This window comes from Mesoplodon mirus (genome assembly GCF_964341445.2).
Source record: "Mesoplodon mirus genome assembly, contig: HAP1_SCAFFOLD_551, whole genome shotgun sequence".
Taxonomy (NCBI): Eukaryota; Metazoa; Chordata; class Mammalia; order Artiodactyla; family Ziphiidae; genus Mesoplodon; species Mesoplodon mirus.
In genome coordinates this window covers 1-139,064 of record NW_028295459.1, presented here as the reverse complement: position 1 = coordinate 139,064, position 139,064 = coordinate 1, and the positions used below count along the sequence as shown (strand labels likewise).

The window sequence follows — 139,064 nt, the reverse complement described above, 5'->3', positions numbered from 1 at the left end:
GACTCTGGGAACATCCCTCATGTCTTCGCTGAGCTTGCCCCGTGCTAGTGCCTGTGCCCCTCCCCACCTCCACTGCACCTGGAGTGTTCTACAGCTGCCTGGCCACATGCTGTGAGCTCTCTTCAGTTTAAACGCTTTTCTGGGCCGAAAAATCCTTGGTTAATATCGTCTAGAAAAGGAGTAGTAGTCATGCAACCTCTAGAAGCTGATGAAAAGTAAAAACTGGTCCCTGTCTCAGCATGAGGGAGAAGAGGTCTCAGAGCCTCCTGTCTCTGGCCGGACCCTGTGGTCCATTCCTGCTGACCCAGGTCAGACCTGACTCCTCTTCTCTGCCTCTCACCAACTGCCATGATGCAAAGTGCCGGGTATGTTCCAGTTGATGGAGAAGACAACAGAATAGGAAGGCAGCTCCCCTCTGCAGACAATAAGGTGGATGTCCCTGTTATTCTCACTGCAACCACTGCACCTCATCCTCCCTCATCCCCACATGGGAGGAGCACAGAGATAGGGATGGCCATGGCTGGACACAGGTGGTGATGCTCCACTGATTTTTCCCATCTGAAGACTTTGGAATCTATCACCCCTCTTCCTTCCCATGGCCTGGGTACTCTTGTGTCTTTCTTGTGTCTCTCTCTATATTTTCCCTCTCAACGTCCTGTCCAAGGTTCTGGGCCCTGATGTCTCCTATGGAACCCACTGGGCAGCTGCTCTTGGTATCTGTCACTGTAACCTTTAATCACACACGGCCAGGGTCCCCTCAAGCACCCCTGTGAATCTGTGATCTAGAGATGAAGGATTTCTAGGATAATCTTGTTATGAGAAACTTGCTTCTGGGGGGAAAAATTGATATTTTTAATCAAGTAGTCTCTTTTTTTGTGTGTGTGTGTGTTATGCGGGCCTCTCCCGTTGCGGAGCACAGGCTCCGGACGCGCAGGCTCAGCGGCCATGGCTCATGGGCCCAGCTGCTCCGCGGCATGCGGGATCCTCCCGGACCCGGGCACCAGCCCACGTCCCCTGCATCGGCAGGCGGACTCTCAACCACTGCGCCAGCAGGGAAACCCTAGTCTCCTCTTTTTATTTTGTGGGGAAAAATATCAACACTCCTGTAGGACAATCAAATTCTATTAAAATGCACTGGAGCCGTGAAACAAAAGGATCCTCAAGTCAGACTCTGCCTCATTTTATATTTGTTTTGACTTCAAACAACTCCCTTGACTTGTTACTTGCTAAGGCTTCAGAAGAAACCCAGACCCTATTTCCTCTGGCAGGTTTGACAGGGACATGAGTGGCGATGTTCCTGTCCCACTGCTGAGTTCCCCTCTCCCCACCTTGCAATGCACAACCTCCCATTCATCCTCCCAGGAAGGGAGCCCAGTGCCTACCCTGACGCTCAGTCCCTGAAGGAGATCTCTGTACAGTGTTTCGTGCCCAGCACACAGAAACCAGGGTTGGCATAAGTGATGGGAGACTGACTTTCCACATCAGAATGGCATTTCCTATTCTTGGCAACATTTTCTGAAGCAAAATACAAAAAGTTGGAGTGAAGCTCCTTCATTTATCCCTGGAGGATCCTCCTTTCTCAGATTCCTCCAGAACTGGGTGTGACATGTGGGTTCACCTGGGGCTCCTGCAAAAGGAAGGAATGCTGCCGCATCGCCCAGCTGAGATGGGGGAGGATTAATTCTGAAGCCTCCTGTAATAACAAAAAGAAGCTTTGGGAATGTGGAGAGGGACAGGAAGGAGGCATCCTTGAGAGAGTACCCCTTTAATGTTAAAGTATCTGAAGGAGCAAGGGCTGGGATTACTGCAATCTCAGGCCTGCTGAGCATTGAGAACAAGGATTAAAGTCATAATTGACATGCCAAACTCATAGGAGAAGTTCAGAGTCTGTCCCAAGAAGCAGAGGCACCAGAGAAACTCCACAGGATTTGGAACTGAAGGGTTAATCTACAGGGCCTGGTTCCCTATTTGCTGGTCCTACAACTTTTCAGAATACCCCCAGGTTCTCAAGCCTCCCATTTCTCATAAGTCAAATAAATACAGTTAGAGATTCTTTTCTTGTATTTGATCAACCAAAATGAGGGGAACATAAAGGCCAACTCAGAGTAGAGATTTATTATTAAACGAATACTTAATGTCTCAGTAATAGTGATTCTGAAGCCACAGTTTTGTCCATTTAGAGCTCTGTGAATGTTTTCCTGGAAGGCAACAGTATTTTGTTCCAGTTTATTGAGGTGTGCTTAGCATACAGTATACTGTACATATTGAAGGTTTGCAGTTTGATAAATTTGGACATACATCCTAGAGTATAATAATGATGGTGTCTGGTCTCTGTCCCTGGCTCCTGGCACAAAGCTTCAAAAATCCTTGGAATTTCCTGCATGCTAAGATAGCCTTTGTTATGCCAAAGAAGTGACTCATCTTGGATCCCTGGATGGCTTTAGGATGGGAGTGAAAGGCCAATTGCAGGATTAGATGGTTGTAACTTCAAGCCAAAGTGACCTCCAGGGAGAGGGGAGGGGGCTGGAGATTGACTTCAGTCATTCGGCCAATGATTTGATTAATCGTGCCGACCTAGAGGTCACATCCTAGAATTAAAGCTTTCCTTGTTTGACCCATTCCAGAAACGTTGAGGCCAAGCCTATATTCTTTAGGGGAGACATGTATGTAGGTGATTGGCCTAGGACTCTAAAAGTAAAAAAGTAGAAAATAAAAAAGAGATTTGCTGCATGAGAAAAGACTAGTGTGTAGAGTGTGGGCTCCTGTTGTACACTCGGGATGACCTAGCCCCCTCCAAGTCAAGGTGGGTGAGAAGTAGCAATTCCAACAGACAAGGATGATCCTCCCTATTTTCCCTACCTTGGGCTCATTTTATCCTGGCTGCATCACTTAAACTCAAAACACACTTTTAATATTCAGGGGTCAGTCCCTGTAGCCATCACATTGTGCTATCCTCCACACCCTATGAGTGGGTCCACAGGAAACTGTAAACAGGTCTGGCTTTCCATGTCACCACTCACACAAGCCAGTGCTTTACCACACTTGATCTACAGATCACAGACACGTGAGGATTATGCAAAAGAACAAGAACAAAGCTTTATTGTAAGTTATGAAGACAACACAAGGGTTCTGGAAGGAAAACAGGGAGAGGGGAGGAGTCAGCTACAGGCAACAGGGGGCATCCCCTTGTTCCAGGACTGAAGGGGACGAGGCTAGGGCTTCTTGTTTACTGTCCTGAGGACTCTGACCGCTGGGATGGGACAACAGCCTCAAACCATCCACCTTTGGGGGGAAGACTGTAGGCCGGGGGTGGGAACGGAATGCTGTATCTCTGGGTGCCCAGTTTGCTCCAGGATTACAGAGGTTAGGGCTAAGACGTCCGTTTCACATTGAAACAGGGTCCACACGAGGCCCGGCCTGGGAGGACCCTGCCCAAACTTATTGGCTCAGGCCAACTTTCTCCTCTTACACCCCAAGGTAATGAATCTCGGCCTGGAGGAGAATGACTTGGTCGACTGCCCAGTGGTTTTATGTCCAGCTAAGCGCGTTGCCCTAACAGCAAGGTTGCAGCTTGCTGTGCCCACTGTGGAGGTGAGGCTGCTAGGAGTACAGGCCGGAACCAACACGCCCCACAAGGCAGCCTTGACTGGGCATCGGCTGGGCCCTCCGCTAGAAGCAGTGGGGCCCTGCCTGGGTGTGCCCCCAGGGATGTGACTTAAGATGGGGGCAGTAGTGTCTTCAAACCGACGCTTATACTTTTTGCTGGGTCCCGTGGTCACCATGGGGGTAGGTCTCGTGAGGAGGGCCCCGGAGTTCAGGCCCACGTTTCCCCAGTTGGGGTGTGTGGTGCTCGGGGGTCCCCTGGTTCCTGCTGTAATGCTCAGAGCTGAAAAGATGCAGCTCAGATCTTGGGTAGCCGCTCTCCTCCCAAAACCCAGCTGCGTGCTGGCATGGGTGCCCACGGTGGAATTTGTCGATGATGAACCCCAGAAGATGCTTCTGCAGGGCTGGGTCCCGTGGTCACCATGGAGGTACCTCTGGTGAGGAGGGCCACAGAGTTCAGGGCCACGCTTCCGCCATTGCTGGGTGTGGAGCTCACGAAACCCGGATCCTGCTGTAATGCTCAGAGCTGAAAAGAGGCAGCTCAGATCTTGTGCAGACGCTCTGCTCTCAAAACCGAGTTGGGTGCTGGCATGTGTGCCCACGGTGGAATTTGAAGCTGATGAACCCCCAGAAGATGCTTGTGCGTGGCTGCGCTTAGCTGGGGGGGGCTGGAGCAAAGGCGAAGTCTGAAGCTCTCCATTTCAAATAAATGAGAGAGCTGCCATAGGCGGGGGTTCCTCACTGCTGCCAATTATGGGCCCCAGAGATGGGCTGGGTAGTGGCTCCAGGGCTCCCAAAATCGAGCTGGGTGCTGGCATGGGTGCCCATGGTGGAATTTGTCGATGATGAACCCCCAGGAGATGCTTGTGCACGGCTGCGCTTAGCTGGGGGAGCTGGAACAGATGAGAAGGCTGGAGCTCTCCGTTTCAAATACAGGAGAGAGCTGTCATAGGCGGGGGTTCCTAACTGCTGCCAATCAGGGGCCCCAGTGATGGGCTGGGTAGTGGCTCCATCGTTCCCAAAATCCAGCTGGGTGCTGGCATGGGTGCCCATGGTGGAATTTGTCGATGATGAACACCCAGAAGATGCTTGTGCGGGGCTGGGGCCCGTGGTCACCATGGGGTTAGCTCTGGTGAGGAGGGCCCTGAAGGTCAGGACCCCACTTACCCCATTGCTGTGTGTGGTGCTCGGGGGGCCCTAGTGCCTGCTGTAATTCTGAGAGCTGAAAAGATGCAGCTCAGATCTTGAGCAGCCGCTCTGATCCCCAAACCCAGCTGGGTGCTGGCATGGGTGTCCACGGAGGAATTTGTCGATGACAAACCCCCAAAAGATGCCTGTGCGGTGCTGGGTCCCGTGGTCACCATGGGCGATGCTTTGGTGAGGAGGGCCCTGGAGTTCAGGCCCACGCTTCCCCCATTGCTGTGTGTGGTGCTCGGGGGGCCCAGATTGCTGCTATAATGCTGAGAGCTGAAAAGATGCAGCTTAGATCTTGGGTAGCCGCTCTGCTCTCCAAACCCAGCTGGGTGCTGGCATGGGTGCCCACGGTGGAATTTGTCGATGATGAACCCACAGAAGATGCTTGTGTGTGGCTGGGTCCCGTGGTCACGATGGGCGTAGCTCTGGTGAGGTGGGACCTGGAGTTCAGGCACACGCTTCCCCCATTCCTGTCTGTGGTGCTCTGGGGACCCCCTGGTTCCTACTGTAATGGTCACAGCTGAAAAGAGGCAGCTCAGATCTTGGGCAGCCGCTCTGCTCCCCAAACCCAGCTGGGTGCTGGCATGGGTGCCCACTGTGTAATTTGAAGATAATGAACCCCCAGGAGATGCTTGTGCGCGGCTGCACTTAGCTGGGGGGGCTGGAGCATACACCAAGGCTGGAGCTCTCCATTTCAAATACAGGAGTGAGCTTTCATAGGCGGGCGTCCCTCGCAGCTGCCACTCAGGGGCCCAGTGATTGGCTGGGTAATGGCTCCAGGGCTCCCAAAACTCAGCTGGATGCTGTCATAGGTGCCCTCGGTGTAATTTGTCGATGATGTACCCCCAGAAGATGCTTGTGCGCGGCTGGGTCCCGTGGTCACCATGGGGGTAGCTCTGGTGAGCAGGGCCCCGGAGTTCAGAGCCACGCTTCCCCCATTGCTGTGTGTGGTGCTCAGGGGGCCCAGATTCCTGCTATAATGCTGAGAGCTGAAAAGATGCAGCTCAGACCTTGGACAGACACTCTGCTCTCAAAACCGAGTTGGGGGCTGGCATGTGTGCCCACGGTGGAATTTGAAGATGATGAACCCCCAGAAGATGCTTGTGCGTGGCTGCGCTTAGCTGCGGGGGGCTGGAGCAAAGGCGAAGTCTGAAGCTCTCCATTTCAAATAAAGGAGAGAGCTGTCATAGGCGGGGGTTCCTCACTGCTGCCAATTATGGGACCCAGGGATGGGCTGGGTAGTGGCTCCAGGGCTCCCAAAATCGAGCTGGGTGCTGGCATGGGTGCCCATGGTGGAATTTGTCGATGATGAAGCACCAGAAGATGCTGGTGCGGGGCTGGGTCCCGTGGTCACCATGGGGTTAGCTCTGGTGAGGAGGGCCCTGTAGGTCAGGACCCCACTTCCCCCATTGCTGTGTGAGGTGCTCAGCGGGCCCAAGTTCCTGCTGTAATGCTGAGAGCTGAAAAGATGCAGCTCAGATCTTCGGCAGCCGCTCTGCTCTCAAAACCCAGCTGGGTGCTGGCATGGGTGCCCACGGAGGAATTTGTCGATGACAAACCCCCAAAAGATGCTTGTGCGGTGCTGGGTCCCGTGGTCACCATGGGGGAGGCTCTGGTGGGGAGGGCCCTGGAGTTCAGGCCCACGCTTCCCCCATTGCTGTGTGTGGTCCTCGGGGGGCCCAGATTGCTGCTATAATGCTGAGAGCTGAAAAGATGCAGCTTAGATCTTGGGTAGCCGCTCTGCTCTCCAAACCCAGCTGGGTGCTGGCATGGTTGCCCACGGTGGAATTTGTCGATGATGAACCCCCAGAAGATGCTTGTGCACGGCTGCGCTTAGCTGGGGGAGCTGGAACAGATGAGAAGGCTGGAGCTCTCCGTTTCAAATACAGGAGAGAGCCATCAGAGGCGGGGGTTCCTCACTGCTGCCAATTATGGGCCCCAGAGATGGGCTGGGTAGTGGCTCCATGGCTCCCCAAACGCAGCTGGGTGCTGGCATGGATTCCCATGGTGGAATTTGTCAATGATGAACTCCCAGAAGATGCTGGTGTGGGGCTGGGTCCCGTGGTCACCATGGGGGTAGCTCTGGTGATGAGGGCCTGGGAGTTCAGGCCCACGCTTCTCCAATTTTTGTGTGTGGTGCTCAGGGTCCCCCTGGTTCCTGCTGTAATGCTCACAGCTGAAAAGATGCAGCTCAGATCTTGGGCAGCTGCTCTGTTCTCAAAACCCAGGTGGGTGCTGGCAAGGGTGCCCACGGTGGAATTTGTCAGTGATGAAACACCGGAAATGCTTGTGCGCGGCTGCTCCTAGCTGGGGGGCCTGGAGCAGAGGCGAAGGCTGGAGCTCTCCGTTTTTAATACAGGAGAGAGTTGTCATAGGCAGGGCTTCCTCTCTGCTGCCAATCAGGGTACCCACAGATGGGCTTGGTACTGGCTCCAGGGCTCCAAAAATCCAACTGTGTGCTAGCATGGTGCCCACGGAGGAATTTGACGATGATGACCCCCCAGAAGTTGGTTGTGCGGGGCTGGGTCCCGTGGTCACCATGGGCGTAGCTCTGGTGAGGTGGGACCTTGAGTTCAGGCCCTCACTTCCCCCACTGCTGTGTGTGGTTCTCATTGGCCCCCGGATTCCTGATGTATTGCTCAGAGCTGAAAAGAGGCAGCTCAGTTATTGTGCAGACGCTCTGCTCTCCAAACCCAGCTGGGTGCTGGCATGGTTGCCCACGGTGGAATTTGTCGATGATGAACCCCCAGGAGATGCTTGTGCACGGCTGCGCTTAGCTGGGGGAGCTGGAACAGATGAGAAGGCTGGAGCTCTCCGTTTCAAATACAGGAGAGAGCTGTCATAGGCGGGGGTTCCTAACTGCTGCCAATCAGGGGCCCCAGTGATGGGCTGGGTAGTGGCTCCATCGTTCCCAAAATCCAGCTGGGTGCTGGCATGGGTGCCCATGGTGGAATTTGTCGATGATGAACACCCAGAAGATGCTTGTGCGGGGCTGGGGCCCGTGGTCACCATGGGGTTAGCTCTGGTGAGGAGGGCCCTGTAGGTCAGGACCCCACTTACCCCATTGCTGTGTGTGGTGCTCGGGGGGCCCTAGTGCCTGCTGTAATTCTGAGAGCTGAAAAGATGCAGCTCAGATCTTGAGCAGCCGCTCTGATCCCCAAACCCAGCTGGGTGCTGGCATGGGTGCCCATGGTGGAATTTGTCGATGACGAACACCCAGAAGATGCTTGTGCGGTGCTGGGTCCCGTGGTCACCATGGGCGATGCTTTGGTGAGGAGGGCCCTGGAGTTCAGGCCCACGCTTCCCCCATTGCTGTGTGTGGTGCTCGGGGGGCCCAGATTGCTGCTATAATGCTGAGAGCTGAAAAGATGCAGCTTAGATCTTGGGTAGCCGCTCTGCTCTCCAAACCCAGCTGGGTGCTGGCATGGGTGCCCACGGTGGAATTTGTCGATGATGAACCCACAGAAGATGCTTGTGTGTGGCTGGGTCCCGTGGTCACGATGGGCGTAGCTCTGGTGAGGTGGGACCTGGAGTTCAGGCACACGCTTCCCCCATTCCTGTCTGTGGTGCTCTGGGGACCCCCTGGTTCCTGCTGTAATGGTCACAGCTGAAAAGAGGCAGCTCAGATCTTGGGCAGCCGCTCTGCTCCCCAAACCCAGCTGGGTGCTGGCATGGGTGCCCACTGTGTAATTTGAAGATAATGAACCCCCAGGAGATGCTTGTGCGCGGCTGCACTTAGCTGGGGGGGCTGGAGCATACACCAAGGCTGGAGCTCTCCATTTCAAATACAGGAGTGAGCTTTCATAGGCGGGCGTCCCTCGCAGCTGCCACTCAGGGGCCCAGTGATTGGCTGGGTAATGGCTCCAGGGCTCCCAAAACTCAGCTGGATGCTGTCATAGGTGCCCTCGGTGTAATTTGTCGATGATGTACCCCCAGAAGATGCTTGTGCGCGGCTGGGTCCCGTGGTCACCATGGGGGTAGCTCTGGTGAGCAGGGCCCCGGAGTTCAGAGCCACGCTTCCCCCATTGCTGTGTGTGGTGCTCAGGGGGCCCAGATTCCTGCTATAATGCTGAGAGCTGAAAAGATGCAGCTCAGACCTTGGACAGACACTCTGCTCTCAAAACCGAGTTGGGGGCTGGCATGTGTGCCCACGGTGGAATTTGAAGATGATGAACCCCCAGAAGATGCTTGTGCGTGGCTGCGCTTAGCTGCGGGGGGCTGGAGCAAAGGCGAAGTCTGAAGCTCTCCATTTCAAATAAAGGAGAGAGCTGTCATAGGCGGGGGTTCCTCACTGCTGCCAATTATGGGCCCCAGAGATGGGCTGGGTAGTGGCTCCAGGGCTCCCAAAATCGAGCTGGGTGCTGGCATGGGTGCCCATGGTGGAATTTGTCGATGATGAACCACCAGAAGATGCTGGTGCGGGGCTGGGTCCCGTGGTCACCATGGGGTTAGCTCTGGTGAGGAGGGCCCTGTAGGTCAGGACCCCACTTCCCCCATTGCTGTGTGAGGTGCTCAGCGGGCCCAAGTTCCTGCTGTAATGCTGAGAGCTGAAAAGATGCAGCTCAGATCTTCGGCAGCCGCTCTGCTCTCAAAACCCAGCTGGGTGCTGGCATGGGTGCCCACGGAGGAATTTGTCGATGACAAACCCCCAAAAGATGCTTGTGCGGTGCTGGGTCCCGTGGTCACCATGGGGGAGGCTCTGGTGGGGAGGGCCCTGGAGTTCAGGCCCACGCTTCCCCCATTGCTGTGTGTGGTCCTCGGGGGGCCCAGATTGCTGCTATAATGCTGAGAGCTGAAAAGATGCAGCTTAGATCTTGGGTAGCCGCTCTGCTCTCCAAACCCAGCTGGGTGCTGGCATGGTTGCCCACGGTGGAATTTGTCGATGATGAACCCCCAGAAGATGCTTGTGCACGGCTGCGCTTAGCTGGGGGAGCTGGAACAGATGAGAAGGCTGGAGCTCTCCGTTTCAAATACAGGAGAGAGCCATCAGAGGCGGGGGTTCCTCACTGCTGCCAATTATGGGCCCCAGAGATGGGCTGGGTAGTGGCTCCATGGCTCCCCAAACGCAGCTGGGTGCTGGCATGGATTCCCATGGTGGAATTTGTCAATGATGAACTCCCAGAAGATGCTGGTGTGGGGCTGGGTCCCGTGGTCACCATGGGGGTAGCTCTGGTGATGAGGGCCTGGGAGTTCAGGCCCACGCTTCTCCAATTTTTGTGTGTGGTGCTCAGGGTCCCCCTGGTTCCTGCTGTAATGCTCACAGCTGAAAAGATGCAGCTCAGATCTTGGGCAGCTGCTCTGTTCTCAAAACCCAGGTGGGTGCTGGCAAGGGTGCCCACGGTGGAATTTGTCAGTGATGAAACACCGGAAATGCTTGTGCGCGGCTGCTCCTAGCTGGGGGGCCTGGAGCAGAGGCGAAGGCTGGAGCTCTCCGTTTTTAATACAGGAGAGAGTTGTCATAGGCAGGGCTTCCTCTCTGCTGCCAATCAGGGTACCCACAGATGGGCTTGGTACTGGCTCCAGGGCTCCAAAAATCCAACTGTGTGCTAGCATGGTGCCCACGGAGGAATTTGACGATGATGACCCCCCAGAAGATGGTTGTGCGGGGCTGGGTCCCGTGGTCACCATGGGCGTAGCTCTGGTGAGGTGGGACCTTGAGTTCAGGCCCTCACTTCCCCCACTGCTGTGTGTGGTTCTCATTGGCCCCCGGATTCCTGATGTATTGCTCAGAGCTGAAAAGAGGCAGCTCAGTTATTGTGCAGACGCTCTGCTCTCCAAACCCAGCTGGGTGCTGGCATGGTTGCCCACGGTGGAATTTGTCGATGATGAACCCCCAGGAGATGCTTGTGCACGGCTGCGCTTAGCTGGGGGAGCTGGAACAGATGAGAAGGCTGGAGCTCTCCATTTCAAATACAGGAGAGAGCTGTCATAGGCGGGGGTTCCTAACTGCTGCCAATCAGGGGCCCCAGTGATGGGCTGGGTAGTGGCTCCATCGTTCCCAAAATCCAGCTGGGTGCTGGCATGGGTGCCCATGGTGGAATTTGTCGATGATGAACACCCAGAAGATGCTTGTGCGGGGCTGGGGCCCGTGGTCACCATGGGGTTAGCTCTGGTGAGGAGGGCCCTGTAGGTCAGGACCCCACTTACCCCATTGCTGTGTGTGGTGCTCGGGGGGCCCTAGTGCCTGCTGTAATTCTGAGAGCTGAAAAGATGCAGCTCAGATCTTGAGCAGCCGCTCTGATCCCCAAACCCAGCTGGGTGCTGGCATGGGTGCCCATGGTGGAATTTGTCGATGACGAACACCCAGAAGATGCTTGTGCGGTGCTGGGTCCCGTGGTCACCATGGGCGATGCTTTGGTGAGGAGGGCCCTGGAGTTCAGGCCCACGCTTCCCCCATTGCTGTGTGTGGTGCTCGGGGGGCCCAGATTGCTGCTATAATGCTGAGAGCTGAAAAGATGCAGCTTAGATCTTGGGTAGCCGCTCTGCTCTCCAAACCCAGCTGGGTGCTGGCATGGGTGCCCACGGTGGAATTTGTCGATGATGAACCCACAGAAGATGCTTGTGTGTGGCTGGGTCCCGTGGTCACGATGGGCGTAGCTCTGGTGAGGTGGGACCTGGAGTTCAGGCACACGCTTCCCCCATTCCTGTCTGTGGTGCTCTGGGGACCCCCTGGTTCCTGCTGTAATGGTCACAGCTGAAAAGAGGCAGCTCAGATCTTGGGCAGCCGCTCTGCTCCCCAAACCCAGCTGGGTGCTGGCATGGGTGCCCACTGTGTAATTTGAAGATAATGAACCCCCAGGAGATGCTTGTGCGCGGCTGCACTTAGCTGGGGGGGCTGGAGCATACACCAAGGCTGGAGCTCTCCATTTCAAATACAGGAGTGAGCTTTCATAGGCGGGCGTCCCTCGCAGCTGCCACTCAGGGGCCCAGTGATTGGCTGGGTAATGGCTCCAGGGCTCCCAAAACTCAGCTGGATGCTGTCATAGGTGCCCTCGGTGTAATTTGTCGATGATGTACCCCCAGAAGATGCTTGTGCGCGGCTGGGTCCCGTGGTCACCATGGGGGTAGCTCTGGTGAGCAGGGCCCCGGAGTTCAGAGCCACGCTTCCCCCATTGCTGTGTGTGGTGCTCAGGGGGCCCAGATTCCTGCTATAATGCTGAGAGCTGAAAAGATGCAGCTCAGACCTTGGACAGACACTCTGCTCTCAAAACCGAGTTGGGGGCTGGCATGTGTGCCCACGGTGGAATTTGAAGATGATGAACCCCCAGAAGATGCTTGTGCGTGGCTGCGCTTAGCTGCGGGGGGCTGGAGCAAAGGCGAAGTCTGAAGCTCTCCATTTCAAATAAAGGAGAGAGCTGTCATAGGCGGGGGTTCCTCACTGCTGCCAATTATGGGCCCCAGAGATGGGCTGGGTAGTGGCTCCAGGGCTCCCAAAATCGAGCTGGGTGCTGGCATGGGTGCCCATGGTGGAATTTGTCGATGATGAACCACCAGAAGATGCTGGTGCGGGGCTGGGTCCCGTGGTCACCATGGGGTTAGCTCTGGTGAGGAGGGCCCTGTAGGTCAGGACCCCACTTCCCCCATTGCTGTGTGAGGTGCTCAGCGGGCCCAAGTTCCTGCTGTAATGCTGAGAGCTGAAAAGATGCAGCTCAGATCTTCGGCAGCCGCTCTGCTCTCAAAACCCAGCTGGGTGCTGGCATGGGTGCCCACGGAGGAATTTGTCGATGACAAACCCCCAAAAGATGCTTGTGCGGTGCTGGGTCCCGTGGTCACCATGGGGGAGGCTCTGGTGGGGAGGGCCCTGGAGTTCAGGCCCACGCTTCCCCCATTGCTGTGTGTGGTCCTCGGGGGGCCCAGATTGCTGCTATAATGCTGAGAGCTGAAAAGATGCAGCTTAGATCTTGGGTAGCCGCTCTGCTCTCCAAACCCAGCTGGGTGCTGGCATGGTTGCCCACGGTGGAATTTGTCGATGATGAACCCCCAGAAGATGCTTGTGCACGGCTGCGCTTAGCTGGGGGAGCTGGAACAGATGAGAAGGCTGGAGCTCTCCGTTTCAAATACAGGAGAGAGCCATCAGAGGCGGGGGTTCCTCACTGCTGCCAATTATGGGCCCCAGAGATGGGCTGGGTAGTGGCTCCATGGCTCCCCAAACGCAGCTGGGTGCTGGCATGGATTCCCATGGTGGAATTTGTCAATGATGAACTCCCAGAAGATGCTGGTGTGGGGCTGGGTCCCGTGGTCACCATGGGGGTAGCTCTGGTGATGAGGGCCTGGGAGTTCAGGCCCACGCTTCTCCAATTTTTGTGTGTGGTGCTCAGGGTCCCCCTGGTTCCTGCTGTAATGCTCACAGCTGAAAAGATGCAGCTCAGATCTTGGGCAGCTGCTCTGTTCTCAAAACCCAGGTGGGTGCTGGCAAGGGTGCCCACGGTGGAATTTGTCAGTGATGAAACACCGGAAATGCTTGTGCGCGGCTGCTCCTAGCTGGGGGGCCTGGAGCAGAGGCGAAGGCTGGAGCTCTCCGTTTTTAATACAGGAGAGAGTTGTCATAGGCAGGGCTTCCTCTCTGCTGCCAATCAGGGTACCCACAGATGGGCTTGGTACTGGCTCCAGGGCTCCAAAAATCCAACTGTGTGCTAGCATGGTGCCCACGGAGGAATTTGACGATGATGACCCCCCAGAAGATGGTTGTGCGGGGCTGGGTCCCGTGGTCACCATGGGCGTAGCTCTGGTGAGGTGGGACCTTGAGTTCAGGCCCTCACTTCCCCCACTGCTGTGTGTGGTTCTCATTGGCCCCCGGATTCCTGATGTATTGCTCAGAGCTGAAAAGAGGCAGCTCAGTTATTGTGCAGACGCTCTGCTCTCCAAACCCAGCTGGGTGCTGGCATGGTTGCCCACGGTGGAATTTGTCGATGATGAACCCCGAGGAGATGCTTGTGCACGGCTGCGCTTAGCTGGGGGAGCTGGAACAGATGAGAAGGCTGGAGCTCTCCGTTTCAAATACAGGAGAGAGCTGTCATAGGCGGGGGTTCCTAACTGCTGCCAATCAGGGGCCCCAGTGATGGGCTGGGTAGTGGCTCCATCGTTCCCAAAATCCAGCTGGGTGCTGGCATGGGTGCCCATGGTGGAATTTGTCGATGATGAACACCCAGAAGATGCTTGTGCGGGGCTGGGGCCCGTGGTCACCATGGGGTTAGCTCTGGTGAGGAGGGCCCTGTAGCTCAGGACCCCACTTACCCCATTGCTGTGTGTGGTGCTCGGGGGGCCCTAGTGCCTGCTGTAATTCTGAGAGCTGAAAAGATGCAGCTCAGATCTTGAGCAGCCGCTCTGATCCCCAAAACCAGCTGGGTGCTGGCATGGGTGTCCACGGAGGAATTTGTCGATGACAAACCCCCAAAAGATGCTTGTGCGGTGCTGGGTCCCGTGGTCACCATGGGGGAGGCTCTGGTGGGGAGGGCCCTGGAGTTCAGGCCCACGCTTCCCCCATTGCTGTGTGTGGTCCTCGGGGGGCCCAGATTGCTGCTATAATGCTGAGAGCTGAAAAGATGCAGCTTAGATCTTGGGTAGCCGCTCTGCTCTCCAAACCCAGCTGGGTGCTGGCATGGTTGCCCACGGTGGAATTTGTCGATGATGAACCCCCAGAAGATGCTTGTGCACGGCTGCGCTTAGCTGGGGGAGCTGGAACAGATGAGAAGGCTGGAGCTCTCCGTTTCAAATACAGGAGAGAGCCATCAGAGGCGGGGGTTCCTCACTGCTGCCAATTATGGGCCCCAGAGATGGGCTGGGTAGTGGCTCCATGGCTCCCCAAACGCAGCTGGGTGCTGGCATGGATTCCCATGGTGGAATTTGTCAATGATGAACTCCCAGAAGATGCTGGTGTGGGGCTGGGTCCCGTGGTCACCATGGGGGTAGCTCTGGTGATGAGGGCCTGGGAGTTCAGGCCCACGCTTCTCCAATTTTTGTGTGTGGTGCTCAGGGTCCCCCTGGTTCCTGCTGTAATGCTCACAGCTGAAAAGATGCAGCTCAGATCTTGGGCAGCTGCTCTGTTCTCAAAACCCAGGTGGGTGCTGGCAAGGGTGCCCACGGTGGAATTTGTCAGTGATGAAACACCGGAAATGCTTGTGCGCGGCTGCTCCTAGCTGGGGGGCCTGGAGCAGAGGCGAAGGCTGGAGCTCTCCGTTTTTAATACAGGAGAGAGTTGTCATAGGCAGGGCTTCCTCTCTGCTGCCAATCAGGGTACCCACAGATGGGCTTGGTACTGGCTCCAGGGCTCCAAAAATCCAACTGTGTGCTAGCATGGTGCCCACGGAGGAATTTGACGATGATGACCCCCCAGAAGATGGTTGTGCGGGGCTGGGTCCCGTGGTCACCATGGGCGTAGCTCTGGTGAGGTGGGACCTTGAGTTCAGGCCCTCACTTCCCCCACTGCTGTGTGTGGTTCTCATTGGCCCCCGGATTCCTGATGTATTGCTCAGAGCTGAAAAGAGGCAGCTCAGTTATTGTGCAGACGCTCTGCTCTCCAAACCCAGCTGGGTGCTGGCATGGTTGCCCACGGTGGAATTTGTCGATGATGAACCCCCAGGAGATGCTTGTGCACGGCTGCGCTTAGCTGGGGGAGCTGGAACAGATGAGAAGGCTGGAGCTCTCCGTTTCAAATACAGGAGAGAGCTGTCATAGGCGGGGGTTCCTAACTGCTGCCAATCAGGGGCCCCAGTGATGGGCTGGGTAGTGGCTCCATCGTTCCCAAAATCCAGCTGGGTGCTGGCATGGGTGCCCATGGTGGAATTTGTCGATGATGAACACCCAGAAGATGCTTGTGCGGGGCTGGGGCCCGTGGTCACCATGGGGTTAGCTCTGGTGAGGAGGGCCCTGTAGGTCAGGACCCCACTTACCCCATTGCTGTGTGTGGTGCTCGGGGGGCCCTAGTGCCTGCTGTAATTCTGAGAGCTGAAAAGATGCAGCTCAGATCTTGAGCAGCCGCTCTGATCCCCAAACCCAGCTGGGTGCTGGCATGGGTGCCCATGGTGGAATTTGTCGATGACGAACACCCAGAAGATGCTTGTGCGGTGCTGGGTCCCGTGGTCACCATGGGCGATGCTTTGGTGAGGAGGGCCCTGGAGTTCAGGCCCACGCTTCCCCCATTGCTGTGTGTGGTGCTCGGGGGGCCCAGATTGCTGCTATAATGCTGAGAGCTGAAAAGATGCAGCTTAGATCTTGGGTAGCCGCTCTGCTCTCCAAACCCAGCTGGGTGCTGGCATGGGTGCCCACGGTGGAATTTGTCGATGATGAACCCACAGAAGATGCTTGTGTGTGGCTGGGTCCCGTGGTCACGATGGGCGTAGCTCTGGTGAGGTGGGACCTGGAGTTCAGGCACACGCTTCCCCCATTCCTGTCTGTGGTGCTCTGGGGACCCCCTGGTTCCTGCTGTAATGGTCACAGCTGAAAAGAGGCAGCTCAGATCTTGGGCAGCCGCTCTGCTCCCCAAACCCAGCTGGGTGCTGGCATGGGTGCCCACTGTGTAATTTGAAGATAATGAACCCCCAGGAGATGCTTGTGCGCGGCTGCACTTAGCTGGGGGGGCTGGAGCATACACCAAGGCTGGAGCTCTCCATTTCAAATACAGGAGTGAGCTTTCATAGGCGGGCGTCCCTCGCAGCTGCCACTCAGGGGCCCAGTGATTGGCTGGGTAATGGCTCCAGGGCTCCCAAAACTCAGCTGGATGCTGTCATAGGTGCCCCCGGTGTAATTTGTCGATGATGTACCCCCAGAAGATGCTTGTGCGCGGCTGGGTCCCGTGGTCACCATGGGGGTAGCTCTGGTGAGCAGGGCCCCGGAGTTCAGAGCCACGCTTCCCCCATTGCTGTGTGTGGTGCTCAGGGGGCCCAGATTCCTGCTATAATGCTGAGAGCTGAAAAGATGCAGCTCAGACCTTGGACAGACACTCTGCTCTCAAAACCGAGTTGGGTGCTGGCATGTGTGCCCACGGTGGAATTTGAAGATGATGAACCCCCAGAAGATGCTTGTGCGTGGCTGCGCTTAGCTGCGGGGGGCTGGAGCAAAGGCGAAGTCTGAAGCTCTCCATTTCAAATAAAGGAGAGAGCTGTCATAGGCGGGGGTTCCTCACTGCTGCCAATTATGGGCCCCAGAGATGGGCTGGGTAGTGGCTCCAGGGCTCCCAAAATCGAGCTGGGTGCTGGCATGGGTGCCCATGGTGGAATTTGTCGATGATGAACCACCAGAAGATGCTGGTGCGGGGCTGGGTCCCGTGGTCACCATGGGGTTAGCTCTGGTGAGGAGGGCCCTGTAGGTCAGGACCCCACTTCCCCCATTGCTGTGTGAGGTGCTCAGCGGGCCCAAGTTCCTGCTGTAATGCTGAGAGCTGAAAAGATGCAGCTCAGATCTTCGGCAGCCGCTCTGCTCTCAAAACCCAGCTGGGTGCTGGCATGGGTGCCCACGGAGGAATTTGTCGATGACAAACCCCCAAAAGATGCTTGTGCGGTGCTGGGTCCCGTGGTCACCATGGGGGAGGCTCTGGTGGGGAGGGCCCTGGAGTTCAGGCCCACGCTTCCCCCATTGCTGTGTGTGGTCCTCGGGGGGCCCAGATTGCTGCTATAATGCTGAGAGCTGAAAAGATGCAGCTTAGATCTTGGGTAGCCGCTCTGCTCTCCAAACCCAGCTGGGTGCTGGCATGGTTGCCCACGGTGGAATTTGTCGATGATGAACCCCCAGAAGATGCTTGTGCACGGCTGCGCTTAGCTGGGGGAGCTGGAACAGATGAGAAGGCTGGAGCTCTCCGTTTCAAATACAGGAGAGAGCCATCAGAGGCGGGGGTTCCTCACTGCTGCCAATTATGGGCCCCAGAGATGGGCTGGGTAGTGGCTCCATGGCTCCCCAAACGCAGCTGGGTGCTGGCATGGATTCCCATGGTGGAATTTGTCAATGATGAACTCCCAGAAGATGCTGGTGTGGGGCTGGGTCCCGTGGTCACCATGGGGGTAGCTCTGGTGATGAGGGCCTGGGAGTTCAGGCCCACGCTTCTCCAATTTTTGTGTGTGGTGCTCAGGGTCCCCCTGGTTCCTGCTGTAATGCTCACAGCTGAAAAGATGCAGCTCAGATCTTGGGCAGCTGCTCTGTTCTCAAAACCCAGGTGGGTGCTGGCAAGGGTGCCCACGGTGGAATTTGTCAGTGATGAAACACCGGAAATGCTTGTGCGCGGCTGCTCCTAGCTGGGGGGCCTGGAGCAGAGGCGAAGGCTGGAGCTCTCCGTTTTTAATACAGGAGAGAGTTGTCATAGGCAGGGCTTCCTCTCTGCTGCCAATCAGGGTACCCACAGATGGGCTTGGTACTGGCTCCAGGGCTCCAAAAATCCAACTGTGTGCTAGCATGGTGCCCACGGAGGAATTTGACGATGATGACCCCCCAGAAGATGGTTGTGCGGGGCTGGGTCCCGTGGTCACCATGGGCGTAGCTCTGGTGAGGTGGGACCTTGAGTTCAGGCCCTCACTTCCCCCACTGCTGTGTGTGGTTCTCATTGGCCCCCGGATTCCTGATGTATTGCTCAGAGCTGAAAAGAGGCAGCTCAGTTATTGTGCAGACGCTCTGCTCTCCAAACCCAGCTGGGTGCTGGCATGGTTGCCCACGGTGGAATTTGTCGATGATGAACCCCCAGGAGATGCTTGTGCACGGCTGCGCTTAGCTGGGGGAGCTGGAACAGATGAGAAGGCTGGAGCTCTCCGTTTCAAATACAGGAGAGAGCTGTCATAGGCGGGGGTTCCTAACTGCTGCCAATCAGGGGCCCCAGTGATGGGCTGGGTAGTGGCTCCATCGTTCCCAAAATCCAGCTGGGTGCTGGCATGGGTGCCCATGGTGGAATTTGTCGATGATGAACACCCAGAAGATGCTTGTGCGGGGCTGGGGCCCGTGGTCACCATGGGGTTAGCTCTGGTGAGGAGGGCCCTGTAGGTCAGGACCCCACTTACCCCATTGCTGTGTGTGGTGCTCGGGGGGCCCTAGTGCCTGCTGTAATTCTGAGAGCTGAAAAGATGCAGCTCAGATCTTGAGCAGCCGCTCTGATCCCCAAACCCAGCTGGGTGCTGGCATGGGTGCCCATGGTGGAATTTGTCGATGACGAACACCCAGAAGATGCTTGTGCGGTGCTGGGTCCCGTGGTCACCATGGGCGATGCTTTGGTGAGGAGGGCCCTGGAGTTCAGGCCCACGCTTCCCCCATTGCTGTGTGTGGTGCTCGGGGGGCCCAGATTGCTGCTATAATGCTGAGAGCTGAAAAGATGCAGCTTAGATCTTGGGTAGCCGCTCTGCTCTCCAAACCCAGCTGGGTGCTGGCATGGGTGCCCACGGTGGAATTTGTCGATGATGAACCCACAGAAGATGCTTGTGTGTGGCTGGGTCCCGTGGTCACGATGGGCGTAGCTCTGGTGAGGTGGGACCTGGAGTTCAGGCACACGCTTCCCCCATTCCTGTCTGTGGTGCTCTGGGGACCCCCTGGTTCCTGCTGTAATGGTCACAGCTGAAAAGAGGCAGCTCAGATCTTGGGCAGCCGCTCTGCTCCCCAAACCCAGCTGGGTGCTGGCATGGGTGCCCACTGTGTAATTTGAAGATAATGAACCCCCAGGAGATGCTTGTGCGCGGCTGCACTTAGCTGGGGGGGCTGGAGCATACACCAAGGCTGGAGCTCTCCATTTCAAATACAGGAGTGAGCTTTCATAGGCGGGCGTCCCTCGCAGCTGCCACTCAGGGGCCCAGTGATTGGCTGGGTAATGGCTCCAGGGCTCCCAAAACTCAGCTGGATGCTGTCATAGGTGCCCCCGGTGTAATTTGTCGATGATGTACCCCCAGAAGATGCTTGTGCGCGGCTGGGTCCCGTGGTCACCATGGGGGTAGCTCTGGTGAGCAGGGCCCCGGAGTTCAGAGCCACGCTTCCCCCATTGCTGTGTGTGGTGCTCAGGGGGCCCAGATTCCTGCTATAATGCTGAGAGCTGAAAAGATGCAGCTCAGACCTTGGACAGACACTCTGCTCTCAAAACCGAGTTGGGTGCTGGCATGTGTGCCCACGGTGGAATTTGAAGATGATGAACCCCCAGAAGATGCTTGTGCGTGGCTGCGCTTAGCTGCGGGGGGCTGGAGCAAAGGCGAAGTCTGAAGCTCTCCATTTCAAATAAAGGAGAGAGCTGTCATAGGCGGGGGTTCCTCACTGCTGCCAATTATGGGCCCCAGAGATGGGCTGGGTAGTGGCTCTAGGGCTCCCAAAATCGAGCTGGGTGCTGGCATGGGTGCCCATGGTGGAATTTGTCGATGATGAACCACCAGAAGATGCTGGTGCGGGGCTGGGTCCCGTGGTCACCATGGGGTTAGCTCTGGTGAGGAGGGCCCTGTAGGTCAGGACCCCACTTCCCCCATTGCTGTGTGAGGTGCTCAGCGGGCCCAAGTTCCTGCTGTAATGCTGAGAGCTGAAAAGATGCAGCTCAGATCTTCGGCAGCCGCTCTGCTCTCAAAACCCAGCTGGGTGCTGGCATGGGTGCCCACGGAGGAATTTGTCGATGACAAACCCCCAAAAGATGCTTGTGCGGTGCTGGGTCCCGTGGTCACCATGGGGGAGGCTCTGGTGGGGAGGGCCCTGGAGTTCAGGCCCACGCTTCCCCCATTGCTGTGTGTGGTCCTCGGGGGGCCCAGATTGCTGCTATAATGCTGAGAGCTGAAAAGATGCAGCTTAGATCTTGGGTAGCCGCTCTGCTCTCCAAACCCAGCTGGGTGCTGGCATGGTTGCCCACGGTGGAATTTGTCGATGATGAACCCCCAGAAGATGCTTGTGCACGGCTGCGCTTAGCTGGGGGAGCTGGAACAGATGAGAAGGCTGGAGCTCTCCGTTTCAAATACAGGAGAGAGCCATCAGAGGCGGGGGTTCCTCACTGCTGCCAATTATGGGCCCCAGAGATGGGCTGGGTAGTGGCTCCATGGCTCCCCAAACGCAGCTGGGTGCTGGCATGGATTCCCATGGTGGAATTTGTCAATGATGAACTCCCAGAAGATGCTGGTGTGGGGCTGGGTCCCGTGGTCACCATGGGGGTAGCTCTGGTGATGAGGGCCTGGGAGTTCAGGCCCACGCTTCTCCAATTTTTGTGTGTGGTGCTCAGGGTCCCCCTGGTTCCTGCTGTAATGCTCACAGCTGAAAAGATGCAGCTCAGATCTTGGGCAGCTGCTCTGTTCTCAAAACCCAGGTGGGTGCTGGCAAGGGTGCCCACGGTGGAATTTGTCAGTGATGAAACACCGGAAATGCTTGTGCGCGGCTGCTCCTAGCTGGGGGGCCTGGAGCAGAGGCGAAGGCTGGAGCTCTCCGTTTTTAATACAGGAGAGAGTTGTCATAGGCAGGGCTTCCTCTCTGCTGCCAATCAGGGTACCCACAGATGGGCTTGGTACTGGCTCCAGGGCTCCAAAAATCCAACTGTGTGCTAGCATGGTGCCCACGGAGGAATTTGACGATGATGACCCCCCAGAAGATGGTTGTGCGGGGCTGGGTCCCGTGGTCACCATGGGCGTAGCTCTGGTGAGGTGGGACCTTGAGTTCAGGCCCTCACTTCCCCCACTGCTGTGTGTGGTTCTCATTGGCCCCCGGATTCCTGATGTATTGCTCAGAGCTGAAAAGAGGCAGCTCAGTTATTGTGCAGACGCTCTGCTCTCCAAACCCAGCTGGGTGCTGGCATGGTTGCCCACGGTGGAATTTGTCGATGATGAACCCCCAGGAGATGCTTGTGCACGGCTGCGCTTAGCTGGGGGAGCTGGAACAGATGAGAAGGCTGGAGCTCTCCATTTCAAATACAGGAGAGAGCTGTCATAGGCGGGGGTTCCTAACTGCTGCCAATCAGGGGCCCCAGTGATGGGCTGGGTAGTGGCTCCATCGTTCCCAAAATCCAGCTGGGTGCTGGCATGGGTGCCCATGGTGGAATTTGTCGATGATGAACACCCAGAAGATGCTTGTGCGGGGCTGGGGCCCGTGGTCACCATGGGGTTAGCTCTGGTGAGGAGGGCCCTGTAGCTCAGGACCCCACTTACCCCATTGCTGTGTGTGGTGCTCGGGGGGCCCTAGTGCCTGCTGTAATTCTGAGAGCTGAAAAGATGCAGCTCAGATCTTGAGCAGCCGCTCTGATCCCCAAACCCAGCTGGGTGCTGGCATGGGTGCCCATGGTGGAATTTGTCGATGACGAACACCCAGAAGATGCTTGTGCGGTGCTGGGTCCCGTGGTCACCATGGGCGATGCTTTGGTGAGGAGGGCCCTGGAGTTCAGGCCCACGCTTCCCCCATTGCTGTGTGTGGTGCTCGGGGGGCCCAGATTGCTGCTATAATGCTGAGAGCTGAAAAGATGCAGCTTAGATCTTGGGTAGCCGCTCTGCTCTCCAAACCCAGCTGGGTGCTGGCATGGGTGCCCACGGTGGAATTTGTCGATGATGAACCCACAGAAGATGCTTGTGTGTGGCTGGGTCCCGTGGTCACGATGGGCGTAGCTCTGGTGAGGTGGGACCTGGAGTTCAGGCACACGCTTCCCCCATTCCTGTCTGTGGTGCTCTGGGGACCCCCTGGTTCCTGCTGTAATGGTCACAGCTGAAAAGAGGCAGCTCAGATCTTGGGCAGCCGCTCTGCTCCCCAAACCCAGCTGGGTGCTGGCATGGGTGCCCACTGTGTAATTTGAAGATAATGAACCCCCAGGAGATGCTTGTGCGCGGCTGCACTTAGCTGGGGGGGCTGGAGCATACACCAAGGCTGGAGCTCTCCATTTCAAATACAGGAGTGAGCTTTCATAGGCGGGCGTCCCTCGCAGCTGCCACTCAGGGGCCCAGTGATTGGCTGGGTAATGGCTCCAGGGCTCCCAAAACTCAGCTGGATGCTGTCATAGGTGCCCTCGGTGTAATTTGTCGATGATGTACCCCCAGAAGATGCTTGTGCGCGGCTGGGTCCCGTGGTCACCATGGGGGTAGCTCTGGTGAGCAGGGCCCCGGAGTTCAGAGCCACGCTTCCCCCATTGCTGTGTGTGGTGCTCAGGGGGCCCAGATTCCTGCTATAATGCTGAGAGCTGAAAAGATGCAGCTCAGACCTTGGACAGACACTCTGCTCTCAAAACCGAGTTGGGGGCTGGCATGTGTGCCCACGGTGGAATTTGAAGATGATGAACCCCCAGAAGATGCTTGTGCGTGGCTGCGCTTAGCTGCGGGGGGCTGGAGCAAAGGCGAAGTCTGAAGCTCTCCATTTCAAATAAAGGAGAGAGCTGTCATAGGCGGGGGTTCCTCACTGCTGCCAATTATGGGCCCCAGAGATGGGCTGGGTAGTGGCTCCAGGGCTCCCAAAATCGAGCTGGGTGCTGGCATGGGTGCCCATGGTGGAATTTGTCGATGATGAACCACCAGAAGATGCTGGTGCGGGGCTGGGTCCCGTGGTCACCATGGGGTTAGCTCTGGTGAGGAGGGCCCTGTAGGTCAGGACCCCACTTCCCCCATTGCTGTGTGAGGTGCTCAGCGGGCCCAAGTTCCTGCTGTAATGCTGAGAGCTGAAAAGATGCAGCTCAGATCTTCGGCAGCCGCTCTGCTCTCAAAACCCAGCTGGGTGCTGGCATGGGTGCCCACGGAGGAATTTGTCGATGACAAACCCCCAAAAGATGCTTGTGCGGTGCTGGGTCCCGTGGTCACCATGGGGGAGGCTCTGGTGGGGAGGGCCCTGGAGTTCAGGCCCACGCTTCCCCCATTGCTGTGTGTGGTCCTCGGGGGGCCCAGATTGCTGCTATAATGCTGAGAGCTGAAAAGATGCAGCTTAGATCTTGGGTAGCCGCTCTGCTCTCCAAACCCAGCTGGGTGCTGGCATGGTTGCCCACGGTGGAATTTGTCGATGATGAACCCCCAGAAGATGCTTGTGCACGGCTGCGCTTAGCTGGGGGAGCTGGAACAGATGAGAAGGCTGGAGCTCTCCGTTTCAAATACAGGAGAGAGCCATCAGAGGCGGGGGTTCCTCACTGCTGCCAATTATGGGCCCCAGAGATGGGCTGGGTAGTGGCTCCATGGCTCCCCAAACGCAGCTGGGTGCTGGCATGGATTCCCATGGTGGAATTTGTCAATGATGAACTCCCAGAAGATGCTGGTGTGGGGCTGGGTCCCGTGGTCACCATGGGGGTAGCTCTGGTGATGAGGGCCTGGGAGTTCAGGCCCACGCTTCTCCAATTTTTGTGTGTGGTGCTCAGGGTCCCCCTGGTTCCTGCTGTAATGCTCACAGCTGAAAAGATGCAGCTCAGATCTTGGGCAGCTGCTCTGTTCTCAAAACCCAGGTGGGTGCTGGCAAGGGTGCCCACGGTGGAATTTGTCAGTGATGAAACACCGGAAATGCTTGTGCGCGGCTGCTCCTAGCTGGGGGGCCTGGAGCAGAGGCGAAGGCTGGAGCTCTCCGTTTTTAATACAGGAGAGAGTTGTCATAGGCAGGGCTTCCTCTCTGCTGCCAATCAGGGTACCCACAGATGGGCTTGGTACTGGCTCCAGGGCTCCAAAAATCCAACTGTGTGCTAGCATGGTGCCCACGGAGGAATTTGACGATGATGACCCCCCAGAAGTTGGTTGTGCGGGGCTGGGTCCCGTGGTCACCATGGGCGTAGCTCTGGTGAGGTGGGACCTTGAGTTCAGGCCCTCACTTCCCCCACTGCTGTGTGTGGTTCTCATTGGCCCCCGGATTCCTGATGTATTGCTCAGAGCTGAAAAGAGGCAGCTCAGTTATTGTGCAGACGCTCTGCTCTCCAAACCCAGCTGGGTGCTGGCATGGTTGCCCACGGTGGAATTTGTCGATGATGAACCCCCAGGAGATGCTTGTGCACGGCTGCGCTTAGCTGGGGGAGCTGGAACAGATGAGAAGGCTTGAGCTCTCCGTTTCAAATACAGGAGAGAGCTGTCATAGGCGGGGGTTCCTAACTGCTGCCAATCAGGGGCCCCAGTGATGGGCTGGGTAGTGGCTCCATCGTTCCCAAAATCCAGCTGGGTGCTGGCATGGGTGCCCATGGTGGAATTTGTCGATGATGAACACCCAGAAGATGCTTGTGCGGGGCTGGGGCCCGTGGTCACCATGGGGTTAGCTCTGGTGAGGAGGGCCCTGTAGGTCAGGACCCCACTTACCCCATTGCTGTGTGTGGTGCTCGGGGGGCCCTAGTGCCTGCTGTAATTCTGAGAGCTGAAAAGATGCAGCTCAGATCTTGAGCAGCCGCTCTGATCCCCAAACCCAGCTGGGTGCTGGCATGGGTGCCCATGGTGGAATTTGTCGATGACGAACACCCAGAAGATGCTTGTGCGGTGCTGGGTCCCGTGGTCACCATGGGCGATGCTTTGGTGAGGAGGGCCCTGGAGTTCAGGCCCACGCTTCCCCCATTGCTGTGTGTGGTGCTCGGGGGGCCCAGATTGCTGCTATAATGCTGAGAGCTGAAAAGATGCAGCTTAGATCTTGGGTAGCCGCTCTGCTCTCCAAACCCAGCTGGGTGCTGGCATGGGTGCCCACGGTGGAATTTGTCGATGATGAACCCACAGAAGATGCTTGTGTGTGGCTGGGTCCCGTGGTCACGATGGGCGTAGCTCTGGTGAGGTGGGACCTGGAGTTCAGGCACACGCTTCCCCCATTCCTGTCTGTGGTGCTCTGGGGACCCCCTGGTTCCTGCTGTAATGGTCACAGCTGAAAAGAGGCAGCTCAGATCTTGGGCAGCCGCTCTGCTCCCCAAACCCAGCTGGGTGCTGGCATGGGTGCCCACTGTGTAATTTGAAGATAATGAACCCCCAGGAGATGCTTGTGCGCGGCTGCACTTAGCTGGGGGGGCTGGAGCATACACCAAGGCTGGAGCTCTCCATTTCAAATACAGGAGTGAGCTTTCATAGGCGGGCGTCCCTCGCAGCTGCCACTCAGGGGCCCAGTGATTGGCTGGGTAATGGCTCCAGGGCTCCCAAAACTCAGCTGGATGCTGTCATAGGTGCCCTCGGTGTAATTTGTCGATGATGTACCCCCAGAAGATGCTTGTGCGCGGCTGGGTCCCGTGGTCACCATGGGGGTAGCTCTGGTGAGCAGGGCCCCGGAGTTCAGAGCCACGCTTCCCCCATTGCTGTGTGTGGTGCTCAGGGGGCCCAGATTCCTGCTATAATGCTGAGAGCTGAAAAGATGCAGCTCAGACCTTGGACAGACACTCTGCTCTCAAAACCGAGTTGGGTGCTGGCATGTGTGCCCACGGTGGAATTTGAAGATGATGAACCCCCAGAAGATGCTTGTGCGTGGCTGCGCTTAGCTGCGGGGGGCTGGAGCAAAGGCGAAGTCTGAAGCTCTCCATTTCAAATAAAGGAGAGAGCTGTCATAGGCGGGGGTTCCTCACTGCTGCCAATTATGGGCCCCAGAGATGGGCTGGGTAGTGGCTCCAGGGCTCCCAAAATCGAGCTGGGTGCTGGCATGGGTGCCCATGGTGGAATTTGTCGATGATGAACCACCAGAAGATGCTGGTGCGGGGCTGGGTCCCGTGGTCACCATGGGGTTAGCTCTGGTGAGGAGGGCCCTGTAGGTCAGGACCCCACTTCCCCCATTGCTGTGTGAGGTGCTCAGCGGGCCCAAGTTCCTGCTGTAATGCTGAGAGCTGAAAAGATGCAGCTCAGATCTTCGGCAGCCGCTCTGCTCTCAAAACCCAGCTGGGTGCTGGCATGGGTGCCCACGGAGGAATTTGTCGATGACAAACCCCCAAAAGATGCTTGTGCGGTGCTGGGTCCCGTGGTCACCATGGGGGAGGCTCTGGTGGGGAGGGCCCTGGAGTTCAGGCCCACGCTTCCCCCATTGCTGTGTGTGGTCCTCGGGGGGCCCAGATTGCTGCTATAATGCTGAGAGCTGAAAAGATGCAGCTTAGATCTTGGGTAGCCGCTCTGCTCTCCAAACCCAGCTGGGTGCTGGCATGGTTGCCCACGGTGGAATTTGTCGATGATGAACCCCCAGAAGATGCTTGTGCACGGCTGCGCTTAGCTGGGGGAGCTGGAACAGATGAGAAGGCTGGAGCTCTCCGTTTCAAATACAGGAGAGAGCCATCAGAGGCGGGGGTTCCTCACTGCTGCCAATTATGGGCCCCAGAGATGGGCTGGGTAGTGGCTCCATGGCTCCCCAAACGCAGCTGGGTGCTGGCATGGATTCCCATGGTGGAATTTGTCAATGATGAACTCCCAGAAGATGCTGGTGTGGGGCTGGGTCCCGTGGTCACCATGGGGGTAGCTCTGGTGATGAGGGCCTGGGAGTTCAGGCCCACGCTTCTCCAATTTTTGTGTGTGGTGCTCAGGGTCCCCCTGGTTCCTGCTGTAATGCTCACAGCTGAAAAGATGCAGCTCAGATCTTGGGCAGCTGCTCTGTTCTCAAAACCCAGGTGGGTGCTGGCAAGGGTGCCCACGGTGGAATTTGTCAGTGATGAAACACCGGAAATGCTTGTGCGCGGCTGCTCCTAGCTGGGGGGCCTGGAGCAGAGGCGAAGGCTGGAGCTCTCCGTTTTTAATACGGGAGAGAGTTGTCATAGGCAGGGCTTCCTCTCTGCTGCCAATCAGGGTACCCACAGATGGGCTTGGTACTGGCTCCAGGGCTCCAAAAATCCAACTGTGTGCTAGCATGGTGCCCACGGAGGAATTTGACGATGATGACCCCCCAGAAGTTGGTTGTGCGGGGCTGGGTCCCGTGGTCACCATGGGCGTAGCTCTGGTGAGGTGGGACCTTGAGTTCAGGCCCTCACTTCCCCCACTGCTGTGTGTGGTTCTCATTGGCCCCCGGATTCCTGATGTATTGCTCAGAGCTGAAAAGAGGCAGCTCAGTTATTGTGCAGACGCTCTGCTCTCCAAACCCAGCTGGGTGCTGGCATGGTTGCCCACGGTGGAATTTGTCGATGATGAACCCCCAGGAGATGCTTGTGCACGGCTGCGCTTAGCTGGGGGAGCTGGAACAGATGAGAAGGCTGGAGCTCTCCGTTTCAAATACAGGAGAGAGCTGTCATAGGCGGGGGTTCCTAACTGCTGCCAATCAGGGGCCCCAGTGATGGGCTGGGTAGTGGCTCCATCGTTCCCAAAATCCAGCTGGGTGCTGGCATGGGTGCCCATGGTGGAATTTGTCGATGATGAACACCCAGAAGATGCTTGTGCGGGGCTGGGGCCCGTGGTCACCATGGGGGTAGCTCTGGTGAGGAGAGCCCTAGAGTTCAGGGCCACGCTTCCCCCATTGCTATGTGGGGTGCTCGGGGGGCCCAGGTTCCTGCTCTAATGCTGAGAGCTGAAAAGATGCAGCTCAGATCTTCGACAGCCGCTGTGTTCTCAATACACAGCTGGGTGCTGGCATGTGTGCCGACGGTGGAATTTGAAGATGATGAACCCCTAGAAGATGCTTGTGCGTGGCTGCACGTAGCTGCGGGGGCTGGAGCAGATGCAAAGCCTGAAGCTCTCCGTTTCAAATACAGGCGAGAGCTGTCATAGGCGGGGGTTCTTCGCTGCTGCCAGTCATCCGCCCCAGAGATGGGCTGGGTAGTGTCTCCAGGGCTCCCAAAACCCAGCTGTGTGCCTACAGTGGAATTTGTCGATGATGAACCCCAGAAGATGCTTGTGCAGGTCTGGGTCCCGTGGTCACCATGCAGGTAGCTGTGGTGAGGAGGGCCCCGGAGTTCAGGCCCACCCTTCCCCCATTGCTGTGTGAGGTGATCGGGGGCCCCCTGGTTCCTGCTGTAATGCTCAGAGTTGAAAAGTTGAAGCTCAGACCTTGGCCAGCCGCTCTATTCTCAAAACCCAGCTGGGTGCTGCCATGTGTGCCCACGGTGGAATTTCTCGATGATGAACCCGCAGAAGATGCTTGTGCGTGGCTGCGCTTAGCTGGTGGAGCTGGAGCAGAGGCGATGGCTGGAGCTCTCCGTTTCAAATACAGGGGAGAGCTGTCATAGGCGGGGGTTCCTCACTGCTGCCAATCAGGGGCCACAGAGATGGCCTGCGTATTGGCTCCAGGGCTCCCTAAACACAGCTGAGTGCTGCTGGCATATGTGCCCAAGGTGTAATTTCTCGATTATGTACCCCCAGAAGATGCTTGTGCGTGGCTGCGATTAGCTGGGGGGGCTGGAGCAGGGACGAAGGCTGGAGTTCTCCGTTTCAAATACAGGAGAGAGCTGTCAGAGGCGGGGGTTCCTCGCTGCTGGGAGACGGGTGAGGGTCTGGAACTTACAGTCCACGTAATGGGCAGGATTGGGGGGAGCGGGGCAATAGGGCTGGTGACAGGAGGGAGGCTCTGTGGGGTGAAGATAGGAGAGTACACACACACGGGTGTGCTGGACTCCATTCGGGAGGTGCTGGGAGCCGCAGGATAGGCAGGTCTGGCGTCCACCGCAGCTGTGACGGATGCCTCGGGCTGTAAAGGGGTTCCTCCTGACCCCTTCCTAGGAGGTCCCGAGATGAAGCAGGGAAGGGAAGCCGCAGCAGCGGCAGGAGCCGGCCAGCCAGGAGCCAGGCTTCGGAGGATGCGCCGGAGCGCTGCTTCCTTGCTTCCTTCTCCGAGTCTAGGTCTTGGGCGGAGACCCGGAAACCCAGCTGAGGGGGAGAGGGCAGCCTCAGAGTCTCCCCTCGCCTGTGCGCCAGTAGAGGAAACCTGCGTTTTGAGGGCCTGGGACTGTCAGATGTGGGGGAGCAGTTCCTCCAGGGCTGTTTCTGCCCTCTTGTTGCCTCTGCAACCTTGTCAGGCTGGCTTTTCCTCTGGGAAACGACCGGAGCTGCAGAGGGCGACAGAGAACCCTCCTCGCTCCCTTTCTTTGAGGACTTCTGGGGCAGCCCTTGCGGTATGGCGGGACCCCTCCTTCTCTTCACGGGCGGGAAACCTCGGGTGGAGCTATATGAGCTCGTGATGGCATTTCTTTGGGGGCAGGAGCTCATACAAGAGGTGTGGAGTGTCCTGTTGGAACTGTCTTCTGCCCTCTTGGCGTGGAGGTGTCTCTGCAGAGGTCCAGGTCTGGGCACGAAGAAAGAGACCCCCAGGGGCTTAAATGCAGGTCGTGCATCACTGGTGCCATCGGGGCTGCTTCTCTGGCCGTCGTTCCCCTCTATGACTGTGGGGTCTTCCTCCTGTTGGCCATCCCTTTCCCGCTCTCTCCCAGGGCCCTCAACACCGTCTGCTCTGTGCTGCAGGTCGGGACACAGCTGGGTGTCATGCGCGGCACTGACTGGCCGCGCGCCAAACTGACGGTGACTATGTCCACTGCGGACACTGAGCTGCGGGACATCATAGAGGTGAGAGCACCCATCACCGACTTCTTCTGATTGCCTTGCCTGCAGATTAAGAAAAGGACCCCCAGAAAGGAGCGCAGGGCCTGCGAGATGGTAGAATGGGGTCTCAGAGACTCTGTGGCAAAGTGCAGATGCAGAGTCACTGGAAACTTGTGGGCTGGCCTGTGAGTGGATAGCCGGCCATAGACAGCTGGGTGACCCGGGCCGGCCACGGGAAGTCGGTGGGCGAAGGAGCTGGCTGGGGGCAGCCGAGCCCTCCTGGCAGGTGCTGGTCCCCCAGTGCCGGGGTCGGGTGTGAGGGGTAGGGCCTAACTAAGTAAATGCCCATAGAGAACTTGGGTGAGATCGGTCCATGGATAGAGAGCTGGGCTCCGAGCACTCTCCTTCAGCTGCCAACTCGGCCAAAGGAGAAGTGCACACTGTTTGGGCTGTTGCTGGTATTTATAGCTGTGCAACCTGTGAGCGAACAATGGGCACAAACGCGTGTCCCCTGCACCGGCAGGTGGACTCTCAACCACTGTGCCACCAGGGAAGACCTTGACATAATTCTTTTGAATTTGGATAGTGCTGATGGTTGCACAGCACTGTGAATGTATCTAATGTAACTGAATTGTATAATTGAAAATGGTTGAAATACTAAATTTGGTTTTATGTATATTTTACCATAATAAAAAATCAGATGAACGAACAGCATAAACCAGAATTAGGTAAGATGATAGAACTCAGGACAGAATTCAAAATAAAAGAAAAAAAGTTCAGAAAAGCTGACTAAATTTAAAATAATACAAGAGTGGGGACTTCCCTGGTTGAGGAACTGAGATCCCACATGCCGCAGGGCAGCCAAGCCTGCACGCTGCAACTACTGAGCCTATGTGCTGTGGAGCCCATGCGCCACAACTAAAGAGCCCACGAGCTGCAAGAAAGAGCCCACGCACTTCAAAGAAGAGACCACGTGCGGCAACAAATACCCGACACTGCCAAACAGAAATAAATTAAATAAAATCATACGAGTGAATGAACATAATGGATAATGCCTTAAGAGAAACAAACAAGAAAAGGAAACAGTTTTTTAAATCAAAAAAAAGATAAAAAGTTTAGAGAAATGGCAAACATAAAAGATAGGCAAAAAAGAGTCAGGACAGCTCTGAAAAGAGTAACATAAGTACGTATAAGAATCTATTATACCATAAAAGTGACATTTCAAATCAGTGGGACAGATTAGACAATAAATTGTGATACATACATGTTGAGGTATAAGTAATTCTCTGGAAGATTCCACGGCACGGCAAAAGCAGATGTCTCTGAGGAGGGAAATGTGTGGCTGGGGAACGTGGGGAAAAGGGTGACTTTTCTTTGAATACCCTTGTGTACCTTTTCTAATGTTCTGTCATGTGAATTTATTACCTCTGAAGTTCACCTGAGTTCAAACCCCAGTTCCCCCAATTACTAGCTCTTAATCTTGGGCAAACTCTTCACACTCTCCAAGCCTCTTTATCTGTGAAATAAGGTCAGTAACTTAGCCTGGTGCTGCCTGGCACAGAATACACTGTCAATAAATGGAGATTATTAGTGTAAAAAACCGAAATGCCCATCGATGGATGAATGGATATTTTAAATGTGGTGTATGTGTGAAATATTACACAGTCATAAAAAGGAATGAAGTACTGACACGCGCTACGACACGGACGAACTTGAAAACATTATGCTAAGTGAAAGAAGCCCCACACAGTGGTCACATGTGTATTATTTCATGAAATGTCCAGAAAAGGCAAAACCATAGCGACAGAAAGGCAATGTGTGGTTGCAGGGACTGAAGGAGGAGGGGATGAAGAGGGCCTGCTGATGGTTATGGGGGCTTCTTTTTGGGGTGATGAAAACGTGATGGGATAGATGATGGTGATGGTTGCATAGGCTTGAGAATGTACGAAATGACACTGAATCTGCGGTCTCAGGTGGTGAATTTTATGGCATGTGAATGACATCTCAAAAAAATAATTTTGAAAATGAAAATTGCCAGTTTTCCCATTTTCACTATCCACTATCCACTGCCTCCATCTCTCCCTTCTCCCCACGTCATTCCTTTTGACGCCCACCCCTGCCACTCTCTCCCAACCTCACTCATTCGAGCTGCCCCACGAGGCCTCCCAGGGAGCCCCTGAACCGCTGGGCGCCTGCGTCCTGTGGCTGTTGGAGCGGCTGCCCAGTGCGCGTGCCCCCACCGCTCTCACCCGTGAGAGTGGACGCTTCCGTCGGAATTTTCTCGTGCGTTTCAGTTGATGGTGATGTTTACAGAAGGTGGCACACCCCCTGGTCAATGGAGGAAGCCCCTCAAGTTAATACTTAGGCCTGTCCAGAAGTTTGATGTCGTCCAGCAGTAACCTCAGCATGCTGTGCTCTGAAAGCCAGGTTGGACGCCTGCAGGCACTTGCAAATACTGAGGACTTCAGAGGCATTTGGGCCTCAAAGTGAGGCCTTGTACCTCCACATGCGATGTGACCTCAGCCCTTTGCTGCACGTCTCTAAGTGAAGTGGCACAGGAATACTGGCCTTGCCTGTCGTTGCCAGGATTAACTGAATAGTGCATTAGCTGCCCTGGTGCTTAGGTGTTGAGTACATGGTGATTTACATACCAGGCCCTATCCCCTAGGATAACTCTGAGCCCTAGCCACCTCTCTGGTAGATTTCCCTATACCCCCACTATAATCACACCTGCATAAGGCAACTCAAACCTTTCAGAGATGTGTCCTGAACCTCTTGTTTTCTTAAATACCTGTGTGGTGGTTGTGAGACTTAAGGCCAACCTCCCCAAGAGACTTTTTCTATTTCTCCTAGTAAACCTAGACTCACCTTCCGTCATCTTCAACTCTACTCACATTTTGTTCTTTCAGCCCTGACCTCTGACCCTGCTCTTTACTTCTGCCATTTCCTCCTCACTCCTGCTTCCTTTCATAAATCCATAAATCTCTTCTGGCCTTCCTAGCCCTGGGCCACGTTCCTTCCTCTTTCCTCAGTTTTTACCCCTTTCCTCCCCTTTCCTTCATCCAACTTTCAGTGCTTCCTTTCTCATGCAGACTTTGATTCCAACCCCATCAAAAACAAAACAAAACACAAAAACTTAAAGCACGCCACAGTTAGCAGCATCTCAAAATTCAAAAGGTTTATTACTCGTCTATTAATTCGATGACATTCATTTATTCAGTTTTATTGTTTTAATAAATATACAGAAATAAAAACAGAAATATATAATTAGAGAATAAATAGAGGAATTTATACCTGGTGCCCAAGGTGGCACCAACAATCCTAGCAGCTCTTACTATAAATATCCGTAGTAGTCAGCGATTTCCATTTCCTTTTGCCTCTCAATGAAAACTTGCAGTTTCCCCAAAGAGGTGTATTTGGCAGCACTCTCACGTTCTTGTTGAGCCCGCCTCTTCATGGCCTCCCGCTCTGGTCTCTGCTCTTGTTCGATGGGCTTTGACATGACTGGCTCAGAAACGTTGGGTTCCCTCCATGGTCTTCGTTGCTTGCTGAAGTCTTGGAGTAGAAATGGGGTTTGGAGCTTGGGTGGGGACCGGCACTTAGTCAGAGCAGGGGGAATAGGCCCCCGCTGGAGAAAAGTGAAAGATGAAGTCTTGTAGGGTGCAGGCCTAGGAGCAGCAGACTGAGGGACACTAGGATGGATATGGGCGGTCCAACCCGGTTGGGTTGGGTTGGTCACAGTTGGCTGAGCTGGTTTGGCAGGACCTGGCAAAGAGGCAGGAGCTGGCTGGGATGAACTGGCTGCAGCAGGTTGAGCTGAGTTAGAAGAAGCAGGCTGGGCACGGTCCGCCACAGCAGGCCGATGTGAGGCCAGAGACTGTGGCCTCCGAGGAGCAGGTCGAGCTTGAGGCTTGTCCCAGGCAGAAAACTTGACCTTCTTAGGTGGAGGCAGCTCATACTGGGATGGAGATGGACACTGTTTTTCAGCACTGCTGTCTTCTTTCTGGGCTTTGACTTGAGTTTTCTCAGGACTCTTACCCTCACGTGGGGTACGCCGCCATGGCTGGATAGCTGGGGGTGGCTGGGGGTCTTTAGGGTTGCTTGAATTTCCCAAGACCCGACAGGAAGAGAGCCCAGTTCTCTTATCATTCTTCTTCCCCAGTGCATGAAAAACCTTCACAGACTCCAGCATGCGCATGCCTAGGGAGGTTCGAGGCTTTTTAATGCTCTCATGGATAAGCTCAGTTTGGTGTTCCTTTCGCTTCGTCTTGGGAATTGTTGGCTTCTCTTCTGCCTTGACTTTGTTCCCTGACTGCTTCTTCTCTTCAGCCTTCTTTCTTCCTCTGGTCCTTGTGGTCTTTTCCTGCCCGTGGCTCTTAGTTTTGCTGATCTTTCTGGATGCAGCTTCCTGAGGGTTGCCTTTAGAATGCTTGGCCGTGTTCACAGGAGCCCTGCCACTGACTGCAGCATTGCATAGAACCACTTCTCCCCCTAACAGGCACTGTGGATTCTTTGGCTGGATTTTGGCCTTGGGAGCACCACTGATAGGCTCAGAGGCTTTATGTTTGTTCTTCCTGGGTTGATCAGAGGGATCCTTTATGACACTTGGCTTTTCCTGCACCTGATTCACTTTAATGACCCTGGTGTCTTTGGCTTTGATCACGTTGGGACCTTTGGATTGATGAAGATCTTTCAATGAATTAAAGAGCTGGGGAAGGTGACTATGCTCCGCCAGTGTAGTAGTGTCTGCAAAACCACTGCTAGATTCCATCCCATTTTCAAGTGTCCCTAGGTCCTCAAGACTCAGGCTGTCCTTTCCCAGATGAGCATTTTCAGAACCAGGCTGCTCCTCTTGGCTGACGGGGTCAGTGCAGCCCGGGAGCTGGTGAATATCAGGGATTTCTGAAGGGAGTAGTGGAAGCTCTTGGTTTTCTCTTGGGATCTGGTAGGCATCCAGAGGCTTTGAAAGCTTGGTTGTACTAGCCTCCAAGTTCTTACTCTCTATTTGTCCCTGCCTTGGAGCTGGAGGCAGGGCCAGGAGACTACTGGCACTCTGGACTGGAGCTGTCCCTGAAATGTCCCCAAGTTCGGGTGGTGGATTTCTCTCAAGTATCTGAATACTTCTGCTCCTGCAGGACTCGGGGAGTTCTTGAGTTTGTGTCACACAAAATGTCTGGATTGGAGGTTGCCATCCCAGGGAAGTTTTCATCACCAGGGAAGTCTCCATCCCTACAAAGGAGTCAAGGTAGAAGTCAGTCCCTCGTAAGTGAGATGCTCCCCCTAAACACCAACACAGCAATCATGTACCTTTCAAGGTATATGATCGCTGTGTTGGTGTATAGGGGCAAGATGGGCAAGGCATTTCTACTAACTCTTCTTAAGGACCATGGACAGTGTTCTATGCTACGAGATAAGTGGTGACTGTTGTAATTCTTACTGGTGATCATTTCCTGTCACTGATTCTTGGTTTTCTTTGTATTTCACAGGATTGTTATAAGTCAATTAAAAAATGAGTCTTATTTTTCAAAAATGAAATGTTTTACAAAGCCTAGCATTCTCATATAGAGTCCGTTCAATTCTCCCCACGTTCCTGAGAGGCTAAGAACACTTCACACCATGAACTAGGAGAGGGAGTAGAGCCCTTCCTGATGAAATAGATAAACAAAGACAGAGTCTTAGCCTGCTTGCTCTGGACAGGATCTCGGACCCTAAGGTCTTAAATCCTGGTATATATTAAGGAAGTGAGGACAGTTAAACTGGCACTATCATAACAAGAGTTCTGAAACACCTTCCAAAGAGACTCTAGCAGTAGATTAGGGAAGGGAGAGATACAGTGTGGTAGTACAGGGGGAATGATCGGCTACAGCGGTGAAAAATGTGGTACCTATTGGTATGCTCTTGGGGTTCTTGTACATGTAGCATAGATGACCTTTACAGTGTCCCTCCCACCTTCCCACCTGCAGTAGGTGTTCTTTTTTAAAAAATTTATACTCATTTATTTATGTTTTGAACTTATTTATTCTATGTATGTATTTTTTTTGGCTTCACTGGATCTTCTTAGTTGCTGGGCTACTCTTAGTTGCTCCATGGCATGTGGGATCTTCCCAGCCCAGGGCTCGAACCCGTGTCCCCTGCATTGGCAGGCGGATTCTTAACCACTGCACCACCAGGGAAGCCCTAGGTGTTCTTATGTAGAGTCTAAATACAGACAGCCCTGAGCAAAGGTAGTGGTTATTAAAGACTCAGGATCTAAATGCTACCTGTCTATACACCACTTCCCAACTGTAGAGTTGACCCCATTTTTGAATGCTGACCTCATTGTTCAACTTTCTTGCTGTTTGTACTCACCTGGAAAACTTGTTTCTGTGATGTGGTGCGCAGACACAGGGTAGTAGATTCCAGAGGTGGAAGCTGGTGGTAAGATATTGGTGGGCTGAATCTCCTTTAGTACCATTACCATTTCTGGTTGCACAGAGGCCCTACTTCCTGTGTATGACACAGAGCCATAGGACTGCAGGCAGGAGCCAAGTTCTCCATACAGTAAAGACCCCAGTGTGCCGTGGTTATAGTAAGATACCTGGCTTCCTTCCTGGTAGGGAAGTGACAGGCTATGTCCCTGATTTGGAATCTGAGATGGCGTTCCCTGAGCAAGGCTGGCAGAAAGTGATGGATATAGAGGGGCCATGGTATTGGTGTCTGCAGTTTTATCATACTGGGCTGCCATAAGCATGGAGGAAGCAGCTGTGTGCTGGTCAGTGAGTGCCAGAGTAAAGTCTCCGAGTGAAGAAGAATTCTTTTCAGTGCTTCCTGTGATGCCCCACTCAGAAACACCTGGATAGGATGCAGCTGAAGTGGAGATCTGGCTCTGGTCAGTAACTCCAGATAACATAGTTGTGCTAGAATGTTGGGGAAGGTAGGCACTACCCATGTGTGTCTGGAAAGAGGTGGCCGTAGCTGATGCCGAACTGACGGCAGGAGCAGAGACTCTGGAGAAGTTGCAGACACTTGCTGTTAGGGAAGCTGCATTGCTCACCACAGGAAGAGAGTGCTGCAGAGAATTCAGAGTTCCAAGTACAGATGGATTTTGGCAATTTTCTGTAAGAACAAGGGGGTGACGAAAAAATCAGGGAGACTGATAAATTCCCACTATGCTTGAGGAAGGTTCTTGCTATCAGGACACCTCTACTGTCAATACTTACTGAGAATCCAAAAATCAGACAGTTATGATGGTTGTAAGGACTGAGCAGTTTTACACTCTTCTGTATTAACTGCCTGTGCTCCCATCTTGGGCACAGATGGGCAGAAGACCCAAGTGGTATGGTTCAGACATTGTTCTCTAGGATGGAAGCAACCTTCTCCCTGCCCTATCTTTCCCTTCAGCCTGCACTAGTATTGACTTCTATGCTGTTTCCTAGACTGGAAGCATTTTAGAACTAGGAGGGCCTTAGAGAACTTCTATTTTCACAGTCTCACTTCATGAGGAAGGAAACGGAGGCTCAGAGAGGTCAGGTTGACTTGTTCAAGTTCTCTCATTATGTTAGTATCCTTACCAGGTTTCAGAACCTAAGTATCCTGACTTCCTTGCCAGGACGCTGCTCTGAGCATGACACTGCCAGAAAGCAGGACAAATAGAACTTATAATATAGGCATTTTCTTTGTCCGTTAGAAAACAGTATGGCTATTAATTACCCTTGTGATCTTCAGTGTCTCACTTTGCTTGTGCAGTTCCCACGCTCTTACCTAGAGTTCACATATAGCTCAGCCCAAGTGGTAAATTTAAAGAGTCATTTTTACCCTCTTCAAGCCTGGTTTCTCATCCTACCTCAAAAGGATTACCCGAAAGTGAATTTCTGACGTGCTTTTGGAAAGAAACAAGCGATCTGATTCCTTCAGATTGCTCGTCTGTAAAGTGGTTATAGCACCACCACCAATAATGATGGGGACGTCCTCCTGCTTGGCCATCCCTTTCCCGCTCTCTCCCAGGGCCCTCAACACCGTCTGCTCTGTGCTGCAGTTCGGGACACAGCTGGGCGTCGTGGGCGGCACTGGCTGCCCCCGCGCCACACTGACAGTGACTGTGTCCACTGCGGACCCTGAGCTGCGGGACATCATGGAGGTGAGAGCACCCATCACCGCCTTCTTCCGATGGCCTCGCCTGCAGGTGGAGATACGGACCCCCAGAAAGGAGCGCAGGGCCTGCGGGATGGTAGAATGGGGTCTCAGAGACTCTGTGGCAAAGCACAGATGCAGAGTCACTGGGCACTTGTGGGCTGGCCTGCGAGTGGATAGCCGGCCATAGACAGCTGGTTGACCCGGGCCGGCCACGGGAAGTCGGTGGGCGCGGGGAGCGGGCTGGGGGCAGCTGAGCCCTCCTGGCAGGTGCTGGTCCCCCAGTGCCCGGGGCAGGGCCTACCTAAGTAACTGCCCGTAGAGAACTTGGGTGAGATCGGTCCTTGGAGAGAGAGCTGGGCTCCGAGCATTCTCCTTCAGTTGCCAACACGGCCAAAAGCGAAGTGCGCACCGTTTGGGCTGTTGCCGGTATTTATAGCTCTGCAACCTGTGAGCGAACAATGGGCTTGCGTTTGCGGGACGCAATAGTTTAGGGAGGGGTGGCGCATGCGCAGAGTACACGTCACGCCCTGAGGCGCACAGGTGAGAATGCGAGCCTGGACCGTCTAGCGCTTCTGAATATCCCGGGGTCTGAGGGTTGGAGGTGTTTGCCTTGAGGGTGATGAGCTTCTTGGCAGGACAGCTGGCCCTTCTCCCCTGGCCTGGCCCCAGTGCTGTCGGGGGAACTAACTGTACTGGACGGGGTCCCTGCCCAGCCAAGTGGAGCAAGGTTGCTGGCTGTGCAGCTCCCACAGGAGGCGGCAGCTCTGGCAGCAGCGCCTCTGCGTCCTTCTGCCCTTTCCCCTGGCGGCACTGGAGGGGAGAGCCGCTAAGAGCACAAGTGCCCACACCACCAGGAGCTCGATCGTGCAGGCTTCTGTTTAAGGTTTCAGACTTTAAGAGTAATAGAAAAGCGTTGAACTTTTTTTGTTGAAGGTGAGTGTGTGGAACATCCCCAGTTGCATTTTCAACCTATCATTTTGCTACCGCGTGGAGAAGGCACTGCAGGGAGAAAGAGTGGAAGCGAGGAAACAAGTTAGGAGACTTTTGTAGAAATTGGGCATAATGGTGGCTGGGACCAGGGTATGGTGGTCATTGTGGTGGAAAGATGTGGACAGATTCTAGAGGTATGTAGGCAGTATCATTGTTAGCACTGCTGGTGGGTTGAGGATGAGGGCGAGGGAGAAATAGCCGTCAGTGATGGTGATTCCTAAGTTTCTGGCTCCTATGGTTGGTTGGATAGGGTTTTTTAGATATGATGTTCATATTTATCCTAATTTGTCTTTTGTTATTTGTTGGTTCTTGATGAATACTCTGTCCTATTAAGTCTCCTGTTTTTAGCGTACAGAGCATTTTCACCGAAACTGACTGTTGCATGTTAACAGATAACTTTTTACCATCTGCCAGTTTGGTCCTGTATTTTATTCTCTTTCATTTATTAATTAAATTGTTGTATTAATGTAAATAGTTATATTAATAGATTTTCTAAAGTTGCGTTACCCTTGAGTCCTTGGAATAACGCCTTTTGGTAGTCATGGTGTATATCATTCTTTAATAATTATCGATTAGATGTGCTGATGTTTCTTTAGGATTTTTCTACCTATATTTGTAAAGCGAAATTGTACGTTTTTTGCAAAAGCTTGATTTTCTTTCCTTTTTATTTACAAATGACTCGAATTTTGTTGTTTTGTAGTTATTTGATTGATGTAGAAGGCATGTGGCCAGATGATGCAATTGGATATAAGTATAAGGGTTGTCACTACTTTTCCGTTTTTATAAAATTTGAAGGTAGAAGTGTAGGGGAATTTCGCAAATTTTGGAAAAAGAGAAAAGTTTGTAATTCATTTTTTCTGACATAAGATAACTTTTTGCTAAAAGTTTATAAAGGAATGTATCTGGAAATGGTGAGATATAACAGCCTGAATAATTAGTCAGTGGATTTCAGCATTTTTTTCTTGTTTAAATTTATTTAATTAATTTATTTATTTTTGATATTATATGCACTGCACAACCAAGGAAGTCCCTTTTTCTTCCTTCCTTCCTTCCTTCCTTCCTTTCTTTAAAGCTCCAAGTCGTTTAAAATACATGACTTCTTACTAAAAATCTGCAGTTCATATAACCAAGGGGTTTATAACTTCTCCTCTAAAAGTTATATTCTGGGACTTCCCTGGTGGTCCAGTGGTTAAGACTCTGCGCTTCCAATACAGCAGGCATGGGTTCCATACCTAGTTGGGGAGCTATGATCCCACATGCTGCAAAGCCAAAGAAATTTTTTTTAAATGTTATATTCCTGTATGATTGAATTTAGTGGTTTAGACTTTCTTTTTCTTTCTTTCTTTTCTTTCTTTTTTTTTTTTTTTTTTTTGTGGTACACGGGCCTCTCACTGTTGTGGCCTCTCCCGTTGAAGAGCACAGGCTCCGGACACACAGGCTCAGCGGCCATGGCTCACAGGCCTAGCCCTCCACGGCATTAGGGATCCTCCCGGACCGGGACACGAACCCGTGTCCCCTGCACCGGCAGGTGGACTCTCAACCACTGTGCCACCAGGGAAGACCTTGACATAATTCTTTTGAATTTGGATAGTGCTGATGGTTGCACAGCACTGTGAATGTACCTAATGTAACTGAAATGTATAATTGAAAATGGTTGAAATACTAAATTTGGTTTTATGTATATTTTACCATAATAAAAAATCAGATGAACGAACAGCATAAACCAGAATTAGGTAAGATGATAGAACTCAGGACAGAATTCAAAATAAAAGAAAAAAAATTCAGAAAAGCTGACTAAATTTAAAATAATACAAGAGTGGGGACTTCCCTGGTTGAGGAACTGAGATCCCACATGCCGCAGGGCAGCCAAGCCTGCACGCTGCAACTACTGAGCCTATGTGCTGTGGAGCCCACGCGCCACAACTAAAGAGCCCACGAGCTGCAAGAAAGAGCCCACGCACTTCAACGAAGAGACCACGTGCTGCAACTAATACCCGACACTGCCAAACAGAAATAAATTAAATAAAATCATACGAGTGAATGAACATAATGGATAATGCCTTAAGAGAAACAAACAAGAAAAGGAAACAGTTTTTTAAATCAAAAAGAAGATAAAAAGTTTAGAGAAATGGCAAACATAAAAGATAGGCAAAAAAGAGTCAGGACAGCTCTGAAAAGAGTAACATAAGTACGTATAAGAATCTATTATACCATACAAGTGACATTTCAAATCAGTGGGACAGATTAGTCAATAAATTGTGAAACATACATGTTGAGGTATAAGTAATTCTCTGGAAGATTCCACGGCACGGCAAAAGCAGATGTCTCTGAGGAGGGAAATGTGTGGCTGGGGAATGTGGGGAAAAGGGTGTCTTTTCTTTGAGTGCCCTTGTGTACCTTTTCTAATGTTCTGTCATGTGAATTTATTACCTCTGAAGTTCACCTGAGTTCAAACCCCAGTTCCCCCAATTGCCAGCTCTTAATCTTGGGCAAACTCTTCACACTCTCCAAGCCTCTTTATCTGTGAAATAAGGTCAGTAACTTAGCCTGGTGCTGCCTGGCACAGAATACACTGTCAATAAATGGAGATTATTAGTGTAAAAAACCGAAATGCCCATCGATGGATGAATGGATATTTTAAATGTGGTGTATGTGTGAAATATTACACTGTCATAAAAAGGAATGGAGTACTGACACGTGCTACGACATGGACGAACTTGAAAACATTATGCTAAGTGAAAGAAGCCCCACACAGTGGTCACATGTGTATTATTTCATGAAATGTCCAGAAAAGGTAAAACCATAGTGATAGAAAGGAAATGTGTGGTTGCAGGGACTGAAGGAGGAGGGGATGAAGAGGGCCTGCTGATGGTTATGGGGGCTTCTTTGTGGGGTGATGAAAACGTGATGGGATAGATGATGGTGATGGTTGCATAGGCTTGAGAATGTACGAAATGACACTGAATTTGCGGTCTCAGAAGGTGAATTTTATGGCATGTGAATGACATCTCAAAAAAATAATTTTGAAAATGAAAATTGCCAGTTTTCCCATTTTCACTATCCACTATCCACTGCCTCCATCTCTCCCTTCTCCCCACGTCATTCCTTTTGACGCCCACCCCTGCCGCTCTCTCCCAACCTCACTCCCTCGAGCTGCCCCACGAGGCCTCCCAGGGAGCCCCTGAACCGCTGGGCGCCTGCGTCCTGTGGCTGTTGGAGCGGCTACCCAGTGCGCGTGCCCCCACCGCTCTCACCCGTGAGAGTGGACGCTTCCGTCGGAATTTTCTCGTGCGTTTCAGTTGATGGTGATGTTTACAGAAGGTGGCACACCCCCTGGTCAATGGAGGAAGCCCCTCAAGTTAATACTTAGGCCTGTCCAGAAGTTTGATGTCGTCCAGCAGTAACCTCAGCATGCTGTGCTCTGAAAGCCAGGTTGGACGCCTGCAGGCACTTGCAAATACTGAGGACTTCAGAGGCATTTGGGCCTCAAAGTGAGGCCTTGTACCTCCACATGCGATGTGACCTCAGCCCTTTGCTGCACGTCTCTAAGTGAAGTGGCACAGGAATACTGGCCTTGCCTGTCGTTGCCAGGATTAACTGAATAGTGCATTAGCTGCCCTGGTGCTTAGGTGTTGAGTACATGGTGATTTACATACCAGGCCCTATCCCCTAGGATAACTCTGAGCCCTAGCCACCTCTCTGGTAGATTTCCCTATACCCCCACTATAATCACACCTGCATAAGGCAACTCAAACCTTTCCGAGATGTGTCCTGAACCTCTTGTTTTCTTAAATACCTGTGTGGTGGTTGTGAGACTTAAGGCCAACCTCCCCAAGAGACTTTTTCTATTTCTCCTAGTAAACCTAGACTCACCTTCCGTCATCTTCAACTCTACTCACATTTTGTTCTTTCAGCCCTGACCTCTGACCCTGCTCTTTACTTCTGCCATTTCCTCCTCACTCCTGCTTCCTTTCATAAATCCATAAATCTCTTCTGGCCTTCCTAGCCCTGGGCCACGTTCCTTCCTCTTTCCTCAGTTTTTACCCCTTTCCTCCCCTTTCCTTCATTCTCCCATCCAACTTTCAGTGCTTCCTTTCTCATGCAGACTTTGATTCCAACCCCATCAAAAACAAAACAAAACACAAAAACTTAAAGCACGCCACAGTTAGCAGCATCTCAAAATTCAAAAGGTTTATTACTCGTCTATTAATTCGATGACATTCATTTATTCAGTTTTATTGTTTTAATAAATATACAGAAATAAAAACAGAAATATATAATTAGAGAATAAATAGAGGAATTTATACCTGGTGCCCAAGGTGGCACCAACAATCCTAGCAGCTCTTACTATAAATATCCGTAGTAGTCAGCGATTTCCATTTCCTTTTGCCTCTCAATGAAAACTTGCAGTTTCCCCAAAGAGGTGTATTTGGCGGCATTCTCACGTTCTTGTTGCGCCCGCCTCTTCATGGCCTCCCGCTCTGGTCTCTGCTCTTGTTCGATGGGCTTTGACATGACTGGCTCAGAAACGTTGGGTTCCCTCCATGGTCTTCGTTGCTTGCTGAAGTCTTGGAGTAGAAATGGGGTTTGGAGCTTGGGTGGGGACCGGCACTTAGTCAGAGCAGGGGGAATAGGCCCCCGCTGGAGAAAAGCGAAAGATGAAGTCTTGTAGGGTGCAGGCCTAGGAGCAGCAGACTGAGGGACACTAGGATGGATATGGGCGGTCCAACCCGGTTGGGTTGGGTTGGTCACAGTTGGCTGAGCTGGTTTGGCAGGACCTGGCAAAGAGGCAGGAGCTGGCTGGGATGAACTGGCTGCAGCAGGTTGAGCTGAGTTAGAAGAAGCAGGCTGGGCACGGTCCGCCACAGCAGGCCGATGTGAGGCCAGAGACTGTGGCCTCCGAGGAGCAGGTCGAGCTTGAGGCTTGTCCCAGGCAGAAAACTTGACCTTCTTAGGTGGAGGCAGCTCATACTGGGATGGAGATGGACACTGTTTTTCAGCACTGCTGTCTGGTTTCTGGGCTTTGACTTGAGTTTTCTCAGGACTCTTACCCTCACGTGGGGTACGCCGCCATGGCTGGATAGCTGGGGGTGGCTGGGGGTCTTTAGGGTTGCTTGAATTTCCCAAGACCCGACAGGAAGAGAGCCCAGTTCTCTTATCATTCTTCTTCCCCAGTGCATGAAAAACCTTCACAGACTCCAGCATGCGCATGCCTAGGGAGGTTCGAGGCTTTTTAATGCTCTCATGGATAAGCTCAGTTTGGTGTTCCTTTCGCTTCGTCTTGGGAATTGTTGGCTTCTCTTCTGCCTTGACTTTGTTCCCTGACTGCTTCTTCTCTTCAGCCTTCTTTCTTCCTCTGGTCCTTGTGGTCTTTTCCTGCCCGTGGCTCTTAGTTTTGCTGATCTTTCTGGATGCAGCTTCCTGAGGGTTGCCTTTAGAATGCTTGGCCGTGTTCACAGGAGCCCTGCCACTGACTGCAGCATTGCATAGAACCACTTCTCCCCCTAACAGGCACTGTGGATTCTTTGGCTGGATTTTGGCCTTGGGAGCACCACTGATAGGCTCAGAGGCTTTATGTTTGTTCTTCCTGGGTTGATCAGAGGGATCCTTTATGACACTTGGCTTTTCCTGCACCTGATTCACTTTAATGACCCTGGTGTCTTTGGCTTTGATCACGTTGGGACCTTTGGATTGATGAAGATCTTTCAATGAATTAAAGAGCTGGGGAAGGTGACTATGCTCCGCCAGTGTAGTAGTGTCTGCAAAACCACTGCTAGATTCCATCCCATTTTCAAGTGTCCCTAGGTCCTCAAGACTCAGGCTGTCCTTTCCCAGATGAGCATTTTCAGAACCAGGCTGCTCCTCTTGGCTGACGGGGTCAGTGCAGCCCGGGAGCTGGTGAATATCAGGGATTTCTGAAGGGAGTAGTGGAAGCTCTTGGTTTTCTCTTGGGATCTGGTAGGCATCCAGAGGCTTTGAAAGCTTGGTTGTACTAGCCTCCAAGTTCTTACTCTCTATTTGTCCCTGCCTTGGAGCTGGAGGCAGGGCCAGGAGACTACTGGCACTCTGGACTGGAGCTGTCCCTGAAATGTCCCCAAGTTCGGGTGGTGGATTTCTCTCAAGTATCTGAATACTTCTGCTCCTGCAGGACTCGGGGAGTTCTTGAGTTTGTGTCACACAAAATGTCTGGATTGGAGGTTGCCATCCCAGGGAAGTTTTCATCACCAGGGAAGTCTCCATCCCTACAAAGGAGTCAAGGTAGAAGTCAGTCCCTCGTAAGTGAGATGCTCCCCCTAAACACCAACACAGCAATCATGTACCTTTCAAGGTATATGATCGCTGTGTTGGTGTATAGGGGCAAGATGGGCAAGGCATTTCTACTAACTCTTCTTAAGGACCATGGACAGTGTTCTATGCTACGAGATAAGTGGTGACTGTTGTAATTCTTACTGGTGATCATTTCCTGTCACTGATTCTTGGTTTTCTTTGTATTTCACAGGATTGTTATAAGTCAATTAAAAAATGAGTCTTATTTTTCAAAAATGAAATGTTTTACAAAGCCTAGCATTCTCATATAGAGTCCGTTCAATTCTCCCCACGTTCCTGAGAGGCTAAGAACACTTCACACCATGAACTAGGAGAGGGAGTAGAGCCCTTCCTGATGAAATAGATAAACAAAGACAGAGTCTTAGCCTGCTTGCTCTGGACAGGATCTCGGACCCTAAGGTCTTAAATCCTGGTATATATTAAGGAAGTGAGGACAGTTAAACTGGCACTATCATAACAAGAGTTCTGAAACACCTTCCAAAGAGACTCTAGCAGTAGATTAGGGAAGGGAGAGATACAGTGTGGTAGTACAGGGGGAATGATCGGCTACAGCGGTGAAAAATGTGGTACCTATTGGTATGCTCTTGGGGTTCTTGTACATGTAGCATAGATGACCTTTACAGTGTCCCTCCCACCTTCCCACCTGCAGTAGATGTTCTTTTTTAAAAAATTTATACTCATTTATTTATGTTTTGAACTTATTTATTCTGTGTATGTATTTTTTTTGGCTTCACTGGATCTTCTTAGTTGCTGGGCGACTCTTAGTTGCTCCATGGCATGTGGGATCTTCCCAGCCCAGGGCTCGAACCCGTGTCCCCTGCATTGGCAGGCGGATTCTTAACCACTGCACCACCAGGGAAGCCCTAGGTGTTCTTATGTAGAGTCTAAATACAGACAGCCCTGAGCAAAGGTAGTGGTTATTAAAGACTCAGGATCTAAATGCTACCTGTCTATACACCACTTCCCAGCTGTAGAGTTGACCCCATTTTTGAATGCTGACCTCATTGTTCAACTTTCTTGCTGTTTGTACTCACCTGGAAAACTTGTTTCTGTGATGTGGTGCGCAGACACAGGGTAGTAGATTCCAGAGGTGGAAGCTGGTGGTAAGATATTGGTGGGCTGAATCTCCTTTAGTACCATTACCATTTCTGGTTGCACAGAGGCCCTACTTCCTGTGTATGACACAGAGCCATAGGACTGCAGGCAGGAGCCAAGTTCTCCATACAGTAAAGACCCCAGTGTGCCGTGGTTATAGTAAGATACCTGGCTTCCTTCCTGGTAGGGAAGTGACAGGCTATGTCCCTGATTTGGAATCTGAGATGGCGTTCCCTGAGCAAGGCTGGCAGAAAGTGATGGATATAGAGGGGCCATGGTATTGGTGTCTGCAGTTTTATCATACTGGGCTGCCATAAGCATGGAGGAAGCAGCTGTGTGCTGGTCAGTGAGTGCCAGAGTAAAGTCTCCGAGTGAAGAAGAATTCTTTTCAGTGCTTCCTGTGATGCCCCACTCAGAAACACCTGGATAGGATGCAGCTGAAGTGGAGATCTGGCTCTGGTCAGTAACTCCAGATAACATAGTTGTGCTAGAATGTTGGGGAAGGTAGGCACTACCCATGTGTGTCTGGAAAGAGGTGGCCGTAGCTGATGCCGAACTGACGGCAGGAGCAGAGACTCTGGAGAAGTTGCAGACACTTGCTGTTAGGGAAGCTGCATTGCTCACCACAGGAAGAGAGTGCTGCAGAGAATTCAGAGTTCCAAGTACAGATGGATTTTGGCAATTTTCTGTAAGAACAAGGGGGTGACGAAAAAATCAGGGAGACTGATAAATTCCCACTATGCTTGAGGAAGGTTCTTGCTATCAGGACACCTCTACTGTCAATACTTACTGAGAATCCAAAAATCAGACAGTTATGATGGTTGTAAGGACTGAGCAGTTTTACACTCTTCTGTATTAACTGCCTGTGCTCCCATCTTGGGCACAGATGGGCAGAAGACCCAAGTGGTATGGTTCAGACATTGTTCTCTAGGATGGAAGCAACCTTCTCCCTGCCCTATCTTTCCCTTCAGCCTGCACTAGTATTGACTTCTATGCTGTTTCCTAGACTGGAAGCATTTTAGAACTAGGAGGGCCTTAGAGAACTTCTATTTTCCCAGTCTCACTTCATGAGGAAGGAAACGGAGGCTCAGAGAGGTCAGGTTGACTTGTTCAAGTTCTCTCATTATGTTAGTATCCTTACCAGGTTTCAGAACCTAAGTATCCTGACTTCCTTGCCAGGACGCTGCTCTGAGCATGACACTGCCAGAAAGCAGGAGAAATAGAACTTATAATACAGGCATTTTCTTTGTCCGTTAGAAAACAGTACGGCTATTAATTACCCTTGTGATCTTCAGTGTCTCACTTTGCTTGTGCAGTTCCCACGCTCTTACCTAGAGTTCACATATAGCTCAGCCCAAGTGGTAAATTTAAAGAGTCATTTTTACCCTCTTCAAGCCTGGTTTCTCATCCTACCTCAAAAGGATTACCCGAAAGTGAATTTCTGACGTGCTTTTGGAAAGAAACAAGCGATCTGATTCCTTCAGATTGCTCGTCTGTAAAGTGGTTATAGCACCACCACCAATAATGATGGGGACGTCCTCCTGCTTGGCCATCCCTTTCCCGCTCTCTCCCAGGGCCCTCAACACCGTCTGCTCTGTGCTGCAGTTCGGGACACAGCTGGGCGTCGTGGGCGGCACTGGCTGCCCCCGCGCCACACTGACAGTGACTGTGTCCACTGCGGACCCTGAGCTGCGGGACATCATGGAGGTGAGAGCACCCATCACCGCCTTCTTCCGATGGCCTCGCCTGCAGGTGGAGATACGGACCCCCAGAAAGGAGCGCAGGGCCTGCGGGATGGTAGAATGGGGTCTCAGAGACTCTGTGGCAAAGCACAGATGCAGAGTCACTGGGCACTTGTGGGCTGGCCTGCGAGTGGATAGCCGGCCATAGACAGCTGGGTGACCCGGGCCGGCCACGGGAAGTCGGTGGGCGCGGGGAGCGGGCTGGGGGCAGCTGAGCCCTCCTGGCAGGTGCTGGTCCCCCAGTGCCCGGGGCAGGGCCTACCTAAGTAACTGCCCGTAGAGAACTTGGGTGAGATCGGTCCTTGGAGAGAGAGCTGGGCTCCGAGCATTCTCCTTCAGTTGCCAACACGGCCAAAAGCGAAGTGCGCACCGTTTGGGCTGTTGCCGGTATTTATAGCTCTGCAACCTGTGAGCGAACAATGGGCTTGCGTTTGCGGGACGCAATAGTTTAGGGAGGGGTGGCGCATGCGCAGAGTACACGTCACGCCCTGAGGCGCACAGGTGAGAATGCGAGCCTGGACCGTCTAGCGCTTCTGAATATCCCGGGGTCTGAGGGTTGGAGGTGTTTGCCTTGAGGGTGATGAGCTTCTTGGCAGGACAGCTGGCCCTTCTCCCCTGGCCTGGCCCCAGTGCTGTCGGGGGAACTAACTGTACTGGACGGGGTCCCTGCCCAGCCAAGTGGAGCAAGGTTGCTGGCTGTGCAGCTCCCACAGGAGGCGGCAGCTCTGGCAGCAGCGCCTCTGCGTCCTTCTGCCCTTTCCCCTGGCGGCACTGGAGGGGAGAGCCGCTAAGAGCACAAGTGCCCACACCACCAGGAGCTCGATCGTGCACGCTTCTGTTTAACGTTTCAGACTTTAAGAGTAATAGAAAAGCGTTGAACTTTTTTTGTTGAAGGTGAGTGTGTGGAACATCCCCAGTTGCATTTTCAACCTATCATTTTGCTACCGCGTGGAGAAGGCACTGCAGGGAGAAAGAGTGGAAGCGAGGAAACAAGTTAGGAGACTTTTGTAGAAATTGGGCATAATGGTGGCTGGGACCAGGGTATGGTGGTCATTGTGGTGGAAAGATGTGGACAGATTCTAGAGGTATGTAGGCAGTATCATTGTTAGCACTGCTGGTGGGTTGAGGATGAGGGCGAGGGAGAAATAGCCGTCAGTGATGGTGATTCCTAAGTTTCTGGCTCCTATGGTTGGTTGGATAGGGTTTTTTAGATATGATGTTCATATTTATCCTAATTTGTCTTTTGTTATTTGTTGGTTCTTGATGAATACTCTGTCCTATTAAGTCTCCTGTTTTTAGCGTACAGAGCATTTTCACCGAAACTGACTGTTGCATGTTAACAGATAACTTTTTACCATCTGCCAGTTTGGTCCTGTATTTTATTCTCTTTCATTTATTAATTAAATTGTTGTATTAATGTAAATAGTTATATTAATAGATTTTCTAAAGTTGCGTTACCCTTGAGTCCTTGGAATAACGCCTTTTGGTAGTCATGGTGTATATCATTCTTTAATAATTATCGATTAGATGTGCTGATGTTTCTTTAGGATTTTTCTACCTATATTTGTAAAGCGAAATTGTACGTTTTTTGCAAAAGCTTGATTTTCTTTCCTTTTTATTTACAAATGACTCGAATTTTGTTGTTTTGTAGTTATTTGATTGATGTAGAAGGCATGTGGCCAGATGATGCAATTGGATATAAGTATAAGGGTTGTCACTACTTTTCCGTTTTTATAAAATTTGAAGGTAGAAGTGTAGGGGAATTTCTCAAATTTTGGAAAAAGAGAAAAGTTTGTAATTCATTTTTTCTGACATAAGATAACTTTTTGCTAAAAGTTTATAAAGGAATGTATCTGGAAATGGTGAGATATAACAGCCTGAATAATTAGTCAGTGGATTTCAGCATTTTTTTCTTTTTTAAATTTATTTAATTAATTTATTTATTTTTGATATTATATGCACTGCACAACCAAGGAAGTCCCTTTTTCTTCCTTCCTTCCTTCCTTCCTTCCTTTCTTTAAAGCTCCAAGTCGTTTAAAATACATGACTTCTTACTAAAAATCTGCAGTTCATATAACCAAGGGGTTTATAACTTCTCCTCTAAAAGTTATATTCTGGGACTTCCCTGGTGGTCCAGTGGTTAAGACTCTGCGCTTCCAATACAGCAGGCATGGGTTCCATCCCTAGTTGGGGAGCTATGATCCCACATGCTGCAAAGCCAAAGAAAATTTTTTTAAATGTTATATTCCTGTATGATTGAATTTAGTGGTTTAGACTTTCTTTTTCTTTCTTTCTTTTCTTTCTTTCTTTTTTTTTTTTTTTGTGATACACGGGCCTCTCACTGTTGTGGCCTCTCCCGTTGAAGAGCACAGGCTCCGGACACACAGGCTCAGCGGCCATGGCTCACAGGCCTAGCCCTCCACGGCATTAGGGATCCTCCCGGACCGGGACACGAACCCGTGTCCCCTGCACCGGCAGGTGGACTCTCAACCACTGTGCCACCAGGGAAGACCTTGACATAATTCTTTTGAATTTGGATAGTGCTGATGGTTGCACAGCACTGTGAATGTATCTAATGTAACTCAATTGTATAATTGAAAATGGTTGAAATACTAAATTTGGTTTTATGTATATTTTACCATAATAAAAAATCAGATGAACGAACAGCATAAACCAGAATTAGGTAAGATGATAGAACTCAGGACAGAATTCAAAATAAAAGAAAAAAAATTCAGAAAAGCTGACTAAATTTAAAATAATACAAGAGTGGGGACTTCCCTGGTTGAAGAACTGAGATCCCACATGCCGCAGGGCAGCCAAGCCTGCACGCTGCAACTACTGAGCCTATGTGCTGTGGAGCCCACGCGCCACAACTAAAGAGCCCACGAGCTGCAAGAAAGAGCCCACGCACTTCAACGAAGAGACCACGTGCTGCAACTAATACCCGACACTGCCAAACAGAAATAAATTAAATAAAATCATACGAGTGAATGAACATAATGGATAATGCCTTAAGAGAAACAAACAAGAAAAGGAAACAGTTTTTTAAATCAAAAAGAAGATAAAAAGTTTAGAGAAATGGCAAACATAAAAGATAGGCAAAAAAGAGTCAGGACAGCTCTGAAAAGAGTAACATAAGTACGTATAAGAATCTATTATACCATAAAAGTGACATTTCAAATCAGTGGGACAGATTAGTCAATAAATTGTGAAACATACATGTTGAGGTATAAGTAATTCTCTGGAAGATTCCACGGCACGGCAAAAGCAGATGTCTCTGAGGAGGGAAATGTGTGGCTGGGGAATGTGGGGAAAAGGGTGTCTTTTCTTTGAGTGCCCTTGTGTACCTTTTCTAATGTTCTGTCATGTGAATTTATTACCTCTGAAGTTCACCTGAGTTCAAACCCCAGTTCCCCCAATTGCCAGCTCTTAATCTTGGGCAAACTCTTCACACTCTCCAAGCCTCTTTATCTGTGAAATAAGGTCAGTAACTTAGCCTGGTGCTGCCTGGCACAGAATACACTGTCAATAAATGGAGATTATTAGTGTAAAAAACCGAAATGCCCATCGATGGATGAATGGATATTTTAAATGTGGTGTATGTGTGAAATATTACACTGTCATAAAAAGGAATGGAGTACTGACACGTGCTACGACAGGGACGAACTTGAAAACATTATGCTAAGTGAAAGAAGCCCCACACAGTGGTCACATTTGTATTATTTCATGAAATGTCCAGAAAAGGTAAAACCATAGTGATAGAAAGGAAATGTGTGGTTGCAGGGACTGAAGGAGGAGGGGATGAAGAGGGCCTGCTGATGGTTATGGGGGCTTCTTTGTGGGGTGATGAAAACGTGATGGGATAGATGATGGTGATGGTTGCATAGGCTTGAGAATGTACGAAATGACACTGAATTTGCGGTCTCAGAAGGTGAATTTTATGGCATGTGAATGACATCTCAAAAAAATAATTTTGAAAATGAAAATTGCCAGTTTTCCCATTTTCACTATCCACTATCCACTGCCTCCATCTCTCCCTTCTCCCCACGTCATTCCTTTTGACGCCCACCCCTGCCGCTCTCTCCCAACCTCACTCCCTCGAGCTGCCCCACGAGGCCTCCCAGGGAGCCCCTGAACCGCTGGGCGCCTGCGTCCTGTGGCTGTTGGAGCGGCTGCCCAGTGCGCGTGCCCCCACCGCTCTCACCCGTGAGAGTGGACGCTTCCGTCGGAATTTTCTCGTGCGTTTCAGTTGATGGTGATGTTTACAGAAGGTGGCACACCCCCTGGTCAATGGAGGAAGCCCCTCAAGTTAATACTTAGGCCTGTCCAGAAGTTTGATGTCGTCCAGCAGTAACCTCAGCATGCTGTGCTCTGAAAGCCAGGTTGGACGCCTGCAGGCACTTGCAAATACTGAGGACTTCAGAGGCATTTGGGCCTCAAAGTGAGGCCTTGTACCTCCACATGCGATGTGACCTCAGCCCTTTGCTGCACGTCTCTAAGTGAAGTGGCACAGGAATACTGGCCTTGCCTGTCGTTGCCAGGATTAACTGAATAGTGCATTAGCTGCCCTGGTGCTTAGGTGTTGAGTACATGGTGATTTACATACCAGGCCCTATCCCCTAGGATAACTCTGAGCCCTAGCCACCTCTCTGGTAGATTTCCCTATACCCCCACTATAATCACACCTGCATAAGGCAACTCAAACCTTTCAGAGATGTGTCCTGAACCTCTTGTTTTCTTAAATACCTGTGTGGTGGTTGTGAGACTTAAGGCCAACCTCCCCAAGAGACTTTTTCTATTTCTCCTAGTAAACCTAGACTCACCTTCCGTCATCTTCAACTCTACTCACATTTTGTTCTTTCAGCCCTGACCTCTGACCCTGCTCTTTACTTCTGCCATTTCCTCCTCACTCCTGCTTCCTTTCATAAATCCATAAATCTCTTCTGGCCTTCCTAGCCCTGGGCCACGTTCCTTCCTCTTTCCTCAGTTTTTACCCCTTTCCTCCCCTTTCCTTCATCCAACTTTCAGTGCTTCCTTTCTCATGCAGACTTTGATTCCAACCCCATCAAAAACAAAACAAAACACAAAAACTTAAAGCACGCCACAGTTAGCAGCATCTCAAAATTCAAAAGGTTTATTACTCATCTATTAATTCGATGACATTCATTTATTCAGTTTTATTGTTTTAATAAATATACAGAAATAAAAACAGAAATATATAATTAGAGAATAAATAGAGGAATTTATACCTGGTGCCCAAGGTGGCACCAACAATCCTAGCAGCTCTTACTATAAATATCCGTAGTAGTCAGCGATTTCCATTTCCTTTTGCCTCTCAATGAAAACTTGCAGTTTCCCCAAAGAGGTGTATTTGGCAGCACTCTCACGTTCTTGTTGAGCCCGCCTCTTCATGGCCTCCCGCTCTGGTCTCTGCTCTTGTTCGATGGGCTTTGACATGACTGGCTCAGAAACGTTGGGTTCCCTCCATGGTCTTCGTTGCTTGCTGAAGTCTTGGAGTAGAAATGGGGTTTGGAGCTTGGGTGGGGACCGGCGCTTAGTCAGAGCAGGGGGAATAGGCCCCCGCTGGAGAAAAGCGAAAGATGAAGTCTTGTAGGGTGCAGGCCTAGGAGCAGCAGACTGAGGGACACTAGGATGGATATGGGCGGTCCAACCCGGTTGGGTTGGGTTGGTCACAGTTGGCTGAGCTGGTTTGGCAGGACCTGGCAAAGAGGCAGGAGCTGGCTGGGATGAACTGGCTGCAGCAGGTTGAGCTGAGTTAGAAGAAGCAGGCTGGGCACGGTCCGCCACAGCAGGCCGATGTGAGGCCAGAGACTGTGGCCTCCGAGGAGCAGGTCGAGCTTGAGGCTTGTCCCAGGCAGAAAACTTGACCTTCTTAGGTGGAGGCAGCTCATACTGGGATGGAGATGGACACTGTTTTTCAGCACTGCTGTCTGGTTTCTGGGCTTTGACTTGAGTTTTCTCAGGACTCTTACCCTCACGTGGGGTACGCCGCCATGGCTGGATAGCTGGGGGTGGCTGGGGGTCTTTAGGGTTGCTTGAATTTCCCAAGACCCGACAGGAAGAGAGCCCAGTTCTCTTATCATTCTTCTTCCCCAGTGCATGAAAAACCTTCACAGACTCCAGCATGCGCATGCCTAGGGAGGTTCGAGGCTTTTTAATGCTCTCATGGATAAGCTCAGTTTGGTGTTCCTTTCGCTTCGTCTTGGGAATTGTTGGCTTCTCTTCTGCCTTGACTTTGTTCCCTGACTGCTTCTTCTCTTCAGCCTTCTTTCTTCCTCTGGTCCTTGTGGTCTTTTCCTGCCCGTGGCTCTTAGTTTTGCTGATCTTTCTGGATGCAGCTTCCTGAGGGTTGCCTTTAGAATGCTTGGCCGTGTTCACAGGAGCCCTGCCACTGACTGCAGCATTGCATAGAACCACTTCTCCCCCTAACAGGCACTGTGGATTCTTTGGCTGGATTTTGGCCTTGGGAGCACCACTGATAGGCTCAGAGGCTTTATGTTTGTTCTTCCTGGGTTGATCAGAGGGATCCTTTATGACACTTGGCTTTTCCTGCACCTGATTCACTTTAATGACCCTGGTGTCTTTGGCTTTGATCACGTTGGGACCTTTGGATTGATGAAGATCTTTCAATGAATTAAAGAGCTGGGGAAGGTGACTATGCTCCGCCAGTGTAGTAGTGTCTGCAAAACCACTGCTAGATTCCATCCCATTTTCAAGTGTCCCTAGGTCCTCAAGACTCAGGCTGTCCTTTCCCAGATGAGCATTTTCAGAACCAGGCTGCTCCTCTTGGCTGACGGGGTCAGTGCAGCCCGGGAGCTGGTGAATATCAGGGATTTCTGAAGGGAGTAGTGGAAGCTCTTGGTTTTCTCTTGGGATCTGGTAGGCATCCAGAGGCTTTGAAAGCTTGGTTGTACTAGCCTCCAAGTTCTTACTCTCTATTTGTCCCTGCCTTGGAGCTGGAGGCAGGGCCAGGAGACTACTGGCACTCTGGACTGGAGCTGTCCCTGAAATGTCCCCAAGTTCGGGTGGTGGATTTCTCTCAAGTATCTGAATACTTCTGCTCCTGCAGGACTCGGGGAGTTCTTGAGTTTGTGTCACACAAAATGTCTGGATTGGAGGTTGCCATCCCAGGGAAGTTTTCATCACCAGGGAAGTCTCCATCCCTACAAAGGAGTCAAGGTAGAAGTCAGTCCCTCGTAAGTGAGATGCTCCCCCTAAACACCAACACAGCAATCATGTACCTTTCAAGGTATATGATCGCTGTGTTGGTGTATAGGGGCAAGATGGGCAAGGCATTTCTACTAACTCTTCTTAAGGACCATGGACAGTGTTCTATGCTACGAGATAAGTGGTGACTGTTGTAATTCTTACTGGTGATCATTTCCTGTCACTGATTCTTGGTTTTCTTTGTATTTCACAGGATTGTTATAAGTCAATTAAAAAATGAGTCTTATTTTTCAAAAATGAAATGTTTTACAAAGCCTAGCATTCTCATATAGAGTCCGTTCAATTCTCCCCACGTTCCTGAGAGGCTAAGAACACTTCACACCATGAACTAGGAGAGGGAGTAGAGCCCTTCCTGATGAAATAGATAAACAAAGACAGAGTCTTAGCCTGCTTGCTCTGGACAGGATCTCGGACCCTAAGGTCTTAAATCCTGGTATATATTAAGGAAGTGAGGACAGTTAAACTGGCACTATCATAACAAGAGTTCTGAAACACCTTCCAAAGAGACTCTAGCAGTAGATTAGGGAAGGGAGAGATACAGTGTGGTAGTACAGGGGGAATGATCGGCTACAGCGGTGAAAAATGTGGTACCTATTGGTATGCTCTTGGGGTTCTTGTACATGTAGCATAGATGACCTTTACAGTGTCCCTCCCACCTTCCCACCTGCAGTAGGTGTTCTTTTTTAAAAAATTTATACTCATTTATTTATGTTTTGAACTTATTTATTCTGTGTATGTATTTTTTTTGGCTTCACTGGATCTTCTTAGTTGCTGGGCTACTCTTAGTTGCTCCATGGCATGTGGGATCTTCCCAGCCCAGGGCTCGAACCCGTGTCCCCTGCATTGGCAGGCGGATTCTTAACCACTGCACCACCAGGGAAGCCCTAGGTGTTCTTATGTAGAGTCTAAATACAGACAGCCCTGAGCAAAGGTAGTGGTTATTAAAGACTCAGGATCTAAATGCTACCTGTCTATACACCACTTCCCAGCTGTAGAGTTGACCCCATTTTTGAATGCTGACCTCATTGTTCAACTTTCTTGCTGTTTGTACTCACCTGGAAAACTTGTTTCTGTGATGTGGTGCGCAGACACAGGGTAGTAGATTCCAGAGGTGGAAGCTGGTGGTAAGATATTGGTGGGCTGAATCTCCTTTAGTACCATTACCATTTCTGGTTGCACAGAGGCCCTACTTCCTGTGTATGACACAGAGCCATAGGACTGCAGGCAGGAGCCAAGTTCTCCATACAGTAAAGACCCCAGTGTGCCGTGGTTATAGTAAGATACCTGGCTTCCTTCCTGGTAGGGAAGTGACAGGCTATGTCCCTGATTTGGAATCTGAGATGGCGTTCCCTGAGCAAGGCTGGCAGAAAGTGATGGATATAGAGGGGCCATGGTATTGGTGTCTGCAGTTTTATCATACTGGGCTGCCATAAGCATGGAGGAAGCAGCTGTGTGCTGGTCAGTGAGTGCCAGAGTAAAGTCTCCGAGTGAAGAAGAATTCTTTTCAGTGCTTCCTGTGATGCCCCACTCAGAAACACCTGGATAGGATGCAGCTGAAGTGGAGATCTGGCTCTGGTCAGTAACTCCAGATAACATAGTTGTGCTAGAATGTTGGGGAAGGTAGGCACTACCCATGTGTGTCTGGAAAGAGGTGGCCGTAGCTGATGCCGAACTGACGGCAGGAGCAGAGACTCTGGAGAAGTTGCAGACACTTGCTGTTAGGGAAGCTGCATTGCTCACCACAGGAAGAGAGTGCTGCAGAGAATTCAGAGTTCCAAGTACAGATGGATTTTGGCAATTTTCTGTAAGAACAAGGGGGTGACGAAAAAATCAGGGAGACTGATAAATTCCCACTATGCTTGAGGAAGGTTCTTGCTATCAGGACACCTCTACTGTCAATACTTACTGAGAATCCAAAAACCAGACAGTTATGATGGTTGTAAGGACTGAGCAGTTTTACACTCTTCTGTATTAACTGCCTGTGCTCCCATCTTGGGCACAGATGGGCAGAAGACCCAAGTGGTATGGTTCAGACATTGTTCTCTAGGATGGAAGCAACCTTCTCCCTGCCCTATCTTTCCCTTCAGCCTGCACTAGTATTGACTTCTATGCTGTTTCCTAGACTGGAAGCATTTTAGAACTAGGAGGGCCTTAGAGAACTTCTATTTTCCCAGTCTCACTTCATGAGGAAGGAAACGGAGGCTCAGAGAGGTCAGGTTGACTTGTTCAAGTTCTCTCATTATGTTAGTATCCTTACCAGGTTTCAGAACCTAAGTATCCTGACTTCCTTGCCAGGACGCTGCTCTGAGCATGACACTGCCAGAAAGCAGGAGAAATAGAACTTATAATACAGGCATTTTCTTTGTCCGTTAGAAAACAGTACGGCTATTAATTACCCTTGTGATCTTCAGTGTCTCACTTTGCTTGTGCAGTTCCCACGCTCTTACCTAGAGTTCACATATAGCTCAGCCCAAGTGGTAAATTTAAAGAGTCATTTTTACCCTCTTCAAGCCTGGTTTCTCATCCTACCTCAAAAGGATTACCCGAAAGTGAATTTCTGACGTGCTTTTGGAAAGAAACAAGCGATCTGATTCCTTCAGATTGCTCGTCTGTAAAGTGGTTATAGCACCACCACCAATAATGATGGGGACGTCCTCCTGCTTGGCCATCCCTTTCCCGCTCTCTCCCAGGGCCCTCAACACCGTCTGCTCTGTGCTGCAGTTCGGGACACAGCTGGGCGTCGTGGGCGGCACTGGCTGCCCCCGCGCCACACTGACAGTGACTGTGTCCACTGCGGACCCTGAGCTGCGGGACATCATGGAGGTGAGAGCACCCATCACCGCCTTCTTCCGATGGCCTCGCCTGCAGGTGGAGATACGGACCCCCAGAAAGGAGCGCAGGGCCTGCGGGATGGTAGAATGGGGTCTCAGAGACTCTGTGGCAAAGCACAGATGCAGAGTCACTGGGCACTTGTGGGCTGGCCTGCGAGTGGATAGCCGGCCATAGACAGCTGGGTGACCCGGGCCGGCCACGGGAAGTCGGTGGGCGCGGGGAGCGGTCTGGGGGCAGCTGAGCCCTCCTGGCAGGTGCTGGTCCCCCAGTGCCCGGGGCAGGGCCTACCTAAGTAACTGCCCGTAGAGAACTTGGGTGAGATCGGTCCTTGGAGAGAGAGCTGGGCTCCGAGCATTCTCCTTCAGTTGCCAACACGGCCAAAAGCGAAGTGCGCACCGTTTGGGCTGTTGCCGGTATTTATAGCTCTGCAACCTGTGAGCGAACAATGGGCTTGCGTTTGCGGGACGCAATAGTTTAGGGAGGGGTGGCGCATGCGCAGAGTACACGTCACGCCCTGAGGCGCACAGGTGAGAATGCGAGCCTGGACCGTCTAGCGCTTCTGAATATCCCGGGGTCTGAGGGTTGGAGGTGTTTGCCTTGAGGGTGATGAGCTTCTTGGCAGGACAGCTGGCCCTTCTCCCCTGGCCTGGCCCCAGTGCTGTCGGGGGAACTAACTGTACTGGACGGGGTCCCTGCCCAGCCAAGTGGAGCAAGGTTGCTGGCTGTGCAGCTCCCACAGGAGGCGGCAGCTCTGGCAGCAGCGCCTCTGCGTCCTTCTGCCCTTTCCCCTGGCGGCACTGGAGGGGAGAGCCGCTAAGAGCACAAGTGCCCACACCACCAGGAGCTCGATCGTGCAGGCTTCTGTTTAAGGTTTCAGACTTTAAGAGTAATAGAAAAGCGTTGAACTTTTTTTGTTGAAGGTGAGTGTGTGGAACATCCCCAGTTGCATTTTCAACCTATCATTTTGCTACCGCGTGGAGAAGGCACTGCAGGGAGAAAGAGTGGAAGCGAGGAAACAAGTTAGGAGACTTTTGTAGAAATTGGGCATAATGGTGGCTGGGACCAGGGTATGGTGGTCATTGTGGTGGAAAGATGTGGACAGATTCTAGAGGTATGTAGGCAGTATCATTGTTAGCACTGCTGGTGGGTTGAGGATGAGGGCGAGGGAGAAATAGCCGTCAGTGATGGTGATTCCTAAGTTTCTGGCTCCTATGGTTGGTTGGATAGGGTTTTTTAGATATGATGTTCATATTTATCCTAATTTGTCTTTTGTTATTTGTTGGTTCTTGATGAATACTCTGTCCTATTAAGTCTCCTGTTTTTAGCGTACAGAGCATTTTCACCGAAACTGACTGTTGCATGTTAACAGATAACTTTTTACCATCTGCCAGTTTGGTCCTGTATTTTATTCTCTTTCATTTATTAATTAAATTGTTGTATTAATGTAAATAGTTATATTAATAGATTTTCTAAAGTTGCGTTACCCTTGAGTCCTTGGAATAACGCCTTTTGGTAGTCATGGTGTATATCATTCTTTAATAATTATCGATTAGATGTGCTGATGTTTCTTTAGGATTTTTCTACCTATATTTGTAAAGCGAAATTGTACGTTTTTTGCAAAAGCTTGATTTTCTTTCCTTTTTATTTACAAATGACTCGAATTTTGTTGTTTTGTAGTTATTTGATTGATGTAGAAGGCATGTGGCCAGATGATGCAATTGGATATAAGTATAAGGGTTGTCACTACTTTTCCGTTTTTATAAAATTTGAAGGTAGAAGTGTAGGGGAATTTCTCAAATTTTGGAAAAAGAGAAAAGTTTGTAATTCATTTTTTCTGACATAAGATAACTTTTTGCTAAAAGTTTATAAAGGAATGTATCTGGAAATGGTGAGATATAACAGCCTGAATAATTAGTCAGTGGATTTCAGCATTTTTTTCTTGTTTAAATTTATTTAATTAATTTATTTATTTTTGATATTATATGCACTGCACAACCAAGGAAGTCCCTTTTTCTTCCTTCCTTCCTTCCTTCCTTCCTTTCTTTAAAGCTCCAAGTCGTTTAAAATACATGACTTCTTACTAAAAATCTGCAGTTCATATAACCAAGGGGTTTATAACTTCTCCTCTAAAAGTTATATTCTGGGACTTCCCTGGTGGTCCAGTGGTTAAGACTCTGCGCTTCCAATACAGCAGGCATGGGTTCCATACCTAGTTGGGGAGCTATGATCCCACATGCTGCAAAGCCAAAGAAAATTTTTTTAAATGTTATATTCCTGTATGATTGAATTTAGTGGTTTAGACTTTCTTTTTCTTTCTTTCTTTTCTTTCTTTCTTTTTTTTTTTTTTTGTGATACACGGGCCTCTCACTGTTGTGGCCTCTCCCGTTGAAGAGCACAGGCTCCGGACACACAGGCTCAGCGGCCATGGCTCACAGGCCTAGCCCTCCACGGCATTAGGGATCCTCCCGGACCGGGACACGAACCCGTGTCCCCTGCACCGGCAGGTGGACTCTCAACCACTGTGCCACCAGGGAAGACCTTGACATAATTCTTTTGAATTTGGATAGTGCTGATGGTTGCACAGCACTGTGAATGTATCTAATGTAACTCAATTGTATAATTGAAAATGGTTGAAATACTAAATTTGGTTTTATGTATATTTTACCATAATAAAAAATCAGATGAACGAACAGCATAAACCAGAATTAGGTAAGATGATAGAACTCAGGACAGAATTCAAAATAAAAGAAAAAAAATTCAGAAAAGCTGACTAAATTTAAAATAATACAAGAGTGGGGACTTCCCTGGTTGAGGAACTGAGATCCCACATGCCGCAGGGCAGCCAAGCCTGCACGCTGCAACTACTGAGCCTATGTGCTGTGGAGCCCACGCGCCACAACTAAAGAGCCCACGAGCTGCAAGAAAGAGCCCACGCACTTCAACGAAGAGACCACGTGCTGCAACTAATACCCGACACTGCCAAACAGAAATAAATTAAATAAAATCATACGAGTGAATGAACATAATGGATAATGCCTTAAGAGAAACAAACAAGAAAAGGAAACAGTTTTTTAAATCAAAAAGAAGATAAAAAGTTTAGAGAAATGGCAAACATAAAAGATAGGCAAAAAAGAGTCAGGACAGCTCTGAAAAGAGTAACATAAGTACGTATAAGAATCTATTATACCATAAAAGTGACATTTCAAATCAGTGGGACAGATTAGTCAATAAATTGTGAAACATACATGTTGAGGTATAAGTAATTCTCTGGAAGATTCCACGGCACGGCAAAAGCAGATGTCTCTGAGGAGGGAAATGTGTGGCTGGGGAATGTGGGGAAAAGGGTGTCTTTTCTTTGAGTGCCCTTGTGTACCTTTTCTAATGTTCTGTCATGTGAATTTATTACCTCTGAAGTTCACCTGAGTTCAAACCCCAGTTCCCCCAATTGCCAGCTCTTAATCTTGGGCAAACTCTTCACACTCTCCAAGCCTCTTTATCTGTGAAATAAGGTCAGTAACTTAGCCTGGTGCTGCCTGGCACAGAATACACTGTCAATAAATGGAGATTATTAGTGTAAAAAACCGAAATGCCCATCGATGGATGAATGGATATTTTAAATGTGGTGTATGTGTGAAATATTACACTGTCATAAAAAGGAATGGAGTACTGACACGTGCTACGACAGGGACGAACTTGAAAACATTATGCTAAGTGAAAGAAGCCCCACACAGTGGTCACATTTGTATTATTTCATGAAATGTCCAGAAAAGGTAAAACCATAGTGATAGAAAGGAAATGTGTGGTTGCAGGGACTGAAGGAGGAGGGGATGAAGAGGGCCTGCTGATGGTTATGGGGGCTTCTTTGTGGGGTGATGAAAACGTGATGGGATAGATGATGGTGATGGTTGCATAGGCTTGAGAATGTACGAAATGACACTGAATTTGCGGTCTCAGAAGGTGAATTTTATGGCATGTGAATGACATCTCAAAAAAATAATTTTGAAAATGAAAATTGCCAGTTTTCCCATTTTCACTATCCACTATCCACTGCCTCCATCTCTCCCTTCTCCCCACGTCATTCCTTTTGACGCCCACCCCTGCCGCTCTCTCCCAACCTCACTCCCTCGAGCTGCCCCACGAGGCCTCCCAGGGAGCCCCTGAACCACTGGGCGCCTGCGTCCTGTGGCTGTTGGAGCGGCTGCCCAGTGCGCGTGCCCCCACCGCTCTCACCCGTGAGAGTGGACGCTTCCGTCGGAATTTTCTCGTGCGTTTCAGTTGATGGTGATGTTTACAGAAGGTGGCACACCCCCTGGTCAATGGAGGAAGCCCCTCAAGTTAATACTTAGGCCTGTCCAGAAGTTTGATGTCGTCCAGCAGTAACCTCAGCATGCTGTGCTCTGAAAGCCAGGTTGGACGCCTGCAGGCACTTGCAAATACTGAGGACTTCAGAGGCATTTGGGCCTCAAAGTGAGGCCTTGTACCTCCACATGCGATGTGACCTCAGCCCTTTGCTGCACGTCTCTAAGTGAAGTGGCACAGGAATACTGGCCTTGCCTGTCGTTGCCAGGATTAACTGAATAGTGCATTAGCTGCCCTGGTGCTTAGGTGTTGAGTACATGGTGATTTACATACCAGGCCCTATCCCCTAGGATAACTCTGAGCCCTAGCCACCTCTCTGGTAGATTTCCCTATACCCCCACTATAATCACACCTGCATAAGGCAACTCAAACCTTTCCGAGATGTGTCCTGAACCTCTTGTTTTCTTAAATACCTGTGTGGTGGTTGTGAGACTTAAGGCCAACCTCCCCAAGAGACTTTTTCTATTTCTCCTAGTAAACCTAGACTCACCTTCCGTCATCTTCAACTCTACTCACATTTTGTTCTTTCAGCCCTGACCTCTGACCCTGCTCTTTACTTCTGCCATTTCCTCCTCACTCCTGCTTCCTTTCATAAATCCATAAATCTCTTCTGGCCTTCCTAGCCCTGGGCCACGTTCCTTCCTCTTTCCTCAGTTTTTACCCCTTTCCTCCCCTTTCCTTCATCCAACTTTCAGTGCTTCCTTTCTCATGCAGACTTTGATTCCAACCCCATCAAAAACAAAACAAAACACAAAAACTTAAAGCACGCCACAGTTAGCAGCATCTCAAAATTCAAAAGGTTTATTACTCGTCTATTAATTCGATGACATTCATTTATTCAGTTTTATTGTTTTAATAAATATACAGAAATAAAAACAGAAATATATAATTAGAGAATAAATAGAGGAATTTATACCTGGTGCCCAAGGTGGCACCAACAGTCCTAGCAGCTCTTACTATAAATATCCGTAGTAGTCAGCGATTTCCATTTCCTTTTGCCTCTCAATGAAAACTTGCAGTTTCCCCAAAGAGGTGTATTTGGCGGCATTCTCACGTTCTTGTTGCGCCCGCCTCTTCATGGCCTCCCGCTCTGGTCTCTGCTCTTGTTCGATGGGCTTTGACATGACTGGCTCAGAAACGTTGGGTTCCCTCCATGGTCTTCGTTGCTTGCTGAAGTCTTGGAGTAGAAATGGGGTTTGGAGCTTGGGTGGGGACCGGCGCTTAGTCAGAGCAGGGGGAATAGGCCCCCGCTGGAGAAAAGCGAAAGATGAAGTCTTGTAGGGTGCAGGCCTAGGAGCAGCAGACTGAGGGACACTAGGATGGATATGGGCGGTCCAACCCGGTTGGGTTGGGTTGGTCACAGTTGGCTGAGCTGGTTTGGCAGGACCTGGCAAAGAGGCAGGAGCTGGCTGGGATGAACTGGCTGCAGCAGGTTGAGCTGAGTTAGAAGAAGCAGGCTGGGCACGGTCCGCCACAGCAGGCCGATGTGAGGCCAGAGACTGTGGCCTCCGAGGAGCAGGTCGAGCTTGAGGCTTGTCCCAGGCAGAAAACTTGACCTTCTTAGGTGGAGGCAGCTCATACTGGGATGGAGATGGACACTGTTTTTCAGCACTGCTGTCTGGTTTCTGGGCTTTGACTTGAGTTTTCTCAGGACTCTTACCCTCACGTGGGGTACGCCGCCATGGCTGGATAGCTGGGGGTGGCTGGGGGTCTTTAGGGTTGCTTGAATTTCCCAAGACCCGACAGGAAGAGAGCCCAGTTCTCTTATCATTCTTCTTCCCCAGTGCATGAAAAACCTTCACAGACTCCAGCATGCGCATGCCTAGGGAGGTTCGAGGCTTTTTAATGCTCTCATGGATAAGCTCAGTTTGGTGTTCCTTTCGCTTCGTCTTGGGAATTGTTGGCTTCTCTTCTGCCTTGACTTTGTTCCCTGACTGCTTCTTCTCTTCAGCCTTCTTTCTTCCTCTGGTCCTTGTGGTCTTTTCCTGCCCGTGGCTCTTAGTTTTGCTGATCTTTCTGGATGCAGCTTCCTGAGGGTTGCCTTTAGAATGCTTGGCCGTGTTCACAGGAGCCCTGCCACTGACTGCAGCATTGCATAGAACCACTTCTCCCCCTAACAGGCACTGTGGATTCTTTGGCTGGATTTTGGCCTTGGGAGCACCACTGATAGGCTCAGAGGCTTTATGTTTGTTCTTCCTGGGTTGATCAGAGGGATCCTTTATGACACTTGGCTTTTCCTGCACCTGATTCACTTTAATGACCCTGGTGTCTTTGGCTTTGATCACGTTGGGACCTTTGGATTGATGAAGATCTTTCAGTGAATTAAAGAGCTGGGGAAGGTGACTATGCTCCGCCAGTGTAGTAGTGTCTGCAAAACCACTGCTAGATTCCATCCCATTTTCAAGTGTCCCTAGGTCCTCAAGACTCAGGCTGTCCTTTCCCAGATGAGCATTTTCAGAACCAGGCTGCTCCTCTTGGCTGACGGGGTCAGTGCAGCCCGGGAGCTGGTGAATATCAGGGATTTCTGAAGGGAGTAGTGGAAGCTCTTGGTTTTCTCTTGGGATCTGGTAGGCATCCAGAGGCTTTGAAAGCTTGGTTGTACTAGCCTCCAAGTTCTTACTCTCTATTTGTCCCTGCCTTGGAGCTGGAGGCAGGGCCAGGAGACTACTGGCACTCTGGACTGGAGCTGTCCCTGAAATGTCCCCAAGTTCGGGTGGTGGATTTCTCTCAAGTATCTGAATACTTCTGCTCCTGCAGGACTCGGGGAGTTCTTGAGTTTGTGTCACACAAAATGTCTGGATTGGAGGTTGCCATCCCAGGGAAGTTTTCATCACCAGGGAAGTCTCCATCCCTACAAAGGAGTCAAGGTAGAAGTCAGTCCCTCGTAAGTGAGATGCTCCCCCTAAACACCAACACAGCAATCATGTACCTTTCAAGGTATATGATCGCTGTGTTGGTGTATAGGGGCAAGATGGGCAAGGCATTTCTACTAACTCTTCTTAAGGACCATGGACAGTGTTCTATGCTACGAGATAAGTGGTGACTGTTGTAATTCTTACTGGTGATCATTTCCTGTCACTGATTCTTGGTTTTCTTTGTATTTCACAGGATTGTTATAAGTCAATTAAAAAATGAGTCTTATTTTTCAAAAATGAAATGTTTTACAAAGCCTAGCATTCTCATATAGAGTCCGTTCAATTCTCCCCACGTTCCTGAGAGGCTAAGAACACTTCACACCATGAACTAGGAGAGGGAGTAGAGCCCTTCCTGATGAAATAGATAAACAAAGACAGAGTCTTAGCCTGCTTGCTCTGGACAGGATCTCGGACCCTAAGGTCTTAAATCCTGGTATATATTAAGGAAGTGAGGACAGTTAAACTGGCACTATCATAACAAGAGTTCTGAAACACCTTCCAAAGAGACTCTAGCAGTAGATTAGGGAAGGGAGAGATACAGTGTGGTAGTACAGGGGGAATGATCGGCTACAGCGGTGAAAAATGTGGTACCTATTGGTATGCTCTTGGGGTTCTTGTACATGTAGCATAGATGACCTTTACAGTGTCCCTCCCACCTTCCCACCTGCAGTAGGTGTTCTTTTTTAAAAAATTTATACTCATTTATTTATGTTTTGAACTTATTTATTCTGTGTATGTATTTTTTTTGGCTTCACTGGATCTTCTTAGTTGCTGGGCTACTCTTAGTTGCTCCATGGCATGTGGGATCTTCCCAGCCCAGGGCTCGAACCCGTGTCCCCTGCATTGGCAGGCGGATTCTTAACCACTGCACCACCAGGGAAGCCCTAGGTGTTCTTATGTAGAGTCTAAATACAGACAGCCCTGAGCAAAGGTAGTGGTTATTAAAGACTCAGGATCTAAATGCTACCTGTCTATACACCACTTCCCAGCTGTAGAGTTGACCCCATTTTTGAATGCTGACCTCATTGTTCAACTTTCTTGCTGTTTGTACTCACCTGGAAAACTTGTTTCTGTGATGTGGTGCGCAGACACAGGGTAGTAGATTCCAGAGGTGGAAGCTGGTGGTAAGATATTGGTGGGCTGAATCTCCTTTAGTACCATTACCATTTCTGGTTGCACAGAGGCCCTACTTCCTGTGTATGACACAGAGCCATAGGACTGCAGGCAGGAGCCAAGTTCTCCATACAGTAAAGACCCCAGTGTGCCGTGGTTATAGTAAGATACCTGGCTTCCTTCCTGGTAGGGAAGTGACAGGCTATGTCCCTGATTTGGAATCTGAGATGGCGTTCCCTGAGCAAGGCTGGCAGAAAGTGATGGATATAGAGGGGCCATGGTATTGGTGTCTGCAGTTTTATCATACTGGGCTGCCATAAGCATGGAGGAAGCAGCTGTGTGCTGGTCAGTGAGTGCCAGAGTAAAGTCTCCGAGTGAAGAAGAATTCTTTTCAGTGCTTCCTGTGATGCCCCACTCAGAAACACCTGGATAGGATGCAGCTGAAGTGGAGATCTGGCTCTGGTCAGTAACTCCAGATAACATAGTTGTGCTAGAATGTTGGGGAAGGTAGGCACTACCCATGTGTGTCTGGAAAGAGGTGGCCGTAGCTGATGCCGAACTGACGGCAGGAGCAGAGACTCTGGAGAAGTTGCAGACACTTGCTGTTAGGGAAGCTGCATTGCTCACCACAGGAAGAGAGTGCTGCAGAGAATTCAGAGTTCCAAGTACAGATGGATTTTGGCAATTTTCTGTAAGAACAAGGGGGTGACGAAAAAATCAGGGAGACTGATAAATTCCCACTATGCTTGAGGAAGGTTCTTGCTATCAGGACACCTCTACTGTCAATACTTACTGAGAATCCAAAAACCAGACAGTTATGATGGTTGTAAGGACTGAGCAGTTTTACACTCTTCTGTATTAACTGCCTGTGCTCCCATCTTGGGCACAGATGGGCAGAAGACCCAAGTGGTATGGTTCAGACATTGTTCTCTAGGATGGAAGCAACCTTCTCCCTGCCCTATCTTTCCCTTCAGCCTGCACTAGTATTGACTTCTATGCTGTTTCCTAGACTGGAAGCATTTTAGAACTAGGAGGGCCTTAGAGAACTTCTATTTTCCCAGTCTCACTTCATGAGGAAGGAAACGGAGGCTCAGAGAGGTCAGGTTGACTTGTTCAAGTTCTCTCATTATGTTAGTATCCTTACCAGGTTTCAGAACCTAAGTATCCTGACTTCCTTGCCAGGACGCTGCTCTGAGCATGACACTGCCAGAAAGCAGGAGAAATAGAACTTATAATACAGGCATTTTCTTTGTCCGTTAGAAAACAGTACGGCTATTAATTACCCTTGTGATCTTCAGTGTCTCACTTTGCTTGTGCAGTTCCCACGCTCTTACCTAGAGTTCACATATAGCTCAGCCCAAGTGGTAAATTTAAAGAGTCATTTTTACCCTCTTCAAGCCTGGTTTCTCATCCTACCTCAAAAGGATTACCCGAAAGTGAATTTCTGACGTGCTTTTGGAAAGAAACAAGCGATCTGATTCCTTCAGATTGCTCGTCTGTAAAGTGGTTATAGCACCACCACCAATAATGATGGGGACGTCCTCCTGCTTGGCCATCCCTTTCCCGCTCTCTCCCAGGGCCCTCAACACCGTCTGCTCTGTGCTGCAGTTCGGGACACAGCTGGGCGTCGTGGGCGGCACTGGCTGCCCCCGCGCCACACTGACAGTGACTGTGTCCACTGCGGACCCTGAGCTGCGGGACATCATGGAGGTGAGAGCACCCATCACCGCCTTCTTCCGATGGCCTCGCCTGCAGGTGGAGATACGGACCCCCAGAAAGGAGCGCAGGGCCTGCGGGATGGTAGAATGGGGTCTCAGAGACTCTGTGGCAAAGCACAGATGCAGAGTCACTGGGCACTTGTGGGCTGGCCTGCGAGTGGATAGCCGGCCATAGACAGCTGGGTGACCCGGGCCGGCCACGGGAAGTCGGTGGGCGCGGGGAGCGGGCTGGGGGCAGCTGAGCCCTCCTGGCAGGTGCTGGTCCCCCAGTGCCCGGGGCAGGGCCTACCTAAGTAACTGCCCGTAGAGAACTTGGGTGAGATCGGTCCTTGGAGAGAGAGCTGGGCTCCGAGCATTCTCCTTCAGTTGCCAACACGGCCAAAAGCGAAGTGCGCACCGTTTGGGCTGTTGCCGGTATTTATAGCTCTGCAACCTGTGAGCGAACAATGGGCTTGCGTTTGCGGGACGCAATAGTTTAGGGAGGGGTGGCGCATGCGCAGAGTACACGTCACGCCCTGAGGCGCACAGGTGAGAATGCGAGCCTGGACCGTCTAGCGCTTCTGAATATCCCGGGGTCTGAGGGTTGGAGGTGTTTGCCTTGAGGGTGATGAGCTTCTTGGCAGGACAGCTGGCCCTTCTCCCCTGGCCTGGCCCCAGTGCTGTCGGGGGAACTAACTGTACTGGACGGGGTCCCTGCCCAGCCAAGTGGAGCAAGGTTGCTGGCTGTGCAGCTCCCACAGGAGGCGGCAGCTCTGGCAGCAGCGCCTCTGCGTCCTTCTGCCCTTTCCCCTGGCGGCACTGGAGGGGAGAGCCGCTAAGAGCACAAGTGCCCACACCACCAGGAGCTCGATCGTGCAGGCTTCTGTTTAAGGTTTCAGACTTTAAGAGTAACAGAAAAGCGTTGAACTTTTTTTGTTGAAGGTGAGTGTGTGGAACATCCCCAGTTGCATTTTCAACCTATCATTTTGCTACCGCGTGGAGAAGGCACTGCAGGGAGAAAGAGTGGAAGCGAGGAAACAAGTTAGGAGACTTTTGTAGAAATTGGGCATAATGGTGGCTGGGACCAGGGTATGGTGGTCATTGTGGTGGAAAGATGTGGACAGATTCTAGAGGTATGTAGGCAGTATCATTGTTAGCACTGCTGGTGGGTTGAGGATGAGGGCGAGGGAGAAATAGCCGTCAGTGATGGTGATTCCTAAGTTTCTGGCTCCTATGGTTGGTTGGATAGGGTTTTTTAGATATGATGTTCATATTTATCCTAATTTGTCTTTTGTTATTTGTTGGTTCTTGATGAATACTCTGTCCTATTAAGTCTCCTGTTTTTAGCGTACAGAGCATTTTCACCGAAACTGACTGTTGCATGTTAACAGATAACTTTTTACCATCTGCCAGTTTGGTCCTGTATTTTATTCTCTTTCATTTATTAATTAAATTGTTGTATTAATGTAAATAGTTATATTAATAGATTTTCTAAAGTTGCGTTACCCTTGAGTCCTTGGAATAACGCCTTTTGGTAGTCATGGTGTATATCATTCTTTAATAATTATCGATTAGATGTGCTGATGTTTCTTTAGGATTTTTCTACCTATATTTGTAAAGCGAAATTGTACGTTTTTTGCAAAAGCTTGATTTTCTTTCCTTTTTATTTACAAATGACTCGAATTTTGTTGTTTTGTAGTTATTTGATTGATGTAGAAGGCATGTGGCCAGATGATGCAATTGGATATAAGTATAAGGGTTGTCACTACTTTTCCGTTTTTATAAAATTTGAAGGTAGAAGTGTAGGGGAATTTCTCAAATTTTGGAAAAAGAGAAAAGTTTGTAATTCATTTTTTCTGACATAAGATAACTTTTTGCTAAAAGTTTATAAAGGAATGTATCTGGAAATGGTGAGATATAACAGCCTGAATAATTAGTCAGTGGATTTCAGCATTTTTTTCTTGTTTAAATTTATTTAATTAATTTATTTATTTTTGATATTATATGCACTGCACAACCAAGGAAGTCCCTTTTTCTTCCTTCCTTCCTTCCTTCCTTCCTTTCTTTAAAGCTCCAAGTCGTTTAAAATACATGACTTCTTACTAAAAATCTGCAGTTCATATAACCAAGGGGTTTATAACTTCTCCTCTAAAAGTTATATTCTGGGACTTCCCTGGTGGTCCAGTGGTTAAGACTCTGCGCTTCCAATACAGCAGGCATGGGTTCCATACCTAGTTGGGGAGCTATGATCCCACATGCTGCAAAGCCAAAGAAAATTTTTTTAAATGTTATATTCCTGTATGATTGAATTTAGTGGTTTAGACTTTCTTTTTCTTTCTTTCTTTTCTTTCTTTCTTTTTTTTTTTTTTTTGTGATACACGGGCCTCTCACTGTTGTGGCCTCTCCCGTTGAAGAGCACAGGCTCCGGACACACAGGCTCAGCGGCCATGGCTCACAGGCCTAGCCCTCCACGGCATTAGGGATCCTCCCGGACCGGGACACGAACCCGTGTCCCCTGCACCGGCAGGTGGACTCTCAACCACTGTGCCACCAGGGAAGACCTTGACATAATTCTTTTGAATTTGGATAGTGCTGATGGTTGCACAGCACTGTGAATGTATCTAATGTAACTCAATTGTATAATTGAAAATGGTTGAAATACTAAATTTGGTTTTATGTATATTTTACCATAATAAAAAATCAGATGAACGAACAGCATAAACCAGAATTAGGTAAGATGATAGAACTCAGGACAGAATTCAAAATAAAAGAAAAAAAATTCAGAAAAGCTGACTAAATTTAAAATAATACAAGAGTGGGGACTTCCCTGGTTGAGGAACTGAGATCCCACATGCCGCAGGGCAGCCAAGCCTGCACGCTGCAACTACTGAGCCTATGTGCTGTGGAGCCCACGCGCCACAACTAAAGAGCCCACGAGCTGCAAGAAAGAGCCCACGCACTTCAACGAAGAGACCACGTGCTGCAACTAATACCCGACACTGCCAAACAGAAATAAATTAAATAAAATCATACGAGTGAATGAACATAATGGATAATGCCTTAAGAGAAACAAACAAGAAAAGGAAACAGTTTTTTAAATCAAAAAGAAGATAAAAAGTTTAGAGAAATGGCAAACATAAAAGATAGGCAAAAAAGAGTCAGGACAGCTCTGAAAAGAGTAACATAAGTACGTATAAGAATCTATTATACCATAAAAGTGACATTTCAAATCAGTGGGACAGATTAGTCAATAAATTGTGAAACATACATGTTGAGGTATAAGTAATTCTCTGGAAGATTCCACGGCACGGCAAAAGCAGATGTCTCTGAGGAGGGAAATGTGTGGCTGGGGAATGTGGGGAAAAGGGTGTCTTTTCTTTGAGTGCCCTTGTGTACCTTTTCTAATGTTCTGTCATGTGAATTTATTACCTCTGAAGTTCACCTGAGTTCAAACCCCAGTTCCCCCAATTGCCAGCTCTTAATCTTGGGCAAACTCTTCACACTCTCCAAGCCTCTTTATCTGTGAAATAAGGTCAGTAACTTAGCCTGGTGCTGCCTGGCACAGAATACACTGTCAATAAATGGAGATTATTAGTGTAAAAAACCGAAATGCCCATCGATGGATGAATGGATATTTTAAATGTGGTGTATGTGTGAAATATTACACTGTCATAAAAAGGAATGGAGTACTGACACGTGCTACGACAGGGACGAACTTGAAAACATTATGCTAAGTGAAAGAAGCCCCACACAGTGGTCACATTTGTATTATTTCATGAAATGTCCAGAAAAGGTAAAACCATAGTGATAGAAAGGAAATGTGTGGTTGCAGGGACTGAAGGAGGAGGGGATGAAGAGGGCCTGCTGATGGTTATGGGGGCTTCTTTGTGGGGTGATGAAAACGTGATGGGATAGATGATGGTGATGGTTGCATAGGCTTGAGAATGTACGAAATGACACTGAATTTGCGGTCTCAGGTGGTGAATTTTATGGCATGTGAATGACATCTCAAAAAAATAATTTTGAAAATGAAAATTGCCAGTTTTCCCATTTTCACTATCCACTATCCACTGCCTCCATCTCTCCCTTCTCCCCACGTCATTCCTTTTGACGCCCACCCCTGCCGCTCTCTCCCAACCTCACTCCCTCGAGCTGCCCCACGAGGCCTCCCAGGGAGCCCCTGAACCGCTGGGCGCCTGCGTCCTGTGGCTGTTGGAGCGGCTGCCCAGTGCGCGTGCCCCCACCGCTCTCACCCGTGAGAGTGGACGCTTCCGTCGGAATTTTCTCGTGCGTTTCAGTTGATGGTGATGTTTACAGAAGGTGGCACACCCCCTGGTCAATGGAGGAAGCCCCTCAAGTTAATACTTAGGCCTGTCCAGAAGTTTGATGTCGTCCAGCAGTAACCTCAGCATGCTGTGCTCTGAAAGCCAGGTTGGACGCCTGCAGGCACTTGCAAATACTGAGGACTTCAGAGGCATTTGGGCCTCAAAGTGAGGCCTTGTACCTCCACATGCGATGTGACCTCAGCCCTTTGCTGCACGTCTCTAAGTGAAGTGGCACAGGAATACTGGCCTTGCCTGTCGTTGCCAGGATTAACTGAATAGTGCATTAGCTGCCCTGGTGCTTAGGTGTTGAGTACATGGTGATTTACATACCAGGCCCTATCCCCTAGGATAACTCTGAGCCCTAGCCACCTCTCTGGTAGATTTCCCTATACCCCCACTATAATCACACCTGCATAAGGCAACTCAAACCTTTCCGAGATGTGTCCTGAACCTCTTGTTTTCTTAAATACCTGTGTGGTGGTTGTGAGACTTAAGGCCAACCTCCCCAAGAGACTTTTTCTATTTCTCCTAGTAAACCTAGACTCACCTTCCGTCATCTTCAACTCTACTCACATTTTGTTCTTTCAGCCCTGACCTCTGACCCTGCTCTTTACTTCTGCCATTTCCTCCTCACTCCTGCTTCCTTTCATAAATCCATAAATCTCTTCTGGCCTTCCTAGCCCTGGGCCACGTTCCTTCCTCTTTCCTCAGTTTTTACCCCTTTCCTCCCCTTTCCTTCATTCTCCCATCCAACTTTCAGTGCTTCCTTTCTCATGCAGACTTTGATTCCAACCCCATCAAAAACAAAACAAAACACAAAAACTTAAAGCACGCCACAGTTAGCAGCATCTCAAAATTCAAAAGGTTTATTACTCGTCTATTAATTCGATGACATTCATTTATTCAGTTTTATTGTTTTAATAAATATACAGAAATAAAAACAGAAATATATAATTAGAGAATAAATAGAGGAATTTATACCTGGTGCCCAAGGTGGCACCAACAATCCTAGCAGCTCTTACTATAAATATCCGTAGTAGTCAGCGATTTCCATTTCCTTTTGCCTCTCAATGAAAACTTGCAGTTTCCCCAAAGAGGTGTATTTGGCGGCATTCTCACGTTCTTGTTGCGCCCGCCTCTTCATGGCCTCCCGCTCTGGTCTCTGCTCTTGTTCGATGGGCTTTGACATGACTGGCTCAGAAACGTTGGGTTCCCTCCATGGTCTTCGTTGCTTGCTGAAGTCTTGGAGTAGAAATGGGGTTTGGAGCTTGGGTGGGGACCGGCGCTTAGTCAGAGCAGGGGGAATAGGCCCCCGCTGGAGAAAAGCGAAAGATGAAGTCTTGTAGGGTGCAGGCCTAGGAGCAGCAGACTGAGGGACACTAGGATGGATATGGGCGGTCCAACCCGGTTGGGTTGGGTTGGTCACAGTTGGCTGAGCTGGTTTGGCAGGACCTGGCAAAGAGGCAGGAGCTGGCTGGGATGAACTGGCTGCAGCAGGTTGAGCTGAGTTAGAAGAAGCAGGCTGGGCACGGTCCGCCACAGCAGGCCGATGTGAGGCCAGAGACTGTGGCCTCCGAGGAGCAGGTCGAGCTTGAGGCTTGTCCCAGGCAGAAAACTTGACCTTCTTAGGTGGAGGCAGCTCATACTGGGATGGAGATGGACACTGTTTTTCAGCACTGCTGTCTGGTTTCTGGGCTTTGACTTGAGTTTTCTCAGGACTCTTACCCTCACGTGGGGTACGCCGCCATGGCTGGATAGCTGGGGGTGGCTGGGGGTCTTTAGGGTTGCTTGAATTTCCCAAGACCCGACAGGAAGAGAGCCCAGTTCTCTTATCATTCTTCTTCCCCAGTGCATGAAAAACCTTCACAGACTCCAGCATGCGCATGCCTAGGGAGGTTCGAGGCTTTTTAATGCTCTCATGGATAAGCTCAGTTTGGTGTTCCTTTCGCTTCGTCTTGGGAATTGTTGGCTTCTCTTCTGCCTTGACTTTGTTCCCTGACTGCTTCTTCTCTTCAGCCTTCTTTCTTCCTCTGGTCCTTGTGGTCTTTTCCTGCCCGTGGCTCTTAGTTTTGCTGATCTTTCTGGATGCAGCTTCCTGAGGGTTGCCTTTAGAATGCTTGGCCGTGTTCACAGGAGCCCTGCCACTGACTGCAGCATTGCATAGAACCACTTCTCCCCCTAACAGGCACTGTGGATTCTTTGGCTGGATTTTGGCCTTGGGAGCACCACTGATAGGCTCAGAGGCTTTATGTTTGTTCTTCCTGGGTTGATCAGAGGGATCCTTTATGACACTTGGCTTTTCCTGCACCTGATTCACTTTAATGACCCTGGTGTCTTTGGCTTTGATCACGTTGGGACCTTTGGATTGATGAAGATCTTTCAATGAATTAAAGAGCTGGGGAAGGTGACTATGCTCCGCCAGTGTAGTAGTGTCTGCAAAACCACTGCTAGATTCCATCCCATTTTCAAGTGTCCCTAGGTCCTCAAGACTCAGGCTGTCCTTTCCCAGATGAGCATTTTCAGAACCAGGCTGCTCCTCTTGGCTGACGGGGTCAGTGCAGCCCGGGAGCTGGTGAATATCAGGGATTCCTGAAGGGAGTAGTGGAAGCTCTTGGTTTTCTCTTGGGATCTGGTAGGCATCCAGAGGCTTTGAAAGCTTGGTTGTACTAGCCTCCAAGTTCTTACTCTCTATTTGTCCCTGCCTTGGAGCTGGAGGCAGGGCCAGGAGACTACTGGCACTCTGGACTGGAGCTGTCCCTGAAATGTCCCCAAGTTCGGGTGGTGGATTTCTCTCAAGTATCTGAATACTTCTGCTCCTGCAGGACTCGGGGAGTTCTTGAGTTTGTGTCACACAAAATGTCTGGATTGGAGGTTGCCATCCCAGGGAAGTTTTCATCACCAGGGAAGTCTCCATCCCTACAAAGGAGTCAAGGTAGAAGTCAGTCCCTCGTAAGTGAGATGCTCCCCCTAAACACCAACACAGCAATCATGTACCTTTCAAGGTATATGATCGCTGTGTTGGTGTATAGGGGCAAGATGGGCAAGGCATTTCTACTAACTCTTCTTAAGGACCATGGACAGTGTTCTATGCTACGAGATAAGTGGTGACTGTTGTAATTCTTACTGGTGATCATTTCCTGTCACTGATTCTTGGTTTTCTTTGTATTTCACAGGATTGTTATAAGTCAATTAAAAAATGAGTCTTATTTTTCAAAAATGAAATGTTTTACAAAGCCTAGCATTCTCATATAGAGTCCGTTCAATTCTCCCCACGTTCCTGAGAGGCTAAGAACACTTCACACCATGAACTAGGAGAGGGAGTAGAGCCCTTCCTGATGAAATAGATAAACAAAGACAGAGTCTTAGCCTGCTTGCTCTGGACAGGATCTCGGACCCTAAGGTCTTAAATCCTGGTATATATTAAGGAAGTGAGGACAGTTAAACTGGCACTATCATAACAAGAGTTCTGAAACACCTTCCAAAGAGACTCTAGCAGTAGATTAGGGAAGGGAGAGATACAGTGTGGTAGTACAGGGGGAATGATCGGCTACAGCGGTGAAAAATGTGGTACCTATTGGTATGCTCTTGGGGTTCTTGTACATGTAGCATAGATGACCTTTACAGTGTCCCTCCCACCTTCCCACCTGCAGTAGGTGTTCTTTTTTAAAAAATTTATACTCATTTATTTATGTTTTGAACTTATTTATTCTGTGTATGTATTTTTTTTGGCTTCACTGGATCTTCTTAGTTGCTGGGCTACTCTTAGTTGCTCCATGGCATGTGGGATCTTCCCAGCCCAGGGCTCGAACCCGTGTCCCCTGCATTGGCAGGCGGATTCTTAACCACTGCACCACCAGGGAAGCCCTAGGTGTTCTTATGTAGAGTCTAAATACAGACAGCCCTGAGCAAAGGTAGTGGTTATTAAAGACTCAGGATCTAAATGCTACCTGTCTATACACCACTTCCCAGCTGTAGAGTTGACCCCATTTTTGAATGCTGACCTCATTGTTCAACTTTCTTGCTGTTTGTACTCACCTGGAAAACTTGTTTCTGTGATGTGGTGCGCAGACACAGGGTAGTAGATTCCAGAGTTGGAAGCTGGTGGTAAGATATTGGTGGGCTGAATCTCCTTTAGTACCATTACCATTTCTGGTTGCACAGAGGCCCTACTTCCTGTGTATGACACAGAGCCATAGGACTGCAGGCAGGAGCCAAGTTCTCCATACAGTAAAGACCCCAGTGTGCCGTGGTTATAGTAAGATACCTGGCTTCCTTCCTGGTAGGGAAGTGACAGGCTATGTCCCTGATGTGGAATCTGAGATGGCGTTCCCTGAGCAAGGCTGGCAGAAAGTGATGGATATAGAGGGGCCATGGTATTGGTGTCTGCAGTTTTATCATACTGGGCTGCCATAAGCATGGAGGAAGCAGCTGTGTGCTGGTCAGTGAGTGCCAGAGTAAAGTCTCCGAGTGAAGAAGAATTCTTTTCAGTGCTTCCTGTGATGCCCCACTCAGAAACACCTGGATAGGATGCAGCTGAAGTGGAGATCTGGCTCTGGTCAGTAACTCCAGATAACATAGTTGTGCTAGAATGTTGGGGAAGGTAGGCACTACCCATGTGTGTCTGGAAAGAGGTGGCCGTAGCTGATGCCGAACTGACGGCAGGAGCAGAGACTCTGGAGAAGTTGCAGACACTTGCTGTTAGGGAAGCTGCATTGCTCACCACAGGAAGAGAGTGCTGCAGAGAATTCAGAGTTCCAAGTACAGATGGATTTTGGCAATTTTCTGTAAGAACAAGGGGGTGACAAAAAAATCAGGGAGACTGATAAATTCTCACTATGCTTGAGGAAGGTTCTTGCTATCAGGACACCTCTACTGTCAATACTTACTGAGAATCCAAAAACCAGACAGTTATGATGGTTGTAAGGACTGAGCAGTTTTACACTCTTCTGTATTAACTGCCTGTGCTCCCATCTTGGGCACAGATGGGCAGAAGACCCAAGTGGTATGGTTCAGACATTGTTCTCTAGGATGGAAGCAACCTTCTCCCTGCCCTATCTTTCCCTTCAGCCTGCACTAGTATTGACTTCTATGCTGTTTCCTAGACTGGAAGCATTTTAGAACTAGGAGGGCCTTAGAGAACTTCTATTTTCCCAGTCTCACTTCATGAGGAAGGAAACGGAGGCTCAGAGAGGTCAGGTTGACTTGTTCAAGTTCTCTCATTATGTTAGTATCCTTACCAGGTTTCAGAACCTAAGTATCCTGACTTCCTTGCCAGGACGCTGCTCTGAGCATGACACTGCCAGAAAGCAGGAGAAATAGAACTTATAATACAGGCATTTTCTTTGTCCGTTAGAAAACAGTACGGCTATTAATTACCCTTGTGATCTTCAGTGTCTCACTTTGCTTGTGCAGTTCCCACACTCTTACCTAGAGTTCACATATAGCTCAGCCCAAGTGGTAAATTTAAAGAGTCATTTTTACCCTCTTCAAGCCTGGTTTCTCATCCTACCTCAAAAGGATTACCCGAAAGTGAATTTCTGACGTGCTTTTGGAAAGAAACAAGCGATCTGATTCCTTCAGATTGCTCGTCTGTAAAGTGGTTATAGCACCACCACCAATAATGATGGGGACGTCCTCCTGCTTGGCCATCCCTTTCCCGCTCTCTCCCAGGGCCCTCAACACCGTCTGCTCTGTGCTGCAGTTCGGGACACAGCTGGGCGTCGTGGGCGGCACTGGCTGCCCCCGCGCCACACTGACAGTGACTGTGTCCACTGCGGACCCTGAGCTGCGGGACATCATGGAGGTGAGAGCACCCATCACCGCCTTCTTCCGATGGCCTCGCCTGCAGGTGGAGATACGGACCCCCAGAAAGGAGCGCAGGGCCTGCGGGATGGTAGAATGGGGTCTCAGAGACTCTGTGGCAAAGCACAGATGCAGAGTCACTGGGCACTTGTGGGCTGGCCTGCGAGTGGATAGCCGGCCATAGACAGCTGGGTGACCCGGGCCGGCCACGGGAAGTCGGTGGGCGCGGGGAGCGGGCTGGGGGCAGCTGAGCCCTCCTGGCAGGTGCTGGTCCCCCAGTGCCCGGGGCAGGGCCTACCTAAGTAACTGCCCGTAGAGAACTTGGGTGAGATCGGTCCTTGGAGAGAGAGCTGGGCTCCGAGCATTCTCCTTCAGTTGCCAACACAGCCAAAAGCGAAGTGCGCACCGTTTGGGCTGTTGCCGGTATTTATAGCTCTGCAACCTGTGAGCGAACAATGGGCTTGCGTTTGCGGGACGCAATAGTTTAGGGAGGGGTGGCGCATGCGCAGAGTACACGTCACGCCCTGAGGCGCACAGGTGAGAATGCGAGCCTGGACCGTCTAGCGCTTCTGAATATCCCGGGGTCTGAGGGTTGGAGGTGTTTGCCTTGAGGGTGATGAGCTTCTTGGCAGGACAGCTGGCCCTTCTCCCCTGGCCTGGCCCCAGTGCTGTCGGGGGAACTAACTGTACTGGACGGGGTCCCTGCCCAGCCAAGTGGAGCAAGGTTGCTGGCTGTGCAGCTCCCACAGGAGGCGGCAGCTCTGGCAGCAGCGCCTCTGCGTCCTTCTGCCCTTTCCCCTGGCGGCACTGGAGGGGAGAGCCGCTAAGAGCACAAGTGCCCACACCACCAGGAGCTCGATCGTGCAGGCTTCTGTTTAAGGTTTCAGACTTTAAGAGTAACAGAAAAGCGTTGAACTTTTTTTGTTGAAGGTGAGTGTGTGGAACATCCCCAGTTGCATTTTCAACCTATCATTTTGCTACCGCGTGGAGAAGGCACTGCAGGGAGAAAGAGTGGAAGCGAGGAAACAAGTTAGGAGACTTTTGTAGAAATTGGGCATAATGGTGGCTGGGACCAGGGTATGGTGGTCATTGTGGTGGAAAGATGTGGACAGATTCTAGAGGTATGTAGGCAGTATCATTGTTAGCACTGCTGGTGGGTTGAGGATGAGGGCGAGGGAGAAATAGCCGTCAGTGATGGTGATTCCTAAGTTTCTGGCTCCTATGGTTGGTTGGATAGGGTTTTTTAGATATGATGTTCATATTTATCCTAATTTGTCTTTTGTTATTTGTTGGTTCTTGATGAATACTCTGTCCTATTAAGTCTCCTGTTTTTAGCGTACAGAGCATTTTCACCGAAACTGACTGTTGCATGTTAACAGATAACTTTTTACCATCTGCCAGTTTGGTCCTGTATTTTATTCTCTTTCATTTATTAATTAAATTGTTGTATTAATGTAAATAGTTATATTAATAGATTTTCTAAAGTTGCGTTACCCTTGAGTCCTTGGAATAACGCCTTTTGGTAGTCATGGTGTATATCATTCTTTAATAATTATCGATTAGATGTGCTGATGTTTCTCTAGGATTTTTCTACCTATATTTGTAAAGCGAAATTGTACGTTTTTTGCAAAAGCTTGATTTTCTTTCCTTTTTATTTACAAATGACTCGAATTTTGTTGTTTTGTAGTTATTTGATTGATGTAGAAGGCATGTGGCCAGATGATGCAATTGGATATAAGTATAAGGGTTGTCACTACTTTTCCGTTTTTATAAAATTTGAAGGTAGAAGTGTAGGGGAATTTCTCAAATTTTGGAAAAAGAGAAAAGTTTGTAATTCATTTTTTCTGACATAAGATAACTTTTTGCTAAAAGTTTATAAAGGAATGTATCTGGAAATGGTGAGATATAACAGCCTGAATAATTAGTCAGTGGATTTCAGCATTTTTTTCTTTTTTAAATTTATTTAATTAATTTATTTATTTTTGATATTATATGCACTGCACAACCAAGGAAGTCCCTTTTTCTTCCTTCCTTCCTTCCTTCCTTCCTTTCTTTAAAGCTCCAAGTCGTTTAAAATACATGACTTCTTACTAAAAATCTGCAGTTCATATAACCAAGGGGTTTATAACTTCTCCTCTAAAAGTTATATTCTGGGACTTCCCTGGTGGTCCAGTGGTTAAGACTCTGCGCTTCCAATACAGCAGGCATGGGTTCCATACCTAGTTGGGGAGCTATGATCCCACATGCTGCAAAGCCAAAGAAAATTTTTTTAAATGTTATATTCCTGTATGATTGAATTTAGTGGTTTAGACTTTCTTTTTCTTTCTTTCTTTTCTTTCTTTCTTTTTTTTTTTTTTTTTGTGATACACGGGCCTCTCACTGTTGTGGCCTCTCCCGTTGAAGAGCACAGGCTCCGGACACACAGGCTCAGCGGCCATGGCTCACAGGCCTAGCCCTCCACGGCATTAGGGATCCTCCCGGACCGGGACACGAACCCGTGTCCCCTGCACCGGCAGGTGGACTCTCAACCACTGTGCCACCAGGGAAGACCTTGACATAATTCTTTTGAATTTGGATAGTGCTGATGGTTGCACAGCACTGTGAATGTATCTAATGTAACTCAATTGTATAATTGAAAATGGTTGAAATACTAAATTTGGTTTTATGTATATTTTACCATAATAAAAAATCAGATGAACGAACAGCATAAACCAGAATTAGGTAAGATGATAGAACTCAGGACAGAATTCAAAATAAAAGAAAAAAAATTCAGAAAAGCTGACTAAATTTAAAATAATACAAGAGTGGGGACTTCCCTGGTTGAGGAACTGAGATCCCACATGCCGCAGGGCAGCCAAGCCTGCACGCTGCAACTACTGAGCCTATGTGCTGTGGAGCCCACGCGCCACAACTAAAGAGCCCACGAGCTGCAAGAAAGAGCCCACGCACTTCAACGAAGAGACCACGTGCTGCAACTAATACCCGACACTGCCAAACAGAAATAAATTAAATAAAATCATACGAGTGAATGAACATAATGGATAATGCCTTAAGAGAAACAAACAAGAAAAGGAAACAGTTTTTTAAATCAAAAAGAAGATAAAAAGTTTAGAGAAATGGCAAACATAAAAGATAGGCAAAAAAGAGTCAGGACAGCTCTGAAAAGAGTAACATAAGTACGTATAAGAATCTATTATACCATAAAAGTGACATTTCAAATCAGTGGGACAGATTAGTCAATAAATTGTGAAACATACATGTTGAGGTATAAGTAATTCTCTGGAAGATTCCACGGCACGGCAAAAGCAGATGTCTCTGAGGAGGGAAATGTGTGGCTGGGGAATGTGGGGAAAAGGGTGTCTTTTCTTTGAGTGCCCTTGTGTACCTTTTCTAATGTTCTGTCATGTGAATTTATTACCTCTGAAGTTCACCTGAGTTCAAACCCCAGTTCCCCCAATTGCCAGCTCTTAATCTTGGGCAAACTCTTCACACTCTCCAAGCCTCTTTATCTGTGAAATAAGGTCAGTAACTTAGCCTGGTGCTGCCTGGCACAGAATACACTGTCAATAAATGGAGATTATTAGTGTAAAAAACCGAAATGCCCATCGATGGATGAATGGATATTTTAAATGTGGTGTATGTGTGAAATATTACACTGTCATAAAAAGGAATGGAGTACTGACACGTGCTACGACAGGGACGAACTTGAAAACATTATGCTAAGTGAAAGAAGCCCCACACAGTGGTCACATTTGTATTATTTCATGAAATGTCCAGAAAAGGTAAAACCATAGTGATAGAAAGGAAATGTGTGGTTGCAGGGACTGAAGGAGGAGGGGATGAAGAGGGCCTGCTGATGGTTATGGGGGCTTCTTTGTGGGGTGATGAAAACGTGATGGGATAGATGATGGTGATGGTTGCATAGGCTTGAGAATGTACGAAATGACACTGAATTTGCGGTCTCAGGTGGTGAATTTTATGGCATGTGAATGACATCTCAAAAAAATAATTTTGAAAATGAAAATTGCCAGTTTTCCCATTTTCACTATCCACTATCCACTGCCTCCATCTCTCCCTTCTCCCCACGTCATTCCTTTTGACGCCCACCCCTGCCGCTCTCTCCCAACCTCACTCCCTCGAGCTGCCCCACGAGGCCTCCCAGGGAGCCCCTGAACCGCTGGGCGCCTGCGTCCTGTGGCTGTTGGAGCGGCTGCCCAGTGCGCGTGCCCCCACCGCTCTCACCCGTGAGAGTGGACGCTTCCGTCGGAATTTTCTCGTGCGTTTCAGTTGATGGTGATGTTTACAGAAGGTGGCACACCCCCTGGTCAATGGAGGAAGCCCCTCAAGTTAATACTTAGGCCTGTCCAGAAGTTTGATGTCGTCCAGCAGTAACCTCAGCATGCTGTGCTCTGAAAGCCAGGTTGGACGCCTGCAGGCACTTGCAAATACTGAGGACTTCAGAGGCATTTGGGCCTCAAAGTGAGGCCTTGTACCTCCACATGCGATGTGACCTCAGCCCTTTGCTGCACGTCTCTAAGTGAAGTGGCACAGGAATACTGGCCTTGCCTGTCATTGCCAGGATTAACTGAATAGTGCATTAGCTGCCCTGGTGCTTAGGTGTTGAGTACATGGTGATTTACATACCAGGCCCTATCCCCTAGGATAACTCTGAGCCCTAGCCACCTCTCTGGTAGATTTCCCTATACCCCCACTATAATCACACCTGCATAAGGCAACTCAAACCTTTCCGAGATGTGTCCTGAACCTCTTGTTTTCTTAAATACCTGTGTGGTGGTTGTGAGACTTAAGGCCAACCTCCCCAAGAGACTTTTTCTATTTCTCCTAGTAAACCTAGACTCACCTTCCGTCATCTTCAACTCTACTCACATTTTGTTCTTTCAGCCCTGACCTCTGACCCTGCTCTTTACTTCTGCCATTTCCTCCTCACTCCTGCTTCCTTTCATAAATCCATAAATCTCTTCTGGCCTTCCTAGCCCTGGGCCACGTTCCTTCCTCTTTCCTCAGTTTTTACCCCTTTCCTCCCCTTTCCTTCATTCTCCCATCCAACTTTCAGTGCTTCCTTTCTCATGCAGACTTTGATTCCAACCCCATCAAAAACAAAACAAAACACAAAAACTTAAAGCACGCCACAGTTAGCAGCATCTCAAAATTCAAAAGGTTTATTACTCGTCTATTAATTCGATGACATTCATTTATTCAGTTTTATTGTTTTAATAAATATACAGAAATAAAAACAGAAATATATAATTAGAGAATAAATAGAGGAATTTATACCTGGTGCCCAAGGTGGCACCAACAATCCTAGCAGCTCTTACTATAAATATCCGTAGTAGTCAGCGATTTCCATTTCCTTTTGCCTCTCAATGAAAACTTGCAGTTTCCCCAAAGAGGTGTATTTGGCGGCATTCTCACGTTCTTGTTGCGCCCGCCTCTTCATGGCCTCCCGCTCTGGTCTCTGCTCTTGTTCGATGGGCTTTGACATGACTGGCTCAGAAACGTTGGGTTCCCTCCATGGTCTTCGTTGCTTGCTGAAGTCTTGGAGTAGAAATGGGGTTTGGAGCTTGGGTGGGGACCGGCGCTTAGTCAGAGCAGGGGGAATAGGCCCCCGCTGGAGAAAAGCGAAAGATGAAGTCTTGTAGGGTGCAGGCCTAGGAGCAGCAGACTGAGGGACACTAGGATGGATATGGGCGGTCCAACCCGGTTGGGTTGGGTTGGTCACAGTTGGCTGAGCTGGTTTGGCAGGACCTGGCAAAGAGGCAGGAGCTGGCTGGGATGAACTGGCTGCAGCAGGTTGAGCTGAGTTAGAAGAAGCAGGCTGGGCACGGTCCGCCACAGCAGGCCGATGTGAGGCCAGAGACTGTGGCCTCCGAGGAGCAGGTCGAGCTTGAGGCTTGTCCCAGGCAGAAAACTTGACCTTCTTAGGTGGAGGCAGCTCATACTGGGATGGAGATGGACACTGTTTTTCAGCACTGCTGTCTGGTTTCTGGGCTTTGACTTGAGTTTTCTCAGGACTCTTACCCTCACGTGGGGTACGCCGCCATGGCTGGATAGCTGGGGGTGGCTGGGGGTCTTTAGGGTTGCTTGAATTTCCCAAGACCCGACAGGAAGAGAGCCCAGTTCTCTTATCATTCTTCTTCCCCAGTGCATGAAAAACCTTCACAGACTCCAGCATGCGCATGCCTAGGGAGGTTCGAGGCTTTTTAATGCTCTCATGGATAAGCTCAGTTTGGTGTTCCTTTCGCTTCGTCTTGGGAATTGTTGGCTTCTCTTCTGCCTTGACTTTGTTCCCTGACTGCTTCTTCTCTTCAGCCTTCTTTCTTCCTCTGGTCCTTGTGGTCTTTTCCTGCCCGTGGCTCTTAGTTTTGCTGATCTTTCTGGATGCAGCTTCCTGAGGGTTGCCTTTAGAATGCTTGGCCGTGTTCACAGGAGCCCTGCCACTGACTGCAGCATTGCATAGAACCACTTCTCCCCCTAACAGGCACTGTGGATTCTTTGGCTGGATTTTGGCCTTGGGAGCACCACTGATAGGCTCAGAGGCTTTATGTTTGTTCTTCCTGGGTTGATCAGAGGGATCCTTTATGACACTTGGCTTTTCCTGCACCTGATTCACTTTAATGACCCTGGTGTCTTTGGCTTTGATCACGTTGGGACCTTTGGATTGATGAAGATCTTTCAATGAATTAAAGAGCTGGGGAAGGTGACTATGCTCCGCCAGTGTAGTAGTGTCTGCAAAACCACTGCTAGATTCCATCCCATTTTCAAGTGTCCCTAGGTCCTCAAGACTCAGGCTGTCCTTTCCCAGATGAGCATTTTCAGAACCAGGCTGCTCCTCTTGGCTGACGGGGTCAGTGCAGCCCGGGAGCTGGTGAATATCAGGGATTCCTGAAGGGAGTAGTGGAAGCTCTTGGTTTTCTCTTGGGATCTGGTAGGCATCCAGAGGCTTTGAAAGCTTGGTTGTACTAGCCTCCAAGTTCTTACTCTCTATTTGTCCCTGCCTTGGAGCTGGAGGCAGGGCCAGGAGACTACTGGCACTCTGGACTGGAGCTGTCCCTGAAATGTCCCCAAGTTCGGGTGGTGGATTTCTCTCAAGTATCTGAATACTTCTGCTCCTGCAGGACTCGGGGAGTTCTTGAGTTTGTGTCACACAAAATGTCTGGATTGGAGGTTGCCATCCCAGGGAAGTTTTCATCACCAGGGAAGTCTCCATCCCTACAAAGGAGTCAAGGTAGAAGTCAGTCCCTCGTAAGTGAGATGCTCCCCCTAAACACCAACACAGCAATCATGTACCTTTCAAGGTATATGATCGCTGTGTTGGTGTATAGGGGCAAGATGGGCAAGGCATTTCTACTAACTCTTCTTAAGGACCATGGACAGTGTTCTATGCTACGAGATAAGTGGTGACTGTTGTAATTCTTACTGGTGATCATTTCCTGTCACTGATTCTTGGTTTTCTTTGTATTTCACAGGATTGTTATAAGTCAATTAAAAAATGAGTCTTATTTTTCAAAAATGAAATGTTTTACAAAGCCTAGCATTCTCATATAGAGTCCGTTCAATTCTCCCCACGTTCCTGAGAGGCTAAGAACACTTCACACCATGAACTAGGAGAGGGAGTAGAGCCCTTCCTGATGAAATAGATAAACAAAGACAGAGTCTTAGCCTGCTTGCTCTGGACAGGATCTCGGACCCTAAGGTCTTAAATCCTGGTATATATTAAGGAAGTGAGGACAGTTAAACTGGCACTATCATAACAAGAGTTCTGAAACACCTTCCAAAGAGACTCTAGCAGTAGATTAGGGAAGGGAGAGATACAGTGTGGTAGTACAGGGGGAATGATCGGCTACAGCGGTGAAAAATGTGGTACCTATTGGTATGCTCTTGGGGTTCTTGTACATGTAGCATAGATGACCTTTACAGTGTCCCTCCCACCTTCCCACCTGCAGTAGGTGTTCTTTTTTAAAAAATTTATACTCATTTATTTATGTTTTGAACTTATTTATTCTGTGTATGTATTTTTTTTGGCTTCACTGGATCTTCTTAGTTGCTGGGCTACTCTTAGTTGCTCCATGGCATGTGGGATCTTCCCAGCCCAGGGCTCGAACCCGTGTCCCCTGCATTGGCAGGCGGATTCTTAACCACTGCACCACCAGGGAAGCCCTAGGTGTTCTTATGTAGAGTCTAAATACAGACAGCCCTGAGCAAAGGTAGTGGTTATTAAAGACTCAGGATCTAAATGCTACCTGTCTATACACCACTTCCCAGCTGTAGAGTTGACCCCATTTTTGAATGCTGACCTCATTGTTCAACTTTCTTGCTGTTTGTACTCACCTGGAAAACTTGTTTCTGTGATGTGGTGCGCAGACACAGGGTAGTAGATTCCAGAGTTGGAAGCTGGTGGTAAGATATTGGTGGGCTGAATCTCCTTTAGTACCATTACCATTTCTGGTTGCACAGAGGCCCTACTTCCTGTGTATGACACAGAGCCATAGGACTGCAGGCAGGAGCCAAGTTCTCCATACAGTAAAGACCCCAGTGTGCCGTGGTTATAGTAAGATACCTGGCTTCCTTCCTGGTAGGGAAGTGACAGGCTATGTCCCTGATTTGGAATCTGAGATGGCGTTCCCTGAGCAAGGCTGGCAGAAAGTGATGGATATAGAGGGGCCATGGTATTGGTGTCTGCAGTTTTATCATACTGGGCTGCCATAAGCATGGAGGAAGCAGCTGTGTGCTGGTCAGTGAGTGCCAGAGTAAAGTCTCCGAGTGAAGAAGAATTCTTTTCAGTGCTTCCTGTGATGCCCCACTCAGAAACACCTGGATAGGATGCAGCTGAAGTGGAGATCTGGCTCTGGTCAGTAACTCCAGATAACATAGTTGTGCTAGAATGTTGGGGAAGGTAGGCACTACCCATGTGTGTCTGGAAAGAGGTGGCCGTAGCTGATGCCGAACTGACGGCAGGAGCAGAGACTCTGGAGAAGTTGCAGACACTTGCTGTTAGGGAAGCTGCATTGCTCACCACAGGAAGAGAGTGCTGCAGAGAATTCAGAGTTCCAAGTACAGATGGATTTTGGCAATTTTCTGTAAGAACAAGGGGGTGACGAAAAAATCAGGGAGACTGATAAATTCCCACTATGCTTGAGGAAGGTTCTTGCTATCAGGACACCTCTACTGTCAATACTTACTGAGAATCCAAAAACCAGACAGTTATGATGGTTGTAAGGACTGAGCAGTTTTACACTCTTCTGTATTAACTGCCTGTGCTCCCATCTTGGGCACAGATGGGCAGAAGACCCAAGTGGTATGGTTCAGACATTGTTCTCTAGGATGGAAGCAACCTTCTCCCTGCCCTATCTTTCCCTTCAGCCTGCACTAGTATTGACTTCTATGCTGTTTCCTAGACTGGAAGCATTTTAGAACTAGGAGGGCCTTAGAGAACTTCTATTTTCCCAGTCTCACTTCATGAGGAAGGAAACGGAGGCTCAGAGAGGTCAGGTTGACTTGTTCAAGTTCTCTCATTATGTTAGTATCCTTACCAGGTTTCAGAACCTAAGTATCCTGACTTCCTTGCCAGGACGCTGCTCTGAGCATGACACTGCCAGAAAGCAGGAGAAATAGAACTTATAATACAGGCATTTTCTTTGTCCGTTAGAAAACAGTACGGCTATTAATTACCCTTGTGATCTTCAGTGTCTCACTTTGCTTGTGCAGTTCCCACGCTCTTACCTAGAGTTCACATATAGCTCAGCCCAAGTGGTAAATTTAAAGAGTCATTTTTACCCTCTTCAAGCCTGGTTTCTCATCCTACCTCAAAAGGATTACCCGAAAGTGAATTTCTGACGTGCTTTTGGAAAGAAACAAGCGATCTGATTCCTTCAGATTGCTCGTCTGTAAAGTGGTTATAGCACCACCACCAATAATGATGGGGACGTCCTCCTGCTTGGCCATCCCTTTCCCGCTCTCTCCCAGGGCCCTCAACACCGTCTGCTCTGTGCTGCAGTTCGGGACACAGCTGGGCGTCGTGGGCGGCACTGGCTGCCCCCGCGCCACACTGACAGTGACTGTGTCCACTGCGGACCCTGAGCTGCGGGACATCATGGAGGTGAGAGCACCCATCACCGCCTTCTTCCGATGGCCTCGCCTGCAGGTGGAGATACGGACCCCCAGAAAGGAGCGCAGGGCCTGCGGGATGGTAGAATGGGGTCTCAGAGACTCTGTGGCAAAGCACAGATGCAGAGTCACTGGGCACTTGTGGGCTGGCCTGCGAGTGGATAGCCGGCCATAGACAGCTGGTTGACCCGGGCCGGCCACGGGAAGTCGGTGGGCGCGGGGAGCGGTCTGGGGGCAGCTGAGCCCTCCTGGCAGGTGCTGGTCCCCCAGTGCCCGGGGCAGGGCCTACCTAAGTAACTGCCCGTAGAGAACTTGGGTGAGATCGGTCCTTGGAGAGAGAGCTGGGCTCCGAGCATTCTCCTTCAGTTGCCAACACGGCCAAAAGCGAAGTGCGCACCGTTTGGGCTGTTGCCGGTATTTATAGCTCTGCAACCTGTGAGCGAACAATGGGCTTGCGTTTGCGGGACGCAATAGTTTAGGGAGGGGTGGCGCATGCGCAGAGTACACGTCACGCCCTGAGGCGCACAGGTGAGAATGCGAGCCTGGACCGTCTAGCGCTTCTGAATATCCCGGGGTCTGAGGGTTGGAGGTGTTTGCCTTGAGGGTGATGAGCTTCTTGGCAGGACAGCTGGCCCTTCTCCCCTGGCCTGGCCCCAGTGCTGTCGGGGGAACTAACTGTACTGGACGGGGTCCCTGCCCAGCCAAGTGGAGCAAGGTTGCTGGCTGTGCAGCTCCCACAGGAGGCGGCAGCTCTGGCAGCAGCGCCTCTGCGTCCTTCTGCCCTTTCCCCTGGCGGCACTGGAGGGGAGAGCCGCTAAGAGCACAAGTGCCCACACCACCAGGAGCTCGATCGTGCAGGCTTCTGTTTAAGGTTTCAGACTTTAAGAGTAACAGAAAAGCGTTGAACTTTTTTTGTTGAAGGTGAGTGTGTGGAACATCCCCAGTTGCATTTTCAACCTATCATTTTGCTACCGCGTGGAGAAGGCACTGCAGGGAGAAAGAGTGGAAGCGAGGAAACAAGTTAGGAGACTTTTGTAGAAATTGGGCATAATGGTGGCTGGGACCAGGGTATGGTGGTCATTGTGGTGGAAAGATGTGGACAGATTCTAGAGGTATGTAGGCAGTATCATTGTTAGCACTGCTGGTGGGTTGAGGATGAGGGCGAGGGAGAAATAGCCGTCAGTGATGGTGATTCCTAAGTTTCTGGCTCCTATGGTTGGTTGGATAGGGTTTTTTAGATATGATGTTCATATTTATCCTAATTTGTCTTTTGTTATTTGTTGGTTCTTGATGAATACTCTGTCCTATTAAGTCTCCTGTTTTTAGCGTACAGAGCATTTTCACCGAAACTGACTGTTGCATGTTAACAGATAACTTTTTACCATCTGCCAGTTTGGTCCTGTATTTTATTCTCTTTCATTTATTAATTAAATTGTTGTATTAATGTAAATAGTTATATTAATAGATTTTCTAAAGTTGCGTTACCCTTGAGTCCTTGGAATAACGCCTTTTGGTAGTCATGGTGTATATCATTCTTTAATAATTATCGATTAGATGTGCTGATGTTTCTTTAGGATTTTTCTACCTATATTTGTAAAGCGAAATTGTACGTTTTTTGCAAAAGCTTGATTTTCTTTCCTTTTTATTTACAAATGACTCGAATTTTGTTGTTTTGTAGTTATTTGATTGATGTAGAAGGCATGTGGCCAGATGATGCAATTGGATATAAGTATAAGGGTTGTCACTACTTTTCCGTTTTTATAAAATTTGAAGGTAGAAGTGTAGGGGAATTTCTCAAATTTTGGAAAAAGAGAAAAGTTTGTAATTCATTTTTTCTGACATAAGATAACTTTTTGCTAAAAGTTTATAAAGGAATGTATCTGGAAATGGTGAGATATAACAGCCTGAATAATTAGTCAGTGGATTTCAGCATTTTTTTCTTTTTTAAATTTATTTAATTAATTTATTTATTTTTGATATTATATGCACTGCACAACCAAGGAAGTCCCTTTTTCTTCCTTCCTTCCTTCCTTCCTTCCTTTCTTTAAAGCTCCAAGTCGTTTAAAATACATGACTTCTTACTAAAAATCTGCAGTTCATATAACCAAGGGGTTTATAACTTCTCCTCTAAAAGTTATATTCTGGGACTTCCCTGGTGGTCCAGTGGTTAAGACTCTGCGCTTCCAATACAGCAGGCATGGGTTCCATACCTAGTTGGGGAGCTATGATCCCACATGCTGCAAAGCCAAAGAAAATTTTTTTAAATGTTATATTCCTGTATGATTGAATTTAGTGGTTTAGACTTTCTTTTTCTTTCTTTCTTTTCTTTCTTTCTTTTTTTTTTTTTTTGTGATACACGGGCCTCTCACTGTTGTGGCCTCTCCCGTTGAAGAGCACAGGCTCCGGACACACAGGCTCAGCGGCCATGGCTCACAGGCCTAGCCCTCCACGGCATTAGGGATCCTCCCGGACCGGGACACGAACCCGTGTCCCCTGCACCGGCAGGTGGACTCTCAACCACTGTGCCACCAGGGAAGACCTTGACATAATTCTTTTGAATTTGGATAGTGCTGATGGTTGCACAGCACTGTGAATGTATCTAATGTAACTCAATTGTATAATTGAAAATGGTTGAAATACTAAATTTGGTTTTATGTATATTTTACCATAATAAAAAATCAGATGAACGAACAGCATAAACCAGAATTAGGTAAGATGATAGAACTCAGGACAGAATTCAAAATAAAAGAAAAAAAATTCAGAAAAGCTGACTAAATTTAAAATAATACAAGAGTGGGGACTTCCCTGGTTGAGGAACTGAGATCCCACATGCCGCAGGGCAGCCAAGCCTGCACGCTGCAACTACTGAGCCTATGTGCTGTGGAGCCCACGCGCCACAACTAAAGAGCCCACGAGCTGCAAGAAAGAGCCCACGCACTTCAACGAAGAGACCACGTGCTGCAACTAATACCCGACACTGCCAAACAGAAATAAATTAAATAAAATCATACGAGTGAATGAACATAATGGATAATGCCTTAAGAGAAACAAACAAGAAAAGGAAACAGTTTTTTAAATCAAAAAGAAGATAAAAAGTTTAGAGAAATGGCAAACATAAAAGATAGGCAAAAAAGAGTCAGGACAGCTCTGAAAAGAGTAACATAAGTACGTATAAGAATCTATTATACCATAAAAGTGACATTTCAAATCAGTGGGACAGATTAGTCAATAAATTGTGAAACATACATGTTGAGGTATAAGTAATTCTCTGGAAGATTCCACGGCACGGCAAAAGCAGATGTCTCTGAGGAGGGAAATGTGTGGCTGGGGAATGTGGGGAAAAGGGTGTCTTTTCTTTGAGTGCCCTTGTGTACCTTTTCTAATGTTCTGTCATGTGAATTTATTACCTCTGAAGTTCACCTGAGTTCAAACCCCAGTTCCCCCAATTGCCAGCTCTTAATCTTGGGCAAACTCTTCACACTCTCCAAGCCTCTTTATCTGTGAAATAAGGTCAGTAACTTAGCCTGGTGCTGCCTGGCACAGAATACACTGTCAATAAATGGAGATTATTAGTGTAAAAAACCGAAATGCCCATCGATGGATGAATGGATATTTTAAATGTGGTGTATGTGTGAAATATTACACTGTCATAAAAAGGAATGGAGTACTGACACGTGCTACGACAGGGACGAACTTGAAAACATTATGCTAAGTGAAAGAAGCCCCACACAGTGGTCACATTTGTATTATTTCATGAAATGTCCAGAAAAGGTAAAACCATAGTGATAGAAAGGAAATGTGTGGTTGCAGGGACTGAAGGAGGAGGGGATGAAGAGGGCCTGCTGATGGTTATGGGGGCTTCTTTGTGGGGTGATGAAAACGTGATGGGATAGATGATGGTGATGGTTGCATAGGCTTGAGAATGTACGAAATGACACTGAATTTGCGGTCTCAGGTGGTGAATTTTATGGCATGTGAATGACATCTCAAAAAAATAATTTTGAAAATGAAAATTGCCAGTTTTCCCATTTTCACTATCCACTATCCACTGCCTCCATCTCTCCCTTCTCCCCACGTCATTCCTTTTGACGCCCACCCCTGCCGCTCTCTCCCAACCTCACTCCCTCGAGCTGCCCCACGAGGCCTCCCAGGGAGCCCCTGAACCGCTGGGCGCCTGCGTCCTGTGGCTGTTGGAGCGGCTGCCCAGTGCGCGTGCCCCCACCGCTCTCACCCGTGAGAGTGGACGCTTCCGTCGGAATTTTCTCGTGCGTTTCAGTTGATGGTGATGTTTACAGAAGGTGGCACACCCCCTGGTCAATGGAGGAAGCCCCTCAAGTTAATACTTAGGCCTGTCCAGAAGTTTGATGTCGTCCAGCAGTAACCTCAGCATGCTGTGCTCTGAAAGCCAGGTTGGACGCCTGCAGGCACTTGCAAATACTGAGGACTTCAGAGGCATTTGGGCCTCAAAGTGAGGCCTTGTACCTCCACATGCGATGTGACCTCAGCCCTTTGCTGCACGTCTCTAAGTGAAGTGGCACAGGAATACTGGCCTTGCCTGTCGTTGCCAGGATTAACTGAATAGTGCATTAGCTGCCCTGGTGCTTAGGTGTTGAGTACATGGTGATTTACATACCAGGCCCTATCCCCTAGGATAACTCTGAGCCCTAGCCACCTCTCTGGTAGATTTCCCTATACCCCCACTATAATCACACCTGCATAAGGCAACTCAAACCTTTCAGAGATGTGTCCTGAACCTCTTGTTTTCTTAAATACCTGTGTGGTGGTTGTGAGACTTAAGGCCAACCTCCCCAAGAGACTTTTTCTATTTCTCCTAGTAAACCTAGACTCACCTTCCGTCATCTTCAACTCTACTCACATTTTGTTCTTTCAGCCCTGACCTCTGACCCTGCTCTTTACTTCTGCCATTTCCTCCTCACTCCTGCTTCCTTTCATAAATCCATAAATCTCTTCTGGCCTTCCTAGCCCTGGGCCACGTTCCTTCCTCTTTCCTCAGTTTTTACCCCTTTCCTCCCCTTTCCTTCATCCAACTTTCAGTGCTTCCTTTCTCATGCAGACTTTGATTCCAACCCCATCAAAAACAAAACAAAACACAAAAACTTAAAGCACGCCACAGTTAGCAGCATCTCAAAATTCAAAAGGTTTATTACTCGTCTATTAATTCGATGACATTCATTTATTCAGTTTTATTGTTTTAATAAATATACAGAAATAAAAACAGAAATATATAATTAGAGAATAAATAGAGGAATTTATACCTGGTGCCCAAGGTGGCACCAACAATCCTAGCAGCTCTTACTATAAATATCCGTAGTAGTCAGCGATTTCCATTTCCTTTTGCCTCTCAATGAAAACTTGCAGTTTCCCCAAAGAGGTGTATTTGGCGGCATTCTCACGTTCTTGTTGCGCCCGCCTCTTCATGGCCTCCCGCTCTGGTCTCTGCTCTTGTTCGATGGGCTTTGACATGACTGGCTCAGAAACGTTGGGTTCCCTCCATGGTCTTCGTTGCTTGCTGAAGTCTTGGAGTAGAAATGGGGTTTGGAGCTTGGGTGGGGACCGGCGCTTAGTCAGAGCAGGGGGAATAGGCCCCCGCTGGAGAAAAGCGAAAGATGAAGTCTTGTAGGGTGCAGGCCTAGGAGCAGCAGACTGAGGGACACTAGGATGGATATGGGCGGTCCAACCCGGTTGGGTTGGGTTGGTCACAGTTGGCTGAGCTGGTTTGGCAGGACCTGGCAAAGAGGCAGGAGCTGGCTGGGATGAACTGGCTGCAGCAGGTTGAGCTGAGTTAGAAGAAGCAGGCTGGGCACGGTCCGCCACAGCAGGCCGATGTGAGGCCAGAGACTGTGGCCTCCGAGGAGCAGGTCGAGCTTGAGGCTTGTCCCAGGCAGAAAACTTGACCTTCTTAGGTGGAGGCAGCTCATACTGGGATGGAGATGGACACTGTTTTTCAGCACTGCTGTCTGGTTTCTGGGCTTTGACTTGAGTTTTCTCAGGACTCTTACCCTCACGTGGGGTACGCCGCCATGGCTGGATAGCTGGGGGTGGCTGGGGGTCTTTAGGGTTGCTTGAATTTCCCAAGACCCGACAGGAAGAGAGCCCAGTTCTCTTATCATTCTTCTTCCCCAGTGCATGAAAAACCTTCACAGACTCCAGCATGCGCATGCCTAGGGAGGTTCGAGGCTTTTTAATGCTCTCATGGATAAGCTCAGTTTGGTGTTCCTTTCGCTTCGTCTTGGGAATTGTTGGCTTCTCTTCTGCCTTGACTTTGTTCCCTGACTGCTTCTTCTCTTCAGCCTTCTTTCTTCCTCTGGTCCTTGTGGTCTTTTCCTGCCCGTGGCTCTTAGTTTTGCTGATCTTTCTGGATGCAGCTTCCTGAGGGTTGCCTTTAGAATGCTTGGCCGTGTTCACAGGAGCCCTGCCACTGACTGCAGCATTGCATAGAACCACTTCTCCCCCTAACAGGCACTGTGGATTCTTTGGCTGGATTTTGGCCTTGGGAGCACCACTGATAGGCTCAGAGGCTTTATGTTTGTTCTTCCTGGGTTGATCAGAGGGATCCTTTATGACACTTGGCTTTTCCTGCACCTGATTCACTTTAATGACCCTGGTGTCTTTGGCTTTGATCACGTTGGGACCTTTGGATTGATGAAGATCTTTCAATGAATTAAAGAGCTGGGGAAGGTGACTATGCTCCGCCAGTGTAGTAGTGTCTGCAAAACCACTGCTAGATTCCATCCCATTTTCAAGTGTCCCTAGGTCCTCAAGACTCAGGCTGTCCTTTCCCAGATGAGCATTTTCAGAACCAGGCTGCTCCTCTTGGCTGACGGGGTCAGTGCAGCCCGGGAGCTGGTGAATATCAGGGATTCCTGAAGGGAGTAGTGGAAGCTCTTGGTTTTCTCTTGGGATCTGGTAGGCATCCAGAGGCTTTGAAAGCTTGGTTGTACTAGCCTCCAAGTTCTTACTCTCTATTTGTCCCTGCCTTGGAGCTGGAGGCAGGGCCAGGAGACTACTGGCACTCTGGACTGGAGCTGTCCCTGAAATGTCCCCAAGTTCGGGTGGTGGATTTCTCTCAAGTATCTGAATACTTCTGCTCCTGCAGGACTCGGGGAGTTCTTGAGTTTGTGTCACACAAAATGTCTGGATTGGAGGTTGCCATCCCAGGGAAGTTTTCATCACCAGGGAAGTCTCCATCCCTACAAAGGAGTCAAGGTAGAAGTCAGTCCCTCGTAAGTGAGATGCTCCCCCTAAACACCAACACAGCAATCATGTACCTTTCAAGGTATATGATCGCTGTGTTGGTGTATAGGGGCAAGATGGGCAAGGCATTTCTACTAACTCTTCTTAAGGACCATGGACAGTGTTCTATGCTACGAGATAAGTGGTGACTGTTGTAATTCTTACTGGTGATCATTTCCTGTCACTGATTCTTGGTTTTCTTTGTATTTCACAGGATTGTTATAAGTCAATTAAAAAATGAGTCTTATTTTTCAAAAATGAAATGTTTTACAAAGCCTAGCATTCTCATATAGAGTCCGTTCAATTCTCCCCACGTTCCTGAGAGGCTAAGAACACTTCACACCATGAACTAGGAGAGGGAGTAGAGCCCTTCCTGATGAAATAGATAAACAAAGACAGAGTCTTAGCCTGCTTGCTCTGGACAGGATCTCGGACCCTAAGGTCTTAAATCCTGGTATATATTAAGGAAGTGAGGACAGTTAAACTGGCACTATCATAACAAGAGTTCTGAAACACCTTCCAAAGAGACTCTAGCAGTAGATTAGGGAAGGGAGAGATACAGTGTGGTAGTACAGGGGGAATGATCGGCTACAGCGGTGAAAAATGTGGTACCTATTGGTATGCTCTTGGGGTTCTTGTACATGTAGCATAGATGACCTTTACAGTGTCCCTCCCACCTTCCCACCTGCAGTAGGTGTTCTTTTTTAAAAAATTTATACTCATTTATTTATGTTTTGAACTTATTTATTCTGTGTATGTATTTTTTTTGGCTTCACTGGATCTTCTTAGTTGCTGGGCTACTCTTAGTTGCTCCATGGCATGTGGGATCTTCCCAGCCCAGGGCTCGAACCCGTGTCCCCTGCATTGGCAGGCGGATTCTTAACCACTGCACCACCAGGGAAGCCCTAGGTGTTCTTATGTAGAGTCTAAATACAGACAGCCCTGAGCAAAGGTAGTGGTTATTAAAGACTCAGGATCTAAATGCTACCTGTCTATACACCACTTCCCAGCTGTAGAGTTGACCCCATTTTTGAATGCTGACCTCATTGTTCAACTTTCTTGCTGTTTGTACTCACCTGGAAAACTTGTTTCTGTGATGTGGTGCGCAGACACAGGGTAGTAGATTCCAGAGGTGGAAGCTGGTGGTAAGATATTGGTGGGCTGAATCTCCTTTAGTACCATTACCATTTCTGGTTGCACAGAGGCCCTACTTCCTGTGTATGACACAGAGCCATAGGACTGCAGGCAGGAGCCAAGTTCTCCATACAGTAAAGACCCCAGTGTGCCGTGGTTATAGTAAGATACCTGGCTTCCTTCCTGGTAGGGAAGTGACAGGCTATGTCCCTGATTTGGAATCTGAGATGGCGTTCCCTGAGCAAGGCTGGCAGAAAGTGATGGATATAGAGGGGCCATGGTATTGGTGTCTGCAGTTTTATCATACTGGGCTGCCATAAGCATGGAGGAAGCAGCTGTGTGCTGGTCAGTGAGTGCCAGAGTAAAGTCTCCGAGTGAAGAAGAATTCTTTTCAGTGCTTCCTGTGATGCCCCACTCAGAAACACCTGGATAGGATGCAGCTGAAGTGGAGATCTGGCTCTGGTCAGTAACTCCAGATAACATAGTTGTGCTAGAATGTTGGGGAAGGTAGGCACTACCCATGTGTGTCTGGAAAGAGGTGGCCGTAGCTGATGCCGAACTGACGGCAGGAGCAGAGACTCTGGAGAAGTTGCAGACACTTGCTGTTAGGGAAGCTGCATTGCTCACCACAGGAAGAGAGTGCTGCAGAGAATTCAGAGTTCCAAGTACAGATGGATTTTGGCAATTTTCTGTAAGAACAAGGGGGTGACGAAAAAATCAGGGAGACTGATAAATTCCCACTATGCTTGAGGAAGGTTCTTGCTATCAGGACACCTCTACTGTCAATACTTACTGAGAATCCAAAAATCAGACAGTTATGATGGTTGTAAGGACTGAGCAGTTTTACACTCTTCTGTATTAACTGCCTGTGCTCCCATCTTGGGCACAGATGGGCAGAAGACCCAAGTGGTATGGTTCAGACATTGTTCTCTAGGATGGAAGCAACCTTCTCCCTGCCCTATCTTTCCCTTCAGCCTGCACTAGTATTGACTTCTATGCTGTTTCCTAGACTGGAAGCAGTTTAGAACTAGGAGGGCCTTAGAGAACTTCTATTTTCCCAGTCTCACTTCATGAGGAAGGAAACGGAGGCTCAGAGAGGTCAGGTTGACTTGTTCAAGTTCTCTCATTATGTTAGTATCCTTACCAGGTTTCAGAACCTAAGTATCCTGACTTCCTTGCCAGGACGCTGCTCTGAGCATGACACTGCCAGAAAGCAGGAGAAATAGAACTTATAATACAGGCATTTTCTTTGTCCGTTAGAAAACAGTACGGCTATTAATTACCCTTGTGATCTTCAGTGTCTCACTTTGCTTGTGCAGTTCCCACGCTCTTACCTAGAGTTCACATATAGCTCAGCCCAAGTGGTAAATTTAAAGAGTCATTTTTACCCTCTTCAAGCCTGGTTTCTCATCCTACCTCAAAAGGATTACCCGAAAGTGAATTTCTGACGTGCTTTTGGAAAGAAACAAGCGATCTGATTCCTTCAGATTGCTCGTCTGTAAAGTGGTTATAGCACCACCACCAATAATGATGGGGACGTCCTCCTGCTTGGCCATCCCTTTCCCGCTCTCTCCCAGGGCCCTCAACACCGTCTGCTCTGTGCTGCAGTTCGGGACACAGCTGGGCGTCGTGGGCGGCACTGGCTGCCCCCGCGCCACACTGACAGTGACTGTGTCCACTGCGGACCCTGAGCTGCGGGACATCATGGAGGTGAGAGCACCCATCACCGCCTTCTTCCGATGGCCTCGCCTGCAGGTGGAGATACGGACCCCCAGAAAGGAGCGCAGGGCCTGCGGGATGGTAGAATGGGGTCTCAGAGACTCTGTGGCAAAGCACAGATGCAGAGTCACTGGGCACTTGTGGGCTGGCCTGCGAGTGGATAGCCGGCCATAGACAGCTGGTTGACCCGGGCCGGCCACGGGAAGTCGGTGGGCGCGGGGAGCGGTCTGGGGGCAGCTGAGCCCTCCTGGCAGGTGCTGGTCCCCCAGTGCCCGGGGCAGGGCCTACCTAAGTAACTGCCCGTAGAGAACTTGGGTGAGATCGGTCCTTGGAGAGAGAGCTGGGCTCCGAGCATTCTCCTTCAGTTGCCAACACGGCCAAAAGCGAAGTGCGCACCGTTTGGGCTGTTGCCGGTATTTATAGCTCTGCAACCTGTGAGCGAACAATGGGCTTGCGTTTGCGGGACGCAATAGTTTAGGGAGGGGTGGCGCATGCGCAGAGTACACGTCACGCCCTGAGGCGCACAGGTGAGAATGCGAGCCTGGACCGTCTAGCGCTTCTGAATATCCCGGGGTCTGAGGGTTGGAGGTGTTTGCCTTGAGGGTGATGAGCTTCTTGGCAGGACAGCTGGCCCTTCTCCCCTGGCCTGGCCCCAGTGCTGTCGGGGGAACTAACTGTACTGGACGGGGTCCCTGCCCAGCCAAGTGGAGCAAGGTTGCTGGCTGTGCAGCTCCCACAGGAGGCGGCAGCTCTGGCAGCAGCGCCTCTGCGTCCTTCTGCCCTTTCCCCTGGCGGCACTGGAGGGGAGAGCCGCTAAGAGCACAAGTGCCCACACCACCAGGAGCTCGATCGTGCAGGCTTCTGTTTAAGGTTTCAGACTTTAAGAGTAACAGAAAAGCGTTGAACTTTTTTTGTTGAAGGTGAGTGTGTGGAACATCCCCAGTTGCATTTTCAACCTATCATTTTGCTACCGCGTGGAGAAGGCACTGCAGGGAGAAAGAGTGGAAGCGAGGAAACAAGTTAGGAGACTTTTGTAGAAATTGGGCATAATGGTGGCTGGGACCAGGGTATGGTGGTCATTGTGGTGGAAAGATGTGGACAGATTCTAGAGGTATGTAGGCAGTATCATTGTTAGCACTGCTGGTGGGTTGAGGATGAGGGCGAGGGAGAAATAGCCGTCAGTGATGGTGATTCCTAAGTTTCTGGCTCCTATGGTTGGTTGGATAGGGTTTTTTAGATATGATGTTCATATTTATCCTAATTTGTCTTTTGTTATTTGTTGGTTCTTGATGAATACTCTGTCCTATTAAGTCTCCTGTTTTTAGCGTACAGAGCATTTTCACCGAAACTGACTGTTGCATGTTAACAGATAACTTTTTACCATCTGCCAGTTTGGTCCTGTATTTTATTCTCTTTCATTTATTAATTAAATTGTTGTATTAATGTAAATAGTTATATTAATAGATTTTCTAAAGTTGCGTTACCCTTGAGTCCTTGGAATAACGCCTTTTGGTAGTCATGGTGTATATCATTCTTTAATAATTATCGATTAGATGTGCTGATGTTTCTTTAGGATTTTTCTACCTATATTTGTAAAGCGAAATTGTACGTTTTTTGCAAAAGCTTGATTTTCTTTCCTTTTTATTTACAAATGACTCGAATTTTGTTGTTTTGTAGTTATTTGATTGATGTAGAAGGCATGTGGCCAGATGATGCAATTGGATATAAGTATAAGGGTTGTCACTACTTTTCCGTTTTTATAAAATTTGAAGGTAGAAGTGTAGGGGAATTTCTCAAATTTTGGAAAAAGAGAAAAGTTTGTAATTCATTTTTTCTGACATAAGATAACTTTTTGCTAAAAGTTTATAAAGGAATGTATCTGGAAATGGTGAGATATAACAGCCTGAATAATTAGTCAGTGGATTTCAGCATTTTTTTCTTTTTTAAATTTATTTAATTAATTTATTTATTTTTGATATTATATGCACTGCACAACCAAGGAAGTCCCTTTTTCTTCCTTCCTTCCTTCCTTCCTTCCTTTCTTTAAAGCTCCAAGTCGTTTAAAATACATGACTTCTTACTAAAAATCTGCAGTTCATATAACCAAGGGGTTTATAACTTCTCCTCTAAAAGTTATATTCTGGGACTTCCCTGGTGGTCCAGTGGTTAAGACTCTGCGCTTCCAATACAGCAGGCATGGGTTCCATCCCTAGTTGGGGAGCTATGATCCCACATGCTGCAAAGCCAAAGAAAATTTTTTTAAATGTTATATTCCTGTATGATTGAATTTAGTGGTTTAGACTTTCTTTTTCTTTCTTTCTTTTCTTTCTTTCTTTTTTTTTTTTTTTTTGTGATACACGGGCCTCTCACTGTTGTGGCCTCTCCCGTTGAAGAGCACAGGCTCCGGACACACAGGCTCAGCGGCCATGGCTCACAGGCCTAGCCCTCCACGGCATTAGGGATCCTCCCGGACCGGGACACGAACCCGTGTCCCCTGCACCGGCAGGTGGACTCTCAACCACTGTGCCACCAGGGAAGACCTTGACATAATTCTTTTGAATTTGGATAGTGCTGATGGTTGCACAGCACTGTGAATGTATCTAATGTAACTCAATTGTATAATTGAAAATGGTTGAAATACTAAATTTGGTTTTATGTATATTTTACCATAATAAAAAATCAGATGAACGAACAGCATAAACCAGAATTAGGTAAGATGATAGAACTCAGGACAGAATTCAAAATAAAAGAAAAAAAATTCAGAAAAGCTGACTAAATTTAAAATAATACAAGAGTGGGGACTTCCCTGGTTGAGGAACTGAGATCCCACATGCCGCAGGGCAGCCAAGCCTGCACGCTGCAACTACTGAGCCTATGTGCTGTGGAGCCCACGCGCCACAACTAAAGAGCCCACGAGCTGCAAGAAAGAGCCCACGCACTTCAACGAAGAGACCACGTGCTGCAACTAATACCCGACACTGCCAAACAGAAATAAATTAAATAAAATCATACGAGTGAATGAACATAATGGATAATGCCTTAAGAGAAACAAACAAGAAAAGGAAACAGTTTTTTAAATCAAAAAGAAGATAAAAAGTTTAGAGAAATGGCAAACATAAAAGATAGGCAAAAAAGAGTCAGGACAGCTCTGAAAAGAGTAACATAAGTACGTATAAGAATCTATTATACCATAAAAGTGACATTTCAAATCAGTGGGACAGATTAGTCAATAAATTGTGAAACATACATGTTGAGGTATAAGTAATTCTCTGGAAGATTCCACGGCACGGCAAAAGCAGATGTCTCTGAGGAGGGAAATGTGTGGCTGGGGAATGTGGGGAAAAGGGTGTCTTTTCTTTGAGTGCCCTTGTGTACCTTTTCTAATGTTCTGTCATGTGAATTTATTACCTCTGAAGTTCACCTGAGTTCAAACCCCAGTTCCCCCAATTGCCAGCTCTTAATCTTGGGCAAACTCTTCACACTCTCCAAGCCTCTTTATCTGTGAAATAAGGTCAGTAACTTAGCCTGGTGCTGCCTGGCACAGAATACACTGTCAATAAATGGAGATTATTAGTGTAAAAAACCGAAATGCCCATCGATGGATGAATGGATATTTTAAATGTGGTGTATGTGTGAAATATTACACTGTCATAAAAAGGAATGGAGTACTGACACGTGCTACGACAGGGACGAACTTGAAAACATTATGCTAAGTGAAAGAAGCCCCACACAGTGGTCACATTTGTATTATTTCATGAAATGTCCAGAAAAGGTAAAACCATAGTGATAGAAAGGAAATGTGTGGTTGCAGGGACTGAAGGAGGAGGGGATGAAGAGGGCCTGCTGATGGTTATGGGGGCTTCTTTGTGGGGTGATGAAAACGTGATGGGATAGATGATGGTGATGGTTGCATAGGCTTGAGAATGTACGAAATGACACTGAATTTGCGGTCTCAGGTGGTGAATTTTATGGCATGTGAATGACATCTCAAAAAAATAATTTTGAAAATGAAAATTGCCAGTTTTCCCATTTTCACTATCCACTATCCACTGCCTCCATCTCTCCCTTCTCCCCACGTCATTCCTTTTGACGCCCACCCCTGCCGCTCTCTCCCAACCTCACTCCCTCGAGCTGCCCCACGAGGCCTCCCAGGGAGCCCCTGAACCGCTGGGCGCCTGCGTCCTGTGGCTGTTGGAGCGGCTGCCCAGTGCGCGTGCCCCCACCGCTCTCACCCGTGAGAGTGGACGCTTCCGTCGGAATTTTCTCGTGCGTTTCAGTTGATGGTGATGTTTACAGAAGGTGGCACACCCCCTGGTCAATGGAGGAAGCCCCTCAAGTTAATACTTAGGCCTGTCCAGAAGTTTGATGTCGTCCAGCAGTAACCTCAGCATGCTGTGCTCTGAAAGCCAGGTTGGACGCCTGCAGGCACTTGCAAATACTGAGGACTTCAGAGGCATTTGGGCCTCAAAGTGAGGCCTTGTACCTCCACATGCGATGTGACCTCAGCCCTTTGCTGCACGTCTCTAAGTGAAGTGGCACAGGAATACTGGCCTTGCCTGTCGTTGCCAGGATTAACTGAATAGTGCATTAGCTGCCCTGGTGCTTAGGTGTTGAGTACATGGTGATTTACATACCAGGCCCTATCCCCTAGGATAACTCTGAGCCCTAGCCACCTCTCTGGTAGATTTCCCTATACCCCCACTATAATCACACCTGCATAAGGCAACTCAAACCTTTCAGAGATGTGTCCTGAACCTCTTGTTTTCTTAAATACCTGTGTGGTGGTTGTGAGACTTAAGGCCAACCTCCCCAAGAGACTTTTTCTATTTCTCCTAGTAAACCTAGACTCACCTTCCGTCATCTTCAACTCTACTCACATTTTGTTCTTTCAGCCCTGACCTCTGACCCTGCTCTTTACTTCTGCCATTTCCTCCTCACTCCTGCTTCCTTTCATAAATCCATAAATCTCTTCTGGCCTTCCTAGCCCTGGGCCACGTTCCTTCCTCTTTCCTCAGTTTTTACCCCTTTCCTCCCCTTTCCTTCATCCAACTTTCAGTGCTTCCTTTCTCATGCAGACTTTGATTCCAACCCCATCAAAAACAAAACAAAACACAAAAACTTAAAGCACGCCACAGTTAGCAGCATCTCAAAATTCAAAAGGTTTATTACTCGTCTATTAATTCGATGACATTCATTTATTCAGTTTTATTGTTTTAATAAATATACAGAAATAAAAACAGAAATATATAATTAGAGAATAAATAGAGGAATTTATACCTGGTGCCCAAGGTGGCACCAACAATCCTAGCAGCTCTTACTATAAATATCCGTAGTAGTCAGCGATTTCCATTTCCTTTTGCCTCTCAATGAAAACTTGCAGTTTCCCCAAAGAGGTGTATTTGGCGGCATTCTCACGTTCTTGTTGCGCCCGCCTCTTCATGGCCTCCCGCTCTGGTCTCTGCTCTTGTTCGATGGGCTTTGACATGACTGGCTCAGAAACGTTGGGTTCCCTCCATGGTCTTCGTTGCTTGCTGAAGTCTTGGAGTAGAAATGGGGTTTGGAGCTTGGGTGGGGACCGGCGCTTAGTCAGAGCAGGGGGAATAGGCCCCCGCTGGAGAAAAGCGAAAGATGAAGTCTTGTAGGGTGCAGGCCTAGGAGCAGCAGACTGAGGGACACTAGGATGGATATGGGCGGTCCAACCCGGTTGGGTTGGGTTGGTCACAGTTGGCTGAGCTGGTTTGGCAGGACCTGGCAAAGAGGCAGGAGCTGGCTGGGATGAACTGGCTGCAGCAGGTTGAGCTGAGTTAGAAGAAGCAGGCTGGGCACGGTCCGCCACAGCAGGCCGATGTGAGGCCAGAGACTGTGGCCTCCGAGGAGCAGGTCGAGCTTGAGGCTTGTCCCAGGCAGAAAACTTGACCTTCTTAGGTGGAGGCAGCTCATACTGGGATGGAGATGGACACTGTTTTTCAGCACTGCTGTCTGGTTTCTGGGCTTTGACTTGAGTTTTCTCAGGACTCTTACCCTCACGTGGGGTACGCCGCCATGGCTGGATAGCTGGGGGTGGCTGGGGGTCTTTAGGGTTGCTTGAATTTCCCAAGACCCGACAGGAAGAGAGCCCAGTTCTCTTATCATTCTTCTTCCCCAGTGCATGAAAAACCTTCACAGACTCCAGCATGCGCATGCCTAGGGAGGTTCGAGGCTTTTTAATGCTCTCATGGATAAGCTCAGTTTGGTGTTCCTTTCGCTTCGTCTTGGGAATTGTTGGCTTCTCTTCTGCCTTGACTTTGTTCCCTGACTGCTTCTTCTCTTCAGCCTTCTTTCTTCCTCTGGTCCTTGTGGTCTTTTCCTGCCCGTGGCTCTTAGTTTTGCTGATCTTTCTGGATGCAGCTTCCTGAGGGTTGCCTTTAGAATGCTTGGCCGTGTTCACAGGAGCCCTGCCACTGACTGCAGCATTGCATAGAACCACTTCTCCCCCTAACAGGCACTGTGGATTCTTTGGCTGGATTTTGGCCTTGGGAGCACCACTGATAGGCTCAGAGGCTTTATGTTTGTTCTTCCTGGGTTGATCAGAGGGATCCTTTATGACACTTGGCTTTTCCTGCACCTGATTCACTTTAATGACCCTGGTGTCTTTGGCTTTGATCACGTTGGGACCTTTGGATTGATGAAGATCTTTCAATGAATTAAAGAGCTGGGGAAGGTGACTATGCTCCGCCAGTGTAGTAGTGTCTGCAAAACCACTGCTAGATTCCATCCCATTTTCAAGTGTCCCTAGGTCCTCAAGACTCAGGCTGTCCTTTCCCAGATGAGCATTTTCAGAACCAGGCTGCTCCTCTTGGCTGACGGGGTCAGTGCAGCCCGGGAGCTGGTGAATATCAGGGATTCCTGAAGGGAGTAGTGGAAGCTCTTGGTTTTCTCTTGGGATCTGGTAGGCATCCAGAGGCTTTGAAAGCTTGGTTGTACTAGCCTCCAAGTTCTTACTCTCTATTTGTCCCTGCCTTGGAGCTGGAGGCAGGGCCAGGAGACTACTGGCACTCTGGACTGGAGCTGTCCCTGAAATGTCCCCAAGTTCGGGTGGTGGATTTCTCTCAAGTATCTGAATACTTCTGCTCCTGCAGGACTCGGGGAGTTCTTGAGTTTGTGTCACACAAAATGTCTGGATTGGAGGTTGCCATCCCAGGGAAGTTTTCATCACCAGGGAAGTCTCCATCCCTACAAAGGAGTCAAGGTAGAAGTCAGTCCCTCGTAAGTGAGATGCTCCCCCTAAACACCAACACAGCAATCATGTACCTTTCAAGGTATATGATCGCTGTGTTGGTGTATAGGGGCAAGATGGGCAAGGCATTTCTACTAACTCTTCTTAAGGACCATGGACAGTGTTCTATGCTACGAGATAAGTGGTGACTGTTGTAATTCTTACTGGTGATCATTTCCTGTCACTGATTCTTGGTTTTCTTTGTATTTCACAGGATTGTTATAAGTCAATTAAAAAATGAGTCTTATTTTTCAAAAATGAAATGTTTTACAAAGCCTAGCATTCTCATATAGAGTCCGTTCAATTCTCCCCACGTTCCTGAGAGGCTAAGAACACTTCACACCATGAACTAGGAGAGGGAGTAGAGCCCTTCCTGATGAAATAGATAAACAAAGACAGAGTCTTAGCCTGCTTGCTCTGGACAGGATCTCGGACCCTAAGGTCTTAAATCCTGGTATATATTAAGGAAGTGAGGACAGTTAAACTGGCACTATCATAACAAGAGTTCTGAAACACCTTCCAAAGAGACTCTAGCAGTAGATTAGGGAAGGGAGAGATACAGTGTGGTAGTACAGGGGGAATGATCGGCTACAGCGGTGAAAAATGTGGTACCTATTGGTATGCTCTTGGGGTTCTTGTACATGTAGCATAGATGACCTTTACAGTGTCCCTCCCACCTTCCCACCTGCAGTAGGTGTTCTTTTTTAAAAAATTTATACTCATTTATTTATGTTTTGAACTTATTTATTCTGTGTATGTATTTTTTTTGGCTTCACTGGATCTTCTTAGTTGCTGGGCTACTCTTAGTTGCTCCATGGCATGTGGGATCTTCCCAGCCCAGGGCTCGAACCCGTGTCCCCTGCATTGGCAGGCGGATTCTTAACCACTGCACCACCAGGGAAGCCCTAGGTGTTCTTATGTAGAGTCTAAATACAGACAGCCCTGAGCAAAGGTAGTGGTTATTAAAGACTCAGGATCTAAATGCTACCTGTCTATACACCACTTCCCAGCTGTAGAGTTGACCCCATTTTTGAATGCTGACCTCATTGTTCAACTTTCTTGCTGTTTGTACTCACCTGGAAAACTTGTTTCTGTGATGTGGTGCGCAGACACAGGGTAGTAGATTCCAGAGGTGGAAGCTGGTGGTAAGATATTGGTGGGCTGAATCTCCTTTAGTACCATTACCATTTCTGGTTGCACAGAGGCCCTACTTCCTGTGTATGACACAGAGCCATAGGACTGCAGGCAGGAGCCAAGTTCTCCATACAGTAAAGACCCCAGTGTGCCGTGGTTATAGTAAGATACCTGGCTTCCTTCCTGGTAGGGAAGTGACAGGCTATGTCCCTGATTTGGAATCTGAGATGGCGTTCCCTGAGCAAGGCTGGCAGAAAGTGATGGATATAGAGGGGCCATGGTATTGGTGTCTGCAGTTTTATCATACTGGGCTGCCATAAGCATGGAGGAAGCAGCTGTGTGCTGGTCAGTGAGTGCCAGAGTAAAGTCTCCGAGTGAAGAAGAATTCTTTTCAGTGCTTCCTGTGATGCCCCACTCAGAAACACCTGGATAGGATGCAGCTGAAGTGGAGATCTGGCTCTGGTCAGTAACTCCAGATAACATAGTTGTGCTAGAATGTTGGGGAAGGTAGGCACTACCCATGTGTGTCTGGAAAGAGGTGGCCGTAGCTGATGCCGAACTGACGGCAGGAGCAGAGACTCTGGAGAAGTTGCAGACACTTGCTGTTAGGGAAGCTGCATTGCTCACCACAGGAAGAGAGTGCTGCAGAGAATTCAGAGTTCCAAGTACAGATGGATTTTGGCAATTTTCTGTAAGAACAAGGGGGTGACGAAAAAATCAGGGAGACTGATAAATTCCCACTATGCTTGAGGAAGGTTCTTGCTATCAGGACACCTCTACTGTCAATACTTACTGAGAATCCAAAAATCAGACAGTTATGATGGTTGTAAGGACTGAGCAGTTTTACACTCTTCTGTATTAACTGCCTGTGCTCCCATCTTGGGCACAGATGGGCAGAAGACCCAAGTGGTATGGTTCAGACATTGTTCTCTAGGATGGAAGCAACCTTCTCCCTGCCCTATCTTTCCCTTCAGCCTGCACTAGTATTGACTTCTATGCTGTTTCCTAGACTGGAAGCATTTTAGAACTAGGAGGGCCTTAGAGAACTTCTATTTTCCCAGTCTCACTTCATGAGGAAGGAAACGGAGGCTCAGAGAGGTCAGGTTGACTTGTTCAAGTTCTCTCATTATGTTAGTATCCTTACCAGGTTTCAGAACCTAAGTATCCTGACTTCCTTGCCAGGACGCTGCTCTGAGCATGACACTGCCAGAAAGCAGGAGAAATAGAACTTATAATACAGGCATTTTCTTTGTCCGTTAGAAAACAGTACGGCTATTAATTACCCTTGTGATCTTCAGTGTCTCACTTTGCTTGTGCAGTTCCCACGCTCTTACCTAGAGTTCACATATAGCTCAGCCCAAGTGGTAAATTTAAAGAGTCATTTTTACCCTCTTCAAGCCTGGTTTCTCATCCTACCTCAAAAGGATTACCCGAAAGTGAATTTCTGACGTGCTTTTGGAAAGAAACAAGCGATCTGATTCCTTCAGATTGCTCGTCTGTAAAGTGGTTATAGCACCACCACCAATAATGATGGGGACGTCCTCCTGCTTGGCCATCCCTTTCCCGCTCTCTCCCAGGGCCCTCAACACCGTCTGCTCTGTGCTGCAGTTCGGGACACAGCTGGGCGTCGTGGGCGGCACTGGCTGCCCCCGCGCCACACTGACAGTGACTGTGTCCACTGCGGACCCTGAGCTGCGGGACATCATGGAGGTGAGAGCACCCATCACCGCCTTCTTCCGATGGCCTCGCCTGCAGGTGGAGATACGGACCCCCAGAAAGGAGCGCAGGGCCTGCGGGATGGTAGAATGGGGTCTCAGAGACTCTGTGGCAAAGCACAGATGCAGAGTCACTGGGCACTTGTGGGCTGGCCTGCGAGTGGATAGCCGGCCATAGACAGCTGGTTGACCCGGGCCGGCCACGGGAAGTCGGTGGGCGCGGGGAGCGGTCTGGGGGCAGCTGAGCCCTCCTGGCAGGTGCTGGTCCCCCAGTGCCCGGGGCAGGGCCTACCTAAGTAACTGCCCGTAGAGAACTTGGGTGAGATCGGTCCTTGGAGAGAGAGCTGGGCTCCGAGCATTCTCCTTCAGTTGCCAACACGGCCAAAAGCGAAGTGCGCACCGTTTGGGCTGTTGCCGGTATTTATAGCTCTGCAACCTGTGAGCGAACAATGGGCTTGCGTTTGCGGGACGCAATAGTTTAGGGAGGGGTGGCGCATGCGCAGAGTACACGTCACGCCCTGAGGCGCACAGGTGAGAATGCGAGCCTGGACCGTCTAGCGCTTCTGAATATCCCGGGGTCTGAGGGTTGGAGGTGTTTGCCTTGAGGGTGATGAGCTTCTTGGCAGGACAGCTGGCCCTTCTCCCCTGGCCTGGCCCCAGTGCTGTCGGGGGAACTAACTGTACTGGACGGGGTCCCTGCCCAGCCAAGTGGAGCAAGGTTGCTGGCTGTGCAGCTCCCACAGGAGGCGGCAGCTCTGGCAGCAGCGCCTCTGCGTCCTTCTGCCCTTTCCCCTGGCGGCACTGGAGGGGAGAGCCGCTAAGAGCACAAGTGCCCACACCACCAGGAGCTCGATCGTGCAGGCTTCTGTTTAAGGTTTCAGACTTTAAGAGTAACAGAAAAGCGTTGAACTTTTTTTGTTGAAGGTGAGTGTGTGGAACATCCCCAGTTGCATTTTCAACCTATCATTTTGCTACCGCGTGGAGAAGGCACTGCAGGGAGAAAGAGTGGAAGCGAGGAAACAAGTTAGGAGACTTTTGTAGAAATTGGGCATAATGGTGGCTGGGACCAGGGTATGGTGGTCATTGTGGTGGAAAGATGTGGACAGATTCTAGAGGTATGTAGGCAGTATCATTGTTAGCACTGCTGGTGGGTTGAGGATGAGGGCGAGGGAGAAATAGCCGTCAGTGATGGTGATTCCTAAGTTTCTGGCTCCTATGGTTGGTTGGATAGGGTTTTTTAGATATGATGTTCATATTTATCCTAATTTGTCTTTTGTTATTTGTTGGTTCTTGATGAATACTCTGTCCTATTAAGTCTCCTGTTTTTAGCGTACAGAGCATTTTCACCGAAACTGACTGTTGCATGTTAACAGATAACTTTTTACCATCTGCCAGTTTGGTCCTGTATTTTATTCTCTTTCATTTATTAATTAAATTGTTGTATTAATGTAAATAGTTATATTAATAGATTTTCTAAAGTTGCGTTACCCTTGAGTCCTTGGAATAACGCCTTTTGGTAGTCATGGTGTATATCATTCTTTAATAATTATCGATTAGATGTGCTGATGTTTCTTTAGGATTTTTCTACCTATATTTGTAAAGCGAAATTGTACGTTTTTTGCAAAAGCTTGATTTTCTTTCCTTTTTATTTACAAATGACTCGAATTTTGTTGTTTTGTAGTTATTTGATTGATGTAGAAGGCATGTGGCCAGATGATGCAATTGGATATAAGTATAAGGGTTGTCACTACTTTTCCGTTTTTATAAAATTTGAAGGTAGAAGTGTAGGGGAATTTCTCAAATTTTGGAAAAAGAGAAAAGTTTGTAATTCATTTTTTCTGACATAAGATAACTTTTTGCTAAAAGTTTATAAAGGAATGTATCTGGAAATGGTGAGATATAACAGCCTGAATAATTAGTCAGTGGATTTCAGCATTTTTTTCTTTTTTAAATTTATTTAATTAATTTATTTATTTTTGATATTATATGCACTGCACAACCAAGGAAGTCCCTTTTTCTTCCTTCCTTCCTTCCTTCCTTCCTTTCTTTAAAGCTCCAAGTCGTTTAAAATACATGACTTCTTACTAAAAATCTGCAGTTCATATAACCAAGGGGTTTATAACTTCTCCTCTAAAAGTTATATTCTGGGACTTCCCTGGTGGTCCAGTGGTTAAGACTCTGCGCTTCCAATACAGCAGGCATGGGTTCCATCCCTAGTTGGGGAGCTATGATCCCACATGCTGCAAAGCCAAAGAAAATTTTTTTAAATGTTATATTCCTGTATGATTGAATTTAGTGGTTTAGACTTTCTTTTTCTTTCTTTCTTTTCTTTCTTTCTTTTTTTTTTTTTTTTGTGATACACGGGCCTCTCACTGTTGTGGCCTCTCCCGTTGAAGAGCACAGGCTCCGGACACACAGGCTCAGCGGCCATGGCTCACAGGCCTAGCCCTCCACGGCATTAGGGATCCTCCCGGACCGGGACACGAACCCGTGTCCCCTGCACCGGCAGGTGGACTCTCAACCACTGTGCCACCAGGGAAGACCTTGACATAATTCTTTTGAATTTGGATAGTGCTGATGGTTGCACAGCACTGTGAATGTATCTAATGTAACTCAATTGTATAATTGAAAATGGTTGAAATACTAAATTTGGTTTTATGTATATTTTACCATAATAAAAAATCAGATGAACGAACAGCATAAACCAGAATTAGGTAAGATGATAGAACTCAGGACAGAATTCAAAATAAAAGAAAAAAAATTCAGAAAAGCTGACTAAATTTAAAATAATACAAGAGTGGGGACTTCCCTGGTTGAGGAACTGAGATCCCACATGCCGCAGGGCAGCCAAGCCTGCACGCTGCAACTACTGAGCCTATGTGCTGTGGAGCCCACGCGCCACAACTAAAGAGCCCACGAGCTGCAAGAAAGAGCCCACGCACTTCAACGAAGAGACCACGTGCTGCAACTAATACCCGACACTGCCAAACAGAAATAAATTAAATAAAATCATACGAGTGAATGAACATAATGGATAATGCCTTAAGAGAAACAAACAAGAAAAGGAAACAGTTTTTTAAATCAAAAAGAAGATAAAAAGTTTAGAGAAATGGCAAACATAAAAGATAGGCAAAAAAGAGTCAGGACAGCTCTGAAAAGAGTAACATAAGTACGTATAAGAATCTATTATACCATACAAGTGACATTTCAAATCAGTGGGACAGATTAGTCAATAAATTGTGAAACATACATGTTGAGGTATAAGTAATTCTCTGGAAGATTCCACGGCACGGCAAAAGCAGATGTCTCTGAGGAGGGAAATGTGTGGCTGGGGAATGTGGGGAAAAGGGTGTCTTTTCTTTGAGTGCCCTTGTGTACCTTTTCTAATGTTCTGTCATGTGAATTTATTACCTCTGAAGTTCACCTGAGTTCAAACCCCAGTTCCCCCAATTGCCAGCTCTTAATCTTGGGCAAACTCTTCACACTCTCCAAGCCTCTTTATCTGTGAAATAAGGTCAGTAACTTAGCCTGGTGCTGCCTGGCACAGAATACACTGTCAATAAATGGAGATTATTAGTGTAAAAAACCGAAATGCCCATCGATGGATGAATGGATATTTTAAATGTGGTGTATGTGTGAAATATTACACTGTCATAAAAAGGAATGGAGTACTGACACGTGCTACGACAGGGACGAACTTGAAAACATTATGCTAAGTGAAAGAAGCCCCACACAGTGGTCACATTTGTATTATTTCATGAAATGTCCAGAAAAGGTAAAACCATAGTGATAGAAAGGAAATGTGTGGTTGCAGGGACTGAAGGAGGAGGGGATGAAGAGGGCCTGCTGATGGTTATGGGGGCTTCTTTGTGGGGTGATGAAAACGTGATGGGATAGATGATGGTGATGGTTGCATAGGCTTGAGAATGTACGAAATGACACTGAATTTGCGGTCTCAGGTGGTGAATTTTATGGCATGTGAATGACATCTCAAAAAAATAATTTTGAAAATGAAAATTGCCAGTTTTCCCATTTTCACTATCCACTATCCACTGCCTCCATCTCTCCCTTCTCCCCACGTCATTCCTTTTGACGCCCACCCCTGCCGCTCTCTCCCAACCTCACTCCCTCGAGCTGCCCCACGAGGCCTCCCAGGGAGCCCCTGAACCGCTGGGCGCCTGCGTCCTGTGGCTGTTGGAGCGGCTGCCCAGTGCGCGTGCCCCCACCGCTCTCACCCGTGAGAGTGGACGCTTCCGTCGGAATTTTCTCGTGCGTTTCAGTTGATGGTGATGTTTACAGAAGGTGGCACACCCCCTGGTCAATGGAGGAAGCCCCTCAAGTTAATACTTAGGCCTGTCCAGAAGTTTGATGTCGTCCAGCAGTAACCTCAGCATGCTGTGCTCTGAAAGCCAGGTTGGACGCCTGCAGGCACTTGCAAATACTGAGGACTTCAGAGGCATTTGGGCCTCAAAGTGAGGCCTTGTACCTCCACATGCGATGTGACCTCAGCCCTTTGCTGCACGTCTCTAAGTGAAGTGGCACAGGAATACTGGCCTTGCCTGTCGTTGCCAGGATTAACTGAATAGTGCATTAGCTGCCCTGGTGCTTAGGTGTTGAGTACATGGTGATTTACATACCAGGCCCTATCCCCTAGGATAACTCTGAGCCCTAGCCACCTCTCTGGTAGATTTCCCTATACCCCCACTATAATCACACCTGCATAAGGCAACTCAAACCTTTCCGAGATGTGTCCTGAACCTCTTGTTTTCTTAAATACCTGTGTGGTGGTTGTGAGACTTAAGGCCAACCTCCCCAAGAGACTTTTTCTATTTCTCCTAGTAAACCTAGACTCACCTTCCGTCATCTTCAACTCTACTCACATTTTGTTCTTTCAGCCCTGACCTCTGACCCTGCTCTTTACTTCTGCCATTTCCTCCTCACTCCTGCTTCCTTTCATAAATCCATAAATCTCTTCTGGCCTTCCTAGCCCTGGGCCACGTTCCTTCCTCTTTCCTCAGTTTTTACCCCTTTCCTCCCCTTTCCTTCATCCAACTTTCAGTGCTTCCTTTCTCATGCAGACTTTGATTCCAACCCCATCAAAAACAAAACAAAACACAAAAACTTAAAGCACGCCACAGTTAGCAGCATCTCAAAATTCAAAAGGTTTATTACTCGTCTATTAATTCGATGACATTCATTTATTCAGTTTTATTGTTTTAATAAATATACAGAAATAAAAACAGAAATATATAATTAGAGAATAAATAGAGGAATTTATACCTGGTGCCCAAGGTGGCACCAACAATCCTAGCAGCTCTTACTATAAATATCCGTAGTAGTCAGCGATTTCCATTTCCTTTTGCCTCTCAATGAAAACTTGCAGTTTCCCCAAAGAGGTGTATTTGGCGGCATTCTCACGTTCTTGTTGCGCCCGCCTCTTCATGGCCTCCCGCTCTGGTCTCTGCTCTTGTTCGATGGGCTTTGACATGACTGGCTCAGAAACGTTGGGTTCCCTCCATGGTCTTCGTTGCTTGCTGAAGTCTTGGAGTAGAAATGGGGTTTGGAGCTTGGGTGGGGACCGGCGCTTAGTCAGAGCAGGGGGAATAGGCCCCCGCTGGAGAAAAGCGAAAGATGAAGTCTTGTAGGGTGCAGGCCTAGGAGCAGCAGACTGAGGGACACTAGGATGGATATGGGCGGTCCAACCCGGTTGGGTTGGGTTGGTCACAGTTGGCTGAGCTGGTTTGGCAGGACCTGGCAAAGAGGCAGGAGCTGGCTGGGATGAACTGGCTGCAGCAGGTTGAGCTGAGTTAGAAGAAGCAGGCTGGGCACGGTCCGCCACAGCAGGCCGATGTGAGGCCAGAGACTGTGGCCTCCGAGGAGCAGGTCGAGCTTGAGGCTTGTCCCAGGCAGAAAACTTGACCTTCTTAGGTGGAGGCAGCTCATACTGGGATGGAGATGGACACTGTTTTTCAGCACTGCTGTCTGGTTTCTGGGCTTTGACTTGAGTTTTCTCAGGACTCTTACCCTCACGTGGGGTACGCCGCCATGGCTGGATAGCTGGGGGTGGCTGGGGGTCTTTAGGGTTGCTTGAATTTCCCAAGACCCGACAGGAAGAGAGCCCAGTTCTCTTATCATTCTTCTTCCCCAGTGCATGAAAAACCTTCACAGACTCCAGCATGCGCATGCCTAGGGAGGTTCGAGGCTTTTTAATGCTCTCATGGATAAGCTCAGTTTGGTGTTCCTTTCGCTTCGTCTTGGGAATTGTTGGCTTCTCTTCTGCCTTGACTTTGTTCCCTGACTGCTTCTTCTCTTCAGCCTTCTTTCTTCCTCTGGTCCTTGTGGTCTTTTCCTGCCCGTGGCTCTTAGTTTTGCTGATCTTTCTGGATGCAGCTTCCTGAGGGTTGCCTTTAGAATGCTTGGCCGTGTTCACAGGAGCCCTGCCACTGACTGCAGCATTGCATAGAACCACTTCTCCCCCTAACAGGCACTGTGGATTCTTTGGCTGGATTTTGGCCTTGGGAGCACCACTGATAGGCTCAGAGGCTTTATGTTTGTTCTTCCTGGGTTGATCAGAGGGATCCTTTATGACACTTGGCTTTTCCTGCACCTGATTCACTTTAATGACCCTGGTGTCTTTGGCTTTGATCACGTTGGGACCTTTGGATTGATGAAGATCTTTCAATGAATTAAAGAGCTGGGGAAGGTGACTATGCTCCGCCAGTGTAGTAGTGTCTGCAAAACCACTGCTAGATTCCATCCCATTTTCAAGTGTCCCTAGGTCCTCAAGACTCAGGCTGTCCTTTCCCAGATGAGCATTTTCAGAACCAGGCTGCTCCTCTTGGCTGACGGGGTCAGTGCAGCCCGGGAGCTGGTGAATATCAGGGATTCCTGAAGGGAGTAGTGGAAGCTCTTGGTTTTCTCTTGGGATCTGGTAGGCATCCAGAGGCTTTGAAAGCTTGGTTGTACTAGCCTCCAAGTTCTTACTCTCTATTTGTCCCTGCCTTGGAGCTGGAGGCAGGGCCAGGAGACTACTGGCACTCTGGACTGGAGCTGTCCCTGAAATGTCCCCAAGTTCGGGTGGTGGATTTCTCTCAAGTATCTGAATACTTCTGCTCCTGCAGGACTCGGGGAGTTCTTGAGTTTGTGTCACACAAAATGTCTGGATTGGAGGTTGCCATCCCAGGGAAGTTTTCATCACCAGGGAAGTCTCCATCCCTACAAAGGAGTCAAGGTAGAAGTCAGTCCCTCGTAAGTGAGATGCTCCCCCTAAACACCAACACAGCAATCATGTACCTTTCAAGGTATATGATCGCTGTGTTGGTGTATAGGGGCAAGATGGGCAAGGCATTTCTACTAACTCTTCTTAAGGACCATGGACAGTGTTCTATGCTACGAGATAAGTGGTGACTGTTGTAATTCTTACTGGTGATCATTTCCTGTCACTGATTCTTGGTTTTCTTTGTATTTCACAGGATTGTTATAAGTCAATTAAAAAATGAGTCTTATTTTTCAAAAATGAAATGTTTTACAAAGCCTAGCATTCTCATATAGAGTCCGTTCAATTCTCCCCACGTTCCTGAGAGGCTAAGAACACTTCACACCATGAACTAGGAGAGGGAGTAGAGCCCTTCCTGATGAAATAGATAAACAAAGACAGAGTCTTAGCCTGCTTGCTCTGGACAGGATCTCGGACCCTAAGGTCTTAAATCCTGGTATATATTAAGGAAGTGAGGACAGTTAAACTGGCACTATCATAACAAGAGTTCTGAAACACCTTCCAAAGAGACTCTAGCAGTAGATTAGGGAAGGGAGAGATACAGTGTGGTAGTACAGGGGGAATGATCGGCTACAGCGGTGAAAAATGTGGTACCTATTGGTATGCTCTTGGGGTTCTTGTACATGTAGCATAGATGACCTTTACAGTGTCCCTCCCACCTTCCCACCTGCAGTAGGTGTTCTTTTTTAAAAAATTTATACTCATTTATTTATGTTTTGAACTTATTTATTCTGTGTATGTATTTTTTTTGGCTTCACTGGATCTTCTTAGTTGCTGGGCTACTCTTAGTTGCTCCATGGCATGTGGGATCTTCCCAGCCCAGGGCTCGAACCCGTGTCCCCTGCATTGGCAGGCGGATTCTTAACCACTGCACCACCAGGGAAGCCCTAGGTGTTCTTATGTAGAGTCTAAATACAGACAGCCCTGAGCAAAGGTAGTGGTTATTAAAGACTCAGGATCTAAATGCTACCTGTCTATACACCACTTCCCAGCTGTAGAGTTGACCCCATTTTTGAATGCTGACCTCATTGTTCAACTTTCTTGCTGTTTGTACTCACCTGGAAAACTTGTTTCTGTGATGTGGTGCGCAGACACAGGGTAGTAGATTCCAGAGGTGGAAGCTGGTGGTAAGATATTGGTGGGCTGAATCTCCTTTAGTACCATTACCATTTCTGGTTGCACAGAGGCCCTACTTCCTGTGTATGACACAGAGCCATAGGACTGCAGGCAGGAGCCAAGTTCTCCATACAGTAAAGACCCCAGTGTGCCGTGGTTATAGTAAGATACCTGGCTTCCTTCCTGGTAGGGAAGTGACAGGCTATGTCCCTGATTTGGAATCTGAGATGGCGTTCCCTGAGCAAGGCTGGCAGAAAGTGATGGATATAGAGGGGCCATGGTATTGGTGTCTGCAGTTTTATCATACTGGGCTGCCATAAGCATGGAGGAAGCAGCTGTGTGCTGGTCAGTGAGTGCCAGAGTAAAGTCTCCGAGTGAAGAAGAATTCTTTTCAGTGCTTCCTGTGATGCCCCACTCAGAAACACCTGGATAGGATGCAGCTGAAGTGGAGATCTGGCTCTGGTCAGTAACTCCAGATAACATAGTTGTGCTAGAATGTTGGGGAAGGTAGGCACTACCCATGTGTGTCTGGAAAGAGGTGGCCGTAGCTGATGCCGAACTGACGGCAGGAGCAGAGACTCTGGAGAAGTTGCAGACACTTGCTGTTAGGGAAGCTGCATTGCTCACCACAGGAAGAGAGTGCTGCAGAGAATTCAGAGTTCCAAGTACAGATGGATTTTGGCAATTTTCTGTAAGAACAAGGGGGTGACGAAAAAATCAGGGAGACTGATAAATTCCCACTATGCTTGAGGAAGGTTCTTGCTATCAGGACACCTCTACTGTCAATACTTACTGAGAATCCAAAAATCAGACAGTTATGATGGTTGTAAGGACTGAGCAGTTTTACACTCTTCTGTATTAACTGCCTGTGCTCCCATCTTGGGCACAGATGGGCAGAAGACCCAAGTGGTATGGTTCAGACATTGTTCTCTAGGATGGAAGCAACCTTCTCCCTGCCCTATCTTTCCCTTCAGCCTGCACTAGTATTGACTTCTATGCTGTTTCCTAGACTGGAAGCATTTTAGAACTAGGAGGGCCTTAGAGAACTTCTATTTTCCCAGTCTCACTTCATGAGGAAGGAAACGGAGGCTCAGAGAGGTCAGGTTGACTTGTTCAAGTTCTCTCATTATGTTAGTATCCTTACCAGGTTTCAGAACCTAAGTATCCTGACTTCCTTGCCAGGACGCTGCTCTGAGCATGACACTGCCAGAAAGCAGGAGAAATAGAACTTATAATACAGGCATTTTCTTTGTCCGTTAGAAAACAGTACGGCTATTAATTACCCTTGTGATCTTCAGTGTCTCACTTTGCTTGTGCAGTTCCCACGCTCTTACCTAGAGTTCACATATAGCTCAGCCCAAGTGGTAAATTTAAAGAGTCATTTTTACCCTCTTCAAGCCTGGTTTCTCATCCTACCTCAAAAGGATTACCCGAAAGTGAATTTCTGACGTGCTTTTGGAAAGAAACAAGCGATCTGATTCCTTCAGATTGCTCGTCTGTAAAGTGGTTATAGCACCACCACCAATAATGATGGGGACGTCCTCCTGCTTGGCCATCCCTTTCCCGCTCTCTCCCAGGGCCCTCAACACCGTCTGCTCTGTGCTGCAGTTCGGGACACAGCTGGGCGTCGTGGGCGGCACTGGCTGCCCCCGCGCCACACTGACAGTGACTGTGTCCACTGCGGACCCTGAGCTGCGGGACATCATGGAGGTGAGAGCACCCATCACCGCCTTCTTCCGATGGCCTCGCCTGCAGGTGGAGATACGGACCCCCAGAAAGGAGCGCAGGGCCTGCGGGATGGTAGAATGGGGTCTCAGAGACTCTGTGGCAAAGCACAGATGCAGAGTCACTGGGCACTTGTGGGCTGGCCTGCGAGTGGATAGCCGGCCATAGACAGCTGGTTGACCCGGGCCGGCCACGGGAAGTCGGTGGGCGCGGGGAGCGGTCTGGGGGCAGCTGAGCCCTCCTGGCAGGTGCTGGTCCCCCAGTGCCCGGGGCAGGGCCTACCTAAGTAACTGCCCGTAGAGAACTTGGGTGAGATCGGTCCTTGGAGAGAGAGCTGGGCTCCGAGCATTCTCCTTCAGTTGCCAACACGGCCAAAAGCGAAGTGCGCACCGTTTGGGCTGTTGCCGGTATTTATAGCTCTGCAACCTGTGAGCGAACAATGGGCTTGCGTTTGCGGGACGCAATAGTTTAGGGAGGGGTGGCGCATGCGCAGAGTACACGTCACGCCCTGAGGCGCACAGGTGAGAATGCGAGCCTGGACCGTCTAGCGCTTCTGAATATCCCGGGGTCTGAGGGTTGGAGGTGTTTGCCTTGAGGGTGATGAGCTTCTTGGCAGGACAGCTGGCCCTTCTCCCCTGGCCTGGCCCCAGTGCTGTCGGGGGAACTAACTGTACTGGACGGGGTCCCTGCCCAGCCAAGTGGAGCAAGGTTGCTGGCTGTGCAGCTCCCACAGGAGGCGGCAGCTCTGGCAGCAGCGCCTCTGCGTCCTTCTGCCCTTTCCCCTGGCGGCACTGGAGGGGAGAGCCGCTAAGAGCACAAGTGCCCACACCACCAGGAGCTCGATCGTGCAGGCTTCTGTTTAAGGTTTCAGACTTTAAGAGTAACAGAAAAGCGTTGAACTTTTTTTGTTGAAGGTGAGTGTGTGGAACATCCCCAGTTGCATTTTCAACCTATCATTTTGCTACCGCGTGGAGAAGGCACTGCAGGGAGAAAGAGTGGAAGCGAGGAAACAAGTTAGGAGACTTTTGTAGAAATTGGGCATAATGGTGGCTGGGACCAGGGTATGGTGGTCATTGTGGTGGAAAGATGTGGACAGATTCTAGAGGTATGTAGGCAGTATCATTGTTAGCACTGCTGGTGGGTTGAGGATGAGGGCGAGGGAGAAATAGCCGTCAGTGATGGTGATTCCTAAGTTTCTGGCTCCTATGGTTGGTTGGATAGGGTTTTTTAGATATGATGTTCATATTTATCCTAATTTGTCTTTTGTTATTTGTTGGTTCTTGATGAATACTCTGTCCTATTAAGTCTCCTGTTTTTAGCGTACAGAGCATTTTCACCGAAACTGACTGTTGCATGTTAACAGATAACTTTTTACCATCTGCCAGTTTGGTCCTGTATTTTATTCTCTTTCATTTATTAATTAAATTGTTGTATTAATGTAAATAGTTATATTAATAGATTTTCTAAAGTTGCGTTACCCTTGAGTCCTTGGAATAACGCCTTTTGGTAGTCATGGTGTATATCATTCTTTAATAATTATCGATTAGATGTGCTGATGTTTCTTTAGGATTTTTCTACCTATATTTGTAAAGCGAAATTGTACGTTTTTTGCAAAAGCTTGATTTTCTTTCCTTTTTATTTACAAATGACTCGAATTTTGTTGTTTTGTAGTTATTTGATTGATGTAGAAGGCATGTGGCCAGATGATGCAATTGGATATAAGTATAAGGGTTGTCACTACTTTTCCGTTTTTATAAAATTTGAAGGTAGAAGTGTAGGGGAATTTCTCAAATTTTGGAAAAAGAGAAAAGTTTGTAATTCATTTTTTCTGACATAAGATAACTTTTTGCTAAAAGTTTATAAAGGAATGTATCTGGAAATGGTGAGATATAACAGCCTGAATAATTAGTCAGTGGATTTCAGCATTTTTTTCTTTTTTAAATTTATTTAATTAATTTATTTATTTTTGATATTATATGCACTGCACAACCAAGGAAGTCCCTTTTTCTTCCTTCCTTCCTTCCTTCCTTCCTTTCTTTAAAGCTCCAAGTCGTTTAAAATACATGACTTCTTACTAAAAATCTGCAGTTCATATAACCAAGGGGTTTATAACTTCTCCTCTAAAAGTTATATTCTGGGACTTCCCTGGTGGTCCAGTGGTTAAGACTCTGCGCTTCCAATACAGCAGGCATGGGTTCCATCCCTAGTTGGGGAGCTATGATCCCACATGCTGCAAAGCCAAAGAAAATTTTTTTAAATGTTATATTCCTGTATGATTGAATTTAGTGGTTTAGACTTTCTTTTTCTTTCTTTCTTTTCTTTCTTTCTTTTTTTTTTTTTTTTTGTGATACACGGGCCTCTCACTGTTGTGGCCTCTCCCGTTGAAGAGCACAGGCTCCGGACACACAGGCTCAGTGGCCATGGCTCACAGGCCTAGCCCTCCACGGCATTAGGGATCCTCCCGGACCGGGACACGAACCCGTGTCCCCTGCACCGGCAGGTGGACTCTCAACCACTGTGCCACCAGGGAAGACCTTGACATAATTCTTTTGAATTTGGATAGTGCTGATGGTTGCACAGCACTGTGAATGTATCTAATGTAACTCAATTGTATAATTGAAAATGGTTGAAATACTAAATTTGGTTTTATGTATATTTTACCATAATAAAAAATCAGATGAACGAACAGCATAAACCAGAATTAGGTAAGATGATAGAACTCAGGACAGAATTCAAAATAAAAGAAAAAAAATTCAGAAAAGCTGACTAAATTTAAAATAATACAAGAGTGGGGACTTCCCTGGTTGAGGAACTGAGATCCCACATGCCGCAGGGCAGCCAAGCCTGCACGCTGCAACTACTGAGCCTATGTGCTGTGGAGCCCACGCGCCACAACTAAAGAGCCCACGAGCTGCAAGAAAGAGCCCACGCACTTCAACGAAGAGACCACGTGCTGCAACTAATACCCGACACTGCCAAACAGAAATAAATTAAATAAAATCATACGAGTGAATGAACATAATGGATAATGCCTTAAGAGAAACAAACAAGAAAAGGAAACAGTTTTTTAAATCAAAAAGAAGATAAAAAGTTTAGAGAAATGGCAAACATAAAAGATAGGCAAAAAAGAGTCAGGACAGCTCTGAAAAGAGTAACATAAGTACGTATAAGAATCTATTATACCATAAAAGTGACATTTCAAATCAGTGGGACAGATTAGTCAATAAATTGTGAAACATACATGTTGAGGTATAAGTAATTCTCTGGAAGATTCCACGGCACGGCAAAAGCAGATGTCTCTGAGGAGGGAAATGTGTGGCTGGGGAATGTGGGGAAAAGGGTGTCTTTTCTTTGAGTGCCCTTGTGTACCTTTTCTAATGTTCTGTCATGTGAATTTATTACCTCTGAAGTTCACCTGAGTTCAAACCCCAGTTCCCCCAATTGCCAGCTCTTAATCTTGGGCAAACTCTTCACACTCTCCAAGCCTCTTTATCTGTGAAATAAGGTCAGTAACTTAGCCTGGTGCTGCCTGGCACAGAATACACTGTCAATAAATGGAGATTATTAGTGTAAAAAACCGAAATGCCCATCGATGGATGAATGGATATTTTAAATGTGGTGTATGTGTGAAATATTACACTGTCATAAAAAGGAATGGAGTACTGACACGTGCTACGACAGGGACGAACTTGAAAACATTATGCTAAGTGAAAGAAGCCCCACACAGTGGTCACATTTGTATTATTTCATGAAATGTCCAGAAAAGGTAAAACCATAGTGATAGAAAGGAAATGTGTGGTTGCAGGGACTGAAGGAGGAGGGGATGAAGAGGGCCTGCTGATGGTTATGGGGGCTTCTTTGTGGGGTGATGAAAACGTGATGGGATAGATGATGGTGATGGTTGCATAGGCTTGAGAATGTACGAAATGACACTGAATTTGCGGTCTCAGGTGGTGAATTTTATGGCATGTGAATGACATCTCAAAAAAATAATTTTGAAAATGAAAATTGCCAGTTTTCCCATTTTCACTATCCACTATCCACTGCCTCCATCTCTCCCTTCTCCCCACGTCATTCCTTTTGACGCCCACCCCTGCCGCTCTCTCCCAACCTCACTCCCTCGAGCTGCCCCACGAGGCCTCCCAGGGAGCCCCTGAACCGCTGGGCGCCTGCGTCCTGTGGCTGTTGGAGCGGCTGCCCAGTGCGCGTGCCCCCACCGCTCTCACCCGTGAGAGTGGACGCTTCCGTCGGAATTTTCTCGTGCGTTTCAGTTGATGGTGATGTTTACAGAAGGTGGCACACCCCCTGGTCAATGGAGGAAGCCCCTCAAGTTAATACTTAGGCCTGTCCAGAAGTTTGATGTCGTCCAGCAGTAACCTCAGCATGCTGTGCTCTGAAAGCCAGGTTGGACGCCTGCAGGCACTTGCAAATACTGAGGACTTCAGAGGCATTTGGGCCTCAAAGTGAGGCCTTGTACCTCCACATGCGATGTGACCTCAGCCCTTTGCTGCACGTCTCTAAGTGAAGTGGCACAGGAATACTGGCCTTGCCTGTCGTTGCCAGGATTAACTGAATAGTGCATTAGCTGCCCTGGTGCTTAGGTGTTGAGTACATGGTGATTTACATACCAGGCCCTATCCCCTAGGATAACTCTGAGCCCTAGCCACCTCTCTGGTAGATTTCCCTATACCCCCACTATAATCACACCTGCATAAGGCAACTCAAACCTTTCCGAGATGTGTCCTGAACCTCTTGTTTTCTTAAATACCTGTGTGGTGGTTGTGAGACTTAAGGCCAACCTCCCCAAGAGACTTTTTCTATTTCTCCTAGTAAACCTAGACTCACCTTCCGTCATCTTCAACTCTACTCACATTTTGTTCTTTCAGCCCTGACCTCTGACCCTGCTCTTTACTTCTGCCATTTCCTCCTCACTCCTGCTTCCTTTCATAAATCCATAAATCTCTTCTGGCCTTCCTAGCCCTGGGCCACGTTCCTTCCTCTTTCCTCAGTTTTTACCCCTTTCCTCCCCTTTCCTTCATCCAACTTTCAGTGCTTCCTTTCTCATGCAGACTTTGATTCCAACCCCATCAAAAACAAAACAAAACACAAAAACTTAAAGCACGCCACAGTTAGCAGCATCTCAAAATTCAAAAGGTTTATTACTCGTCTATTAATTCGATGACATTCATTTATTCAGTTTTATTGTTTTAATAAATATACAGAAATAAAAACAGAAATATATAATTAGAGAATAAATAGAGGAATTTATACCTGGTGCCCAAGGTGGCACCAACAATCCTAGCAGCTCTTACTATAAATATCCGTAGTAGTCAGCGATTTCCATTTCCTTTTGCCTCTCAATGAAAACTTGCAGTTTCCCCAAAGAGGTGTATTTGGCGGCATTCTCACGTTCTTGTTGCGCCCGCCTCTTCATGGCCTCCCGCTCTGGTCTCTGCTCTTGTTCGATGGGCTTTGACATGACTGGCTCAGAAACGTTGGGTTCCCTCCATGGTCTTCGTTGCTTGCTGAAGTCTTGGAGTAGAAATGGGGTTTGGAGCTTGGGTGGGGACCGGCGCTTAGTCAGAGCAGGGGGAATAGGCCCCCGCTGGAGAAAAGCGAAAGATGAAGTCTTGTAGGGTGCAGGCCTAGGAGCAGCAGACTGAGGGACACTAGGATGGATATGGGCGGTCCAACCCGGTTGGGTTGGGTTGGTCACAGTTGGCTGAGCTGGTTTGGCAGGACCTGGCAAAGAGGCAGGAGCTGGCTGGGATGAACTGGCTGCAGCAGGTTGAGCTGAGTTAGAAGAAGCAGGCTGGGCACGGTCCGCCACAGCAGGCCGATGTGAGGCCAGAGACTGTGGCCTCCGAGGAGCAGGTCGAGCTTGAGGCTTGTCCCAGGCAGAAAACTTGACCTTCTTAGGTGGAGGCAGCTCATACTGGGATGGAGATGGACACTGTTTTTCAGCACTGCTGTCTGGTTTCTGGGCTTTGACTTGAGTTTTCTCAGGACTCTTACCCTCACGTGGGGTACGCCGCCATGGCTGGATAGCTGGGGGTGGCTGGGGGTCTTTAGGGTTGCTTGAATTTCCCAAGACCCGACAGGAAGAGAGCCCAGTTCTCTTATCATTCTTCTTCCCCAGTGCATGAAAAACCTTCACAGACTCCAGCATGCGCATGCCTAGGGAGGTTCGAGGCTTTTTAATGCTCTCATGGATAAGCTCAGTTTGGTGTTCCTTTCGCTTCGTCTTGGGAATTGTTGGCTTCTCTTCTGCCTTGACTTTGTTCCCTGACTGCTTCTTCTCTTCAGCCTTCTTTCTTCCTCTGGTCCTTGTGGTCTTTTCCTGCCCGTGGCTCTTAGTTTTGCTGATCTTTCTGGATGCAGCTTCCTGAGGGTTGCCTTTAGAATGCTTGGCCGTGTTCACAGGAGCCCTGCCACTGACTGCAGCATTGCATAGAACCACTTCTCCCCCTAACAGGCACTGTGGATTCTTTGGCTGGATTTTGGCCTTGGGAGCACCACTGATAGGCTCAGAGGCTTTATGTTTGTTCTTCCTGGGTTGATCAGAGGGATCCTTTATGACACTTGGCTTTTCCTGCACCTGATTCACTTTAATGACCCTGGTGTCTTTGGCTTTGATCACGTTGGGACCTTTGGATTGATGAAGATCTTTCAATGAATTAAAGAGCTGGGGAAGGTGACTATGCTCCGCCAGTGTAGTAGTGTCTGCAAAACCACTGCTAGATTCCATCCCATTTTCAAGTGTCCCTAGGTCCTCAAGACTCAGGCTGTCCTTTCCCAGATGAGCATTTTCAGAACCAGGCTGCTCCTCTTGGCTGACGGGGTCAGTGCAGCCCGGGAGCTGGTGAATATCAGGGATTCCTGAAGGGAGTAGTGGAAGCTCTTGGTTTTCTCTTGGGATCTGGTAGGCATCCAGAGGCTTTGAAAGCTTGGTTGTACTAGCCTCCAAGTTCTTACTCTCTATTTGTCCCTGCCTTGGAGCTGGAGGCAGGGCCAGGAGACTACTGGCACTCTGGACTGGAGCTGTCCCTGAAATGTCCCCAAGTTCGGGTGGTGGATTTCTCTCAAGTATCTGAATACTTCTGCTCCTGCAGGACTCGGGGAGTTCTTGAGTTTGTGTCACACAAAATGTCTGGATTGGAGGTTGCCATCCCAGGGAAGTTTTCATCACCAGGGAAGTCTCCATCCCTACAAAGGAGTCAAGGTAGAAGTCAGTCCCTCGTAAGTGAGATGCTCCCCCTAAACACCAACACAGCAATCATGTACCTTTCAAGGTATATGATCGCTGTGTTGGTGTATAGGGGCAAGATGGGCAAGGCATTTCTACTAACTCTTCTTAAGGACCATGGACAGTGTTCTATGCTACGAGATAAGTGGTGACTGTTGTAATTCTTACTGGTGATCATTTCCTGTCACTGATTCTTGGTTTTCTTTGTATTTCACAGGATTGTTATAAGTCAATTAAAAAATGAGTCTTATTTTTCAAAAATGAAATGTTTTACAAAGCCTAGCATTCTCATATAGAGTCCGTTCAATTCTCCCCACGTTCCTGAGAGGCTAAGAACACTTCACACCATGAACTAGGAGAGGGAGTAGAGCCCTTCCTGATGAAATAGATAAACAAAGACAGAGTCTTAGCCTGCTTGCTCTGGACAGGATCTCGGACCCTAAGGTCTTAAATCCTGGTATATATTAAGGAAGTGAGGACAGTTAAACTGGCACTATCATAACAAGAGTTCTGAAACACCTTCCAAAGAGACTCTAGCAGTAGATTAGGGAAGGGAGAGATACAGTGTGGTAGTACAGGGGGAATGATCGGCTACAGCGGTGAAAAATGTGGTACCTATTGGTATGCTCTTGGGGTTCTTGTACATGTAGCATAGATGACCTTTACAGTGTCCCTCCCACCTTCCCACCTGCAGTAGGTGTTCTTTTTTAAAAAATTTATACTCATTTATTTATGTTTTGAACTTATTTATTCTGTGTATGTATTTTTTTTGGCTTCACTGGATCTTCTTAGTTGCTGGGCTACTCTTAGTTGCTCCATGGCATGTGGGATCTTCCCAGCCCAGGGCTCGAACCCGTGTCCCCTGCATTGGCAGGCGGATTCTTAACCACTGCACCACCAGGGAAGCCCTAGGTGTTCTTATGTAGAGTCTAAATACAGACAGCCCTGAGCAAAGGTAGTGGTTATTAAAGACTCAGGATCTAAATGCTACCTGTCTATACACCACTTCCCAGCTGTAGAGTTGACCCCATTTTTGAATGCTGACCTCATTGTTCAACTTTCTTGCTGTTTGTACTCACCTGGAAAACTTGTTTCTGTGATGTGGTGCGCAGACACAGGGTAGTAGATTCCAGAGGTGGAAGCTGGTGGTAAGATATTGGTGGGCTGAATCTCCTTTAGTACCATTACCATTTCTGGTTGCACAGAGGCCCTACTTCCTGTGTATGACACAGAGCCATAGGACTGCAGGCAGGAGCCAAGTTCTCCATACAGTAAAGACCCCAGTGTGCCGTGGTTATAGTAAGATACCTGGCTTCCTTCCTGGTAGGGAAGTGACAGGCTATGTCCCTGATTTGGAATCTGAGATGGCGTTCCCTGAGCAAGGCTGGCAGAAAGTGATGGATATAGAGGGGCCATGGTATTGGTGTCTGCAGTTTTATCATACTGGGCTGCCATAAGCATGGAGGAAGCAGCTGTGTGCTGGTCAGTGAGTGCCAGAGTAAAGTCTCCGAGTGAAGAAGAATTCTTTTCAGTGCTTCCTGTGATGCCCCACTCAGAAACACCTGGATAGGATGCAGCTGAAGTGGAGATCTGGCTCTGGTCAGTAACTCCAGATAACATAGTTGTGCTAGAATGTTGGGGAAGGTAGGCACTACCCATGTGTGTCTGGAAAGAGGTGGCCGTAGCTGATGCCGAACTGACGGCAGGAGCAGAGACTCTGGAGAAGTTGCAGACACTTGCTGTTAGGGAAGCTGCATTGCTCACCACAGGAAGAGAGTGCTGCAGAGAATTCAGAGTTCCAAGTACAGATGGATTTTGGCAATTTTCTGTAAGAACAAGGGGGTGACGAAAAAATCAGGGAGACTGATAAATTCCCACTATGCTTGAGGAAGGTTCTTGCTATCAGGACACCTCTACTGTCAATACTTACTGAGAATCCAAAAATCAGACAGTTATGATGGTTGTAAGGACTGAGCAGTTTTACACTCTTCTGTATTAACTGCCTGTGCTCCCATCTTGGGCACAGATGGGCAGAAGACCCAAGTGGTATGGTTCAGACATTGTTCTCTAGGATGGAAGCAACCTTCTCCCTGCCCTATCTTTCCCTTCAGCCTGCACTAGTATTGACTTCTATGCTGTTTCCTAGACTGGAAGCATTTTAGAACTAGGAGGGCCTTAGAGAACTTCTATTTTCCCAGTCTCACTTCATGAGGAAGGAAACGGAGGCTCAGAGAGGTCAGGTTGACTTGTTCAAGTTCTCTCATTATGTTAGTATCCTTACCAGGTTTCAGAACCTAAGTATCCTGACTTCCTTGCCAGGACGCTGCTCTGAGCATGACACTGCCAGAAAGCAGGAGAAATAGAACTTATAATACAGGCATTTTCTTTGTCCGTTAGAAAACAGTACGGCTATTAATTACCCTTGTGATCTTCAGTGTCTCACTTTGCTTGTGCAGTTCCCACGCTCTTACCTAGAGTTCACATATAGCTCAGCCCAAGTGGTAAATTTAAAGAGTCATTTTTACCCTCTTCAAGCCTGGTTTCTCATCCTACCTCAAAAGGATTACCCGAAAGTGAATTTCTGACGTGCTTTTGGAAAGAAACAAGCGATCTGATTCCTTCAGATTGCTCGTCTGTAAAGTGGTTATAGCACCACCACCAATAATGATGGGGACGTCCTCCTGCTTGGCCATCCCTTTCCCGCTCTCTCCCAGGGCCCTCAACACCGTCTGCTCTGTGCTGCAGTTCGGGACACAGCTGGGCGTCGTGGGCGGCACTGGCTGCCCCCGCGCCACACTGACAGTGACTGTGTCCACTGCGGACCCTGAGCTGCGGGACATCATGGAGGTGAGAGCACCCATCACCGCCTTCTTCCGATGGCCTCGCCTGCAGGTGGAGATACGGACCCCCAGAAAGGAGCGCAGGGCCTGCGGGATGGTAGAATGGGGTCTCAGAGACTCTGTGGCAAAGCACAGATGCAGAGTCACTGGGCACTTGTGGGCTGGCCTGCGAGTGGATAGCCGGCCATAGACAGCTGGTTGACCCGGGCCGGCCACGGGAAGTCGGTGGGCGCGGGGAGCGGTCTGGGGGCAGCTGAGCCCTCCTGGCAGGTGCTGGTCCCCCAGTGCCCGGGGCAGGGCCTACCTAAGTAACTGCCCGTAGAGAACTTGGGTGAGATCGGTCCTTGGAGAGAGAGCTGGGCTCCGAGCATTCTCCTTCAGTTGCCAACACGGCCAAAAGCGAAGTGCGCACCGTTTGGGCTGTTGCCGGTATTTATAGCTCTGCAACCTGTGAGCGAACAATGGGCTTGCGTTTGCGGGACGCAATAGTTTAGGGAGGGGTGGCGCATGCGCAGAGTACACGTCACGCCCTGAGGCGCACAGGTGAGAATGCGAGCCTGGACCGTCTAGCGCTTCTGAATATCCCGGGGTCTGAGGGTTGGAGGTGTTTGCCTTGAGGGTGATGAGCTTCTTGGCAGGACAGCTGGCCCTTCTCCCCTGGCCTGGCCCCAGTGCTGTCGGGGGAACTAACTGTACTGGACGGGGTCCCTGCCCAGCCAAGTGGAGCAAGGTTGCTGGCTGTGCAGCTCCCACAGGAGGCGGCAGCTCTGGCAGCAGCGCCTCTGCGTCCTTCTGCCCTTTCCCCTGGCGGCACTGGAGGGGAGAGCCGCTAAGAGCACAAGTGCCCACACCACCAGGAGCTCGATCGTGCAGGCTTCTGTTTAAGGTTTCAGACTTTAAGAGTAACAGAAAAGCGTTGAACTTTTTTTGTTGAAGGTGAGTGTGTGGAACATCCCCAGTTGCATTTTCAACCTATCATTTTGCTACCGCGTGGAGAAGGCACTGCAGGGAGAAAGAGTGGAAGCGAGGAAACAAGTTAGGAGACTTTTGTAGAAATTGGGCATAATGGTGGCTGGGACCAGGGTATGGTGGTCATTGTGGTGGAAAGATGTGGACAGATTCTAGAGGTATGTAGGCAGTATCATTGTTAGCACTGCTGGTGGGTTGAGGATGAGGGCGAGGGAGAAATAGCCGTCAGTGATGGTGATTCCTAAGTTTCTGGCTCCTATGGTTGGTTGGATAGGGTTTTTTAGATATGATGTTCATATTTATCCTAATTTGTCTTTTGTTATTTGTTGGTTCTTGATGAATACTCTGTCCTATTAAGTCTCCTGTTTTTAGCGTACAGAGCATTTTCACCGAAACTGACTGTTGCATGTTAACAGATAACTTTTTACCATCTGCCAGTTTGGTCCTGTATTTTATTCTCTTTCATTTATTAATTAAATTGTTGTATTAATGTAAATAGTTATATTAATAGATTTTCTAAAGTTGCGTTACCCTTGAGTCCTTGGAATAACGCCTTTTGGTAGTCATGGTGTATATCATTCTTTAATAATTATCGATTAGATGTGCTGATGTTTCTTTAGGATTTTTCTACCTATATTTGTAAAGCGAAATTGTACGTTTTTTGCAAAAGCTTGATTTTCTTTCCTTTTTATTTACAAATGACTCGAATTTTGTTGTTTTGTAGTTATTTGATTGATGTAGAAGGCATGTGGCCAGATGATGCAATTGGATATAAGTATAAGGGTTGTCACTACTTTTCCGTTTTTATAAAATTTGAAGGTAGAAGTGTAGGGGAATTTCTCAAATTTTGGAAAAAGAGAAAAGTTTGTAATTCATTTTTTCTGACATAAGATAACTTTTTGCTAAAAGTTTATAAAGGAATGTATCTGGAAATGGTGAGATATAACAGCCTGAATAATTAGTCAGTGGATTTCAGCATTTTTTTCTTTTTAAAATTTATTTAATTAATTTATTTATTTTTGATATTATATGCACTGCACAACCAAGGAAGTCCCTTTTTCTTCCTTCCTTCCTTCCTTTCTTGAAAGCTCCAAGTCATTTAAAATACATGACTTCTTACTAAAAATCTGCAGTTCATATAACCAAGGGGTTTATAACTTCTCCTCTAAAAGTTATATTCCTGGGACTTCCCAGGTGGTCCAGTGGTTAAGACTCTGTGCTTCCAATGCAGCAGGCATGGGTTCAATCCCTAGTTGGGGAGCTACGATCCCACATGCTGCACAGCCAAAGAAATTTTTTTTAAATGTTATATTCCTGTATGATTGAATTTAGTGGTTTAGACTTTCTTTTTCTTTCTTTCTTTTCTTTCTTTCTTTCTTTTTTTTTCTGGTACACGGGCCTCTCACTGTTGTGGCCTCTCCCGTTGAAGAGCACAGGCTCCGGACACACAGGCTCAGCGGCCATGGCTCACAGGCCTAGCCCTCCACGGCATTAGGGATCCTCCCGGACCGGGACACGAACCCGTGTCCCCTGCACCGGCAGGTGGACTCTCAACCACTGTGCCACCAGGGAAGACCTTGACATAATTCTTTTGAATTTGGATAGTGCTGATGGTTGTACAGCACTGTGAATGTATCTAATGTAACTGAATTGTATAATTGAAAATGGTTGAAATACTAAATTTGGTTTTATGTATATTTTACCATAATAAAAAATCAGATGAACGAACAGCATAAACCAGAATTAGGTAAGATGATAGAACTCAGGACAGAATTCAAAATAAAAGAAAAAAAATTCAGAAAAGCTGACTAAATTTAAAATAATACAAGAGTGGGGACTTCCCTGGTTGAGGAACTGAGATCCCACATGCCGCAGGGCAGCCAAGCCTGCACGCTGCAACTACTGAGCCTATGTGCTGTGGAGCCCACGCGCCACAACTAAAGAGCCCACGAGCTGCAAGAAAGAGCCCACGCACTTCAACGAAGAGACCACGTGCTGCAACTAATACCCGACACTGCCAAACAGAAATAAATTAAATAAAATCATACGAGTGAATGAACATAATGGATAATGCCTTAAGAGAAACAAACAAGAAAAGGAAACAGTTTTTTAAATCAAAAAGAAGATAAAAAGTTTAGAGAAATGGCAAACATAAAAGATAGGCAAAAAAGAGTCAGGACAGCTCTGAAAAGAGTAACATAAGTACGTATAAGAATCTATTATACCATACAAGTGACATTTCAAATCAGTGGGACAGATTAGTCAATAAATTGTGAAACATACATGTTGAGGTATAAGTAATTCTCTGGAAGATTCCACGGCACGGCAAAAGCAGATGTCTCTGAGGAGGGAAATGTGTGGCTGGGGAATGTGGGGAAAAGGGTGTCTTTTCTTTGAGTGCCCTTGTGTACCTTTTCTAATGTTCTGTCATGTGAATTTATTACCTCTGAAGTTCACCTGAGTTCAAACCCCAGTTCCCCCAATTGCCAGCTCTTAATCTTGGGCAAACTCTTCACACTCTCCAAGCCTCTTTATCTGTGAAATAAGGTCAGTAACTTAGCCTGGTGCTGCCTGGCACAGAATACACTGTCAATAAATGGAGATTATTAGTGTAAAAAACCGAAATGCCCATCGATGGATGAATGGATATTTTAAATGTGGTGTATGTGTGAAATATTACACTGTCATAAAAAGGAATGGAGTACTGACACGTGCTACGACATGGACGAACTTGAAAACATTATGCTAAGTGAAAGAAGCCCCACACAGTGGTCACATTTGTATTATTTCATGAAATGTCCAGAAAAGGTAAAACCATAGTGATAGAAAGGAAATGTGTGGTTGCAGGGACTGAAGGAGGAGGGGATGAAGAGGGCCTGCTGATGGTTATGGGGGCTTCTTTGTGGGGTGATGAAAACGTGATGGGATAGATGATGGTGATGGTTGCATAGGCTTGAAAATGTACGAAATGACACTGAATTTGCGGTCTCAGAAGGTGAATTTTATGGCATGTGAATGACATCTCAAAAAAATAATTTTGAAAATGAAAATTGCCAGTTTTCCCATTTTCACTATCCACTATCCACTGCCTCCATCTCTCCCTTCTCCCCACGTCATTCCTTTTGACGCCCACCCCTGCCGCTCTCTCCCAACCTCACTCCCTCGAGCTGCCCCACGAGGCCTCCCAGGGAGCCCCTGAACCGCTGGGCGCCTGCGTCCTGTGGCTGTTGGAGCGGCTACCCAGTGCGCGTGCCCCCACCGCTCTCACCCGTGAGAGTGGACGCTTCCGTCGGAATTTTCTCGTGCGTTTCAGTTGATGGTGATGTTTACAGAAGGTGGCACACCCCCTGGTCAATGGAGGAAGCCCCTCAAGTTAATACTTAGGCCTGTCCAGAAGTTTGATGTCGTCCAGCAGTAACCTCAGCATGCTGTGCTCTGAAAGCCAGGTTGGACGCCTGCAGGCACTTGCAAATACTGAGGACTTCAGAGGCATTTGGGCCTCAAAGTGAGGCCTTGTACCTCCACATGCGATGTGACCTCAGCCCTTTGCTGCACGTCTCTAAGTGAAGTGGCACAGGAATACTGGCCTTGCCTGTCGTTGCCAGGATTAACTGAATAGTGCATTAGCTGCCCTGGTGCTTAGGTGTTGAGTACATGGTGATTTACATACCAGGCCCTATCCCCTAGGATAACTCTGAGCCCTAGCCACCTCTCTGGTAGATTTCCCTATACCCCCACTATAATCACACCTGCATAAGGCAACTCAAACCTTTCAGAGATGTGTCCTGAACCTCTTGTTTTCTTAAATACCTGTGTGGTGGTTGTGAGACTTAAGGCCAACCTCCCCAAGAGACTTTTTCTATTTCTCCTAGTAAACCTAGACTCACCTTCCGTCATCTTCAACTCTACTCACATTTTGTTCTTTCAGCCCTGACCTCTGACCCTGCTCTTTACTTCTGCCATTTCCTCCTCACTCCTGCTTCCTTTCATAAATCCATAAATCTCTTCTGGCCTTCCTAGCCCTGGGCCACGTTCCTTCCTCTTTCCTCAGTTTTTACCCCTTTCCTCCCCTTTCCTTCATTCTCCCATCCAACTTTCAGTGCTTCCTTTCTCATGCAGACTTTGATTCCAACCCCATCAAAAACAAAACAAAACACAAAAACTTAAAGCACGCCACAGTTAGCAGCATCTCAAAATTCAAAAGGTTTATTACTCGTCTATTAATTCGATGACATTCATTTATTCAGTTTTATTGTTTTAATAAATATACAGAAATAAAAACAGAAATATATAATTAGAGAATAAATAGAGGAATTTATACCTGGTGCCCAAGGTGGCACCAACAATCCTAGCAGCTCTTACTATAAATATCCGTAGTAGTCAGCGATTTCCATTTCCTTTTGCCTCTCAATGAAAACTTGCAGTTTCCCCAAAGAGGTGTATTTGGCGGCATTCTCACGTTCTTGTTGCGCCCGCCTCTTCATGGCCTCCCGCTCTGGTCTCTGCTCTTGTTCGATGGGCTTTGACATGACTGGCTCAGAAACGTTGGGTTCCCTCCATGGTCTTCGTTGCTTGCTGAAGTCTTGGAGTAGAAATGGGGTTTGGAGCTTGGGTGGGGACCGGCGCTTAGTCAGAGCAGGGGGAATAGGCCCCCGCTGGAGAAAAGCGAAAGATGAAGTCTTGTAGGGTGCAGGCCTAGGAGCAGCAGACTGAGGGACACTAGGATGGATATGGGCGGTCCAACCCGGTTGGGTTGGGTTGGTCACAGTTGGCTGAGCTGGTTTGGCAGGACCTGGCAAAGAGGCAGGAGCTGGCTGGGATGAACTGGCTGCAGCAGGTTGAGCTGAGTTAGAAGAAGCAGGCTGGGCACGGTCCGCCACAGCAGGCCGATGTGAGGCCAGAGACTGTGGCCTCCGAGGAGCAGGTCGAGCTTGAGGCTTGTCCCAGGCAGAAAACTTGACCTTCTTAGGTGGAGGCAGCTCATACTGGGATGGAGATGGACACTGTTTTTCAGCACTGCTGTCTGGTTTCTGGGCTTTGACTTGAGTTTTCTCAGGACTCTTACCCTCACGTGGGGTACGCCGCCATGGCTGGATAGCTGGGGGTGGCTGGGGGTCTTTAGGGTTGCTTGAATTTCCCAAGACCCGACAGGAAGAGAGCCCAGTTCTCTTATCATTCTTCTTCCCCAGTGCATGAAAAACCTTCACAGACTCCAGCATGCGCATGCCTAGGGAGGTTCGAGGCTTTTTAATGCTCTCATGGATAAGCTCAGTTTGGTGTTCCTTTCGCTTCGTCTTGGGAATTGTTGGCTTCTCTTCTGCCTTGACTTTGTTCCCTGACTGCTTCTTCTCTTCAGCCTTCTTTCTTCCTCTGGTCCTTGTGGTCTTTTCCTGCCCGTGGCTCTTAGTTTTGCTGATCTTTCTGGATGCAGCTTCCTGAGGGTTGCCTTTAGAATGCTTGGCCGTGTTCACAGGAGCCCTGCCACTGACTGCAGCATTGCATAGAACCACTTCTCCCCCTAACAGGCACTGTGGATTCTTTGGCTGGATTTTGGCCTTGGGAGCACCACTGATAGGCTCAGAGGCTTTATGTTTGTTCTTCCTGGGTTGATCAGAGGGATCCTTTATGACACTTGGCTTTTCCTGCACCTGATTCACTTTAATGACCCTGGTGTCTTTGGCTTTGATCACGTTGGGACCTTTGGATTGATGAAGATCTTTCAATGAATTAAAGAGCTGGGGAAGGTGACTATGCTCCGCCAGTGTAGTAGTGTCTGCAAAACCACTGCTAGATTCCATCCCATTTTCAAGTGTCCCTAGGTCCTCAAGACTCAGGCTGTCCTTTCCCAGATGAGCATTTTCAGAACCAGGCTGCTCCTCTTGGCTGACGGGGTCAGTGCAGCCCGGGAGCTGGTGAATATCAGGGATTCCTGAAGGGAGTAGTGGAAGCTCTTGGTTTTCTCTTGGGATCTGGTAGGCATCCAGAGGCTTTGAAAGCTTGGTTGTACTAGCCTCCAAGTTCTTACTCTCTATTTGTCCCTGCCTTGGAGCTGGAGGCAGGGCCAGGAGACTACTGGCACTCTGGACTGGAGCTGTCCCTGAAATGTCCCCAAGTTCGGGTGGTGGATTTCTCTCAAGTATCTGAATACTTCTGCTCCTGCAGGACTCGGGGAGTTCTTGAGTTTGTGTCACACAAAATGTCTGGATTGGAGGTTGCCATCCCAGGGAAGTTTTCATCACCAGGGAAGTCTCCATCCCTACAAAGGAGTCAAGGTAGAAGTCAGTCCCTCGTAAGTGAGATGCTCCCCCTAAACACCAACACAGCAATCATGTACCTTTCAAGGTATATGATCGCTGTGTTGGTGTATAGGGGCAAGATGGGCAAGGCATTTCTACTAACTCTTCTTAAGGACCATGGACAGTGTTCTATGCTACGAGATAAGTGGTGACTGTTGTAATTCTTACTGGTGATCATTTCCTGTCACTGATTCTTGGTTTTCTTTGTATTTCACAGGATTGTTATAAGTCAATTAAAAAATGAGTCTTATTTTTCAAAAATGAAATGTTTTACAAAGCCTAGCATTCTCATATAGAGTCCGTTCAATTCTCCCCACGTTCCTGAGAGGCTAAGAACACTTCACACCATGAACTAGGAGAGGGAGTAGAGCCCTTCCTGATGAAATAGATAAACAAAGACAGAGTCTTAGCCTGCTTGCTCTGGACAGGATCTCGGACCCTAAGGTCTTAAATCCTGGTATATATTAAGGAAGTGAGGACAGTTAAACTGGCACTATCATAACAAGAGTTCTGAAACACCTTCCAAAGAGACTCTAGCAGTAGATTAGGGAAGGGAGAGATACAGTGTGGTAGTACAGGGGGAATGATCGGCTACAGCGGTGAAAAATGTGGTACCTATTGGTATGCTCTTGGGGTTCTTGTACATGTAGCATAGATGACCTTTACAGTGTCCCTCCCACCTTCCCACCTGCAGTAGGTGTTCTTTTTTAAAAAATTTATACTCATTTATTTATGTTTTGAACTTATTTATTCTGTGTATGTATTTTTTTTGGCTTCACTGGATCTTCTTAGTTGCTGGGCTACTCTTAGTTGCTCCATGGCATGTGGGATCTTCCCAGCCCAGGGCTCGAACCCGTGTCCCCTGCATTGGCAGGCGGATTCTTAACCACTGCACCACCAGGGAAGCCCTAGGTGTTCTTATGTAGAGTCTAAATACAGACAGCCCTGAGCAAAGGTAGTGGTTATTAAAGACTCAGGATCTAAATGCTACCTGTCTATACACCACTTCCCAGCTGTAGAGTTGACCCCATTTTTGAATGCTGACCTCATTGTTCAACTTTCTTGCTGTTTGTACTCACCTGGAAAACTTGTTTCTGTGATGTGGTGCGCAGACACAGGGTAGTAGATTCCAGAGGTGGAAGCTGGTGGTAAGATATTGGTGGGCTGAATCTCCTTTAGTACCATTACCATTTCTGGTTGCACAGAGGCCCTACTTCCTGTGTATGACACAGAGCCATAGGACTGCAGGCAGGAGCCAAGTTCTCCATACAGTAAAGACCCCAGTGTGCCGTGGTTATAGTAAGATACCTGGCTTCCTTCCTGGTAGGGAAGTGACAGGCTATGTCCCTGATTTGGAATCTGAGATGGCGTTCCCTGAGCAAGGCTGGCAGAAAGTGATGGATATAGAGGGGCCATGGTATTGGTGTCTGCAGTTTTATCATACTGGGCTGCCATAAGCATGGAGGAAGCAGCTGTGTGCTGGTCAGTGAGTGCCAGAGTAAAGTCTCCGAGTGAAGAAGAATTCTTTTCAGTGCTTCCTGTGATGCCCCACTCAGAAACACCTGGATAGGATGCAGCTGAAGTGGAGATCTGGCTCTGGTCAGTAACTCCAGATAACATAGTTGTGCTAGAATGTTGGGGAAGGTAGGCACTACCCATGTGTGTCTGGAAAGAGGTGGCCGTAGCTGATGCCGAACTGACGGCAGGAGCAGAGACTCTGGAGAAGTTGCAGACACTTGCTGTTAGGGAAGCTGCATTGCTCACCACAGGAAGAGAGTGCTGCAGAGAATTCAGAGTTCCAAGTACAGATGGATTTTGGCAATTTTCTGTAAGAACAAGGGGGTGACGAAAAAATCAGGGAGACTGATAAATTCCCACTATGCTTGAGGAAGGTTCTTGCTATCAGGACACCTCTACTGTCAATACTTACTGAGAATCCAAAAATCAGACAGTTATGATGGTTGTAAGGACTGAGCAGTTTTACACTCTTCTGTATTAACTGCCTGTGCTCCCATCTTGGGCACAGATGGGCAGAAGACCCAAGTGGTATGGTTCAGACATTGTTCTCTAGGATGGAAGCAACCTTCTCCCTGCCCTATCTTTCCCTTCAGCCTGCACTAGTATTGACTTCTATGCTGTTTCCTAGACTGGAAGCATTTTAGAACTAGGAGGGCCTTAGAGAACTTCTATTTTCCCAGTCTCACTTCATGAGGAAGGAAACGGAGGCTCAGAGAGGTCAGGTTGACTTGTTCAAGTTCTCTCATTATGTTAGTATCCTTACCAGGTTTCAGAACCTAAGTATCCTGACTTCCTTGCCAGGACGCTGCTCTGAGCATGACACTGCCAGAAAGCAGGAGAAATAGAACTTATAATACAGGCATTTTCTTTGTCCGTTAGAAAACAGTACGGCTATTAATTACCCTTGTGATCTTCAGTGTCTCACTTTGCTTGTGCAGTTCCCACGCTCTTACCTAGAGTTCACATATAGCTCAGCCCAAGTGGTAAATTTAAAGAGTCATTTTTACCCTCTTCAAGCCTGGTTTCTCATCCTACCTCAAAAGGATTACCCGAAAGTGAATTTCTGACGTGCTTTTGGAAAGAAACAAGCGATCTGATTCCTTCAGATTGCTCGTCTGTAAAGTGGTTATAG

At 48.9% G+C, this 139,064-nt stretch overlaps 19 protein-coding genes across 19 annotated transcripts; all 19 read right to left on the bottom strand.

Annotated features, from left to right (window-relative positions):
- Window positions 1-33,387: 33,387 nt before the first annotated feature.
- LOC309797476 (uncharacterized protein C2orf78-like) lies at window positions 33,388-37,155 on the bottom strand (the record flags this gene model as incomplete). Its single annotated transcript, XM_082645997.1, has 2 exons — window positions 33,388-35,282; window positions 36,402-37,155. Coding segments are annotated over 2 exons (2,649 nt in total), but the record flags the coding sequence as incomplete, so codon positions are not given.
- A 6,347-nt stretch (window positions 37,156-43,502) lies between these two features.
- On the bottom strand, window positions 43,503-45,480 carry LOC309797475 (uncharacterized protein C2orf78-like; the record flags this gene model as incomplete). The annotated part of the gene is made up of 1 exon (XM_082645996.1): window positions 43,503-45,480. Exon 1 carries the CDS (start codon window positions 45,393-45,395, stop codon window positions 43,503-43,505), a length of 1,893 nt encoding a protein of 630 aa, XP_082502122.1. The 5' UTR covers window positions 45,396-45,480.
- A 953-nt stretch (window positions 45,481-46,433) lies between these two features.
- LOC309797474 (uncharacterized protein C2orf78-like) lies at window positions 46,434-47,270 on the bottom strand (the record flags this gene model as incomplete). The annotated part of the gene is made up of 1 exon (XM_082645995.1): window positions 46,434-47,270. A coding segment is annotated over one exon (780 nt), but the record flags the coding sequence as incomplete, so codon positions are not given.
- A 6,338-nt stretch (window positions 47,271-53,608) lies between these two features.
- On the bottom strand, window positions 53,609-55,586 carry LOC309797473 (uncharacterized protein C2orf78-like; the record flags this gene model as incomplete). Its single annotated transcript, XM_082645994.1, has 1 exon — window positions 53,609-55,586. Exon 1 carries the CDS (start codon window positions 55,499-55,501, stop codon window positions 53,609-53,611), a length of 1,893 nt encoding a protein of 630 aa, XP_082502120.1. The 5' UTR covers window positions 55,502-55,586.
- An 86-nt stretch (window positions 55,587-55,672) lies between these two features.
- LOC309797472 (uncharacterized protein C2orf78-like) lies at window positions 55,673-63,258 on the bottom strand (the record flags this gene model as incomplete). Its single annotated transcript, XM_082645993.1, has 2 exons — window positions 55,673-57,369; window positions 63,249-63,258. The coding sequence occupies 2 exons, from the start codon at window positions 63,256-63,258 to the stop codon at window positions 56,597-56,599; spliced, it is 783 nt and encodes a 260-aa protein (XP_082502119.1). The 3' UTR covers window positions 55,673-56,596.
- Window positions 63,259-63,714: 456 nt separating this feature from the next.
- Window positions 63,715-65,692, bottom strand: LOC309797471 (uncharacterized protein C2orf78-like; the record flags this gene model as incomplete). Its single annotated transcript, XM_082645992.1, has 1 exon — window positions 63,715-65,692. Exon 1 carries the CDS (start codon window positions 65,605-65,607, stop codon window positions 63,715-63,717), a length of 1,893 nt encoding a protein of 630 aa, XP_082502118.1. The 5' UTR covers window positions 65,608-65,692.
- Window positions 65,693-65,778: 86 nt separating this feature from the next.
- Window positions 65,779-73,365, bottom strand: LOC309797468 (uncharacterized protein C2orf78-like; the record flags this gene model as incomplete). The annotated part of the gene is made up of 2 exons (XM_082645991.1): window positions 65,779-67,475; window positions 73,356-73,365. 2 exons carry the CDS (start codon window positions 73,363-73,365, stop codon window positions 66,703-66,705), a joined length of 783 nt encoding a protein of 260 aa, XP_082502117.1. The 3' UTR covers window positions 65,779-66,702.
- A 464-nt stretch (window positions 73,366-73,829) lies between these two features.
- On the bottom strand, window positions 73,830-83,481 carry LOC309797467 (uncharacterized protein C2orf78-like; the record flags this gene model as incomplete). The annotated part of the gene is made up of 3 exons (XM_082645990.1): window positions 73,830-75,724; window positions 76,844-77,590; window positions 83,472-83,481. 3 exons carry the CDS (start codon window positions 83,479-83,481, stop codon window positions 73,830-73,832), a joined length of 2,652 nt encoding a protein of 883 aa, XP_082502116.1.
- Window positions 83,482-83,945: 464 nt separating this feature from the next.
- Window positions 83,946-93,595, bottom strand: LOC309797466 (uncharacterized protein C2orf78-like; the record flags this gene model as incomplete). Its single annotated transcript, XM_082645989.1, has 3 exons — window positions 83,946-85,840; window positions 86,960-87,706; window positions 93,586-93,595. The coding sequence occupies 3 exons, from the start codon at window positions 93,593-93,595 to the stop codon at window positions 83,946-83,948; spliced, it is 2,652 nt and encodes an 883-aa protein (XP_082502115.1).
- Window positions 93,596-94,051: 456 nt separating this feature from the next.
- Window positions 94,052-96,029, bottom strand: LOC309797465 (uncharacterized protein C2orf78-like; the record flags this gene model as incomplete). The annotated part of the gene is made up of 1 exon (XM_082645988.1): window positions 94,052-96,029. The coding sequence occupies exon 1, from the start codon at window positions 95,942-95,944 to the stop codon at window positions 94,052-94,054; it is 1,893 nt and encodes a 630-aa protein (XP_082502114.1). The 5' UTR covers window positions 95,945-96,029.
- Window positions 96,030-96,115: 86 nt separating this feature from the next.
- Window positions 96,116-97,819, bottom strand: LOC309797464 (uncharacterized protein C2orf78-like; the record flags this gene model as incomplete). Its single annotated transcript, XM_082645987.1, has 1 exon — window positions 96,116-97,819. A coding segment is annotated over one exon (780 nt), but the record flags the coding sequence as incomplete, so codon positions are not given.
- Window positions 97,820-104,159: 6,340 nt separating this feature from the next.
- LOC309797463 (uncharacterized protein C2orf78-like) lies at window positions 104,160-106,137 on the bottom strand (the record flags this gene model as incomplete). The annotated part of the gene is made up of 1 exon (XM_082645986.1): window positions 104,160-106,137. The coding sequence occupies exon 1, from the start codon at window positions 106,050-106,052 to the stop codon at window positions 104,160-104,162; it is 1,893 nt and encodes a 630-aa protein (XP_082502112.1). The 5' UTR covers window positions 106,053-106,137.
- An 86-nt stretch (window positions 106,138-106,223) lies between these two features.
- Window positions 106,224-107,927, bottom strand: LOC309797462 (uncharacterized protein C2orf78-like; the record flags this gene model as incomplete). Its single annotated transcript, XM_082645985.1, has 1 exon — window positions 106,224-107,927. A coding segment is annotated over one exon (780 nt), but the record flags the coding sequence as incomplete, so codon positions are not given.
- A 6,339-nt stretch (window positions 107,928-114,266) lies between these two features.
- On the bottom strand, window positions 114,267-116,244 carry LOC309797461 (uncharacterized protein C2orf78-like; the record flags this gene model as incomplete). Its single annotated transcript, XM_082645984.1, has 1 exon — window positions 114,267-116,244. Exon 1 carries the CDS (start codon window positions 116,157-116,159, stop codon window positions 114,267-114,269), a length of 1,893 nt encoding a protein of 630 aa, XP_082502110.1. The 5' UTR covers window positions 116,160-116,244.
- An 86-nt stretch (window positions 116,245-116,330) lies between these two features.
- LOC309797460 (uncharacterized protein C2orf78-like) lies at window positions 116,331-118,034 on the bottom strand (the record flags this gene model as incomplete). Its single annotated transcript, XM_082645983.1, has 1 exon — window positions 116,331-118,034. A coding segment is annotated over one exon (780 nt), but the record flags the coding sequence as incomplete, so codon positions are not given.
- A 6,340-nt stretch (window positions 118,035-124,374) lies between these two features.
- Window positions 124,375-126,352, bottom strand: LOC309797459 (uncharacterized protein C2orf78-like; the record flags this gene model as incomplete). The annotated part of the gene is made up of 1 exon (XM_082645982.1): window positions 124,375-126,352. The coding sequence occupies exon 1, from the start codon at window positions 126,265-126,267 to the stop codon at window positions 124,375-124,377; it is 1,893 nt and encodes a 630-aa protein (XP_082502108.1). The 5' UTR covers window positions 126,268-126,352.
- An 86-nt stretch (window positions 126,353-126,438) lies between these two features.
- LOC309797457 (uncharacterized protein C2orf78-like) lies at window positions 126,439-128,142 on the bottom strand (the record flags this gene model as incomplete). The annotated part of the gene is made up of 1 exon (XM_082645981.1): window positions 126,439-128,142. A coding segment is annotated over one exon (780 nt), but the record flags the coding sequence as incomplete, so codon positions are not given.
- A 6,337-nt stretch (window positions 128,143-134,479) lies between these two features.
- LOC309797456 (uncharacterized protein C2orf78-like) lies at window positions 134,480-136,457 on the bottom strand (the record flags this gene model as incomplete). Its single annotated transcript, XM_082645980.1, has 1 exon — window positions 134,480-136,457. The coding sequence occupies exon 1, from the start codon at window positions 136,370-136,372 to the stop codon at window positions 134,480-134,482; it is 1,893 nt and encodes a 630-aa protein (XP_082502106.1). The 5' UTR covers window positions 136,373-136,457.
- An 86-nt stretch (window positions 136,458-136,543) lies between these two features.
- On the bottom strand, window positions 136,544-138,247 carry LOC309797452 (uncharacterized protein C2orf78-like; the record flags this gene model as incomplete). Its single annotated transcript, XM_082645976.1, has 1 exon — window positions 136,544-138,247. A coding segment is annotated over one exon (780 nt), but the record flags the coding sequence as incomplete, so codon positions are not given.
- Window positions 138,248-139,064: the final 817 nt, after the last annotated feature.